The following is a 123,013-nucleotide window of genomic DNA, read 5'->3' as shown; positions in this document are numbered from 1 at the left end:
GTCATATCTCAAAAGCCAGTAACTAAGATGATGGGATGTCATCCAGTTGTGTCTGACCCTCGGCGATTCTATAGGAAAGTTTTCACCACACCTCTGTCAATGACTGCTAAGAACTTCTAACTTAATAACATGTTTTATATGTAAAAGCTTGATTACACATTCCAACTTCCCTAATCTTCTATTTATTTGTTGTTAAAAAAACACTTCAGGGCCTTTCAGATAAAGGGTTAGAAGAAAAGGGTCTCTTCTCAAAAGAAAGGAAAACAAGATCAGTGACAAAGTGGGACAGCGAGCTTCATGTTATAACTAAGAAACCACGTGACAAAGCTAGCTCAGTCCATGAGAGAACAATATTTGTATCTTTGAGGGGAAATTTCTCAGAGTGGGGAAGTATATTGAAGTACCTGTAGAAGCCAGCGGGATGGGGGGAGATAGCTATATTTTTGTGCCATATACATGCTGTTTCGGACATTTTTAAGGAACACTTCTTTTCTCTGGAAGCCTCCAGCACTACCTTAACTGGATCACTTCCTACTCTCTGGAAACAGCTCATTGAAACTAGACATCTATGGTGTGATACCTGCTGTTAAGACGTTTCCACCCAAGCCCTTGGGATCTTCAGTCAATCTGTGTAAGAGACACTGGGGAAAATCTAAATAAGCCACTCTGAGACAATAATGAAATTACTTGTACAACTGGAATCCGTAGGCAATTGTTTCAGCAAGCTACCTTCTGCAGCATCATGAGACCTGACTTCAAAGGACTAGGGATATCGCTAGTCAATCTTTGCTTCAAGAACTGGCCCTCAGTGCAAAAAACCCAAACCAAACAAAACTGCTCATATCGTCTTGGCGAGAGACACTGAAAAGAAAAATCCTCACCCAAGTTAAAAGGGGTAGGTTAGAGAAGTTAAAATATGCATTCAGCAGGATGGAGTGGGTGGCTTTAAAAAAACAAACAAACGTGTCGATGCTTGAAGACAAACGGCGAAGTGGACGGATAACTAATTTGGGTTTACGGGTAACAGTAGAAAAGAGCATCTTGTCCTACTGACTGTAGAATGCAGGAAATTCACAGCTACCTGCCCACCTACAGTGACCCCCAATTCCATGCCCAGATGATTCCCCCCACAAATAAGAACCAGGATCTCTGGTCAGTCTGGCCTGGAGGAAATTTGCCTACTGACTCCATGGCCCTCAGCATTTCCCTTGGGCTGATGATAGATGAGATTTCTATGCCAGATTGTAACTGAACATATCCAAATATTTAAAGTGGGCCACTTGCTCTATTTCCTTCCCACCACTGGACCAAGTCTTGCATTTCATGGTGGAACCATGTACAATGCACCAAGGTCCCGGGAAAGAAAGGTGAAAATGTGTTAGAGAAATATTTTCCAGAAAGTTGTGGGAGCGATTAACAGCACCATTGGCTCCCAGGCTGCAGACAGGTGCCAGGGACGATGAACGTAAAGATTTACTATCCTGGGGGAAATAGAGAGCCTGAAACAACAGCAACAAAAAAAGGGTCTGTTGTGAGGAGAGGAAAGGGAAGGCAAATGGAAGCCACTTCAAGACTCCTTCAGGTAGAGAAAAGCGGCATATGAGAACCAATTCCTCTTCCTCTTCCTCCTCCTCCTCCTCCTCCTCCTCCTTCAGTAATCTCAGGGCTCTCTCAGCGTCCCCTCCCTCACAGGGTGTCTGTTGTGGGGGAAGGGAAGGGAAGGCAAATGGAAGCCACTTTGAGACTCCTTCAGGTAGAGAAAAACGGCATATAAGAACCAAATCCTCTTCTTCTTTAGTGATCTCAGGGCTCTCAGCCTCACCCACCTCACAGGGTGTCTGTTGTGGGGAGAGGAAAGGGGAAGTGATTGTAAGCCGCTTTGAGACCTGTTCAGATAGAGAAAAGCATCATATAAGTACCAGCTCTTCTTCTTCTATCTTCCTGTTTTCGGTGTTAGGCCAAAAACATTTCTTTTAAACTGCTTTTTAACTTTCTATTTCAAGTAGCCAGTAAGTTCATTAATTTTAACAAGTGCCCAACTGTTTAATGTTTTTTTTTAAATCATGTTTCAATTTGTAAACTGTCTTGAACAGGTTCCCTAGAGCAGTCTTCCAGGCAAATAAATATGTAAAGAATTGTTTATGGGGCATTTTTACAAGTTTGCCTTGAGCTCAAAGCGGATTACAATTCCTGGACTGTTATTTGAGATCCAAAGATCAGTAGAGGCGCCTTTCAAAATAGCAGCTATTGCTGGAGTGGAGAGATTCTAGGGATCTGTAATGAACAAGCAATTATTTCTTTAATTGAAATGTTGTTATGTTGCTTTATGCTGAGACAGGCGTCCTTCCCCACCTGCGGCAAAAACAAAAGTCAAAACTCAGGGAAATATTTCAAAGGATATGGGGAAGAGGATTATATGAAACATTTAGAAGATGGTAGAACTAGTAATTTCTAGTTGAGGAGCATGATTTCACAAATGAAAAACAGCATTTCGAAATCCAGGAGGTCGCAAAATGGAACAAAAACTTCACATTCCAAATGAAAAAAAAACTATTTTTTTTAAATAACCAAACAAAACCAGGAAACTCTTAAATATTCAAGATTCCAAAAGAAAATTTAAAAAGGAGCTGAGACTTCAGAAAAGCAGGTTTTCAGAGACAGAATGTGTGGGAAGAGGAAAATTGGGGCACAGCGTATATGTGCGCATAGATACAAACAGCATGACAAAAGAGCAAGGACCAGAGATTTTGGAAATTCAGGGGGAAAGTTTTTGCTTGCTTACTTTTCAATTTCAGCAAACTGAAAGTAACGTGGGAAGGTCCTTATGTTATTCAGGAAAGACTGGATGAGTCTATTTAGCTGGCAAGATCTAGGAAACCAAAGGTAGTAGGTTAGGGCATGATAAGGCAGTATTTTAAAAGAGAGCATTTAGTGGCTGAAAGGACAGAGTCTGAACTCCCAGATAAACTTCTTAATTAAAAATGGGAAAGTGGTTGGGCATAGCATGAATCTTCTGTTTCAAGAATAAGGAAAAGAACTTATAGTTCCCAGAAATTTGTACTAGTAAGGCAGGAAGGAGTGCTGTAGCAATGGAATTCACCTGTGTGGTTACAAATGCTGCTGTCCTTATGACACAACTTATGGCCATAACCAAGATGAATATTCTACCCAAATGGACCTTTTTTTTCTAGGTTGTGCCAATAGGTGTTCAAGACAAAACTTCTGTAATTCGCTCTATGCAGGCCTGCCCTTCGCCTTGACCCAGAAACTACAGATGGGCCAAAATGCAGCAGCCAGGCTCCTCACAAAAACACCGTGGAGGTCCCACATCCGGCCCATTCCCCACCAACTGCAATGGTTGCCAGTTGAATTCTGGATCAGGCTAAAGGTTCTGGCAATTACCTTCAAGGCCATACGCGGCCAGGACCCAGAGTACCTTAGAGACCACCTCCCTGCCTATGCCCATCAAAGAGCTCTTTGCTCTGCCACCACCAACTGGCTAATGGTCCCTGGCCCTAAAGAAGCCCACCTGGCCTCAACCAGGGCCTGAGCATTCCCTGTCCTGGCCCCCACCTGGTGAAGCGAGCTCCGGGAGGAGATCAGGGCCCTGCTGGAGCTAAAACAGTTCTGCAGGGCCTGCAAAAAGGAGCTCCTCCACCAGGCATTTGGCTGAGACAAGGCATGACCAACAGCGTCTGAAGGCCCCCTGTTCCCTCCCTCCCAGAACTCCATCAGTGCGCTCTGGACCTGTTTGCACAGTTGCACTGTTTGCATTGTTTACTCCAGGGGTAGTCAAACTGCGGCCCTCCAGATGTCCATGGACTACAATTCCCAGGAGCCCCTGCCAGCGAATTGTAGTCCATGGACATCTGGAGGGCCGCAGTTTGACTATCCCTGGTTTACACTGTTTGCACTGTTACAACTATCAGTTATCAGTATTGTTGTAACAGTTATTTATATGTTACGGATTGTTTCATGTATTGTTTATACGTTTTATGTAAACTGCCCTGAGCCTCCGGGAAGGGCGGTATATAAATATAACCAACAAACAAATGAATACAATCTTACAAAATCTTACCAAAAATTTAATAAAATAACAAAGATGGCAAAGGGTTTTAGCAAACAGATCTGCAAGCAGTTACCGGAACTGCTTTTGCTGCTCCAGAAACTCGGTATGAATTCCCATTTCTCACAGACCGTCTTAAGAGATTTGCCTGCATCCTTTGGAAAGTGAGTCAGTTAATTGCAAAGCCGGTTTAGCCAAAACTAAGAAATGCCAGACTGGAACATCTGAAATGACATATGTGGGATTTTGTGTAGGAAGGTAGCACAGAAATCCTTTGATGGAAAAACCTCCCTCAACTTAAAAAACAAACACAAATGAATACGTTAGCACTTACTGGTGGGGGGGGGGGGAGGGGGAAGGAGAGATACTGCAGAAATTTTGTTCCTTGCTTCAGGGACCATAACTACGTTTGAGATCACACACAAAAAAGGGGGGAGTCCAGATATTAAAAGGACATGGGAGTGCCAAGGTGACACTGGAACATGTGAGGAAAGGGGTTTGACTTTCCCTACAGAAACAATTATTGTTGTTAGTTGTGAAGTCGTGTCCGACCCATCGCGACCCCATGGACAATGATCCTCCAGGCCTTCCTGTCCTCTACCATTCCCCGGAGTCCATTTAAGTTTGCACCTACTGCTTCAGTGACTCCATCCAGCCACCTCATTCTCTGTCGTCCCCTTCTTCTTTTGCCCTCGATCGCTCCCAGCATTTGGCTCTTCTCCAGGGAGTCCTTCCTTCTCATGAGGTGGCCAAAGTATTTGAGTTTCATCTTCAGGATCTGGCCTTCTAAGGAGCAGTCTGGGCTGATCTCCTCTAGGACTGACCGGTTTGTTCGCCTTGCAGTCCAAGGGACTCGCAAGAGTCTTCTCCAGCACCAGAAACAATGATAGGTAGTAACAAATCATCAAGTATCAGTTAGGAACAGCCATAATGCAAGACTGTGAAGGAATGACACACCGTGTGGTTTACCTGAGCAGGATCTCTTTCACAAGATCAAGAATAGCCAAACTTTAAAATTAGGGCTAACTCCTCTATTGAGGCCCCCAATTTTATTGAGTCTGCGAGCACATTTAGAATTTTATAATGGGGAAATGACAACACAGTGACATAGAAGGCTGAGGCCAGCGACAAAATGTACATTGAGTACTAGGGCCGATTACAAAATGTTGGGGAATGGTTGGTCAACGAAGTCAGCGGTTTTTGGGTCATGTGCTCCAACGAAACAGAGAAATGTCAGGGTTGGCTTTTTGTTCGGGGAAAGAAGAGCTTTGGGGAAGAAGGAAGCGGGCACTAGGAAATCCAGTGGAGGGTGTCGTAATTATACCGCCACCCCAGTTCACAATATAAAACAGCCACATCGATAAAACAATGCTGAATAAAGAACAAAAACCCAGCTCTCGCCCCAACCTGCCTCCATTCACCATCCAGTTGTTAATTTTGTTAGTGGAATTATCCAGTTGGGGGAAAGAGTACAGAATAAAAGAGAAAAAGGGAGAGAGAGGAGAGAGAAAGTCCCTTTGTTTATAGGCCCCCATGGCCTCAACCGTAGGCTTGGCAGAAGAATGCCATTTTGCAGGCCCTGCAGAACTTTTGGCAGCTCCGTTATTTCTATACTGCCCTATCCTGGTTGGCTCAGGGTGACTAACAACAGACTTCAAGGCAATTATATCAACAATAAAAACAATTTAACATTACTATAAAAACCGCCTCCTCCTATAATTTAACCCTGTGATTCACAATTGCACAGAGCTTGGGGCTGTGAACGTGAGAGTTAAAATCTTGAATTTGATTTGGTTTCCAGTCTGGAACTGGAAGGGCACAGGTGTAATATGCATGCTCCGTGGGGTTCTCGTAAGGACTTGAGCTGCTGCATTCTGGACCAGCCAAAGTTTCCGGAGCAGCTTCAAGGGCAGCCCCATATACAGTGAGTTACAGTCTAGTCTTGAGGTGACAGTTGCACGGATCTCAGCCGCTTGGGTGGATGTTGGCAGTCAGAGAATCCCCATGTTGGTGAAGCAATGGGCTAACCACCCATGATCGAGTGTTGAACACTGCTGTCAAGTCTAACAAAAAGAACAGTGCAGACTCTCCTAGATGCAGCTGGTTCTGCAGATCGTCCATAAGGGAAACTAGAGCTGTCACCACCCACTGGTCAGGGATTATTTGTATATGTACGTACGTATGTATATTACATGGCTCTTGGTCATGTAAAGGTCTCTTAAATGGAGACCTTATATTTGGGTTTGGAAATATACAGTAATGACTACTATGTCCTAACATGGCTACAGGCTAAGTGTAATACCAAATTACAGCATTGGTTCCTAATTGCTTAATAAGAGGTTTTAATATTGGGCACTTGCTTTCCCTGGGACTTGATCTCTGTCTAACAAACCTAGTGACCCAGGTATAATTAAAGAGTGCTCTACATTTGAAGAAGAAGAGTTGGTTCTTAAATGCTGCTTTTCTCCACCTGAAGAGTCTCAAAGCGGCTTACATTCACCTTCCCTTCCCTCTCCCCACAACAGACACCCTGTGAAGGAGGTGAGTCAGAGAGCCCTGAGATTACTGCTCAGTCAGAACAGCTTTATCAGTACTGTAGCGAGCCCAAGATCACCCAGCTGGCTGCATGTGGGGAGCATGGAATCAAACCTGGCTCGCCAGAGTAAAAGACTGCACCCCTAATCACTACACCAAACCAGCTCTCTTTGATGGTAAACGAAAACATACAGAAATACAGAAGGCCTCATTCTTCTCATAGCACTAGTGAGGTTGAGGGGTGGAATAGGGGGGGGGGACACCCATATTTCCTCCAGAAGAGCTCTGTTGGCCATTTGGCCCCGCATCCTGTTTCACACAATGGCCAGCCAATTCCTCAGGAGGCTCAACAATAGGGGAAAGAGGCCAGGGCCTTCCCTTGATGTTGCCTCTTAGTCCTGGGTCCTTGGAGGTCTGCTGCCTCTGTCTGTAGTGGTCCCCCTAACTCACCATGGCTAAAACTAGGCATGGACACAGAAAAATAATTGTAATGTTCAGATTCAGCCTGAATCGATTCCTTGCCTCCGTGCAGTCACTCTGGCATTCCTCGGCATTCCAAATACCAGCCAGGAGGAACTCCATTTCACTTCCGAGATCAAGCTAGGCCTGCAAAAGAGCAGGCCTAAGGAGGTCTGCTCACAACTCTAGTCCCTAGGTTTTACTCTCAGGAAAGCGGTTTTAGGAACTATCCGGGTTTTCTCACATCTCTCCTCCAACTGATCTTCCAAGATTGGGGTGCCCCATAGCATTTCACAAATTTAAAAAATGTCCCGTTTTCTACCATGCGAAGCATTCCTTTAAAGAAAATATAGCGTTGACAGTTCTCATTGGTCCACATAAAAACGACAGGCGAGATGCATAGGATTCTCCCTTTTGCTAAAAGAAATGCAAAAGAAGAGGCACTGTACTGCCTGAGTGAATTTGGATTTAGAAGCCTTTGTGCCCAGGGCTAACACTCCCTCTGCTGGATCTAACTGCTCTCAAGTAGACAGAGGAATGCAGAAGTTTATCCAGGTGGGTGACTGTGTTAAGCGACTGAAGAAAAGTTGGGGGCAGCAGCACCTGTAAGGCTCCCTTCTCGTCTTAAAGGCACCACTGGACCCAAATTCTGTTCGTAAAATAATTCAGTGGCCCATAATCCTTGGCACCGGAGCAGAAGAAGATCTTGCGCCTCCAACTCGGGAGCGACGTTCAGCAGTAACTCACTTGAAGAACAAGACATTCGTGCCCGGTAGCATCCCCTGCCTGCCCTCCTTACATCACCCAGAAGTCAACGGTGTTGCCCAACCGTGATGCACAAGATTATAATTCAAACAACTCGCAGTGCTTGAGATGCACAACCTATGAGATTTTTTTTTTAAGGAGTTGAGTTGCCAGGGACACAGCTGAGGTTGACTCAGCTGAACTTCCTGTTCCTTTCGGTGTTCACCCAGAAAAAGTGGTATAAACCTAGGCAGTTTTTTGCCTACGGCAGTGGCTCTCAACCTTCCTAATGCTGCGACCTTCATGTTGTGGTGACCCCCCCACCATAAAATTAAGCAACTGTTCTTTCACAGAGACTAAACTGAAACTGACCCATGGCGTGAAGATCTATTGTTCATGATTATATATAAATTGTTTTTTTCCCCAGGGTTTCTCAGTTCAATTCTACCTCTTGCCCCACCATGCTGATCTTGCTCTTTTCCACTGCTCAAGACAGACGAATGCTCTGTCTCGCTCTACCCCGCAAGGCTGTTGTGTAGATGCCCCCCCCCCCAGCCAAGCTGCTTGCCCTGCCGCGACCAGGTTGAGAACCACTGGTCTATGGTGGCAACATGCCTTCAATGAGGTAACAAGCTACACAATTACTCTAGTGACTGTGTGGAATTTCAACACACACTTCCATTCCAATTTTCTCTTTGGGAGCCGTTAACAGTTCTTCCCATTTTCTTATCTGCATTTCTCTCCTAGAACATTCTCCGATCAAATACAGTGTGGAATGTAACATTTAATGATTCACTTCACTTATACCCCACTCCCCTTAATTGGGAGTCAAAATGCCCTGCAACCTTCCCCACTCCTTCACTTTATCCTTTTGAGGTTGGTTTAGCCGAAAGAGCATGACTGGCCTAAGGTCAACCTTCCATGGCAAAGCAGGGAATTCGAACACAGATCCCCTCAGATCCTCGTCTCTCTGACCGCTACACCATGCCAGCTCTTACTGTCGTAAGTTCTTATTGGGCTGTGCCTGTAACATCATTATTAACAAACAACAACACAATTCATCCTTCTTTTGTACACAGAAATTTAGATTTCCCCTCCCTCTCTCTTTCTAGGCATGTGCACCGGGAAAGACTTGGTACTTTTCAGATCCGAGTTTTTGCGATTCGGTGACTGAAATCAACCAACTCTCTGATTCGGGACATCTATTCGCGTTCGGCCAATTTGGAAAACTCAGATTCGGTGGAATCAGCCACCAGACAGCTGATCCTACTGCGGAGACAGGCATGTCCAGGGAACAGCTTTAGGTCCTTTCAAATATGCAGGAAGGGCAGTCTGCTGAGCAAGCCCCAGGAGGATCAGAGAAGGCGGGGATAGGGCTGACATGTCAGCTCTGTCCCTACCCTGTCCGATCCCAAACTGCAGCCGGCTCTAGAGGGGTTGGGGAGACAGAGCACAGGGCTCTCTGCGCCCTCAGAGGAGATCCTGTGGAGGAGATTCTCAGGATCAGCTGTTTAGTGGGGTCTTTCTCAATCAGCTGAATCATACCCAAATCTCTTCAGGCTCCTCTGATTCGGCTCCATTAAACTGATGGGGTGTGCAATTTTGCTTGGATAAGCCCGAAAAGGACTCGAATCATCGCCGAATCAGGTATTTTCAGGCTTACCAAGCTCAATTACCCATCCCTACCGGTGACCTCCCAAACATAGCGCATCACTGGCATGGGTTTCTGCCTTCAAGGTGCTCAACACACCTCCCTGATTTTGCACTGCTGGGTAGGCAGGTTTTAATCAAAGGACACAAAGCCTTGCATCTTTTGGCTTGCTGGGACAAAAACCTAGGCTAGCACAAAAGCACACATCCTGTTCCTGGGCAGACATAAATGAAGCCACCTCCCTTTCCTGAAGGTAGAATCCTCCCTGCTTCAGGACAGCACATATATTTTGATGGCTTTTAAAAATATTTTGTTCTTTGTGGCCTGTATAACTTTCCTTTTTGTGGCTGTGCCAATTCTTGATTAGGAACGGTACCCTTCTTAGGAGCGTGGAGCAACACTGAATATTTAGAGTCAATAATTCAATTCAAGGTGTCACGTTTTTAATTCCCAAAGGCCTCCATGGCAGATCCCTGTGGGCAAAACCATATCCAGCAGGCAGAACTGTTTGTTCTTAAACATATCGTTAGAGCCACAATTACACGGAGTCACCTTTCTGTGCCAGGCCAGACTTGCTTTCAGCTATACTGACAACTCCTGCAGAATTCAGCCCAGGCCGGAGTTTTCGGTGCACGCTAATCTTGTGGGCGCAGCCTTCCTACGCCAGCGTGGGAGTGGAGATACGGCAGAGTGGTGAGGAGTCAGGCATAGATTTGCATGCCGTGCAAACTGCGTCAACTCGACCCAACAGCTTCAGAAGAGCAGCTGGGTTATAAGGGAAAAGATTTCTTCTGTGCAGCCTGGACACAGATTTGTGCAGCTCTTGCAAACACTTCACTGATTTCCAAAGCAGCCCTTCAGCCAACATGGGGTGGCCTGGGGAGGTTTGGGACCAAGAGGGGGGCAAGACAGTCAAATCTTTGGTTCCCGGAGGGGCCGTGTCACATTCCATGATTTCTGCCAGGCCCTCTGTAGAGCACGCTTGGGTATTCAAGGGAGTCTGGACTCTGTCTGCCAAACACACCTCTTCTATTTCAGAGTCTTCTGAGCTGTCATAATCGACCAGTCTTTGAGCGCTCTCCCGTGAAGACGTGTTGTTGGACTCTCTCAAGGAACTGAGCCTGCCAGGTTTGACAGCTCGGTTGTCAAACTGACGCACAGCAGTGCTATTCTCGGAAGAGGTCAGGAGGTCCTCTGGATCACCCAAGGCGCTCTCGGCATTCACCTGTGACAGGCTGCTGTTCTTTGAAGAAAAGCTGGGGCTTCCACTGGTTGTGGGCTCGAGGCATTCGGAGATAGCGGCAAAACAGTGCCAGTCTTCGGCCAGAAGTTTCAGGTACCTTACCAAGTACTCCAGGAAACAGGTTTCCGACGAGATCAGGAAATCGAGAAGAACGGAGGCGTCAAACGCAACGCTTTGCAACAGGAATAAGAAGATGCAGTGGGGATTGCAGCCATGCCTGTGCGTTGGAGCTGTCCAAATCTGGGCCTCTGAAAGGCATGGAGGACGGGCAGCTTTGGGCCAGGACCTGGAAAATCAGCAGGGACACAAAGAGAAAGCAAGGTGAGGCTCCTGAACCAGCATTTTCTCAATGATGGTTACCCCAAACGGCCAGCTGGGGGCTGGGTTTGGAAGCAGCGGCCCTCTGATCCTTTGTCACTTCTCAGAGGTGGCCATAATACCTTGAAGAGCAGCCTACCCCAGAATTATACTCCTGCCTAAACGAACCCTTGATCTCATCTCACAATGATATTGACTTTATAAAAGGTAAGACAAAAAACAAGACGAGTTGGGGTTTTATGCCCCATTTTTCACTACCCGAAAGAGTCTCAAAGAGGCTTACAGTCGCCTTCCCTTCCTCTCCCCACGACAGACACCCGATGAGGTAGGTGGGGCTGAGAGAGCTCTGCGAGAACAGTTCTAGCAGGACTGTGACTGGCCCAAAGTCACCCAAGCTGGCTGCATGAGGAGGAGCAGGGAATCAAACCTGGCTCTCCAGATTAGAGGCTGCCGTTCTTAACCAACACACCAAGCGGGCTGTCTCTACCAAAAGGCTTCTGTTGAAACTGCTGGATAATTTCCGAATCAGACTGAAAAGCAGTCTGATACATTAATAATAATTGTGTGCTGTCAAGTCACAGCTGACTGATGGGGGACGACAGAGACCCTGTCAGGTAGGTGGGACTGAGAGTGCTCTAAGACAGGGGTAGTCAACCTGTGGTCCTCCAGAGGTTCATGGACTACAATTCCCATGAGCCCCTGCCAGTGTTTGCTGGCAGGGCTCATTGGAATTGTAGTCCATAAACCTCTGGAGGACCACAGGTTGACTACCCCTGCTCTAAGAGAATTGTGACAAGCCCAAGGTCACCCAGCTGGTGGCACTTGGAGATGGAGTGGGGAATCAAACCTGGTTCTCCAGATTACAGGCCAGTGCTCTCAGCTGCTTTACTTCTCTGAAACAACCAGACAGTGCATTAAATCAACGACAGGTTTTTGTTCTTTTTCCCAAAACCAGGTTGAGCAACAAGCTTCAAAGATTACCGATACAACAAAGTATGCCCTCAAGTGGATTCAGTGCATAAGAGATACATCAAAGTCCAGATACACATGAAACCTTGAGGCCAAAACTACATAAATAATCCTTTATTTCATCACAGGGAGGCAACTGTACCCAGCACAGTCCTTTAACTCACCTGTGCAGCTGGCAGCAACATGAGGGAGAACTAAAGGGAAGCAAACACAGGAAGAAGCATGCCTATGCATTTAGGCAGAGTAAGGTGGGAATGGGATGCTAGAATCCATGGCCAAAAGTTCAGAACGGACAAAGGGAACCCATCCTGACTCAACTGAACTGTTGAAGGCCCTATCAGAGGACACAGTGGTGCCCTTGAGCATGCAGATGCGTTATGCGCTCCCCAATTGCTTCTAGCTTATGAATTAATGATATCCAAAATGGCCTGCTTGGTTCTTGCAATCTGAAGGCTTTCTTGCCTAATGCACTAAAAGGGCATTGAGCAGATTTGTGGAAGAAAGGCCTATCGACAGCTATGAGCCATGGCGTGGGTCAGAATCCCCTTTTTCCTGCCAGGAGTGTTTCAAACTGTTTATAGAATCATAGAGTTGGAAGGGGCCATACAGGCCATCTAGTCCAACCCCCTCCTCAACGTAGGATCAGCCCAAAGCATCCTAAAGCGTTTAGCCTTTCTGCAACCATTTTGGAATTGTAACCATTTTCTCATTCTGTCTTGCTGCTAGATGAGGCGCCTACGTCAAGGCCAGTGCTTTCTGCCCAGTTATCTGTGCTGGCAGAGCTCCCGGACTCCGCCCCTGGGTTTCATGGTATTATGTCTTGCTTGCTACTGTGTACCTAACGGCTGCTGGAGGGCAGGAGGCTGAAGATCTAACTGGACTGTTCTGATCTGAATTGGCCAAGACGGTCTATGAAGTCCTAGGTGACACAGCTTGAATAAACAGTGCGTAAACAGAACCTGCATGTTCAGAGGCAGTCAATCTCTCAAACTCTACAAAATAGTGCCGGGAGGCAGCCCTAGAGGGGAGGTTGGGCTTCCATGCTCCATTGGCCGACCTTCCCAAACAGGATTTTGACAGAACTAGGGGAGCCAATTCTTGGGTAGGAATCAGGCAAGGATGGGACAGGGGTGGGGGGATGATGACAACGACTGCATGTTCGAATGCTTTCCCACATAAAATTCCCCACAAATTAAAAATAACAACAACAAAAGAATAAATCAAAGGGAAAGGTTGTTCCAGCCGATTTGTTTGCAGAAAGCCAGTTCACAGTCTATCACAACGTTTATTTAGCCTGCTTTCTTGTTGTAAACATCAGAACCCTGAACTGGCACTAGGAGCCTTTGAAAATCACCTCTGTGCTTCTCTCACCGCTTAAAACCTCTCTGTTCTGGTCCTGTCTGCTTGCATTTTCATTGAATTCTTTAATTTTGCAATGGCTCGAATGTTTTAATGTTTTTATGCATCCCACCTGCGGGACCCTGACCGGGTGGGAAAGTGGCACAAAACTCTTTTAAATCTATCCGTTCAACAAATCATCCGTGGGAGTCTCTTTTCTCTCCTAATTTTAGATATAAAATATGCAACTATTTCTGACATCTGCCCCGATGGTTTCATTCCCACACACTCATCTGCAGGGCTCACTGTTGGGATTCCCCCAGCCCTGCGGAGAGAATTGCTTTTCCATCTTCCGGAGAAAGTTCAGCTCCCTGAAATCCCACTGACTGCAGAACTGTGACAAGACCTTACGCAGGTCAGATCTCTTTCACAAGATAACAGGAACCCTCTCCCATTCAGGTGACATGAACAATGTAACCAAACACCTCAACACCCTTGGAAGAACGCTGTGTGCTTCTGAATGCCGCTTGGCAAACCAACAAGAAGCAAGTTTAAGTAGGTAATAGTTTCCTCAACGCAAAAGCTGCCAATCTCCACTCCCCTGTCCTTCGAAGGGGGCTGGGGAAAAAAACCCAATTCTTATCCAAGTTATTTCAACCAACCTGTCAGCTGAATCCTCATGGAGGAGGAGAGGGGTCGGATTTAAAGGGGCTTCACACCAAACCATCAGGTGAATTCTGGCTGCCAGATATTCAGCAGCCCGTGGCCTTCTGCGGCCCAGATCCCTCGTGGGACACCAGCCAGGGCTGATGGGGTTGGGCTTTGTCTGATGAAGAGCCAACTGTAAACTGGCTCTTGTGAGTCTGCTGCACGGCTCCTCTATTCTTTGCGAAACATGGATCAATAATTTTTCTTTCACTAAACAGCCACTCACCTCTTAAACTGCAAGTGAACCCGCAGTAGGGCTTTTGCAGCTTCAAACATGTCGTCGTCTTGTTCTATGAACAGCTTGGAAAGCCATGCGCAGGGGTGGTCAGAGGGGTGGCCACGAGGAGCAGCTCCCAGGTGGTTCTTTAAGAAGGACAACAAAGGGCCCATCACGCTCTCCAAAAGTGCTAGAGAGGGAGAGAATGTTGCAAATTAAATCCACTTTCCCCTCCTTTCATAAAATCATAGAATGATAGAGTAGGAAGGGACCTCATGGGTCATCTAGTCCAACCCCCTGTACTATGCAGGACACTCACAACCCTGTCGCTCATCCACTGTCACCTGCCACCCCCTTGAGCCTTCACAGAATCAGCCTCTCCGTCAGATGGCTCTCCAGCCTCTGTTTAAAAATTTCCAAAGATGGAGAACCCACCACCTCCCGAGGAAGCCTGTTCCATTGAGAAACCACTCTGTCAGGAACTTCTTCCAGATGTTTAGATGGAATTTCTTTTGCATTAATTTCATCCCATTCATTCTGGTCTGTCCCTCTGGGGTAAGAGAGGACAACTCTGCCTCATCCTCTGTATGGCAGCCTTTTAAATACTTGAAGATGGTTATCAGATCCCCTCTCAGTCGTCTCCTCTCCAGGCTAAACAGACCAAGCTCCCCCAACCATTCTTCATACGTCTTGGTCTCCAAACCCCTCACCATCTTTGTTGCCCTCCTCTGGACACGCTCCAGTTTGTCTACATCCCTCTTCAACTGGGGTGCCCAAAACTGAACACAGGACTCCAAGTGAGGCCGAACCAGAGCAGAGTTCTTTTAAAGGAGCCACACGTTTGCAGGGGGAAATGGAAAGGCTTGGAGAATGCACTTTCTAAATGCTACGAAGGGGAATTAGTAGCCCTGACTTGCACCCATAGGTCATAACAGAAGGAAACCCTTGGCAACACCATACAAGGTAAGCGCCGCTCAACTCTCAAAGGGAACTTTGCACACAGGGGCTTGACATAAGAGATGCTCAACTGGCAAAGGGAATATTACATACACAGTGGACCATGGATGTCCCAAGTTAAGCGACACTCAACTCCCAAAGGGGACATCATATACACGGTGGCCCAAGGTAAGTGATGCTCGACTTGCACATGGTGGACCATCAGGGGTGGTGGAAATCACCTGTATGGTGGACCATCAGTGGCCTGACTTAAGCAGCACTCAATTCAGTGTGTTACACAAGCTGCACAGCCTACAGGTGACAAACTGATGGTACGAGACCATGATTCTCTCTAGATAAGCATCCTTAGTACGCTGTTTTCTTTTTACTCTTTAACAGAATAGGCAAATCTTCGAAACAATACATTTTGAGCCCTTGCTGGTTATTAATTGGCCCTCATTTATCATTCCACTACAGAAGCAGTAAGTAAAGCAGGCTTCGTCCTGTGTCCTTTATCACCTAGAGGCAGTTTCTGCTTAGAAAGTTGCTTCCAGCAGCTCTTGCTGATCAAGGGGCATGAGGGGAGTGAGGGGTCCCTCAAGGGAGGATTAGAGCCAAGGGTTGCTTGCACCAAGGCTGCAAGATCACCTATCATCTCCGGAGGAAGCTGCAAAAACTGGAATTTGCAGCTCATCACTCACAGGGAAAGGAAAACTGGTGATCTGCAGGTTTATTTAGTTCATCTCTAACCTGTCTGTCAGGATTGTTAGAAAACCCTGTCATAAATTAGCCTGAGTTTCTCCATGACAGTTAGATTAACCTTTGCCGCTTGGTGCCTGGGAGCTCCAGGCCCCTATATCATGCATGCTTGTTAAAAGTGAAACTATGTTTATGTAGCCATTATCTCTGGAAGCTATGAATGTTCTTTTCTTTGAAGCCTCTCGGCTGGGCCTGCTTCTGGTAACCATAACACCTTATCTGAGCCTGAAGACAGCCAAGGACATGTGAAAGTAACACTGTTTTTAATTGTATCTGTCTCCTCTTCCTTCCTCCCCTCCCTTGGGAACTTTCAAGTTTTGGGCGGGAGAACTGTATTGATAAGGAGAAGCAAATCTGTCCTCAAGCAGATTTGACTTCTCTAGTCTAGGTGTATGAAGTATTTCTCAATAAAACTTTCTATTTCAAAGAAGTTGGTTGTGAGTACTTGCAACGTCTGACATTAAGTCAAATCTCACAACACCTTTCGCCTGCCAACATGCAGGACGAAGGTAATATCTATACTGAGCAGGAAGAGGGTCTGGATTGGGACTACTCTCAAGGCGAAGTGGCTGTAGCGGGCTCGTTTAGCTCAGGAATGGCCAAAGCCCTGGGGGAAGCGACTCCGGGCCACTCCGAGTTCCTGGAAAGGCACATCACCGAACGCAGGCGTCTGTCAAAGTATGACCACCTGACAGGTGATGAGCTGTGGCCTGAGCAACTGCCCGTGGGGGTCTCAAGTCGAGGATTGGCGACCACCCTCGAGGTGCAGGAGTTGCAGCAGAGGATCAGCAGGGTGACCAACTGGTTGCATGCGGTATCGGGAGAGCTGGCTCCGGAGTCGCAGCGCGAGGCAAGGCGCCTGCTGCGAGAATTGCAAGCGGACTTCCGCGAACCAGGCGGCCAGCGTGCAGGAGACCTCCCAACCCTGAGGGAGCGCGAGGTGGCGGCGATGGACGCCGCGGCCGAGGCCGAAGCCGCAGCCCTGGCGGCGGCGAGGGCAGCAGTGCATTCGTCGGGCGAAGAGGAAGAAGAAGACGACCTTGGGGCGGCTGCTGCCGGGAGGAGAGCGGAACCCCTGGTGCCGGTTTGGGCTGTGGTCCAGGCAGGGGCAGATGGAGCCAGAGCCGTTGGAGTGCAAGCAGCGGCAGCAGCGGCAGCCGACGGAGCGGCGGTGACTGGTGGCACGGCAGCGGCGGCGGCAGGAGCGGCGGCAGGAGTCGGTCGCGGGGTGCGCCCACGACCCCGAGGAGCGCGGGCTCCAGTGGATTGGGGCCCGGGTCGCCTGCCTCCCCATCTGAGGGGGGTCGAGATGCGGAGCACCTACAAGTTTAAGGCCTGTTTCTCGGGCGACTCGTCGGCTTTTCCTTCTTTCCTGGTCCACCTCCAAGCTTACATGATGGACATGGGTTTTACTTTCCATGATGATGCCGAGCGCATTCGTTTCGTGGGAGAGTGCCTAGATGGAGAGGCGGGGAAGTGGTTCATGGATCTCTACCGTTACAACCCGAGAGCCGTTAGGAACTACAATCACTTCCTGAGAACCATGCGCCTGATGTACGTGGAGCCCTTTGAGAAGGAGACGGCGGAAAAGCAACTCAAGGCCCTCAAACAAGGGACAATGACTGTGGCCGAGTACGCCCGAGAATTCAGAAAATTATCGGCGGCCGTTCCGGATTGGACGGAACCCCAGAGGGTGCATGCCTTCGTGGGGGGCCTCTCCGGAAACCTGTCCAGCAAGTGCCTCCTCCTAGACGACCCGTTGACCGTGCTGGGCTGGGTACAGCTGGCGGGAGAAATGGAAAGCCGTCTTGAATGGGCCGCTGAGTACAGTGGAATCAAGGAAAAGGCGGGGGGGAAGACCTCCACCCCGAAGAAACCCAAACCCAAAGCTAAACTGGATCCCAGCGAGCGCACTCGCCGCATGGAGAAGGGATTATGTTTGGGCTGCGGCCAGGCTGGCCATTTCCTTGCCCAGTGTCCAGCAAAAGCTGGGGCGGGGAGTTCGGCGAGCACCAAACCAACGGGTGGAGCACCAGCCAAGGCAACGACAACGAAGAAAGCGGCCCCAAAGAAGACCGCCAAGTCCCTGCTCGCCCCGGCTGGGGCAGCGACTGTGGTGGAGGAATATAGTGGCAGTAGCCAGTAGGAGGAACTGCAATCCGGAGAGCAGTCGGGAAACGACGACGACCTGCTGTAAAGGCGCCCCGCCAGCAGGTCTCCGGCAGGGGCAAACGCGCGGTGAGTGACTCTCCCCTGGTTCTCTTACCCGCTACTCTCACTGAACCCAGCTTGGGGAAAAAATTGGGAGTACGTTGCATAGTGGACTCGGGCTGTACCAAAACCCTGGTGAGCCCAGCAATGGCCGAGACTTTGGGGGTAGGGAAGGTGCCTCTGAGGGAGCCCCTACCCATCACTCAGTTGGATGGGAAATGTGTCCCGGGGGGGGGAGGCAACAGTAAAAACGCTCCCTATGGACTTGGACATTGATAAACATTGGGAGCAGATCCAACCCCTGGTGGTACTTCATTCCGCGTTCCCGTGTGTGTTGGGGCTGGACTGGCTGTGCGAACACGACCCCACGGTGAAGTGGAAAAAGGAGACAGTAAAGTTTTCGTCCCCGGGGTGCAAGCAGCACTTACGACCCCTATCCGCCTCGGGCTGCCAGACGATGGCCGCGGTGGCGGAGGCGGGGGCACTAGCCCTCCCACGGGAGTATCGTGAGTTTGAGGATGTGTTTGCTGAGACCGAATGCAATCAGTTGCCTCCCCATCGAAAGACAGACTGTGCAATTGAACTGAAAAAGGGAGAGCCGCTTCCTAAAGCCAAATTGTACTCTATGAGCCCGAGGGAAATGAAGGAGCTCCGGGAGTTCCTGGACAAAAATTTAGCCAGGGGCTTTATTAGACCGGCCACTTCCCCCCTGGCTGCCCCAGTACTCTTCGTGAAAAAGAAGGATGGGTCCCTTCGCCTCTGCACGGATTACCGGGGGCTGAATGCTGTTTCTACCTGCAATGCCTACCCCTTACCACTGATTAAGGATCTGTTGGGGCATTTGGGGAGGGCCCAGATTTTTACCAAGTTGGACTTGAGGGAAGCTTACTACAGGGTCCGCATAAAAAGGGGGCACGAGTACCTGACGGCATTCAATACCCCCTTGGGCCAGTTTGAATACCCCGTCATGCCGTTCGGCCTCGCCGGCGCTCTGGGCGTGTTCATGAACATGATTAATGAAATTATGCATGATTTGTTGTATCAGGGGGTGTTAGTCTACATTGATGATATTTTGGTGTATTCTGACAACCTGGAGGAACACGCGAAGTTAGTCCGGGAGGTGCTTAGCCGGCTGTGGAAGCACCAACTGTTTGCCAAACTATCGAAATGCGAGTTCCACCGGGAGGCGGTGGAGTTTCTCGGATTCCGGGTGTCCAGGGCTGGGATTGAAATGGACCCGGGCAAAGTCCGGGACTTATTGGCCTGGGAACCGCCCAGGACAAGGAGGCAACTTCAGAGTTTCTTAGGCTTCGCAAACTTTTATAGAACTTTCATCCCCAATTTTGCCAAGGTGGCATTGCCCTTAACGGACTTGTTAAAAACAAAAGATGGGGGCAAAGCGGCGAATCGGCCGGGCGCGCCGCTCCAGTGGTCCCCCCTTTGCCAGGAGGCTTTTGAGCGTTTAAAACGCCTTTTTACGTCTGAACCGGTGTTGGCGCATGCTGACCCATCCAAGCAATTCACAGTGCAAGTAGATTAGTCGGATGTGGCAATGGGGGCCGTGATCCTGCAAGAGGGAGAAGACGGGAAACTGCACCCCCTAGCCTACCTGTCTAAAAAGTTTTCGGGGGCAGAGCGCAACTGGGCAATTTGGGAAAAAGAGGCAGCTGCAGTGAAATTGGCTCTTGCTACATGGAGGCATTGGCTGGAAGGGCCTTCCGTCCCGTTTGTGGTTTGGACGGACCATAAAAATCTCCAAGCGCTCAAGCAGCCTCGCTCCTTGTCAGCCAAGCAAATGCGGTGGGCGGAGTTTTTCTCCCGGTTCAACTTTTCTCTAAAGCATCTGCCGGGCAAAATGAATTTTTTGGCGGACGCCCTTTCTCGCTTGCCCCAGTACAACAACAAACGAGATCCATTGGTGGACACGGTGTTCACGCCCGCCCAGCTGGGGTTGGTTGCCGTGACGCGTAGTCAAACAAAAGGGGGGAGCCCGGTCCATGGTGGGTGGGTTCAGAAGGAGGTCCTACAAGACACTGAATTTGTTTCCCTTCGCCCCGCCCTGGTCGACAAGGGGGGCCTGTTTTTCAAAGATGAGCGCCTCTACGTTCCAGCAGCGGCGCGTGGAGAAGTTTTGAAATTGTGCCACGATGCAAAGACTGCAGGGCATTTCGGCTTTGTAAAAACCCTGCACCTGGTCCGAAGACACTACTGGTGGCCAACATTGAGAGGGGATGTGGAGAAATATGTGCAAGGCTGTCCCACCTGCCTTGTTTCCAAACCTCCAGGGGGAAAGAAACGAGGATTACTGCAGCCCCTGCCCACCCCTTCCTGCCCCTGGTCCGATGTGACGATGGACTTTATCACTGACTTGCCTCCCAGCCAGGGTAAAACTGTGGTTTGGGTGGTAGTGGATGCGTTTTCAAAGCAAGCTCATTTCATCCCCTGTGTGGGTCTGCCCTCGGCGGCCAAACTGGCCTCTATGTTTGTGACTCACATAGTCCGACTACATGGTATCCCTAGGAGACTGCTCACGGATCGTGGCTCCCAGTTCGTTGCCAAGTTCTGGCGGGAGTTTTTGAAGCTGCTGGGGGTGGAACAAGCCCTGACCTCTGGCTACCACCCTGAGTCCAATGGACAAACGGAACGGGTGAACCAAATTCTTGAACAATATCTACGTTGTTTCATTAACCACCAACAGAATGATAGGGTCGCCCTCTTGCCCCTGGCCGAGTTTGCTTACAACAACGGGGTGCATGCGTCCACTGGGGTATCTCCCTTTAAGGTGGTGTATGGAACTGACCTAATTGCTGCACCCACCTGGGAACTGGTTTCCACTGAAGCTCCTGATGTCACTAAATGGGCTAAGAATATTAGTGCAGCTTGGCCAGCCATTGTCCCTAGCCTCGAGGAAGCAAAACAAGCGTATAAGTCCCAGGCAGACAAAAAACGTGCGCCTGCACCAACCTGGAAGTTGGGAGACTTCGCCTATCTCTCCACAAAAAACCTACGTTGTCAGCAAAAGTCTAAAAAATTGGGTCCCAAATTTGTGGGACCTTTCCCCATTGTAAAAGTGATCAATGATGTAACTGTTGAATTGGGTTTGCCGAAAACTTACAGGAATGTGCATCCGGTTTTTCATTCCAGCCTGCTGCGGCACGCCCCCTTGCCGGATATGTGGCACCCTCCGCTCTCAACGCCAGTGCCAGTCTTTATTGACAAGGACACCCACTACGAAGTCAACCAAATCTTAGACTCTCGTTTGCACAAAGGCCGGCTCCAGTACTTGGTGGATTGGAAAGATTTCCCTTCGGGGGAGAGGGAGTGGGTTGATGCGGGGAATGTGAAAGCCCCTCGCCTTCTCCGTGCATTCCATCGAGCTTTCCCATTGTGCCCACGGCTGGTGGATGCGGGGTAATGGAGGGAAGTCTGTTTTAATGCGGAGGGATGTCAGGATTGTTAGAAAACCCTGTCATAAATTAGCCTGTTTCTCCATGACAGTTAGATTGACCTTTGCCGCTTGGTGCCTGGGAGCTCCAGGCCCCTATATCATGCATGCTTGTTAAAAGTGAAACTATGTTTATGTAGCCATTATCTCTGGAAGCTATGAATGTTCTTTTCTTTGAAGCCTCTCGGCTGGGCCTGCTTCTGGTAACCATAACACCTTATCTGAGCCAGAAGACAGCCAAGGACATGTGAAAGTAACACTGTTTTTAATTGTATCTGTCTCCTCTTCCTTCCTCCCCTCCCTTGGGAACTTTCAAGTTTTGGGCGGGAGAACTGTATTGATACGGAGAAGCAAATCTGTCCTCAGGCAGATTTGACTTCTCTAGTCTAGGTGTATGAAGTATTTCTCAATAAAACTTTCTATTTCAAAGAAGTTGGTTGTGAGTACTTGCAACGTCTGACACTGTCTCTTAAGTACCAACAGCTCTGGCTGATGCATTGGTTGGGGGCAGGGGTAGACAAACTGCGGCCCTCCAGATGTCCATGGACTACAATTCCCATGAGCCCGTGCAGCGTTTGCTGGCAGGGGCTCATGGGAATTGTAGTCCACGGACATCTGGAGGGCCGCAGTTTGTCTACCCTTGGTTTGGGATATGGGTATTCCTTTGTCAAGTCAAGGCAGAGAAAACGGCTGCAGTCCATCACATCTGCCTACCAACCAGGCCTTAAAAGCAAGATTACCTTGGGCTTCACGTTCCGAAGTCGAGTTCTGAACCCCGATCTCTAAAGCTTTAAGCAGAATCAAGCTTAAGGCTCTGAGGGACACGTCGTCAGGACCACGACAGATCTCCAGTTCAGGCCTAGCGGGACTCCCTGCAAAGCGGGCAGCCTTTTCACCAACAAACGCTCGGCTTAGCCATCCAGATTCCACAAACTGCAAAACGGCGTTTGCGAAAACGACTCTGTCTTCATCCAAATGAGGGTCTCGCAGGGATGAGGGGGGCACCTTCCCCGTTACTAGGTCTTCTCCGGCTCTACAGAGAACGCATCTTTTCAGGAGGACGACAGATTTCTTTTTGACGAAAGCGTGCACAGGAGAAGTGGTCAGGGCCAGCACCTCAGCGGCGTACAAAAACAGCATCCTCTGGCAGGCAGAAGCGACCGCCGTTTGGCTCCTCGAGGCCACCAGCAGTTCGAGGAAGTCGAGAAAGCCGCTCAGGTTGTTCGTGCATTCTGCCGAGGCCAGAACGCCATCAGGAAGAGCAGACGCCTGAGACAGGATGCGGTGGTAAAAGCGTTCCAGGAGACCGTCAAGTGGAGAAAAAAGCTTCTTGAGTTCTCCTGCAATAGAAGCACAGCCAATTTTAAAGTGGGGTGTTTCCCTCCCTGGACACAAAACAAGACCGGTCAAAAGTTACTGGGTCAATGTTCCTGTTTAAATATTGTTCTGCTTGATTGTTATATTTGTTAGAATGTTCTATGTAATTACCCTGAGATGTTCTATGTAAACCGCCCAGAGCAGAATGGAGAGGCTGTATAACAATCTAAATAAATAAATAAATAAATAAATAGGAACAGGCGCACAAACTGCCTTTCAAATATCTAGGAATGAGCAAAGGCATTATAGAGCACGGGAGCTTTAGAGAAGCTCTTCTTTTGAGGAAAGGCTGCGGGACTTGGGAATGTTGAGCCTGGAGAAGAGGAGGCTGAGAGGGGACAGGAGGGCTCTCTTGAAGTATTTGAAAGGTTGTCACTTTGAGGAGGGCTGCTTTTCTCTACCCGAAGGAGGCTCAAAGTGGCTTTCAATCGTCTTCCCTTTCCTCTCCCCACAACAGACACCCTGTGAGGTGGGTGAGGCTGAGAGAGCGTGATATTCCTGCTTGGTCAGAACAGCTTTATCAGGACTGTGGCGAGCCCGAGGTCACCCAACTAGAGGGGAAGCGGGGAATCAAACCCGGCTTGCCAGATTAGAAGTCCGCACTCCTAACCACTGCACCAAACCGGCTCTACACCAAACTGAGCATTTGCCATTGGCTGCCTCTTTGCCTTCCTTGGTGGTCTCCCATCCAAAATCTAACCGCAGCTGACCCTGCTTAGCTTCCAGGTTCTGACGAGATAGGGACAGCCAGGCTGCTCAGGTTGAAGTGTTATTAAAGCTGCTTTAATGGCTCCAGTGTTAACCACCTTCGCCGACAGGGAAATCTCCACAATTGAGATCTGTGTCCTTTCTCCCCCTCTAGTGGGCACCTGCAAAATTCATCCCCGTTTCAAAAGCGGATACCTCCTTTGTCCACACTGTCATCCTTCAGAATTTCTCGGACAGTGTTAGTGAGAGTCCACAGGCATTCTGCTGTCCAGGTGCTGCTGGGGAATCCTGACAGAGTCTCCCAGCAAAACATGAGCCAGGAATTATTCCACGAACCCTGGAGAAAGACAGAGACAGGTCTGCGTCATAGCACAGCAAGTGGGATCCCTTGGGGCTGGAAACAAAATAGAAGCAGGGCAGAAAATATTTAGAAGGTTTTTAAAAAAGTATTTAAAAGGCTGGATGAAAAGAAAGTAAAGTTGACATACAAGATGAGCCTCACAGAGGAGGGATTCCAAAACTGTTCATTCTTTTATTGGTGAGGATCAATGTCTTAATGTTGAATCTTGAACCTTCCTGCAAAGAAAACAAAACTGCCACACCTCTGCACGGCAGAAGCTTACTGCCCCGGCTGCATCCGTCGGGATAGAGATGTCCTGGGCGGACTGGGTCTGCCGTAGTAAAATATCCCCCGTGGCAGTAAAATGTCCCCAGAGTGGTGCCACTGGTGCGGAATCGACCAGAGAGTGGCACTGGCATAAAGAAGGGGGAAATTGCTCTAAGAGTAGCAATCTGGAGACTGCTCCAGGAGGAATGACACTTAACAAGAGAGAAGGTCCGGACCTCCCTGCCCTGGACTTCTTTTCTCTAGATCTCGAGTGCTCTGGGGTCAAGCCCTTGGCATACAAAACACTGGTGCGCACTGGGATACATGCACGGTGCCCATGTCCATCAGAGTTGATAGGAGCCATAACCAAATAGAATCTCAACACTGTCAGTTCTGACTGCATCAATTAGCCATAAGAAGTAAACATAAGCCATGTTCAGAGATCACAGTGAATGCACATCCATGTAACTGCACCATCTTTCTGCCACAAAGAATGAATGCATGTTTGCTTTTAAAACTGACACCAGGGATCAGTACCTGAATATATTGGTGGTTTCAATCACACATTCAGCTATATGGGCATTGAGTACAGCATGAAAATGGCAGGGTACGGCATGAAAATGGAGTATTATCTGGAGTTTTCAAGCCTGAATGTGGAATGGGTGGTGGTGGTTTGGATATATAGGGGTGCTTGTGTAGGCATGCTACAGTCTTAGCAAGAAATTGGAGAACCCCTGTTTTACTTGTTCCTGAATAAAGGGATTTTCTTTGCTAAAGTCTGCTTATTAGGAATATCGACTGGAACCTCCCTGCAGGAAGGCATGGACTATTTTTAGAGTTTCATCTTCCTGCCTCACAAGGTGAACAAGGCACAAAGTGTTGAAGCCGGGATGTAACGATGGATCTCAGAATAAAAGGGCCAGAGAAAAATCACTCACTTTGACGAAAAGAAAAGGGGCAGCACAAAACTGGTCATTTTGCTTAAGAAAAATATACTACCTGAGACTCACCTCTTCTACTAACTGAAAATGCACAAGGGAGACCAAACTTTTACAGGCCATGTGAGACAGCAGCTTATCAGGAGAGCCTAACAAGAAAATCTGCAACAAGAGAGGAAAGAGGGTGGAAATTTCAGATGAGACTTATCAGCAAACCACCCGGCCCTTAAAACCTCTGACCCTTTGAGCAAAAGAAACGTACTAGTTTTGTGTCGATGCTTGCTTCTTTCACAAGAGTTCTAATAATGTCCAGATACTTCTGCTTTGTTCCAGCAGCCACCTGTGGGTCCTGCACTTTGGCTGTCATAATCTCCATCAAGGTCAACTGAAGCAGAGTTATTTCCCGTGCTTGGTTCACGTTTTCATTTGTACCAGGTTCAGCACTGATCTCAGGGGATTGAGCATCCAGAGCAGAAGAGTCTCCAAGGCATGTAACCCCAGAAGAAGACAGACATTTCTCTGTAGGAGACTCAGTTTCTGCTGACGAATATTGGGATGCAACAATAGGATCGAGAAGAGCTGTGTAGCGGCAACTATCTTTTGCTAGTGGCAGACCTGACAGTATCTCATTGTACATCTGCTGCAGGAAATGAAAGTGACTCCCCATAGCGGCCAAATTTAGTATTTTCAAGGATTCTTTATGCTTTTATGGTGCATGGGTTTGGTCACTTTTCCGGTGAATAGTGTTATCCATTAAAGGAGAAGCATTAGAACTTTGTTCCCCTTAAAGTACCTGGATGGAGAGAAAAGACATTGCATCAAATCAGCGGTAAGAACTTCTTAAATTTGTAAGAAGCCCAAGCAAGTCAGATTAGAAAGCTGTTGAGAAAACAAATCTATTACTTGTGTCTATGAAAACCCCACGCCCCGGCCAAAAGAACCAAATTGAAAAGAGTCCACTGCAGTCAAAAAGAATAACACATATATTTTGTGCACCTTTCTCTGAGATTGTCTAGGCCCCAGAAAGGAGCTGGAAATTTTAAAAGTTGCACCCTATCCTAAGGGCTTCTTTAGCAGTGCACAGATATGTACAGATGACCCACTGAGGACAGGGGGTGACAGGACTGAACAATAAAGAATTGAAGAAAGGTTGTTTTCATACCCCACTTTTCTCTGCCCAAAGGAGTCTCGAAGTAAAGCTCACAATCACCTTTCCTTCCTCGCCCCACAACAGGCACCTTGTGAGGTAGGTGAGACTGAGAGAGCTGGGTCAGTATGCTGGGATTGGGGGAAGCTTGGTTTGATTCCTTGGAAATGTGATGTTGAAGGAAAATTTCACAGACACCACGAACAGCGCAAGATTCCCTCCCGCATCCAATCGGAGATCATGAACATATATATTTTTTTACAGCTCCATCCAGCACAAAATATTCAGCAGCAGAATTCTCCTGCATTTCCCTTATTAAAGGGTGATTACCAACCTTTAATTCTGGAAACACAAAAGAATAAGGGGGTTGAGTTTGGCCATTGCGTTTAGCCAGCAAACCAGACAGAACAGCTGCAGAAATATTTATCCTTTAGTGAGCTAGATGGAATGGAATACAAAGCATGGGGACAAAAAATTCAGACAGGTAGACACGTGCACCTGAAGCATCAAAGTTTGTATCCAGTGGCATCCTGGCAAATAGATGGGGAAGAAATGGAGATAGTGACAGATTTTATTTTCCTGGGCTCCAAGATCACTGCAGATGGGGACTGCAGCAAAGACATTAAAAGACGCTTGCTCCTGGGGAGGAAAGCTATGGCAAATCTAGACAGCATCCTAAAAAGCAGAGACGTCACCCTGCCAACAAAAGTGTGTTTAGTCAAGGCTATGGTCTTCCCAGTTGCAGTGTATGGCTGCGAAAGTTGGACCATAAGGAAGGCCGAGCGTCAAAGAATTGAGGCTTTTGAACTCTGGTGCTGGAGAAGACTCTTGCGAGTCCCTTGGACTGCAAGGCGAACAAACCAGTCAGTCCTAGAGGAGATCAGCCCTGACTGCTCTTTAGAAGGCCAGATCCTGAAGATGAAACTCAAATACTTTGGCTACCTCATGAGAAGGAAGGACTCCCTGGAGAAGAGCCTAATGCTGGGAGCGATCGAGGGCAAAAGAAGAAGGGGACGACAGAGAATGAGGTGGCTGGATGGAGTCACTGAAGCAGTCGGTGCAAACTTAAATGGACTCCGGGGAATGGTAGAGGACAGGAAGGCCTGGAGGATCATTGTCCATGGGGTCGCGATGGGTCGGACACGACTTCGCACCTAACAACAACAACAAGACACGTGCACCTGAAGCATCAAAGTTTGTATCCAGTGGCACCCTTAAGATCAACAAAGTTTTATACAAGGTAAAAGCTTTCGTGTGCAAGAAATATTTGCAAAAGCAAATCAGTTTTCAGCTGTTCAACTCACTGCTTTTGGGGACAATCAAATAGCCCAAATTAGCCACAAAAAAATCTGACCTATTCTGTTCTGAGGCTTCCATTCAGAGAAATCTGATTTCCTTGTCACAAGGGTACGTGTTTATAGACAAATATCAGGTTTATCTTATCTCTAAACCTTGTCTATTATAATCATCTGATCGTGCCAACTGATTTGCTTACAACTAATTAGCGGTAAGCACCATGAGTGCTAACTAGCTTGCATAACCATATAGATAACTATTTGGTTCTTTCTTTGTTTGTTTTTATTTATCTGATTACCATAACACCCAGTCCAGGAGACCTCAGGGTGGTGTACAATATAAAAGTTCAATGCCGGAGTTAAAACGGATACAATTGAAACTTAAAATTAATTTTAAAAGTCATTGGCACTACAAGTTAAAAAGGGCAGTGGCCTCTCATCCTCGGAGCAGTCTGGTAGTGATTCTACTCACTGCTGGTAGCTACTTCGTGGATGGTGGGGTCATGAAATAGGTAGACGTTATTTAACTTTGGCCCCAACCAAAAGCTTGGCAAAAGAGCTCCGTTTTACAAGCCCTGTGGAAGCGTGCTAGTTCCGACAGGGCTCGAATGTGCTCTGGGGAGCTCATTCCACCAGGCGGGGGCCAGGGCGGAAAGTTTGGTTGAGGCCAAATGTAACCCTTTGGGGCCAGGGATCACCAACTGGTTGGCATGCATAGAACAAAGCATTCTCCAGAGACTCTGAACTACACAAACAACATATCTGCTAATTTGCAGGTGCAGATGACACACACCTGGCAAGATAAGACAAGGCGGCCAATCGGAACCTTTAGCCTACCTGATCTGCAACTAATTCATCTAACTGTTTAGGATTAAAATACTCTAAGCAAAACAAATTCACAGGCAGTTTAAAGTGCTCGCATTCTGGACTAATTTGCAAGCTCAGCATAAGCTACCACGACACACGGACCACCAAAAAGACAAATAAGCAGGTTCTAGATCCAATCAATTCTGCAGTCTCTGTAGATGCTCAAAAGGCTAAGCTGAGGCTTTGGTCACCTTACGGAAGGCCCAGTTTCAGTGGAAAAGAGGCAAACCTAACATCAGGATTGACTCCCCTGGCTCTCGGTGGGGAAGACCTGCGCAAGGCGGTTATGCTGCAAGTAGGAAGCCACATGAAAGCACTACACATTCACACACAAAACACATGCTTGCTTTAAAGCTCGAACCCTCCAAAGCACAATATAATTGCAACGGATCAATATTAAAGGCACAACCCCTCTCCCACATACTTCCACCCTCCCTGTCTCTGTTAGAAACCTATAGCCACACATAGCAGGACTGTGTCTAGGCATGCCGCAGAATAAGGTCACTGGAGCAAGGAAAGACTGTTCCGTTTCAGACTACACGTAGAGAGTGTGTATTAAATGCACCCTGCCTACAAATTCTAAACCAAAGCTTCAGAGAGAGGTGATAAACCAGCCCGTCCCTTGCATGCTAGCTTTCTGCTTGCGGGGACCTGCAGCGGCACAGCCTGTTGCACCAGCTCAGCACTCCAGCACATCACTTCTGCTCAGCTCAGAGACTCTAAAACAAGCCCCCCCCCCAAAAAAAAACAAACACCACTCAATTCCCAGCAGCACTAACCCAAGCGTTGCCAAGCAACCAGAAGCCTGCAGCATACCTGGGGCGAGCATCTCCCATGCCGTCGCCCCCCTCCCCTTGCTTGTCGCAAAGCCTTCAGCCGAGCTTTACGGCAGCGAGGAAGGTGGAAGCGCTCCGCCTCTCTGCTGATTGAGAGGCGGGGCGGGTCATAGAGATGGCCAGCCTAGAGCGGCACCTACTGAGCCTAAACTTCCGGAGAGGCGGGAGTGGGGGTGGAGGAGTGGAGAGCTGGGCACAAAGAGGTATCGGCGACTGCGACTCCATGCGCAGCTTCCGGTATTGGTTTGAAAGACTGCGTTTTGATTGTATGTGCTTGACGGAACCTAAACAGTTCCACAGGGCCTGCAAAAGGGAGCTCCTCCGCCAGGCATTTGGTCGACCCGAACCACCACTTCCAGTTGGCCCCCCAAGCTCCCCCCCCATGATGGACAATAATCAGTTTAACCCACTGGGTCCCAGTAAGAGTTAAGCTGAGGCTCTTACAATTTCTATTTTATAACGTTATTGTTATGATCTTGTTAAGTTATTATTGTTATAATGTTGTCACCATTACCTGTTACCATATGTTAATTGTATCTTTTCCTGTTTTCTGTAAACTGCCCTGAGCCCTCGGGGAGGGCAGTATATAAATACAATAACAATAACAATAATGCTTTTCCGTTGAATAAAAATGCATTGGACTTAAAGATGCCTCTGGACTCCAGCTTTGTATCAGTCAGTCAGTCACCTTTTATTGGCATAAAACAAGCGTAAAACATATAGAAATAGGATTAAAAAATGCAACGAGATGATAAAATAGGCCATGGGGTTGTAAGCCGTGATTTCTTCGGGTAGTAAAAAGTTCCAGCTCTTCAAGCTTTGTTTCATAGACTGTGTGTGTGTTGCTTTTACACACACACACAACAAATTTGCACACAAACACACATCCCGTCCAACTATATTTATACACACAAACACGCTAAAATTCTGCACCGACGCCACATTCAGATCTCATGGACTATGCACCGCGAGTCACAGCTGCGCATCTAGAACTGAAATAAACAATAATATAAATATTCCAGAGAAAGTCAACAATATGTATACATAATACAGTCATATAGCGCAACAATGATGCTTTAGCATGACCAATCAGTCCATTAAATAAATAAATAAAATGAGTTGCAATGCATTTAACATAGTGCAGAATAATTATAGTATAACCATCAAGTAGTTTAAGGTGACCAGATTTTAACATTGGTAAAGCGGGACACCATTAACCGGTTCTTGATTAAAAATTTGGTCTATATGGAGCAACAAAAAGTTTCATAGAACGCATAGAACGCGAAAATAGTATTGCAATATAGTATTGCAAGATATTAGTGCAACATAAGTACAATTTGCCAGGTGCCCCCATGTGTCCCTCCAAAAGTGGGACAATCTGGTCACCTTAAAGTAGGTCAACAGTCAATTTAAAAGACCCGCTGTGCTTATTTAAAGGGATGGCAACAATATTTATTTGCAACCAAATTCTGACAACGTGACAACAACCAGGTCATTTAACAAGCACCAAATAAAAAATTGTTCTGCTCTCTATTTAACAATATATAGACAAATCATGGGAGAGACGAGCGGGGCAATCCAGGCGCCAACGCCACGCAATGAGCTGAACCGATAAAATAGAACCCTCTTCCTGCGACCTACCGTGTTTTCCCAGCTGTCGCCTCCTCTCCGGAAGTGTCGCGTTGCCCCGCGCCGCGCCCGAGCCCCTTTGGGGCCGAGAGCGCGGCGGGTGGGCGTGGCTTCCGCGAGGCCCGCTCCCTCCCTCCCTCTTGCCCCCGCCGCGCCGCCCAATCGGGAGAGCCCGTGGGTTGCGGCGCGAGGGCGGGCCGGGGGCGGGGCCCGGAGGCGAGCGCGGCCGCGGATTGGCCGAGCGCCGGGGTCAGCCCCCGCCCGGTGACCCCGCCGTGAGGAGGCGCCGCTCCATCCAGTCAGCCCGTCCGTCAGTCAGGGCAAAGTGTCGCCCGCCGCCCCCCGGTGCCCTGCCCCGCCGTGGCCGCGCCTCCCGCCCCCTCCCCCGCCCGCCCTCTCCCCCTTCGGCCGCTTCCGCCCCCCGGCCAGCGGGAGTGGGGCGGCCGAGGCCGGGCCCGGAGGAGAGGCGGAAAGACGGACAGGTAACGGCCGCCGGGGGGGAGGGGCTTAGGCCACCAGCGGGGGGGGGAGGGAAGCAGCTGCTGCGGGGGGAGGGAGGTGGGGGTGGGAGGCACGCATGCTCGTGGGACCCCGAGCGAGGGAGGGGGCTTCAGCAGGGGATGCTGGCCTTTTAAACGGCCCCTTCCCCCTTAGAGCATCGGGGTCCTTTTCTCCTCCTGGCAGCAACGACTCATTACTATTATTATTACTATTATTACTATTATTATTATTATTTCTCTCTTGCCCCTGTCTGGGAAGAGGTTGGAGGCAGCCCCACCAGAGCGGCAGGAAGCCCTTTGGTTAGGACCAGCCGGGGTGACACCAGCCAGCATGCAGCCTTTCTAGAGCGCCTGAACTCTTGGCCGGCCTTTTCTTCCCCACTCGTCCCCCCCCCCCCCCACACACACACCCAAGGTCTTGCCTGCAGAAGAGTTTCAGGAAGATGTAAAAGCTCACGTGCTGATTTGGGCTGTGCTGCTTGGTCCTAACAAAGGGTATTTCAGTGGGATTTGAGTTTATTTTGCCTCACGTAGTATTCTGGTGTTGGAAGGGGCCATACAGGATGTCTGGTCCAACCCTCTGCTTAATGTGGAATCGGCCTAGAGCGTCCATAGATCCATAGAGTTGGAAGGGGCCACACAGGCCTTCTAGTCCAACTGTCTGCTCTGTACAGGATCAGCCTAAAGCTTCCAGGATAAGGATCTGTCCATAGAAACATAGAACCATAAAGTGGGAAGGGGCCATCTAGTCCAACCCTCTGCTCAATTCAGAATCAGCCTGAAGCTTCCAGGAAAAGGATCTGTCCATAGAATCAGAGTTGGAACGGGTCATGCAGACCATCTAGTCCAACCCCTGCTCAGTGCAGGATCAGCCTAAAACTTCCAGGATAAAGATCTGTCCATAGAACCATAGAGTTGGGCCATCTAGTTCAACCCCCTGCTCAATGCAGGATCAGCCTAACACATCTCGCCCCTCCAACTCTGGTATCTTCAAGATTGTATTCCTAGTGCCTCTTTAAGCAGCAGTAAGCTTTTCTGCTGTCATTGCTTCTTGCTTCCTAGTAAGCTGTGTGTCATCACCATGGCTGGTGCTTCCGTGAACCCTCATGGGTGAAAGCTTCTGCTGCTGTTACCTCTTTCAGTTTGCCCCAGGTTTCTTGTGTTTTACTGCAGCCGACTCCTTCCTCTGGGATCCTTTGACGTTCTCCAGGGTCAACCCCGGGGGACCACCAAGGAAATCCAGGGTTGCTATGCAGAGGAAGGCAATGGCAAAACCATCTCTTGCCTTGAAATCACAGTGGTCCTGGGATTGCTGACAGTCAGCTGTGACTTGCTGGCACACAATTGTGACAACCATAAGAACCAAAGATGGCAGCTGTGTGTAAGGGGGCAGAGAGATTAGTGGTAGGTTGGTAATAAATATAATTGTGGCACTTTTATGACTTATATATGTTTCAGCATGAGGTTTTGCAGATTGGAGCCATTGTTGCAGTGACAACAATGGGAGTCTTGTGACTCTTCAAAGGCTAACAAAAATGTGTACCAGCTGTCATCAGAAGTGACCTCCAGTTCTTCAGAGCTGTTGTGAGAATAAAGTGTTGTTGGTCTTCCTTGCAATGGTGGGAGAGGGTGGGTGGGAGAGGGTGGGTGGGAGAGGGTGGGTGTGCATGGCTTGTTTTAGGAAGAGTGGAGGGGGTGGAACTCAGGATGGGAGATGGGAAGGTGGAGATGAGGCTGAGTCATTCTTGGAGATGGCAGATATTTTAATGAAGGTGGATAATGGTGTGGACAGGGTGCTATTTAACCAATCTCCCCCGAGTCTGGATGTGGGATAGTTAAGCAGAATCTCATTAACATAACTGAGAGGGGAGCCAAAAGCAAGTTTTTCCTAAAAGAAAAATACAAGGATTAGGTTGGGAAGTAATTTGCTGGCTGGCCTGAGAAGATTTGGGGTGGGAAAAGAGATTGTGAGGGGGAGGAAGAAGATGTGTGCTCCTCCACATTGATTCCTTCCTGACACAAAACTCTTTTGGAAAAGAACAGGTATTGAAGAATACCTATTTTCAGAGAGGAGGAGGGTTCCACTCAATCCGCCTTCATTTTGTTTCCGATCTCAAGATAGGGATGCTGTCCAGCAGAAGGAAGAAAATGCAGCCAAAGTTTTCTGACTCTGGGATGAGGGGTGCTTGTGTGCAGATGTTCCCATCATCCCTTTCAGATTCTGTCGCTCTACAATGAGCGATCCTGACCTTGTCATCCTGCTGTCATTTCTGCGCTAGAGACGGCCTTCCTGAACCATTTTATCACGTTCTCCTGTGGAACGTGAAAGGACACCCACATCCTACTGTGTGCTCTGCCCATAGTTCCTCCCACCTCTTCAGTCCTTGCTGAAAAAGAAGCTGTTGTCCAGATCCCTGATATTTCTCTCTTCTGTCCTTTCTCTCTTCCAATCTCTTGAGTGACTGTTCTTTCCCATCTTTAGTATCAGCTGTACAGTTTGTATTTCTGAGTTATGTGAGACCCCCCCACCCCGCTTCAACTTTCTCTTTTCTTCTTGTCCTGATCATACATTGCTATCCATTACTTCCCAAATCCTTTCTACCCATCAGAATTGAATTGCTTAATTTTTTTAATCCCATGGATCTTATGAGATGTAATGATTCATCTCTCTCTCTCTTTCTCTCTTTTTTATTTTTTTGATAATTTAAGAAGACCACATGAATTAATGACCCTGAGCTGAATGGCTCAGACGAGCTGAATCTTGGCAGATCCCAGAAGCTAAGCAGAGGTGGCCCTGGTTAGGATTTGGATGGCAGACCACCAGGGAAGTCCCAGGTTGCTATTCAGAAGCAGGGAATGGCAAAACATCTCTGTCCATCTCTTGCCTTGAAAGCCCTCCATAGTTCCCATAAGTTGGATGCAGCTTGACAGTGCTTTCCAACACCACATGGATTAATGGCTTTCAAAGCACCCTATAATTGAAAGCTTTGCGCAGGTCTTGCAAGCTGAAGGCTGTGGTATCTTTTGTTGGGGCAATTCAGCTTACGTTTGGTCTTCCTCTTTTCATCTAGCTTTCAACCTTACCTTGCATTATTGTCTTTTCCACTAAATCGTCTTCTCATGATATGACCAGACTGCCATAGCCTCAGGGTCTTCAGTCACTAGCCAGTCATTTTGATGGATGTAATGCCTCCATGCTTGTTGAGCAGGTGTGGGAGGTGAATTACCTGCACTGGGCAGGGGGTGGACTGTTTCTGTGATTCAGTGAGATGATTAAATCTGCTCTGTTTTAGTATCTTAAGAAGACAGAGCTCAGCAATAGCTATTGCTTAGTTCTCATGTTAAATAGTTATCTAACATAGCTTTGTGTGAGATTTTAGGTCTGCATTCCAGATATCCTGTGTGCAGCAGGGTGCCGCTGTATATTAAAAAGCAAAATGCTTACATGTAGAACAGATTAATCGCCTGAAAGGGACAAGTTTAGAAATGCATATGTGTTAAAATAAGTTTAAAGCAACTGACTGGAGATACCGCATGACACTGATTTGTTTTTGAAATAACAGATTGACAGGGCTGTGTATCTGGAGTTTGTTCCACTGACTTCTCAGCCCATTTTCAACTGTTGCTGTTTCTTTTGTTCTCTGAATTCTTGGGTTTAAGGATGTCCTCCTTGTTCCTTTCCCTTTCCATGGCTTAAACGGTGTTCATTAAGACCTTGGAAGTTGCCAAAATCAGAGCTGGAATGGGGTGGAATAATCTCCCACCCAGTTTCTTCATTATCAAGGGAAGTACTAGAACCAATGGGATGAAATTAATTCAAAAGAAATTCCGTCTAAACATCCAGAAGAAGTTCCTGACAGTCAGAGTGGTTTCTCAGTGGAACAGGCTTCCTCGAGAGGTGGTGGGTTCTCCATCTTTGGAGATTTTTAAGCAGAGGCTGGATAGCCATCTGACGGAGAGGCTGATTCTGTGAAGGTCCAAGGGGATGGCAGGTGACAGCGGGTGAGCGATAGGGTTGTGTGTGTGTGTTGGTCTAGATGACTCGGGAGGTCCCATCCAACTCTATGATTCTATAATTTTCTTAAAACAGAAGGCAACCTAACCTACAAGACCTTGTGCCTAGCACTAGAAGACTTTCGGGTAGCCTTTAAGCTTTTAGATAGTGAGTTTGAAAATGGTGGTGTGCGTACTCTTTCCAGCCTTCCAGAGGTTGCGTGGAGTCACTCATGGATCCTCTGTGGCCCCTGTGCATTGTGCAAAGGGTCTCAAAGCACAGCACGTAACCAGTGATTTGCGTTAGCCAGTCATTCTGAACTGACCTGAAGGTTCAGACAGATGAGTCAAATGCTCAAATACATCCAGTTTGGAGTTTCAAAGCATGTATAGCTAACAGGGACCCTCCTTTTGTCTTTTCCTGTTTAATTGATCTGACAAATTTCTTTGTCACCTCTAGAGAACCTGCTTGTGATGGCCTCCAGAATTAAAACATAACCAAAACAAGCAAACAGAAAAACTCAGAGAAGTTGATAATGGTTAGAAACCCAGCCGGAAAATAAACTTTCATGTGGATGCAAACTTACTCAGACATCTCTATCTGAAGTCGTGTGCCTGCATATAAAAGCTTATACCCAAAATTAGACTTTGTTGGTCTTAAAGGGGCCCTTGGACTCCTTCTTCTGCTTCAGACCAGCATGGCAACCCACCTCAATCTATCACGCGGAAGGTGTGTGTCTATTGGGTGCCATAAAGTCACTCACGATGACCCTATGTATGAATGACCTATCATTGACAGCCTTTCACAGGTATTGCAAATGAAGCACCATGACTTCCTTGACTGAATGAGTCCATCTCATGTTGGGTCTTCCTCTTTTCTTCTGCAAGGTGCCAGTGATAAAATAACATCTCTGGTTGTCCGTTGCCATCCCTCTGAAGGCAGCTCAGGGACCAGGGTTTGTGAGGGAGATTTTAGACGAATAATGTAGAGGATTTGGCCACTCTGTTTCCCAGATATTTCAGAACAAAGACGTCCTTTCTCATATCCTGTGCTGGTCTAGTTGCATATGTGTTTTCCTTGCAGTAGAACTGCAGGTAGCAGCAGGGCTTTTACAGTTGAGTCCAAAAAGCTGAGAACCATGGCTGTTTTTCCCTGTCACGCTTACCAGACCTATTGCTGTTTAATCGTGGCATGTCAGATTAGCAGCACTCTTAATCCTTCTACTCCTTTGTTGTTGTTGTTTTGCAGTGATTGCAAACCTGGTTCCTTGTTGCTATGGAAGAAACGTGGATATTCTGAACTCAAAACACTGCTTAAGAGGCAGAGACGTAACATAATTCTGTATCTGTGATGCTCTGTAGCAGTGATCCCCAACCTTTTTATCACCGGGGACCAGTCAACACTTGACAATTTTACTGAAGCCCGGGAAGGGGGTAGTCTTTTGCCAAGAGACATCGTCGCTGCCTGAGTCCCTCTCTGCTTGCTTTCCCACTGGCACCTTTGACTTCCTGCCGCCCACTGGGGGGCGCTGCCAGCAGCAGCTGCGCAGTGCCACACTGAGGGGGAGACCCAGCCATGGCGGCCACCGGAGAGCACCAAAGGTGAGCCGACGGCAGAGTGGCAGGGCAGCCCCTGAGGCAGCAACTGGGGAAGAGGACAAGGAGGAGCCGCGGCCCGGTACCAACTGATCTATGGACCGGTCCCGGTCTCTAGACCGGGGGTTGGGGACAGCTGCTCTGTAGTACTTATCCTCTGTGCTCTTACTACTTTATGAGTTTTTGTTAGCCAAATTACTGCTGTTGAATGTAGCATCACATTGTTTATGCCAGGGGTGGTCAAACTGCAGCCCTCCAGATGTCCATGGACTACAATTCCCATGAGTACCTGCCAACATTCATGGGAACCGTAGTCCATGGACATCTGGAGGGCTGCAGTTTGACTACCCCTGGTTTATGCCATGAGGAGTTTCCTCTCTACATATTGGCAGGTTGTTGGAGAGCATTGGGCTAGCTTTTTTGATTATCCGTCCTGAATCGGTGCTTGTTAATGTATCACCTGATGAAGAAATGTACCACCAGGCCTCATGAGCCACATTATACAGAATTCATTGATTATAAGATGGCATTTGATAGTATTTTACACAACAGATTATGGTTAAAAACGAGCCTTTATACACACACTGCATGAGAACAATTATTTGTCAGTGAGATGTAACCCACAAGGTCATCTTTCCCACATGTTTCTGAGCTGTGAAACGATGCATCCATGCTCCTTTATTTAGCTTTACATAAATTCCATAGTGCAAACCTTATCTAATCTTGACTTCCATCCACCAAATATGGTAAATAAACCAATCTCTACACTATTATATGAAGCTGATTATTTGACCTAAATTATTTGGGAAATGGTTCTATTCAGTGGGAGTGATTCTTGGACCTGATCTTGTGCTTGAGACTTAGTTTTCAGGGGTACGGTGTATAGAATTCCAACCTGATATCAGATTCTCTATCTTGCACATGCTTTGTCTGTGCATGTTATAAAAGAAGAAGAGTTGGTTCTTATATGCTGATTTTCTCTACCCGAAGGAGTCTCTAAGCAGCTTCCAAACACCTTCCTTTTCCTCTCCCCACAACAGACACCCTGTGAGGTGGGTGAGACTGAGAGAGCGCTGATATCACTGCTCGGTCAGAACAGCTTTATCAGTGCTGTGGCGAGCCCAAGGTCACCCAGCTGGCTGCATGTGGGGGGCACGGAATAAACCCGGCTCGCCAGATCAGAAGTCCGGACTCCTAACCACTACACCAAGAACTTCAGATTCTCAAATCTTTTTTAAAAAATTCAAAGATCTTTTTGTTGTCATTATTGGCATCTGTGTCATCATGGCTAATTTCTCATCAAGCAGGTCACCTGGCGGGGAATTTTTCCATCTGTGAAACCAGCTAACTACATGAAGGAGATTTACCTGGGAATAGGCATCATTGAACACAATGGCATTTACTTCTAAGTAGGCTCCGGTTGGAAGAAGTGGAGGAGTGAGGGAAGGTTTCTTATAACTTTGACTTTTCTAACCAGCGGGATTCTCTAGCACAGGCTGGAGGGGTTTCCTGAATGAATGGGAGCCAATTCATTTTTATATATATTTTAAAATGTTGTTACACATTTATCACGTGATATTGACCATATATGGTTGTTGTCCCCTCCTGAAATAGCCAGTGAAGAGCTTGGAGGGGACAGAAAGGGGAGGGACCCCCAGGTGGGCATGAACTGTGCTTCCTGACCATATTTGGCAGGATCGCATCACTTCTGGGGTTTCTAGAGAATGTTTAGAGGGTTTCTCAATGGTAAAAAACGTTGCAAAAGGTTGATTTAGTGTGAGTTGGCAGTTAGCTAGTTAAGAGAGTTCAGAGCACTTGGAATGAGCTTGGATTATATGTATTTAACAATTTACACTCAATTTGTCGTTGTCCCCCCAAGCTTAAATCTGAGGAGGGCTTGGTGAGACTAGATCTTGCAGATCTCTAGAAACCACCACGGTGATTTAGGTTTTGAAATAAGAAAACAATGCCAGGCAGCTAGGACCAAGTGAACTCATTACAATAGATTAACTTCTAGCTGGATGTAGATTTTCCCCCCTTTGTGCATCAGTTTCTGCATGCTTGTTAGGCAGGTCCATGAAAATTAATTATTCCCCATGATTAGTATTTTCTTACAGTCGTAGGCCTCTTGGATGCACAACGGGCTGTGTTGATGCTATTGTGGCCAACGAGTCAAATATTGTTTTTGTTCAGTGAGGCTCACAGGGTTTCAGGGAGCTCTTTGGTACGGCAGGAATTTCGCAATAAGTTGCTGGCAGAACCCCCACCCAAAACCCCTCAAAGGTAAACAAAACAAAACAAAAAAAGGAAGCATCTTCTATAGGTCTTGTGTTGAATTTTTAAATTCAGTATTTTTGTATTTCACCAAACCTTTCAGTATTCGGTTGCTCTCTGTGTTTGTGCCAAAAGGCTGTTGTGGAATGTCTAGGATCTTGGAGAGGGGTGGGGGTTCAAATGGCAGTTTAGCAGCCAACATGCGATTTTTAACTATTCATTTGTTACCCAGATTTTTGTCCCACCTTTCTACCCTCAAAGTGCCACCAAGGCAGCAGGCATATGTGAGTGGTCTTTCGTAGACTTAAGATGTTCTGAATTAGCTTTTGTGTTTGCAATCCAAAGGGTCCGTTTATGGATGTTCTCATGCTGCAGGGCTTTCCTAGAGTCCAGGAAGTTTCAGGAGTGGAACAGGAGTCTTCCTCGGCTGCAGTCAGTTTTCGGGATGCTTCAGCCTTGTGCGTCATCTTCCGCTGGATTAACAAACATGAATGTGGAATCAAACTCTGAGCTGTAACACAATCCTTAGTATGCCGTTTGTCTGTATTCCACTGAAGAGAAACATTTATTTCCATTTTGCAGTTGGCAGGCTGAGGCCTGGTGGCTTACCCAAGACAGCTGATAACAAAATGGCAGCAGGGCAGCATTGGCGGGGGGGGGGAGTTGTTTCTGAGACCCACACTGCACACTGGCCACTGTCATGTGTTCTTTGTGAAATGCAGCCACTTTATGGAACATAACAGCATAAGTGCTGCTTAACAGTGCATAGCAACGGCGAGCACAGTAATTTTCACTTCCTTATCCTGCCTTTCATTGAAATTGCTATGGGAAGAGCCTTAAGAAGGCTGCCTGTGAAAAATGTCATTTGGGGGAGCAGTCATGTGGCACTGATAAATAAAGGCTGGAGGTGTTTTTAATATCTGCAAAGATCCTGGGTTTTCTGTTCTGTTTTCTTTCCTTTTTTTTGAAATGACATTCTAGCTGCATTTTGCTTTTATTGATGGCCAGCAGATATCAAGAAGTAGACTGCCTCATCCCTGTTCTATAGCATCTAAGTGTTTCTTGGTGGACTTTGACCTGATTTCCAGATCTTAACCCTGTACCTTGATGTCCAAAGTGCTTAGGCACCTATGCCCCAATGGTGATCAGGCAACCCCAAATGCTAGTGTAAAAATCAATACCCTGACACATCCAATGAAGTCCTTGTGAGAAGCAGGAGAGGCCTGTCTTCTGGAATGGTCTTGGATCCAGGCTTGTGGGAGCTTGGTCTGTTTAGCCTGGAGAGGAGGCGACTGAGAGGGGATCTGAGAACTGTCTACAAGTATTTAAAAGGCTGCCTTATAGAGGATGGAGCAGAGTTGTTCTCTCTTACCCCAGGGAGACCAGAACCAATTGGATGAAATTAATGCAAAAGAAATTCCGTCTAAACACCCGGAAGAAGTTCCTGACCGTTAGAGTGGTTTCTCAGTGGAACAGGCTTTCTAGGGGGGTGGTAGGTTCTCCATCTTTGGAAATCTTTAAACAGAGGCTGGAGAGCCATCTGACGGAGAGGCTGATTCTGTGAAGGTTCAAAGGGGTGGCAGGTGACAGTGGATGAGTGATTGGGGTGTGAGTGTCCTGCATAGTGCAGGGGGTTGGACTAAATGACCCAGGAGGTCCCTTCCAGCTCTGTTATTCTATGAGGTCGGAAAACAATGGCCTTTCACTGTTTTGATTAAATACTTTAAATACTACCTCTGCCAGGGTATGACAAAGGAAAGAAAGCTGGTCTTGGGGGGAAAATACAGATTAGAAAAACCAAGTGATCCATAGACAGAGTATTAGAAAGGCAAAAAATGTCTGTTTTGAACATTAAGCATATTAAAGTGCCGTTGGTCGATTAGCTCGTTACTTGTGCTGTGGAAAGTGTGTGACCCTCAAGACACATTTGAAAAAGAAATACTAATAATGGAAGCCATGAGAGCCAGCAGCGCCCTTGAGCCTCTAGCAGCAGCTCCCAGCTATGTAGGTCTCCTAGGATATCAGCTTATAATCATGATAAAGGGAAGTTAGTTTCTGAACCTGTAACTAAGGCCACCTGGATGCGCAAGCCTTCTATTTTAATCCCAGTGGTGACTTTCTCACCGCATAATCATCTCTGTTAAAAAATTTTTTGATTAATTGTAAAGGTGAAACAGGAAAGGAATAGCTTCCTGCCCAAGGAACTGTTTTGTGGTTTGAGTTTTGAGACTGTACCTTTGGGCTTTAATACTTATACATCTGTGCATACTGGAGAAAAGATGCAGAACTGACTGTGTGTGTTCTTTTGTGTTGTGTCTGTGTGTCTTCATTTACAGTCAAGTGCCTAAAGAGAGCATTTTGTAAGAATTTCCCCCCGTGGTTCTGTCTCTCTTTTGGGCACTCTGATATTACAGTGTTTGGAATCGATGTACGCGTGAGATTATTCAGTTTTTTCGGTTGCTTTGCTTGCTTTGATCTAACAATACTGTATTATTCATTTCCAGGAGATGTCGTTTTCTTGATGTGTTCCACTTACACTCAAGGTTATGTATAATGAAGATGGGAAATGTACTTTACAAAAAGTAACCTCTACCTATAAGGTAACCCCCCCTTCTCTCTCTCATCTGCATCATTCTAAGAGAACAGGTTATTTACAGGTGTTATAGTGGAAACTATGCAAAACATCCAGGCCCACATGTTCAGTCCTCCCTCCAGTGAAGTGAATCGGTTTCCCAGAATGAATGTTTTCTCTTGGGATTTTATTTCACTTCCATAATAAATGAGCACTTCCTAGTTAACTGCTGTCAGATTTAACTTCTCCAATACAGATTTGAGCCTTAAATCCCAGAATTCCATTAGTAAGTGCTGTCCTACCCCAAGTATATCTTTTAAATTGTTTATTTATAAATATTTCTGAAGCTTTAATTTTTGGAAAATGGTCTTACACTTTGTGGAGTGTCAGCTTCTGTTCGACTTTGATTGGAATGTCAGGACGCAACCCTCTCTCCCTTCTCCCCTTTGCGTAAGTTCACAAATCAGGCGGAGAAAAAAGCTGCCGATATATTCTCGCAAGCAATGTGCCTCTCTGAATTTGGGTTCTAGCCGTTCCTGCCGTATGCAAGCATCAAAACTCACTGTTGCATTATGAGACCTTAAAAATACTTCAGGCCCCTGAGACTTCAGAAAGAAGATAAATATGCTTCTTTACCTTCCTCCCTAATGTTTGAATTCTTGATACTTCTTTCCCTCCATGCAATCTCTTGCTTTAGAAAACATGGTTGGTGGCCTGCTGGCCTTGAGGTTTGAATGGTGGCTCTCAAAAGATAGCACAATTTATTCTAGTTTCAACCTGAAGACTAGGCACTGAAATTCTCTGTAAGTTTTATAATTCAAAGGAAAATCAGAGACAGTTGCTTGAAGTGTATTCAAGACGTCAGCACAATACCGCACTGGGTGCCAGGTTGCCATACGCTACTGCAGTTGAAGGCTTATCCAGAGTGGAAGATAACGGCAAACACAGTCGCTCTGTCGGTGGTGGTCTCAATTGACCCAGTGTGACTCACGTCACATTAAGTGTTGCTGTTGAGGGAAGGTCTCTAAGAGCCAGCTTGGTGTAGTGGTTAGGAGTGCAGACATCTAATCTGGTGAGCTGGGTTCAATTCTGCACTCCCTGACATGAAGCTAGCTGGGTGACCTTGGGCTCGCCACAGCATTGATAAAGCTGTTCTGACTGAGCAGGAATATCAGGGCTCTCTCAGCCTCACCCACCTCACAGGGTGTCAAAGTCTCATCCTTTGGGTAGAGAAAAGCATCATATAAGAACCATCTCTTCTTCGTTTTTGCCTTCAGGAATGGTTCTTGGGGCTGGAAGAAGCAAATGGAGATGCAGTGAGGGGGGGAATGTGGAGAGGACATATTCAGCCAGTGCTCTCCCAGCTGCCCTGGCTCCAGGTTGAAATCTGGATCAAGTTCAAGGTTTAGGTTATGACCACAAGGTAGATGATAGGACAACTTTGGGATGAGTGGTTTTATTGTATGTTTTGTTGTTATGCTAATAATGATAATTTTGCAAATGTATTGTTATTGAGTATGTTTTTACTTACCCCAAGCCTTTGGGAAAAGGCGGGTTATAAATAAAATTGTATTATTTATATTAAATGGGAAAACTTCAGTGTATTGATATCAGGCCTGGTTTTTTGGCTCCTAAATACTACTAAGGGAATTTAGGTGTTGTTGTTTTTCTCCTCGCTTGTCCCTTTCTCATGTGTCTGTTCATTCTTTGTCCTTTGAAGGTGACCAGAGAGACCTCATGACCCTTCTTTAGGAGGCGGATTCCGCTAGGATGTTACACCACCACTGTCGAAGGAACCCCGAGCTACAGGAGGAATTGCAGATTCAGGCTGCGGTGGCTGCTGGGGATGTTCACACTGTACGCAAGATGTTAGAGCAGGGCTACTCTCCAAATGGGCGGGACGCCAACGGCTGGACCTTGCTCCACTTCTCAGCAGCGAGAGGGAAAGAAAGATGTGTGCGCGTGTTCCTCGAGCACGGAGGTGGGTTGGCTTAGCAGAAAGGAATTCACGGTTGCCTGGCAGAGCATTTGAAGACGTGTCTTGTTCCAGAGAAGGAGACTTCAGTCCAGCCGTCCAGGCCTTAGTTTTGAGTTCATCTGTCTTGTTTCCCCTTTTTGAAAACTGGCAGTGATTCTCTCTCTCTCTCTCTCTCTCTCTCTCTCTCTCTCACACACACACACACACACACACACACACACACACACACACTGGCCCTTCTTTTTCTAGTTGGTTCCACAAACTTGATGTCATAAAGTGTTGGTAGAAGTCAGTCTAACGGAGCCGGTGGTGAGAGGAATTGTTTTCCAAATCTGCCATGGGGTGGCAGCCTTCTGCTGTGTCTCTGAATAGCATTTTCATTAGATAACGAAAAGTTGCAGAGCATTTATTTCCCCAAACCTTTTACAAGCAGGACTTGACCTATAGAAGTTGGTGTTCTGGCCCCTTCTGTGGATGCCTATAGGGCAAAGAAGTGTCACATTCAGCAGGGTTATATGCTGGGACCTCATTATTTTGCCAAACTGTGACACATTTTGGATTCCCCAATAACTATGTATCTATTGCAGTGAAACCAGAGTCCAGTAGCACCCTTAAGACCAAAAAAGATTTATTCAAGGCGTGAGCTTTCGAGTGCAGGAAGAGTGCTTGCACTCAAAAGCTCACGCCTTGAATAAATCTTTGTTGGTCTTAAAGGTGCTCATGGACTCTGATTTTATTGTGCTACTTCAGACCAACATGGCTACCCATTTGAATCTATGTAACTATTGATAGCAAGTGATAGTAGATCTGATAGAGGCAGGTTATAAATCCTGATTTATCACAATAACAATAAGAATCAGGGTTTGCAGTAAGGTTTGTTTGTGTAGTTCACACTTTCTCAACCAGGGCTTTGTGAAACCCTGACGTTTCTTGACAGCCCTGGAAGGGTTTCCTGAATGGGTGGAATGTCATTAATTTTAAATATATATATTTTTTAATTTTAAGTATTTTTCAGTGATATGACCGTATATGGTCATGTCAGCATCTCCCCCCCCCCCCGTCCAAATTGGCCAATGATGGGGCCTGGAAGGGTGGGAAGAGGAGAGGGCCAAGGTGGGCGTGTACCCAGCTATGCTTCCCAGCCATTCATCATGATCACACCACCTCTAGGGTTTCTCAAAGGCTGATGTAGTGAGTTGCCAGCCACTCTTTCAGTGTCCTGGCAAGAGCTTTTAAATTCTGGCGATCCCACAAAGGAAAAAAAAGTTACAAACAACCATACTGGTCCACAGAAAAATCCAAATCCAGGAACAGAACCAGCATCATACCATGTATTAGGAACCACTGGTCTCTCTATTTAAATTTTGTAACATCAAGCCTGCTGGAGCATTCTGATGAGTTCAGCAGCTTGCCCAGTGTTTTACACTAATTATTTAGTCTGAATATGTTTTTGGATCTCTCCGTGAACCAGTGAAGCGGAATTTTGTTGCTTTTCCTGTGGCTATAATTTAAAAGATACCACTCTAATGGCAGAAAGTGAAGAGGAACTAAAGAGCCTGTTGATGCGGGTGAAGGAGGAGAGTGCAAAAGTTGGCTTGAAACTCAACATCAAGAAAACAAAGATCATGGCAGCCGGCCCTCTCAATTCCTGGCAAATAGATGGGGAAGAAATGGAGATAGTGACAGATTTTATTTTCCTCGGCTCCAAGATCACTGCAGATGGGGACTGCAGCAAAGAAATTAAAAGACGCTTGCTCCTAGGGAGGAAAGCTATGGCAAATCTAGACAGCAGTCCTTCCTTCTCATGAGGTGGCCAAAGTATTTGAGTTTCATCTTCAGGATCTGGCCTTCTAAAGAGCAGTCAGGGCTGATCTCCTCTAGGACTGACCGGTTTGTTCGCCTTGCAGTCCAAGGGACTCGCAAGAGTCTTCTCCAGCACCAGAGTTCAAAAGCCTCAATTCTTTGACGCTCGGCCTTCCTTATGGTCCAACTTTCGCAGCCATACATTGCAACTGGGAAGACCATAGTCTTGACTAAACGCACTTTTGTTGGCAGGGTGATGTCTCTGCTTTTTAGGATGCTGTCTAGATTTGCCATAGCTTTCCTCCCCAGGAGCAAGCGTCTTTTAATTTCTTTGCTGCAGTCCCCATCTGCAGTGATCTTGGAGCCCAGGAAAATAAAATCTGTCACTATCTCCATTTCTTCCCCTTCTATTTGCCAGGAATTGAGAGGGCCGGATGCCATGATCTTTGTTTTCTTGATGTTGAGTTTCAAGCCAACTTTTGCACTCTCCTCCTTCACCCGCATCAACAGGCTCTTTAGTTCCTCTTCACTTTCTGCCATTAGAGTGGTATCATCTGCATATCTGAGGTTGTTGATATTTCTCCCTGCAATCTTGATCCCAATTTGTGACTCCTCTAATCCCGCATTTCTCATGATGTGCTCTGCATACAAGTTAAATAGGCAAGGCGACAGTATACAGCCTTGCCGAACTCCTTTCTCAATTTTGAACCAGTCAGTGATTCCATGTTCAGTTCTCACTGTTGCTTCTTGACCTGCATATAAATTTCTCAAGAGACAAATAAGATGCTCTGGTATTCCCATCTCTTTAAGAACTTGCCACAATTTGTTGTGTTCCACACAATCAAAGGCTTTAGCATAGTCAATGAAGCAGAAGTAGACGTTCTTCTGGTACTCCCTAGCTTTCTCCATGATCCAGCGTATGTTGGCAATTTGATCTCTAGTTCCTCTGCCTCTTCGAAATCCTGCCTGTACTTCTGGAAGTTCTCGGTCCACATATTGCTGGAGCCTAGCTTGTAGGATTTTGAGCATAACTTTGCTAGCATGAGAAATTAGTGCAATGGTGCGATAGTTTGAACATTCTTTGGCATTGCCCTTCTTTGGGATTGGAATGTAAACTGACCTTTTCCAATCCTGTGGCCATTGTTGAGTTTTCCAAATTTGCTGGCATATTGAGTGTAGCACTTTTACTGCATCGTCCTTTAAGATTTTGAATAGTTCAACTGGAATGCTGTCACCACCACTAGCTTTATTGTTGCTCAGACTTCCTAAGGGCCATTTGATTTCACATTCCAGGATGTCTGGCTCCAGGTCAGTAACTACCCCATTGTGGTCATCAGGGATGTTAAGCTCGCTCTTGTATAGTTCTTCTGTATAATTTTGCCACCTTTGTTTAATCTCTTCTGCTTCTGTGAGGTCCCTACCATTTTGGTCCCTTATCATACCCATCTTTGCATGAAACGTTCTCTTCATATCTCCAATTTTCTTGAAAAGATCTCTGGTCCTCCCGATTCTATTGTTTTCTTCTATTTGTTTGCACTGTTCATTTAAGAAGGCATTCTTATCTCTTCTAGCTTTTCTCTGGAATTCTGCATTCAGTTGGGTGTATCTTTCTCTTTCTCCCTTGCCTTTCACTTCCCTTCTCTCCTTAGCTATTTGTAAAGCTTCCTCAGACAGCCATTTTGATTTCTTGCATTTCTTTTTCTTTGGGATGGTTTTAGTTGCTACCTCTTGTACAATGTTGCGAACCTCCGTCCATAGTTCTTCAGGCACTCTGTCTATCAGATCTAATTCCTTAAATCTATTTGTCACCTCCACTGTGTATTCGTCGGGAATATGATTTAGTTCATACCTGAGTGGCCTAGTGCTTTTCCCTACTTTCTTCAATTTAAGCCTAAATTTTGCAACAAGAAGCTCATGATCTGAACCACAATCAGCTCCTGGTCTTGTTTTTATTGACTGGATAGAACTTTTCCATCTTTGGCTGCAGAGCACATAGTCAATCTGATTTCTGTGTTGACCGTCTGGTGATGTCCATGTGTAGAGTCGTCTCTTGGGTTGTTGGAAAAGAGTGTTTGCTATGACCATTGTATTCTCTTGACAAAATTCTACCAGCCTGTGCCCTGCTTCATTTTGTACTCCAAGGCCAAACTTGCCTGTTATCCCGGTTATCTTTTGGCTTCCTACTTTAGCATTCCAATCCCCCATGATGATAAGCACATCATTTTTGGGCGTTGCTTCTAGAAGGTGTTGTAGGGCTTCATAGAACTGATCAACTTCATCCTCTTCAGCAGCAGTGGTTGGGGCGTAGACCTGGATCACTGTGATGTTGAATGGTTTGCCTTGGATTCGAACTGAGATCATTCTGTCATTTTGGGGATTGTATCCCAAGACTGCTTTTCCTACTCTCTTATTGATTATGAAGGCTACTCCATTTCTTCTGCGAGATTCTTGTCCACAGTAGTATACCTGATGGTCATCTGAATTAAATTCACCCATTCCTGTCCATTTTAGTTCACTGATTCCTAAAATGTCGATGTTCAGTCTTGTCATTTCTTGTTTAACCACGTCCAGCTTGCCTTGATTCATGGATCTGACGTTCCAGGTTCCTATGGAATAAAAATCTTTACAGCATCGGACTGTCTTTTCGCCACCAGTTACTTCCACAACTGAGCGTCCTTTCGGCTTTGGCCCAGCCGCTTCATTCATTCTGGCGCTACTCGTACTAGCCGTCTGCTCATCCCCAGTAGCATATTGGACACCTTCCGACCTGAGGGGCTCATCTTCCGGCGTCATATCGTTATGCCTATTGGAACTGTCCATAGAGTTTTCATGGCAAAGATACTGGAGTGGTTTGCCATTTCCTTCTCCAGTGGATCACCTTTTGTCAGAGCTCTCAGCTATGACCTGTCCGTCTTGGGTGGCCCTGCACGGTATAGCTCATAGCTTCACTGAACTACGCAAGCCCCCTTGCCACAACAAGGCAGCGATCCTTGAAGGGGGTACTTTACACTTATCTTTATTAAATTGCATCTTGTTCTCATTTGCCCATTTTTCCATTGTGTTCAGATCTCGTTGAACTCTGTCTCTATCTTCCGGAGTATTTGCCAGTCCTCCCAATTTGGTGTCATCTGCAAACTTGATGAGTAGTCCCTCCACCCCCTCATCTAGATCATTAATAAATATGTTAAAAAGTACCGGGCCGAGCACCGAGGTACCCCGCTACTCACCTCTCTCCAGTCTGATGAAACACCATTGACAACAACTCTTTGAGTGCAGTTCTCTAACCAATTCCCTATCCACCTAACTATCTGAAAATCCAGATTGCAGTCCTTCAACTTATCCATCAGAACATCATGGGGAACCTTGTCAAAAGCTTTACTAAAATCCAAGTAAATGACATCAACCGAATTTCCCCGATCCAGCAAACCTGTTACTTGGTCAAAAAAGGAAACCAGGTTGGTCTGGCAGGACCTGTTGGAGACAAATCCATGCTGACTTCCTTGGATCACCAAATTGTCCTCCAGATGTTTGCAGATTGCTCCCTTTAATATCTGCTCCATTATCTTCCCCACAACAGAGGTCAGACTCACTGGTCTGTAGTTTCCCGGGTCATCCTTCCTCCCTTTTTTGAAGATCGGAATAACATTTGCTCTCTTGCAGTCCTCCTGGACATCTCCAGTCCTTAAAGAGGTTCCGAAGATGATGGACAAGGGCTGTGCAAGTTCTCTAGAAAGTTCTTTGAGTACTCTCGGGTGCATTTCATCCGGACCAGGGGATTTGAACTCATCCAGTGCAGCTAAATGCCTCTCGACAACCTCTCTATCCATGTTAACCTGCCACCCAGACACTGTCCTTTGGCTATGGCCATCTCTAGATGTGCCTAAACACTTTGACCTGTGGGAAAAAACAGATGTAAAATAAGCACTAAGCCTTTCTGCTTTCTCTGCATCTTCCGTTAGAGTTTGTCCATCCGCACCCAACAGTGGCCCTATTGCCTCCTTCATTTTACGTTTGCTCCTCACATAGCTGAAAAATCTTTTCTTGTTACAATGGGCTTCCCTGGCCAATCTTAGCTCACCTTCAGCTTTGGCCTTTCTTATGATTGATCTACAGTGCCTAGTAACCTGTAGGTACTCTTCTTTAGAGCTCTGTCCTTCCCTCCATTTCCTGAACATTTTCCTTTTCTTTCTTAGTTCCTCTTGAAGTTCTCTGTTCATCCAAATAGACTTCTTAGAGCTCCTGCAGTGTTTTCGTCTTTCTGGGATAGTCATTGATTGAGCATGCAATAGCTCCTGTTTGAGTAGCGCCCACCCTTCACATGCTCCCTTCCTTTCCAGCATTCTCGTCCATGGTATGACACTCATCATGTCTCTGAGTTTATTAAAGTTTGCCCTACGAAAATCCAACATCCGCTACAAGCTTCCTTGGCTCCCCATCTCAAAAGGAATTCTATGAGGACATGGTCACTTCCCCCTAGGGTCCCCACCTCCTTCACCTCATCCACCAACTCTTGCCTGTTGGTCAGTATTAAGTCCAGTATGGCTGAACCTCTTGTGGGTTCATCTACCATTTGATAAATGAAATTGTCAGCCAGGCAGGTCAGAAAGTTACATGACTGAGGATGCTTTGCAGAGTTTGTTTCCCAGCACACATCTGAGAAATTGAAGTCACCCATGATGACAAGGTCCTGCCGCTTGGATATTGTCTCAAGCTGCTCACAAAGTGCAGCATCCACATCCTCTCGTTGGTCAGGCGGTCGGTAGCATACACCAACCACCACACTGTTTGTTTTCCCCTCGCTTATTTTCACCCAGATGCTTTCCACTGTAGATATGCTCTCCTTCACTAGAATTTCCTGACAGCTAAGCCCTTTCCTCACATACAGTGCCACTCCTCCACCTCTTCGATCTATTCTTTTTTTTTCTGAACAGTTCATATCCATCCACCATTACATTCCAGTCATGAGAATCATTCCACCAAGTTTCATCCTTGATAAGTAGCTATCCATCCAGTGGGGGGGATCTGCCCTGTCCTGCTACCTGGTTTAAAACTTGTCTCTCAGCTCCCCTCCACACCTGCTGATCCTCAGGCCATATCATTCCACAAAGTTTCAAGGGATTGCAAGGAGCAATCTGCTCCTTCCTTCCTGCTGTTTTCTGGTCTACTCAGAATTCCCGAATATGTGTGGAATTTTCACGCGATTATTTCTGGTTTTTCCCAAGAAAACCTAGATACATTTAGGAAGCTGAAATATACCTGAACATTTTTTGGCTTGGATAAATCTGAACGTACACCCCTACAAGTATTCTCCTTTATATACTTATCCTGGTCTGATCCTTGGTGTACTGGTTAAGAACACAGCTTCTAATCTAGCAAGCCGGATTTGATTTCCTGCTTCTCCCAGTGCAGCCAGCTGAGTGACCTTGGGCCAGTCACAGCACTGATAAAGCTGTTCTGACCGAGCAGGAATATTAGGGCTCTCTCAGCCTCCCCTCCCTCACAGAGTGTCTCTTATGGGGAGTAGAAAGGGAAGATGATTGCAAGCCACTTTGAGAATCCTGGTAGAGAAAAGCAGCATATAAAAACCAACTCTTCTTCTTCTAGTGGTGGTGGCAGTGATGAACATCAGTTCATGTGGGGACATAGCTTTGCCCTGAAAAATACCACACTTATACCAAGCTTATAGCTGAACCAGTCTGTATGAGAGTAGATGTTTAATTTCAACTTCAAGCTTTAGGGTTCAAATAAGACACGTTCTTTGGGTTTTCAAATAAATTAAGACCCATTATGATAAAGAGGACCTCCAATTGGCCAGAAGATGGCAGCACGGGGCTTGCAGAACAAGATTTTGGCTAGAGCCAACGCAAATTCTTCTTCGTGAATTTTGACAGCAAATGTTCTCAAGGTGGTCTTGCATGTTCAAATATTCTTCAGCTGCATCTGACAACTTGAGGTACCAGCTCCAATATTTGACATTTGATCATCTTTTGGTATGCTTAAAAGTTGTGCAGTGGTAGCTACCATTGGGCGATCATAGTTCCTATACAGTGGTCCATAGTCAGGAAATACTGTGCAGTACAGCAGGGGTAGTTAACCTGTGGTCCTCCAGGTGTTCATGGACTACAATTCCCATGAGACCTTGCCAGCAAACACTGGCAGGGGCTCATGGGAATTGTAGTCCATGAACATCTGGAGGACCACAGGTTGACTATCCCTGCCGTACAGAACTTGACTCCTTGCTGAGGATTTTGGGGTATGTTGTAAGGCAAGAAGGCATGACTTCACCATGTAAGGCTTTCAACTATTTGCAAATATTCAGCTCTATAGAAACAGGTGAATCCAGTAGAAAAGGGATCCAGAGAAAGCCCATAAGCATAAATAAGATTACAGGAGTGTCACAGGAGTTTGGTGAAAATGTCATTTATGTGACTTACAGGAAACTGCATAAATTCAAGAGATTTGGCTCTTTTTGCTCCTTCAGATTTAAGTTATAGGCTTTATGGGATTATTTTTAAAAGAGCTAACTGGTCTGAATTTAAAATGGATTAACAGAAGCAGGATCCTTCTGTTTTCCTTTGATGACTTTACTAGTTTGCCCAAAACCTATTTCTTTTCCTTCTACTGTTTTTATCTGTTTTAGTGATTTCTAAACTTCATTCAAGGATCTGCTGTCAATTTTGTTCAGAACACACTTAAAAAAAATTAAACAATATATTTTTTTGAGAATTGTACCAATGAGATATATCTGTTATTTCCTCGAGTGACAGATTTTTAAGCATCTTAAACTGCCAACCCATCATTCATTTAGCACCAGATTGGGCCTTGATTGTGCTTGAACTATTGATAATGTTTGGAATACACATAACTAAAAAGATTCCAGTTCCTTTCTTTTTAAAGGGACAGAACCTTTATCAGTGGTTGGTCACTTAAGCAGTTTAATTTCAGCAGTAGGCCTGGAGATGTTGATCTTTGCTGAATCCTTTCTTTGTCTTTCAGTGCTGGGGTAGGGTAACATATCCACTTGGATAGGAGGCCAACAAGAATGACCCGGGTTGTTGGGCAGGGGCAGGCAATGGCAAATCCACTCTGTTCATCTCCTGCCTTGAAAACCCCACGAGGTGGGAAGAGTAGAAGAAGAATTAAATTATCCCTCTTCCAACGGCAGAGCTGTCCTTGCAATTCTGTCCCCTTCCTATACCTTTGTCCGCTTCCTGTGCCTCCTCAGTCCTGGGAATGAACTTCCCCAGGACCAGAGAAAGGGCTGCATTGTGAGGAGGAATGCAGGAGGTCCTTCCGCTGACAACTCAGCAGGAACCAGCCCTATAATCTTGCGGGCCTCGCCAAAGGTCATCTCTTGCTTTTATAAGACGAGACCAGCATTTAGGATTGGATGCCAGGCATCTTGTCAGTTCTGTAGGAACAAGGAACAGAGAAACCATGAGGGAAGGGGAGCATGCTTGTGTGACTGTTTCCAGACTATTAAATCGATCCACCTGGCTAATTATTTTCTTGCTCTAAAGAATGTGATGCCCGTACTGTCATTTTGTAACTGGAACATCATTCTTTCCCCTTGAAATCCTCCCCAACCTCATGCTGTAGCCCTTACTTAGATGGCTCAGGCTAGCCTGATCTCATCAGATCTTAGGGAGCTTGGCAGTATTTGGATGGGAGACCACCAAGGAAGTCTCAGGTTGTGGAGCGGAAGCAGATTACGGCAAACCATCTCTGAATGTCTCCTGCCCTGAAAACCCTATGGCCGGCTTTCTCAAGCAGGGTTTCGTGAAACCCTGGGATTTCTTGACGGTCCTGGAAGGGTTTCCCAAATGGGTGGGAATTAGTTAATTTTTAATATATTTTTAAAAATATTATTAAGCATTTATTTATTAGATTTCTTACCCGCCACTCCCATAGGGCTCGTGGCGGGTTGCAAAAGTCTGTTTAAAACCCCAATAAAATACCCGTTAAAACCACAGACAGCAATACAACAGTAAAAGCACAAGATGCGACAGCCAATGAGTTCTCAAATCTATCCCAAGAGATGGTAGAATCATTAAATCCCCAGTTCAAATGTATTTATCCCCTAGTGGGGGAAAGGAAGGGTCGATGACTCCCGATCCGCCTTACACTGATAGTGTTTTATCCTGGGGGGGGGGGGGTGATATGACTGAATATGGTCATGTTGACCTGCCCCCTCCCAAAATGGCCAATAATAGGCCTGGAGGGGGTAGGAGAGGGAGCAGCCCCAGATGGGTATGTGCACAGCTCTGCTTCCCAAGCACATTCTTCATGATTGCCAGGGGTTTCTCAATGGTAAAGAAGTTGAGACAGGCTGCCCTATGGGGTTGCCATAAGTTGGCTGTGACTTTACAGCACTTTCTACCACCATCACCACCCTGCTTTAATTAGATGTTTACATTCTTGGGCTGTCTTGGAGTTTTGTGAAATGATTAACCTAGAATGGATTTTGTGTCACACAAATTAATTTATCTAGGTGATCGGAGATAACACATGGCTTGCATGCTTTAGAAATGCTGCAGAATGCAGAGGATCTTTCTACACCCCCCACCCCATTCCATCCTGTCCCCCAAACAGCATCTCGCCAAACCACAGTACATCCTCAACATAGTCTGGCAGATGCTGACACACATGCTTCTTTTTAAGATAAAGAAGAGGCAAGAGGGGAAACACAACACTTAAAGGAGCACGGGATTTCAGAACCTGAGTGGTTAAATTAAGGTTTCATGTTGGAGGCTAGGAAACGCGACTGCGAGAGAATTAAGGGGAAAAAATCCTTTTAATTTGGTTCTCAACCAAAACAGTCATCAGGAGAAAGTTAAAGTTAATAGTTGCATGTCCAGCAACTCTTGCTCAACAGCATCCTTTGATAGATTACTTTGTCCTAAATGGGTTTGTTTCCTCCAGTTTCAATTTGAACTCTCACTTGTGAATTGGCTTTCTGATCTGCCCTTCATTTTCACCTTCTGCACATAGCATTGATTCAGACAACACTTCTGTTCATTTCCCAACCGATAATTGCCGTTCATTGAAGAATGCCAGTGGGGTAAAACCTTGTTGGTTCACTTAAAATGTGTTCTACTTCATTTGCATTTCTTAGCAAGACACGAGTTTGTTATTGGCTTCATACCTAGCAAGAGATCTCTTGGACATCTTTGTTACTTTATATTGTGGTTACCACTGTTAGTTTTCTCAAAAGGCCCCCCTCCCAAAAAAAGAAAATCCCATAATTTGTGACAAATATGTCACATGGTCTGCAATTCATGGTCTGCAATTCTGCATGCTTCTGAAACGTTACTTTCTTTTCCATCCAGCAGTCACTGTCTTTACACCACTAAACTCCTTTTTAACTTACTTTAAGCTTCAAAGATGTTTTGAGATAGACACTGATGTGAACTGAAAAGATAGTAAATTCTAAAGGCACAAACTCAAATGTCTTGTGTGCCTGCGTAGTGCGATTGTTTAGAACAGGGGTAGTCAACCTGTGCGTTTGCTGGCAGGGGCTCGTGGGAATTGTAGTCCATGAACATCTGGAGGACCACAGGTTGACTACCCCTAGTTTAGAATCAAGGCTGACTTGGGAAGTCTTGCAGTAAAACCTAATTTATTTTTCAGTGGGCGAAAGCAAAAGGTTAACTCTCCCCCATAACCCCAATCCTTTCATAATATTTATTTTAAATAATAAAAAATAGTGTTCTAAAGCGCTGGTTTAATTCTAGGTCCTGTGAAATGACTGTTGAATAAAAGCATTTTATAAGGCACCCCCAACACTTCTGATGTTATTTGGGGAAAAGCTGACAAAAGGAGCTTTGACTCTTTAAAGTTTATACCCTCAAAGTCTTGTTGGTCTTTTGGAGGTCTCGTGGTGCCGCGGGGCTCTTCTACTGCAGACCAACCTAGCTACCCTCCTGAAACCGTTTGGGGAAAGCTATTCTATTTTGCCTTTTTGCCTGCTCTCGCTGACAATAAACTCTTTTGCATTCCTCCCCCCAAATCTTTAGCTGATCCCACTGTGAAAGACTTAATTGGAGGTTTCACCGCCCTGCACTACGCAGCCATGCACGGCCGGGCCCGGATTGCACGCCTGATGCTGGAATCGGACTACCGCGTCGACATTATTAATGCCAAGAGCAACGACGGCTGGACCCCTCTGCACGTGGCCGCGCACTACGGCAGAGACTCTTTTGTCCGCCTCCTACTGGAGTTCAAGGCCGAGGTCGACCCGCTCAGTGACAAAGGTACGACGCCCCTTCAGCTAGCCATCATCCGCGAGAGGTCCAGCTGCGTCAAGATCCTCCTCGACCACAACGCCAACATCGACATTCAGAACGGCTTCCTGTTACGCTACGCGGTGATCAAAAGCAACCACTCGTACTGCCGGATGTTCCTGCAGAGAGGGGCCGACACGAACTTGGGGCGGTTAGAGGATGGGCAGACGCCGTTGCACTTGTCCGCTCTCCGGGATGACGTACTGTGCGCGCAGATGTTGTACAATTACGGCGCGGATACTAACACAAGGAACTATGAAGGGCAGACTCCACTGGCCATTTCGATAAGCATTTCCGGAAGCAGCCGACCTTGTTTGGATTTCCTACAGGAAGTTACAAGTATGTATGCTGAAACATCTACCATTCAAATGGGCTTAGTTAAAAACCCTCCAAGGTGTTCTTTGAATAATGTAGGATAATGGGTATTTATTATTTAAAGTCATTATATTCTGCTTTTCTTCTCAATGGGAATGTATGGTAGCTTACAGCATCATTCTCCGTCCTACAATTTTATTCTTGCAGTAACAGTCCTGAGAGGCCAAGAGTGTGCGATTGACATAAAGTTCATGGCAAAGTGTGAATGCAAACCAAGTTCTTTCATATCCTAGTCAAAGTTTTGTTCAAGTCTCCTATGTTGGCAAAAGGCTCTTTGATATGGAAGAAGGTTCCCATGTTAGCAGGGCTGGTGTTTCTTATGTTCTTAACCAACCCATTGGATTTCTTCTTTAGCGACTTATTGCCAGTTTGTTTAGGAAGTGTGATAGCACAGAACAGCCATACTTCTGAATGAATTCTGGTTGAGAAGCTTTGGAACTCTCAGAATTTCCTGTCAGTCCACAGTAAGCACGACAATGGGCAGAATGTTGTATTTTTGTGAACAACTGAGAGATGACGCAAAGAAACATGAAAATCTTGTGAAAACTGTTATTTTGGATGTTTTGAAATACAGTGCTTTCTAGTGCTTATTTTCTCTTTAGGGTATCAAAAATATTACGATTAAAATCTCTTTAAGATTTATGCGATCTGAAGAGAAACCATTGCTGCGCTATTTCTAAAATGGGGAACTGAGCAATCAGTGGTGCTTGTTTCCTTATTCAATAATATAGTCCGTTATATTGGATTTCATTTGGCCAAACTTGTTGCCTCTGCATGTCATTGTGGGTGTCCTCTCCATCTTGTTTCTTCTTGTGATTTGTTCGAGATTTAGCTTGAACCAATCAGAAGGAAAATGGCAGGGTGAAATCTACAGGACAACACAGGAGTTGTACACTCTGTGGTAGCCCCATCTCACTTTACAGTCTACACTTTACAGGTAGAGTTTCTTGCTAAAAGCGCATGGCACATAATGCATTGTAGTCCCATATCAAGCCCTTTCCTTTCCCCAGTCATCGTATGACGGCAAGATATAGAGTGGCTACAGCTTTAAACACTGCTTATTCAATGTGAGGGTAGTTTAAATTATGTGTTAACCTAACATTGAGCTTAATGTAATGGTATAGTGGTTAAGAGCAACAGCTTCAAATCTGTCAAGTTGGGTTTGATTCCCTGCTCCCCCACATGCAGCCAGCTAAGTGAACTTGGGGTCGCTACAGCACTGCTGAAGCTGTTCTGACCGAGCAGTAATTTCAGGGTTCTCTCAGCCTCACCCACCTCACAACAGGGTGTCTGTTGTGGGGAGAGGAAAGGGAAGGCGATTGGAAGCCACTGAGACTCAGGTAGAGAAAAGCAGCATCTAAGAACCAAATCTTCTTCTTCTTTAGTAATATCAGTAATATCAGGGCTCTCTCAGCCTCACCCACCTCACAGGGTGTCTGTTGTGGTGAGAGGAAAGTGAAGGTGACTGTAAGCTGCTTTGAGACTCCTTTGGGTAGAGAAAAGCGGCATCTAAGAACCAACTCTTCTTCTTAATTTGTAACATTTTAACCATCTTGGGCAAAATGTGCAAAGGGCAAGTGAAGTTCTGTGAAGTTCATGACACATTTAAGGGGATGTATGAGATCCATCCTGACTTGAATTGCGCGTTAGGAAATGAAAGCTGCGTTTTTGCTGCTATTGTGTGCTAGTACCACATTCCAAAAACAAAACATTGTCATGGATTAGATTTTTTTATGATATATTTAATACTTTAATAACATCTGGAAACTATTTTTCCCCTTTCTGAGTAAATTAAATCCTTTACCTCTCTTTTCAGCATTTCCTCTGAGTTTCTCTGACTAACCAATGAGCGCTTTTCAAATACTTTACAGTTTCTTCTCATTATCACTTTGCTTTGCATGCCTTCAAACTTCCCTTTGGTTTTTGAGAAACCAGCACTGCTTCCATAATTTTGCTTCCGTTTTTCAGTTTGTAGGTGCAAGTAATACTCTTTAAGATCGAACGTTTGGCACGAGCACTCAACTGGTTTTCTTTTTCATTGTCTCCCATCGGCCTTTCATGAGTTTTCTTTGTGTCAGGAACGCTTTCACAATTTTTCCCTTTTGTTTTAAAAATAATGACGGCGATATTTGATAAACAGTGTTTTAAAAGATTTCTTTTAAGATTTTTATCCAAAATACTTCCTTGGCACTCCCGAGGGACTGTAAAATACTTTTTCTGGTGGTCCTCTCGAAAAATTATTTTCTTAAAAAATATATCTATTTGTCGCTTCAGTATCTTTACTAAATTTGTAGGTATCAATTCAATTACCTGTTAACTTTATGTTTGTATTTCTGTCCTTATTCCTTCTTTAATTTCTCCTATTCTCCATAATTCTTCAGAAGCCGCTATTTTTCTTTTGGTGTTTTTGTGAAAGCCATGAGATTCAGCTAAAATATACACCTTATATTTTTATTTGTCGACTCAGTTTGGGCGGTGGGATGTCTTCCTCCCTTCTTTGAATTGATGTTTATTTGTTTTATTTTTTTCATTTTTATGCCACTTCCTTTCCTGTACAGAATAATTGCAATCAAACATTCAACGATATACATTCAGTAAAGTACATCTAATCATTAAAATAGCACCCACTAGTAAAATGCAATAACAATAAAGAATTGATCAATAAGTATATATAAGCTCCACCATCTACTCTGTACTTTGTTACAGTTTTTCTCTGCATGTTTGCACGAGGTGTATCTTCTACCTAATCTTTGGGCATTTCTCTGTACCTTTTAAAAATCCTGCTTGGTTCTTCCTTCCATCTTTGTGTATTTAGCATACATTTTTTAAAAGTTCAAGAGCATATTTTCTCATCTCTAAATAGGTATATGTTCAGATATGTGGTGAAAGTTGCTATCCTAATCCTCCTTAATGCAGAATCTCTGAAGCTCACTTCAGATTATGTTTGTCCGTTTCTTGAAACACTGTCAATCACATTTCGTATATCCCATGGGACTCTTCCCTTTCATTCTGTGTCACCTTTGTGTCTTCTACATTTCCTTGTTATGTTTCTCAGTGATCCTTGCAGGTGGATTACACAAAAAAAGCTTTTTGATTTTGTCTTCATGTTTCTTCCCCCCCCTCCCCATGTCCTTGTTAATTTCAATGCAGTTTCTCACTCTGTTAGGAAATGTGAAGGGTTGGCTTTGCATTTCCTGAGCACCTATCCCATTTTTTCACCAGCCTCCTTCTGATTGTACTAATATCTGGCACCCAGCTGATTTTGCACATCCCAGTGAATCCTCGACTTACCCTTATCTCCTCTCTCAACCTGGCTCCATTCTCTGGGTTTTTCTTTCCGCATAGGGGTCATGTTCAAAATTACATGCATTCCTTTAGCTGTTCAGTTTAGGGCCCAAAGGCAGCTTTCCATCAAATCAGTCCCCGACAAAAAAAAAAATGTAACAAAGGATGCACTAGGAGTGATCCTTCATTAACTGAATATTAGCCTATCATGCCACTTCTAACTATTTAGCATGCTTGTTAAAAGCCAAGGTGCCACCTTCCTCTTCTGTCCTTTTTTTATAAAAAGGGCAACTCCTCTTTTTTTCCTCCTTCCTTCCTTGAACAATAACTTTAATTATTTCCATTGTGAAAGATGGCCCTTTAGGGAGCAATGCTACAAAGGTTTAATCAGCGGGGCATATGACCCAGAAAGTATTCTAGGATTGCACTGTTAATTTCTGTTCACGCAGGGGTGGGCAGCTGTGGCCCTCCAGATGTAGTCCACGAACACAGTTGCCCACCCCTGAGTCCTAAAGTTAAGCCTGATATTGAGAAGAGCTCCACAAGCCACTTGAGGCCTATAAGCATAGAGGAGCAGCACGTTGAGGGAAGAGAAGCTGATTGAGACATGTATGTTGCAATGCCTTCTTTATTAAACCACCAGGCAAGTTTTGTGGATTCGAAAACCGTCTGAAACCTTCCACACGCCAACTGTGGAAGGAAATCTAAATTTCCTTACATAAAATTTGGAAGTGTGTAGATCTCAGGTTTTTTATAGCCATGACTTCAATTGGTGCACGGGACGAAGCCCTTTGAAACGGAGAACTTCGTGAAATGTTATTCTGCAGTTAATTGCCAGCTTTTAGCGGTGACTTGTAGGGAAATTGTATCCTCAGCATCTTTCATGTGAGTGGGAAAAATATTCCTAAAACTTAAAAGTGAAATCAAAGCCTTTAGTCGTTCCTGGCTGTAACTTCACAATATATTTCATTCATCTCTTTCGCTTGGATTTTGGTGGGTTGCATTCTTCACTTGCCCTGTATCTTTATTAATCTAATGCTGAGTAGGTTTTTTTCCCCTCCCTCACCCATGGAATCTGCCATACCCTCTTCATACAGTACCAGCCTTCCCTTCTTAGTCAACTGATACTCAAAGGCCAGGCTTAGCATTATTTATGGGGGGAAGATCCTTTTATGTATTGCTGGAGATGGATCAGACGCCTTCAGAGAAGTGAAGTGACATACCCACTTCTCTTGGGCAAGAAATGTAGAAGGCTAAGCTTTCAAAGTGTTGTGCGGTATCTTAGGTGAGTGACTGTCGCTCAAAGCCGGCTCCCTTGCTATTGTGCTGCCAGCGCATTTTCAAAGCATGCATGTTTGTCTAGCATAACTGGGCTTTTTGTTCGAGGAGTTTCTTTGATATTGCCGTAAGTTCTGTGTGTACTTATCTTCTAACAATCCCTTATTCAGACCCCCAGAGTGCCCTGTTCTGTACAGCAAGGAGGTAAAATTTGGCTGCCTTTTGGACAGGGTAGTACAGTATGAAAGTAAACTACCAGAGACAACAGCTTTTTAATGTTTATGTGCCAGTTGCAAATCAGGTTCGGAGATTTATATGATGGAAACTTCATCAATGTAGATCTCAGATACATTTATTTCCCAATTGGGCTCACAGCATATAAACTCAAATAATGAATGAATGAATGAATGAATGAATGAATGAATGAATGAATGAATGAATGAATGAATGAATGAATGAATGAATGAATGAATGAAATACAAAACAGTAAAACACAATATAAGATTGGTTAAAAGTTCCAAAATATTTCATGTGTTCAATAGATACCCTTTTACATATTTAGCCAGGCACTTCTACATTTAATTGCTAATCTTGCATATTTGGCAGTAATATAGGATAAGTAATATAGGATAAGTATAGGAAAAGTTTTTCACAGTCAGAGTAGTTCAGCAGTGGAATAGGCTGCCTAAGGAGGTGGTGAACTCCCCCTCACTGGAAGTCTTCAAGCAAAGGTTGGATACACACTTTTCTTGGATGCTTTAGGATGCTTAGGGCTAATCCTGCATTGAGCAGGGGGTTGGACTAGATGGCCTGTATGGCCCCTTCCAACTCTATGATTCTATGATTCTATAAATTCTTATTTTTATCCGAAAGGAATTCCTTTAATTTGGCTTGTCTTGAAGTAGTCCTTAAGTCAATGAAGATAGATTACAGCAATTCTTGACGCAATTTGTTTTGAATACAACAATAAGAAATCACATATTTGGTGTTCTCGATGTTACCATCCTGGCATATGCAAGTACGTTCCTGTGGTAGAAGCTTATTATATTTTCCTTCTCCCCATGCTGAAGGGAGAGCATTGTAGCGCGATGATGTAAATGCCCTTCTAAATTCAGAGTTGTCAATATTAGAAAAATAGGGCATAAAAGATAATCTAATTAGAAGAGAGGTGTCATACAATGGATTATTGATTCTATTCAAATCATGCTGTCTTTCCACCTCCTGCATTCTTAGCTTTACTGATTCTTTGGCACGGTCAAAACTCAAAGAGAGCAGAAATTGTTGTGATAGACCATAAAATCCTAACTTCCTGTTGATGCCTGTACCCATGGAGCAAATAAACGAGTCAAATAATATTAAATAGGATTGACCCCTTCTTTAATGTATTTCTTACATATTGAGAGACTGATATTTTTATCATATGTGGGGTGTGTGTGTGTAAATACCATCAAAATAGCTGGAAATGAAAATAAAGAATCTTGACCATATGCAGGGATAATCAAACTGCGGCCCTCCCTATGTCCATGGACTACAATTCCCATGAGCCCTTGCCAGGCAAGGGCTCATGGGAATTGTAGTCCATGGACATCTGGAGGGCCGCAGTTTGACGATCCCTGCCATATTGTATGTGGACCAGAAGAACGGTGTGACAGGACTGAGGTACAAAGCTCAGTGATCCCATGTCAAATCCTGATCCTGGATTTCAGTGAAGCTTTCCTAGTTTAAACATTTCCTATCAGTGGTCACCACTCCCTCCCGAAGTTTTGTTCTTTAAAATGCGTTGCTGCCAAACGAGAAATCCTCTACTGCTTAACGCCTCGTTGTTTCAACTCAAAATCTTTCTAAACTTTGCCTGCCAAGGGTCAGCAGATGTATTTGATGTTTTGTCATTTCTGCACTTCACATGTAAGCAAGTAGCTCCAAGAAGACATTTTGATAGTGCCGAGTTCATTCGGAACAATATTTGCAGAAACGCATGATGCTTTGGGATGCTGATTGTCTAAAACATACACACACACACACACACACACACACTTCCTGCTCTCCTCATCAGCTGAACTGTCATTTCAGAATGCACTTGCTTGGTATTTTACAGTATGTTTATTAGTTCTAAGAAGAATATCACTTTTCCAATCCAGATTTTAAAACTATGGCATATATGTCAACATTGGGTAGAATTTTGAATTTTCAGAGGGCCACATAGGCACATTTCAGGATGAAATGTCTTCTAGAATTTTGTACAAATCCCTGCGGGATTTTTTAGATAAGCCATATCGATATAGTGGCCGCCTTCCAGAGCACTTGGCTTCACCACAAATGTTGTCAGTGCGTTCAGTTGCAGATTCGTTTGCGATCGTGACTCTGCCCGTACAATCATGATCCCATGAAACGAATCTTTTGTAAAATACATGCATGCGTTCATTTTATTACAGCCCACTTTTCTCACTGAAACTTGAGGCAGATTGTAGGGTATAAAGCAGTGCCATCAGATAGTGTACTAGCACGCAATATCTAACAAATTCTGCCCAAGAACCAGTACTGCAAAAATTAGAAACAATGCAAAAAAAAAAAAAAACGTTCAGTTGTGGTATATCATACAGTGCAGAGGATAGAATTGTAGTCCAGTGCTGTAAAAGCAGCATAACAAGTAAAATAAGCAGACCATAAACAGTGGGAAGAGTCCAGCTGTATTCTTGAACTGTATTACGTTATGTGGCATTTCAGGTTTGTTGGAAGATCAGTGTTTTTTCTCAGGGGCCAGCATCGAGGAGTGAGGGATGGGGGGGGGGGGGGTTATTTGGGAATTGTGCTTACTTAATAAGAAGCCAGAAGGGTTTTTGCTTTATTGTAAAAGTAGATTGGGTTATTTTACTGACTTTGTATATTTGTGTTATGAGTTTTTTTAAGGGTTGGGGTTTTTTTGGGGGGGGGTTAGCCTTGAGCCTCGGAAAGGGACTCTAGTGTTCCTATCCTAATATTTCTGATTTATTTCTTTAGTGCCTAATGAGATCTAGGCATTATACCAAAATGGAAGCAATTTCGGCTCTCAGGCTTACCTTTTGAAAGATAAGAAGGAAGAGAAGGAGGAATTCGGACTCATGGAGTGATTGCCGCACTCTGTGGATTCTTAAAGCCACAAAGCACTTTTTCTTCTTCGCTAGAAACGTTGATTCTTCACGGGTCAATCTGAAAAGCGTTTTGAATGATGGGAAATTGTCTTTCCAATCTGCAGTACAGCAACAAAAGTCAACAGAAGTGAAGTATCTCCTTGTTGTGAGACTCAAGCTTACCAGACTACGATAGAGATTTAAAATGGGGGTGATGGTGGTTAAATGCTAGCTTTGTTCCATTTGAGGTAACTTGCCTGGAGCAGGGAATATTTTCTTGTCTAGGTCTGCGTTGTGGCACTTGCCACAAGAATCTAAATACGCTTGTAAGAAGCGTATTTCCCCCATCAAGTTAAGCAATTACACGTTACTGTGTTTGTACCATGGCCACTTTTATGTAACTGAAATTACTTTGCCAAGCCGTCACATCAAGGAAAATAGAATGGAGAAAATATCAGTGTATAAAGTAGGTAATTGCTCTGGGTTTGGCACAGCGTACATTCCCATCTGTCTGTAGTAGCTCGGTTTACCTTCCTGTAGTGACGGCCTTTTTTGGTATTTACTGCAGTCAGATCTCCGAATCTTGTCCCCCTTCTCTGGTCTGCAGGTCATTTAACACTGCTTGGAGGGATCCTGTAGTCGGATTGTAATTCATTTGTGGACGTATTTGTGTCCCACAAATTTTGAACGATCTGTCATTGCCGTCAAGGTCTTTTTCATATTTTAACTGATACGTGTTTGGTTTTTACTGTTTTTTTTTTACTGATAGTTCAAATGACGACTACACCATGTGCCATCTTTCTGTGCAGTGAAAACATACTGGATTTATTTTATCTCAATACATGTGTTTAAAGACTGTCCATTCCTAGCAATCAGCTTGTGTTTTCTGGAATATAGCCAAGTTTGGTTAACTGAGCATGAGAAATTAGCAATTAGATAGGATCCTCTAACCAGGAGGTTTATAAATGTGTGTCTTATTAAATTCCTGGGATTCCTGTTACTACTGTTCATACCCACAAACAGAAAAATGTTGGATGGTAGAAAACTAAGTGTTGTTCAGGGTATCTTAAACATGATGACCATGAGCATACTCATTTCAAAGCAAAATGTCTGAACTAGCTTTAAAGGGTTGGAGAGTTTGCTGTAATTCTTTCTTATTAAAACTGGTGGGGAGGGAGTCTCTCTCAGAAGCATTTCAGCTTAATAGTAAACTATACACCACCAAATTCTTTATTCTAGAATAACTCACCTCTGTCATTCTTGATGAAAGTGTTTGCAGGTTGGTCTCTGACCCACTTAAATTTGTACCTGTTTAAGTCAGTGTAATGTAGAAATTCAGTTGTTTCCTTAGGACCCAGTATGCTCAGAGAAAGCAATGGTACCGTTGATTTCAAGAAAAATAAATGTCTTCACATAAGTGTTTACCACCACCACCTTCAAGTGATTAGGAAACCAATTAGTTTAATCAGTTTTCTGGCAGTGAAAAAGGGATTGGACCACCAGAAAACCACTGGTGTGGATCATGGAGAGAAGCCATATAAGGTGTAGTTAGGAAGGGAATATGGGCTTATATGAAAAAGCTGGTTCGGTCCAACCCAAATGCGTTCTCAAGTATATAATATTTATTCCCCAGAGGTTGCAGTCTCAAGAAAGGTCAGTAGCTCTGGTGGTGGAATATGCACCTGGTTTTCCGATGCCTCCATTACTTAGCTGTTATCCAGGCTCCTTTAGGGAAGTTCTTTTTTCTCTCAAGATGCCGAGGAACTGTTGCCAGTCAGAGGAATCAGTACTGAACTCAATGGAACAGTGGAATAGGCTGCCTAAGGAGGTGGTAAGCTCCCCCTCACTGGCAGTTTTCAAGCAAAGGTTGGATACACACTTTTCCTGGATGCTTTAGGATGCTTAGGGCTGATCCTGCGTTGAGCAGGGGGTTGGACTAGATGGCCTGAATGGCCCCTTCCAACTCTATGATTCTATGATTTGCCTGCCTCCATCTAAGGCAGCTCAGGTGGTCAATCCTCATTATCCCATTGACATTCACTTTTCATTATTACTTAGCTGTGGCAGTAATGACAGATTTTCTGCAGAAAACTGTATTTATGTGTTCCTAGGCAGTCAGTCACTCACTGCCTCTTCTCCAGTGTGCAAGCCTGGCAGATTGTGCTCCTGTCACTCATGATAGTATGCATACCCCAGTTCTCGCATGAAAATAATGGAATAGCATAAATATGTTCCGCTGAAGTAAGGAATTCACCTTCCTTGAAAAGTGCCAGAGAGAAATGTTGCAGGTAAGAGAAACGGGTAGAATTGATAGGTAGGAATCATTTTAGTTAGTCTTTCCAGCTGCCGTGTCCTCTCTGTTGATAGGAACAGGGAGAATTTATGTATTTATTTATTTCTAGATTTTTATACCACCCGCTCTTAGAAAGTCTCACAGCGCTTAACAAATATAAAACAATAGTTTCCATAAAAACAGCCCTTATCACAAACAAAGCAGATCACAAACGGTGATCACTACCCTAAAAGATTTTAAACACTACCCTAAAAGATTTTAAACACCCCATCCCCTATCCCCTGATTCAGCCCGAGGGCCAAGTTCTCTTCCGATGGGAGCGGGAAACCAGATCTAACCTCCATGGGGGATCCTCTGATGGTAACTCTAAGACCACGCCCTGGCCTCAACCATATACCTGGTGGAAGAGCTCCATCTTGCAGGCCCTGCGGAAAGCTGGTAACTTTAAGGCTATACGCGGCCTGGGTCCCATCTACCTGCGGGACCGCTTGGTTGCTTATGCCCCCCCCGCAGGGCACTCCGCTCTGCGGGTATGAATTTACTGGTTGTCCCGGGCTCACGGGATGTTCGCCTGGCCTCAACCCGGGCCAGGACCTTTTCAGTCCTGGCCCCAACCTGGTGGAATGAGCTCCCAGAAGAGCTAAGGGCCCTGCGGGATCTACCAGCTTTCCGCTGGGCCTGTAAGACGGAGCTCTTCCGCCAGGCATATGGTTGAGGCCAGGGCAGCTCTCCCACTAATCCATCGGAGGATCCCCTCCAATATTGAGATCTCTAACATTGAGATCATTGTTAGATCTATTGTATTGGTGCCACCCTCTTTCGAATATTATTCTCCCCACTAGGCTGAACTTGGGGGGAACTCAGGTAACTAATATCAGAATTGTGACCACCGCCGCTTATATGTTATATGTAACTTTTGTTGATGTTAATTGGGGTTTTTATGGGGATTTTATTGTGTTTTAACTATTTATGTTGTAAACCGCCCCGAGACCTATTTGGAGAAGGGCGGTCTAAAAATTAAATAATAATAATAATAATAACAACAACAACAACAACTCCAGCAGGGCCCTCAGCTCTTCCAGGAGCTCATTCCTCCAGGTTGGGGCCAGGACCAAAAAGGCCCTGGATCTGCTCGAGGCCTTAAAGGCTATGCCTTGAACTTGACCCGGAAGCAGACTGGTGTCCAGTGCTGTTTTCTGAGCACCGGCTGAATATGGGTCCTACACGGGGTTCTAGTGAGGACCTTTGCAGCCGCATTTTGTACCAGCTGCAGTTTCCGGGTCAAAGGTATGTGTGCGTACATGTGTGCATGAGTTCGACTTACTAGTTTTCTAGACCGCCCCTTCCTGCAAGCAGGCTCATGGTGGTTTGAGACACCTCTTTAGATGTGGTTTAGAACAGGGGTAGTCAACCTGTGGTCCTCCAGATGTCCATGGACTACAATTTCCATGAGCAAATGCTGGCAGGGGCTCATGGGAATTGTAGTCCATGGACATCTGGAGGACCGCAGGTTGACTACCCCTGGTTAAGAACACATCTTTAAAAAAAATACACATGATAACATGCTACTTCTGTTACCATAAAACAAAGGGTTGGCAAGTTACATTAGAAGAGCGATAGGGATGTGAGTGTCCTGCATAGTGCAGGGGGTTGGACTAGATGACCCCTGAGGTCCCTTCCAACTCTATGATTCTATCTCCTTTTGATTCCTTCAGTTTCTCAGACTCAGTCTTTGGTGACAGAGTTCTGTTATTATAAAGTAAAAATGTTGTGGCATTTCCTGCTGGCTCATGCCCCACAGTAACTCCTGTTTTTTAAACATTTCATATTAGGCGTGTGTGTGTGTGTGTGTTCGTGCGTGCCTGAGTTCGATTTATTAGATTTGATTCTCTGAACTGGCGCCAGGTTTTAGAGCAGGCAGCAAAGAGTTAATAAAATGGTTTGGCCTCAGAAGTCTTTCTGGGGCCAAGGTGCTGGTTTTGGGAAACCTCCCGGTTCAACTAATCTCTTTTTAATCCGAACCTGAAGATCTTTCCAAATTGCTCAAAAGAATCCGTACTTATTATGTCTTAATCATCATCAGGCAAAGCTTGATCTGTTGTCTCCTTTTATTTTTTCTTGCCTCACCATTGCCAGATTGCTAATAACATTTTTTCATTTGGCCAAAGGAAAATTCAGTGCTGTTGGTCGATAATCCTTCGCTCCCTTCCTTCCCTTTTTTCATTCAGAGGCAATCAAGAATGAGTAAGTGCTCCAGACACCCATGTGGCAACTGGTGCTTAACGCGGCAAATGCCCATTGTTAACACATTCCCAGGAAATGCTCTTCGGCTTATCAGGGGGAAATGTCAGGACTGTTGATAATCAACTCCTCAGGAAACTCTAAGTATGAATTGACTCCCCCCCCCCCCCCCCGAGCCTCTGGTGTTTCATTCTTTGCTGAATGCTCAGTGAGTCTTCTTGAATCCCCCAAAGACATACTGAGACTGTATCATGCGTGTTGTTGTTGTTCACTAGTTTGCATTCAAAAAGCAGATTATTTATTATTATTATTATTATTATTATTATTATTATTATTATTATTATTATTATTATTATTATTATTATTAAATTTTTAGCCCGCCCATTGATTCCATTGATTTACATGGAGTAATCCATCTTGAGTCTCACATGAAAGACAGACTATAAGTAACAAAGAATGTTCTGAATTACAAGCCACTTTAACTTTCACATTTTTCAAACTAGAGTGTGTGTGTGTATGAGAGAGAGAGGTGCCATCAAGTCATGGCAACCCCCATATTTTCAAGGCAAGAGGTAGTTGATTAGTGACTTCCTCCGCATAACAACCCTGGACATTCTTGGTGGGCTTCCTTCCCAATAGTAACTATGGCTGACCCTGAGATGTGATGAGATCAGGCTAGCATGGACCATTCAGGTCAGGGAAAGTACTTCTTTAGTTTTCCTTTCTTCCTGTTTTAATATATTGCTTGTGATTTGTGTGTAGTGGTTTGGTGTAGTGGTTAGGAGTGCGGACTTCTAATCTGGCATGCCGGGTTCGATTCTGCACTCCCCCACATGCAGCCAACTGGGTGACCTTGGGCTCGCCACGGCACTGATAAAACTGTTCTGACCAAGCAGTGATATCAGGGCTCTCTCAGCCTCACCCACCCCACAGGGTGTCTGTTGTGGGGAGAGGAATGGGACTGTAAGCCGCTTTGAGCATCCTTCGGGTAGGGAAAAGCGGCATATAAGAACCAACTCTTCTTCTTCTTCTGTATGTGTGTGTTGGGGAACGCCAGTTGGAAGGTCCTATCTTTGACCATTTACGCACTGGAGTTTCATGCTGGGCTGCAGAGGCTGGAGTTTTAGTTGTGGCAGGTTGCCTCACCTCTTCCTGCACCAACATGGGGGAGCATTTGGCCTGGTGCACCTCATCCGCCCCCGATTCCTGCACAGGAGCTGGGGAAGTGAAGTTCCCAGTGCATAAACAGTCTTTGTCATCTCGACCTTTAAAAGGTGTCTATGGTTGTGGGGGTGGGAAAGATTTCCATCTGTGATATACTGATGGTTGGATTTGGGCCAAATCAGATTTGATGAGCAAAATGGAGAAGGGGCTGAAGGGCTAAACTCTTTTTTTTTAATTCAAACTTATCCATTGCAATGGAATCATAGATGTGTAGTGCTTTTGAATCATAGAATTTTAGAATCATAGAATCATAGAGTTGGAAGGGGCCATACAGGCCATCTAGTCCAACCTCCTGCTCAACGCAGGATTAGCCCTAAGCATCCTAAAGCATCCAAGAAAAGTGTATATCCAACCTTTGCTTGAAGACTTCCAGTGAGGGGGAACTCACCACCTCCTTAGGCAGCCTATTCCACTGCTGAACTACTCTGACTGTGAAAAACTTTTTCCTGATATCTAGCCTATATCGTTGTACTTGAAGTTTAAACCCATTACTGCGTGTCCTCTCCTCTGCAGCCAGCAGAAACAGCATCCTGCCCTCCTCCAAGTGACAACCTTTCAAATACTTAAAGAGGGCTATCATGTCCCCTCTCAACCTGAACATTCCCAAGTCCCTCAACCTATCTTCATAGGGCTTGGTCCCTTGGCCCCAGATCATCTTCGTCGCTCTCCTCTGTACCCTTTCAATTTTATCGACATCCTTCTTGAAGTGAGGCCTCCAGAACTGCACACAGTACTCCAGGTGTGGTCTGACCAGTGCCGTATACAATGGGACTATGACATCTTGTGATTTTGATGTGATGCCCCTGTTGATACAGCCCAAAATGGCATTTGCCTTTTTTACCGCTGCATCACACTGCCTGCTCATGTTTAGTTTACAATCCACAAGTACCCCAAGGTCTCGTTCACACACAGTGCTACCTAGAAGCGTATCCCCCATCCAGTAGGCATGCTTTTCATTTTTCTGACCCAGATGCAGAACTTTACACTTATCTTTACTAAATTGCATCTTGTTCTCATTTGCCCATTTTTCCATTGTGTTCAGATCTCGTTGAACTCTGTCTCTATCTTCCGGAGTATTTGCCAGTCCTCCCAATTTGGTGTCATCTGCAAACTTGATGAGTAGTCCCTCCACCCCCTCATCTAGATCATTAATAAATATGTTAAAAAGTACCGAGCCGAGCACCGAGCCCTGAGGTACCCCGCTACTCACCTCTCTCCAGTCTGATGAAACACCATTGACAACAACTCTTTGAGTGCGGTTCTCTAACCAATTCCCTATCCACCTAACTATCTGAAAATCCAGATTGCAGTCCTTCAACTTATCCATCAGAACATCATGGGGAACCTTGTCAAAAGCTTTACTAAAATCCAAGTAAATGACATCAACCGAATTTCCCCGATCCAGCAAACCTGTTACTTGGTCAAAAAAGGAAACTAGGTTGGTCTGGCAGGACCTGTTGGAGACAAATCCATGCTGACTTCCTTGGATCACCAAATTGTCCTCCAGGTGTTTGCAGATCGCTCCCTTTAATATCTGCTCCATTATCTTCCCCACAACAGAGGTCAGACTCACTGGTCTGTAGTTTCCTGGGTCATCCTTCCTCCCTTTATGAAGATCGGAATAACGTTTGCTCTTTTCCAGTCCTCCGGGACATCTCCAGTCCTTAAAGAGGTTCCGAAGATGGTGGACAAGGGCTGTGCAAGTTCTCTGGAAAGTTCTTTGAGTACTCTCGGGTGCATTTCATCCGGACCAGGGGATTTGAACTCATCCAGTGCAGCTAAATGCCTCTCGACAACCTCTCTATCCATGTTAACCTGCCACCCAGACACTATCCTTTGGCTACGGCCATCTCTAGATGTGCCTAAACACTTTGACCTGTGGGAAAAAACAGATGTAAAATAGGCACTAAGCCTTTCTGCTTTCTCTGCATCTTTCGTTAGAGTTTGTCCATCCGCACCCAACAGTGGGCCTATTGCCTCCTTTACTTTACCTTTGCTCCTCACGTAACTGAAAAATCTTTTCTTGTTACAATGGGCTTCCCTGGCCAATCTTAGCTCACTCTCAGCTTTGGCCTTTTTCGAGAGTCACGCTTCGTGCCACAAATAAATATTTCTCTTTATTCACCACTCAGGGCCCCCTGCAGCCGCCTTCTCTCCTCCCGCCTCTGTCTCCATTCAAAGTCTTTTATTTCTGGCATCACCTGCATGCATGTCTGCCTATTCATTGTTCCAGGCACATCACCATTGTTAAAAAGAAATTCCTGTTCCCGGGACAGGGAGGCAAGGTTGGGATGATATAGATGACTTTAGCATGTTTGAGCCTCCATACCTTCCTTTTGCTGGTTGCCTGCTGATTGCTCTCCGGTCGCTAGCACTTTTTAGGGTGATGAATCCACTTTTGGGGGCTTCCCAAAGAAACGCTTTAAAATGGAGGATATAGCAAGCTGTCAGCTGGCCAGATGCTGGATATGGGTGACATCATGTGAAAGGGCTGGAATATACCGGCTGCATTCAACTGGCACAATGCTACATTTAATGGGTGCGGAAATCCCCTTTGTATCACTGAACATTCTACTGCAGATCAAGGTTTTCTCTCTTTGTAACCCACTTTTCGTATTCTTTGTCCAAGTGCATGTCCTGCCCTCTCCCCCTCTTGCATTATTTGCCAGGTTTTGAGTCCTTGTCTTACTGCATTCTTTTGTTTATTAGACATCTTTGCTGTTCGTTGGAATTTTTTTCATGAATTTTTCTAATTAACTTGGAGTTTCAGTGGGAAAGGTGGGCTATATATGAAGGTAATAATATCGAAGGAGGATTCAAGCACTAGTGTTAACCTGTACTCTTAATGGTACATCCTGACAACAGATGTATCCTGTGGATCTTCTTATCTGGTATCAGTTAATTTCTAAAGCATTAATTGAGGTTAATCTTATGTCTCCTCTCTCTCTTTTTTAGGGCAACCCAGGAACTTGCAAGATCTATGCCGAATTAAAATTCGCCAATGTATAGGCCTTCAAAATCTCAAACTACTTGATGAACTACCAATTGCCAAGGTCATGAAAGACTACTTAAAACACAAATTTGATGATATCTGACTCTGCCTAACAAGAAAAGAAGAAGTGGACACTAAGCGAGATTAGTTTCTATTCCAGATACTTTTCAAAGGCTGGTTGCCTTGCACAACGTATATCCTATGCAATTTCTGATTTTTTGTTTTTCCCGAGAAGTCAGAAGGCAGGTATACAATTCCTTGGGGGGGAGGGCGGGGAGTGTTTATACCAAATGTTAGAAGGTCTTACTTTTTTTTTTTTTAATTTCTTGGTCCAAGTTTACAAGACCCAAGGTTTCTATACAATCTTAGAACTGTAGGGCGTGTTTTATTTCATTTTGTTTTTGTTTTAAGCATCACTTTTGAAAGTTCTTTAATTCGCAGGTTTTGAAATGAAGCAAACAAGCACTCTCTTGTCCAAAAAGAAACTTTCTCCCCGTTCAGCCTTGCCCTCCACCTCCTCCCCCACCCATTCCGGCCCGCCCACGTAGCCTGTGTAATCATACCGTGGGTGACGGGCTGACTGAGTCCTAAAGGAAGTCAGGTTAAGGAAGTTAACGGAAGTGATCCCCTCGGAACTGCTGTCCCCCAGGCCCCATTTCAAAGGAGCTTCTGTGGGAAATCAACTCTGAGCCCCCTGAAACAAAGAAACTGTAAACAAAAATTGGCATTGTCTAGGATGAGTTCAGTCCTCTAGTTATGCTCCTGTGCAAATTACCTTTATGAGCACATGCCTGTTGCCACATAAAAGAATCCTGCTGTTGGATTGGCTGTCTGCCCACATGTAGCCTTCTGCAGAATCATGACCCAGGCTGTGTAACTGCAGTAAATTCTCAAAACCTTAAAGATAGCGACTCTTCGGAAACGTGACCACCTTCAACTTTGTTTTTGTTTTTGTTTCTTTCTTTTTTTTAAGTACAAGTTGGCACGCTAACATAATTATCGTAGTTTGAATGTCCGTATGTCTGACTGTTCCTTTTTGGTGCCTGTACACAGGCTGCTGTTTGTAATTAAGTTTTATGCTGCTGAGATGCCTCTGTGGTCTCTCTTGTAACTATTTTTCTATAAAAGCATTAAGGGAAAACAAATTTTAATTTCAAAGCACATGCATTCTGTTTTTCATAGACAGGCTCACATGCAACCATTTTTTAATTATATATATTTTTGCCATCACGCATGTGATTCTTTTTCTTTCTTTCTTTTTTACACATTCCTATCTTGGCCTCAACATGATGTTCAGTGGCTCTTGCAATCACTACTTTGTTATTTCATGCCCCCCCCCTCCCCGATTTCAAAACCATCTAATCTGAACTGATGGGGTTAATTTGTGAGTTTTTTTTTTGTCATTGTTCACAGACCTAATTTTGTTCTGCTTTCAAGACCAGGATCCAGAATTCAGGTTCACCTTGTTCAAGGGGCGCCACACTTTCCTCTTCTCTCATGTTTTCTGCTGCTTTTCTTTTGAACAGGTCTTTCAGCAGATCTCTCTCTCTCTCTCTCTGTTTCCTCATAAGAACCACAAGTGAATGGCTCATGGCTCACAACATTGCAAACTGCGTATTTTTCTCTTGGGCAGCTGTGTGTGAATCTGAACTCTTCACAGTTTGTTTCAAGGCACAAATGGACCAGCCATATACACAAAAACAATAGCATCTGTATCAGCATCTTCTTGTCTCTCTTAGAATTCCATATGCAACTTGCTCTTAGTCAGTCTTCCCCCCCTAGCAGGAAAGCCATCACCAGAGCACAGGTGTAATCCTGCAAAAACCATAGCTCATGTGTTTTCACTTGAGTTGAAGCTGGCCCAAAGGCCCTGGCTGTTCTGGGGATCCTGAGACTTGATAAGAGCCATTCTTTGGCAGTTGAAAGCACCACAGGAACAGATGGTCAAGTTTGCCACTTTTTCACAGTCCGTTGTCCCGATTGGAGGTGTTTGCCCTCTGTATTGCCATAGGCTTCATCAGGACCGGCCGTGCTTTGATATCAACTATGCTTGGGGCGGAATGTAATCTTTGTCAATTGGGTCTAGCTTTATTTACCCCTTTTCCAAGCACCCTTTTTACCCCCTTCGTGAAAGAGGAGCAACAGCAGGAGTCAGGATTGTCTCTGCTTGTTGATCAGCAATTTGCAACAGCATCTGTTTGCATATGCATCTGCCAATCAAGGATGATTTTGCTCTGTTGTGACTCTGTGTCCCACAAACCAGCAAGTGTGAGCAGCTTGGAAAATGACTTAGCAGGCTAGTCAAAGACTAGGTAGCCAGCAGCTGAATAATAATGTTTTAATTAAGAACAGCCAGTAAGGAAGTAAGTGGCAAACCTTTTGAGTTCCCCAGAGCTTTTCCTCTGGATGTTCACTGCAAAGCACAAAAAGGAAGAATGGTGGGGCAGAGACGAAGAATACAATAAAAAGATGTCTCAGACCAGGTAGTGTTCTAATCTTGATCTAAGTCTTTAATAGCTGATCTCAATTTCAGACATAAGGCTTTTCCATCCTGGTCTGACTTGCCTCTTTTTCTTTCTTTTTGTTTGCGTGTTCGTTGTACACTCAACACCCAGCCTGAAACAGACTTCTGCAGAAAAGAAAAGTCACTGCTTTGTAAAAAAAAAAAAGAAAAAGAAAAAAAGATCTGAATAGAAAGGTATTAGTAGAATCTCCCTCCCCCCCCCCCCGCCCCTCATCAAACCTACAGTGGTGGCCTGAGAAAAGTAGAATTATTTTTTTAAAAAACAGTAGCTAAACGGCCACCTTGCCTTCTAGAAGAATATACGTACCGTTTTCACTTTCGGATCACAAGATGGAGACCCCAGCTAAGCAAGCCTGTTTCGTTTCCAGGGTCATGTTGAATGCAAAGGTTTTGCAAGACTTGTTCGTGATGAGGCCGCAGGTCCATAGCAAAGAGCTGTGCTCCACCTCAACCTTCAGAGAGCCTTCCAACCTTCAATCTTTTCTGGGTTTAGGTTCTTCAGAGTTGAAATCTCCAATCCAAGGTGGGTGGGGAGGGCGAAATGTTAGTCTTGTTTACGTGTGGTCACTTGGCAGCGAAGGCTGCAGGCCCAGATCTAGTCTGTCAGTCCTTTTGGTGCCTGTGGAGGTGCATTTTTAACAGCCTCGTCGTGTCTGCTAGTTCAGGGACCCATTGTAAGGTGAATTTTATCCCGTCTTGCTGCTGCAACGTCAAACAAAGAAGAAGTTATGAGATGACTTGCTGGTTACAGAAGTGCTATTTAATGAAATGTATGATTCCATTATTTATTTGTTTTGAGGTTTGTTTGGATTATTTCCCCCTCCTTTATTTTAATGTCCAAGACACTTAAATGAAGTGAACGTTGGGCCGTACGTTGAGGTCTTGTGACTTCCTTCAACCCACTTTGTGATCCTCCCTTACTGTAAAGCTGTAGCTGCAGATTTTAGGCAATGGGTGTGTGTCAGGGCCCCCGTTTTGTAGAAAATGAAGCACTTGATTTATTAAATATCTGGGTAGAGTCTCGCTCTCTTTTGTAATGTCTGGGGGATGCCATAGCTTCCGTACTGTGTCGAACCCGTGCTGAAAGACAGATTGTACCTTGTGCAACTCACATGATTACCCTCGGGTTGGGGGCTATGTTGGATCCTTGCATGGTAGATGTGTACCTACGTGAACAAATAACTTTTATTGGCCTGGGGAAAAATCAGAAGGACATGATGTTGATCTAGAAAATGGTTGGGGATTTTCCATTGAAATGTGGGTTTCAAAAGCCAAAAAGGAGGAGAAAGAAAGCAAAGAGGAAGTACCCCATGCCTGTCAGCCCTGCTTGAATATTTGTTAGATTTTTATTTTAGCTTAAAAAAAAATAATACACAAATTGGCAAATGCACCAAAGAAACAGATTATGATCCTTAGCAAACCACAAACCTCATTCTTTTAAAAACAACAAGAGTTTTGTAAATATTTCTGTTTGTAAATGTACAGCAGAGTAAGTGTGTGGATTCTTTCTTTTTAGATTATTTAATGACCATATTTCTAATCTATTTACAATATTAGAAATCACATTTCTTCCATCGGGTGGTTGTTTGTTGTTATTATTATTATTGCTACTCGCTGAATTAATTTCTCGTACTAGGAGCAACTCTGCCCCCTCCTTGGGCCAACATGAAGACTGGACACTCTCTCATGGTGGTGTCTGGATAGCCCTTCAAAGGTCAGGTGCAGGCTCTGGTTCCCCTCAAACAGTTGCTTGCAAACTGGCAGACATCTGTGGAAACGTGTGCCTCCCCACCGACCTTTGCCAGCATTGACCATGACTTTTTGGGTGCCTCTGTGCCCGTGCTAACCAGGCTCCCCTCTTCACCAGGGCCTGCAAACTCGGTCAGGTTCTGGTTGAGATGCAGACTCTGGGTCAGCATGTATTGGTGTAGTGCTAACCCTGATCGCACAACTGGTGTTTGTGTGTGGAGGGGGAATCATGTGAAATAGAGAGGAAGGTTGAGTTTTGCCTTGCAAGTCATGGCTTGGAAGTAACCAGGTTTGGTCAACATAAGACCCCAAGTCTGCCAGGAGATGCTTCTCCAAAAGCCCTGCTGCAGGGAACTTCTGGTTCTTGCACTGTGCAAGCCCCCACTCATTTCAGTAAGGCTAAAACTGCGTGTTTGTGGCCTTGTGAAGAGCAGATCAAACCCCAACCTCAGCCAGGTCAGCGCAGTGTTACAGAAGGATGACCTAAACATTTTACACACCATTTTATCTTCCATGCCGCTCTTTCTGTGCTAGCAACCTCGTAACATGTTTTGTTCTTCCTTTTGTAATGTATGGGGTTGGGTGGGTTTTTTTTTTTGTTTGTTTTTTTGCAACTGGTCAGTTTTTTTTTTTTTTGAATTAAAACAATTACAAATTCTTTTAAATCGGCTTCATCTTTCTCTGTAATTTCCTTCAGACGTTTTAATGAATTAGACTGGGAAGAGAAACAAACTGCCGTCGTTTACAAAATCCTTGTTCAACTGTGCCTTTTAAAATATTTAATACGAACGTTCAGGTGTTATTACCAATCCCTGAGTTTGGGTATCGGATTGGATTGAAATTAAAATGGTCTGACCTAGAATCTCATGAAACTAATACTGTATTCCCAATCTCAGCAATTACTGAATACAAAATGACTCAAAGAATGATTGATTTTCCCCATGTGTAGCTTATCTCTACTAGTAGCTATCATCCTCGCTCTTATTTGGGTGGCAACTAGGCATGTGCAAAAACAAAAAATAAAACATTGGACCATTTCAGATTCCCTTCCCTCCAACAGATTCGAACAAATTGATTTGGAGTCATAATAACCTATGGTGCCATTAAAGTTGATGGGAAGTTTCTCCTTTCCATCTATTCTATGGTCTTGGGGGGACAGGGGTTTGAGGGAGATGCACCAAATTTGCAGTATAGCTGTGGGAGCCCCTCCTCAGAAGAACCCCTGAGTTCCAAAAAGGTTGAACCAGGGGGTCCAAGTCTACGGGCACCCAAAGAAGGTGCCCTCATCTGACCTCCATTTTTTCCAAAGGCGAGGAAAAAAAGACCACAGAAAACCTAAGAAAAAATAGATCCCTTTAAACTTCCCAGTCTCCGTACGACCAAATCACAGTTCAGCGATTCAGCCAAAGCTGATTCAGGCAGTTTAACTCAAGGGGAAGTGTGATTTGGACCGGACTTGTCCAAAAAGTGTCCAAATCAACATTGAGTTGGGTACTTTTTGGAATATCCAAAATGAATCATACATGCCTAGTGATAAGATGACCTTGTTTTTTTCTGTAGCACTACCCATTTACAGAAAGCACAGCTATTTGGCTCTTGTTGCATGTGCTCAATTTTTGTGGTTAAAGACATATTTATCGATACTTGCTGTTGACCCTGGATCTCTGTCTAATGTGATTACGACAATGAAGTTCAAGCTTTTAAAATGCTCCGTAAGCCACCCTGAGTTCCTGCGCCCCCGAGGAGGGCAGAAATGATTAAAATACATACAGTATATAAATCCGCCTTCATGCCACAAATTAGGGCAGAGATGCCTGTCCTAGCTCACTCTCCTTGGCCGCTGCCTTTGGATGGCATCTGGGAAGAGAAAGTGTCATTGAGACTTTGACACGACTTCCAGGTGAAGGCCTGGAGGAGACATCACTGTTCCCCGTGACATTCTAGGGATCCCACAACCATATAGTAAATACAATGGAGATTGGGTCAGTTTCTAGAACATTGCAAGGTGCCACCCTCAGTGGGTGCCTGGTGACTCTACATTGCTGAGCTACCCAGAGTCTCACCTCCCTTTCTCCAGAGTTCCACCTCCCTTCCATGGGTCCATCCCCGGTCCTTTGAGTCCAGTCTTTACTTGAGCCCTGGTTCTGGACTAGAGCCCAGCCAACTCATGCTGCAGATCATAGAATTGCCTCATTTATAATCTGCCTTTCTTGCCGAGACTCAAGCTGAACTGCAACTAAAATAATCCAGGAAGGGCAGTACAATGAGTGTACAACTGACGATACAGACAATAAAGCAGCATTATAGGATTGGCAACCCATGAAGAGAATTGTAATGCATCACAGTTTTTTCTTTGTGCTTCTGCTCAACTGAATGGATCCTGTTCCCACCCATCCCTCCCAAATTAAACCATTGGGCTTTGGTACTGTTCTTACCGGGAGGGAAGTGAGAGCATTTAATAATTCAGTAATATGTTCAGCTGACCTCTCTTGTCGTTGGAGAGGCATCAGGGACATGGGGGCGCCATCACATCAACAGCCTGACTTCCTTTTTGGGACGAACCTGGAAGTGATGTCACACTAATCAAGAATTCAGCAGAAACCCTTGTCACACAACAGCAATTTTTGCACTGTTTTTCCCCCTCCACCAGCCTACTGAACGATGGTGGCGGTCAAGGGCTGCCACCAGGAGGTCTCCCACTAGGACAGCCCTACTCGTCACCCACTGTGTTTAGCGGCTAATTGTTTTTCATTTGCTCACCGAGAATTTATGCTTGGAGGATTTGATGTGATTCACACCTAGCATTTCTGCCCCAGTTCCTTCCTTTTCTACTTCCTTACATTGAAAGATATGTGATGGGATTCACACCAAACCTCTACCCCCACCCCTCCCCCCTCCCCAGAATCTTCCCTTTAAGAATTCCCAACATAATCTTCCCTTCAGATAGCTGAAGAAGTGATCTGGGGATCACACAAGCTCACATTGAAATAAATATTATTAGCTTTTAACGGACTTTTGTTTGTGGAGGGAGGTGGGTCAGGTTAAGAAGGGAGGATAAGGGAGCTGTCCGGTCCTTCTCTAGTCCTGACTGTCTTTCTGTTGGCAGGGCTTTCAGAATTGCTGCTCCATTGCATTTTCCCTCAAAGCACTCTGGATGGATTTGCCAAACACTGGGTCATAAATTATACTCCAGTTTTGTGCATGTCATTTCCTGTGTGTGTCTTCATGTGTCAATGGAATAATTAATGATGCATGTTGCTGTTTACAGAAGGGATTGCTCGGCAAGCTGTTGACAAGCAACTCATGCATGGAAGGAATTGGCCGTCCCATAAGGGTCTCAGATTGTGTTATGCAAAACACAGCTTGCTTTTGTGACAATGTGTATAGAAATAGTGGGTGCACAATGCCCTTAATCCATGTGTTAAAAGCCACCTTGACCGTTTATGCACTGGAGGTTTCATGCCAGGCTGCAGGCTGGAGTTTTAGTCGTGGCAGGTTGCCCCACCTCTTCCTGCACCCAGATGGGGGAGCATTTGGCCTGGTGCACCTCATCCGCCCCCAATTTGTGTTCCTGCATGGGAGCTGGGGCAGTGACGTTCCCAGTGCTTAAACGGTGTTTGTGTCCCCGTTGAGGAGCAAAGTGTGGCACAAATGGATGAAATAAATATTATATACTGAACATAGCTGAGGACCCCGTCTTTGTAAGGACAGCCTGAAATTCCTGAGCTGCAAGTTGGCCATCCTTGTTCTATTTGCCAAATTGTCATTAGACGTAAGAGAAATAATGTAAGAGTCAATTGTAATGTTACCTCTCTGTAGGATTTTGAATGCAGTGCCCCGGTTGTGTCGGAAGGGCATGCATTCTGTCCCTGAGAAGCCCTCTGTTCTGGATAGTATCCATTTTATTGAAAGGTCTTATGATGGGTGACAGAGTCCATTTGACAACCTACATCCCTAGTCTTTCGGAGAACATAAAGGCCTTCACAGCAGTAGTTCTCCCAAGGCAAGGCAAAAGTTTTCCCAAGTCTTACACCAAGGACACCTTCATGTGGGTGTACATGCGACAAAACGCACAGGCCTGGTTTCAATAAACAGGGTTATTTGGCATGGAAGCCTTGGCATGGAATTGTTATTTTAAAATAGCTGCCATTTAAAGCCAATGATGTTTCGTTCTGCGATGTTCCATGCTAGTTCAATGGCTTTCGTTAATAATAGGAAGCAGAGGTTGGGGGCGGGGGGAATGGGCGTGCACAGAGAAAGTGGACAATTAGACTTGACTTTATAGCTGACTGCTTCTCTTCTAGGAATTAGGGAGAGTCCCACTCCTTCTCCCTTTGTGCTCCTTAATGTGCAGAGTGGGATTAAGCCAGGACACTGCTGTGATATAAGACCCCGTTTTCCAGTAACATGTGTCTTGCAGATGACATTGGAACAGCCTCCTGATTGCTGTAGAGCCCGGTAACTTGCCAGAAGTTGTACTTCTGGGTTGGCTTGCCTAATGGTTCCATGATGACCCAGCTGTTGGCAGGAAGAATTCCTGGAAAGGGTAGACCAGAGTTGCAGCTGGTCCCAGATTGGTGGGCTGATTTAAAAGGACCTTCCTGTCTGCCTCCAGTGTGACCTGGTAGACCACCTACTAATGAAAGCAGTTCTGTGAAAAAAAATGAACTAAATTCAGTAGTGGCCAAAAGTGACCAGCAGCTGCCTTTGTGGAGTAGAACTTGTAAGGAGTTGATCATTCCTTGACATTAGAGATATATCTAAGCAAGATTCTAATCCAGCAGGACCTTTAAAGACCAACAAGATTTCCAGGGGATAAATGTTTTGAGTGTCAAAGTTTCCTTGATATCTGATTCTTGAAAGCTTTTACCCTGAGAATCTCCTTGTTCTCCCTCTGAGGCGGAGGACATCTTGGTGGGTAATTCTCACCAACCACTCAGGGAGGCGAGAGCAACTTTTTTCTCCTTGACTCTTCACTGGGAGTCAAAACTCCCTTCAGTTCTTTCCCTTCCTCACAGCGAGAGAAGTTTGTTCAGTAGGCTGTCCGGCTTCTTTTCTATTTGACTTACTTTCTAAACCTTTTCTTGACTTTTACTTGTGCTTCCAACTCTTCTCTGCTGAATTTTCCCTCTCCTACTGAATAGGCTCAGAGGAGGGAGCAAAGACAGGCTCCATTTTGGGTGAAGGCTCATATAGCATACCTGCTGGGATGCTCAAGCCACGGAGAACGGTGACCATTTGACCGCTATCCAATTTTTGCTGGAAATAGGGAGCTAGTTATTCTGGAGAGCCTCAATCCTACCAGGGCTGCCTTGAGCATGACTGCAAAGGAGCTGGCAGAGGAGCCTGAAAAGTATACAAAAAGGCAATGCTTTGAGAAAACAGCTGAGGCGGCTCAGGCATGCTCTGATCAGCTGATCTGGAGCGGCTGCCATTTTGAAAGCGCTTATAATGTCGGCTCAGCTCAGCCTGTAGCTTCTTCAAGCTAAACTGGGAGCCAGCGACCACAGTTCCTCATTAGAAGTTCATCAGACCAGTAATGTAAATGCTCTCAGGCTCCTTCTTCATCCAAAATCTCATTTATAAGGAAAACTATGAGGGAGGGGATGGCATATTTCTGCTCCGAGTTCAAGCAGACCCTTATCTAGCTGCCCTTCGTGGTCATTGTTCTCATGCCCATCATGTGGCTAGGTAGAAGTCTTGAGTGCATGACTGTTCAGTGCATTACAGCTGCCTTTAAAATAGTTCTGTTTCGTCTTTGGCACAATCCTGCATGTATTTCAACTGGGACCCTTGTAGAGAGCTGGTGGTTTCCAGCCAGTGCTGAGGCAGCTGCATTGGTTACCAGTCATGGCCCGATCAGGTTCAAGGTTTTGGTTTTGACCTTTAAGGCCATCCACGGCTTGGGCCCGGACTATCTGAGGAATGGCTTGTCTCCTTACGCTCCATGCCGGGCTCTTCGCTCAGCGGGTGCTAATCTAACAGATTAGTCCCTGGCCTCAGAGAAGTACACCTAGCCTCAACCTGGGCCAGGACCATTTTGGTCCTGACCCAGACCTGTTGGAATGAGCTCCAGGAGAGCTAAGGGCCCTGGCAGAGCTCTCACAGTTCTGCAGGGCCTGTAAAACAGAGCTCTACCTCCAGGTCTTCTGTTGAGGCTGGGTTAATATCAATGGGCCCCACTGAGGTTCTGCTATACCATCGGGTGAACCCCTTGATCGATGGCTGTGGGAGGTTGGAGGGTTTTTGGCAGATAGGTATGTTGGAGACAGACATGGTTTTAGGGAATTGGGGTTTTTACGGGGATTGTGTTACGTGAACCACCTTGAGACCTTGGAGGAAAGCAGCCTATAAATCTAATATTGATAATATGCAGAGGCAGGCAAAGGCAAACCACATCACTTTGTCTCTTGCCTTGGGGTTGCACAAGCCACCGTGGTGTTGTCGTTAAGGGCAGCAGATTCTGATCTGAAGCAACAGGTTTGATTCTCTTCCACATGCATCCAGCTGGGTGACCTTGGGCTAGTTGCAGTTCTCTCAGTGCACTCTCAGCCCCCACCTCCCTCACAGGGTGTCTGTTGTGGGGAGAGGAAAGGGAACGCAACTATAAGCTGCTTTGAGACTCCTTCGGGTAGAGAAAAACTTCTTCTTCTTCTTCTCCTCTTCCTCCTCCCCCTCCTCCTCCTCTTCTTCTGCTTCTTCTTCTTCTTCTTCTCCTCCTCCTCCTCCCTTCTTCTTCTTCTTCTTCTTCTTCTTCTTCTTGTCTGTTATGTGTAAAGGAAGCCACTTTGGGACTTCTTTGGGTAGTAAAAAGCGGAGTATAATAATCAGATCCTCTTTTTCTTCACCACCGCCTCATCCTCAAATGCCCACTTTTTCGGTACCCAGTGGGGAGCTTCTTGTAATGTGGCCCAGAATGTTAAATGTGACTTCACTTGAAATCTCACGTCCAGCCTTCCCCAAACCAACTTGTTCAGTGGCCTTGATCCAGTGGCTCTCCCCTTGCTCCCCTTCCCCACCCTGGCCTGGCACGAATATGCTTCATGGGGCAGAGGTCATGTCTACAAAGCACTTTGAAAGGCACAAGATGCGTTTGGGGAAGCACAATTATACCCAATTGCAGAACTGAGCCCAACTCCAAACATGTTTAGCTTCCAATAGAAAATCAAGCTGGAATGCAAGATTGGTTTTTATACTAGCTATTAGAATATTATGGTCTTCTGTGAAGATTGGACTGGGGGGGGGCTAGTGAGACACACTTGCTACCTTGTAACAAGCCCTTAAAAAAAAGAATGTATACAGTATACTGCAAACAATGGGGATATTTTTCTGGTTCTACAGGGTTGCTTTAACTTAATGACTCAGCTTTTCATTTGCTTGTTCTCGAGTCAGTGAAATCCATTGTAATGACTGCTGCCGTCTAGGGTTCTGTCTGGGTGTATAATGGCCTGCCGTTTAGAGCCAATTCACATAAGGGCATCGCTAATCAAGCAAGGTCTTGTGAAAGATGACCCATTTTTTATCGGACAAGTAGATTCTCCCAGTGAGCCCCAACTGGCTTGACATTTTGGGCTGCTGCTGTTCCTTTCTTTCAAGCGTGTGGCCGTTTGTATTAAAGTAGCCTTCAGTGGGGTGGAGCTCAAAGCTGCTTTTCCTGTTGAATTAACAAGGGCCAGTTTGAGGGGCACATCTGTGGGTGGCCAAGCAATGGGCCATAATGGGAGGAGAGAACCTTGCGTTCTACCATCTTTGCCAGACGCGGCTACTAGCACTTTACTAGCAACTCCATACCGTTTGGCTACAGTGATCCATGCAACAGTCACCTCCAGACTGGACTTCTGTAACTTACTCTACACTGGCCTACCCTTATCCTTGATCCAGAAACTCCAGCTGGTGCAAAATGCAGCTGCTAGGGTCTTCACTGTTTCATCTTGGAGGACCCAAATCTAGTTTGTGCTGAAGCAGCTGCATTGATTGCCGGTTGCTGCCCAGATCCGGTTCAAGGTTTTGGTATTAACCTTTAAGGCCATCCGTGACCTGGGCCTCTCGTATCTGCGGGACAGCCTGTCTCCTTATGCTCGCTGCAGTGAATTTCACTCTGGAGGTTTTAATCTGTTCAAGGTCCTTGGCCCAAGGGAGTTTGCCTGGCCTCGGCCCAGGGCCAGGGCCTTTTTGGTCCTGGCCTCAACCAGGTGGAATGAGGTCTCGGGAGAGCCGAGGGCCCTGATGGAGCTGTCCAAAGTTCTGCAGGGCCTGCAAAACATCGCTCTTCCGGCAGGTCTTTGGTTAAGGTTGGGTCTGTTAAGATCAATGGGCCTCCTCAGGCTATTCCATCTGACAAACCCCTTTGTGGATGGTTGTGGGGAGGCTGGAGGATTTTTTCTTTTCTACCATTTTGTGATTGTGGCTTTTAAAGTTTCAACTTTTTAATGGGGCTTTTATGAGGTACTATTATGTAATCTGTCTTGAGTCCAAGCAGAAAGGCAGACTAGAAATTGAATAAGTAAATAAATAAAATTTTCTCAACTCTCCCCATTTTAAGGACCCATGAAATGCGGGAAGACTTCAGACAGTCACAGCAGTCACATAGTTAGTACCCAATGCCGCATTCCGGAGGCGAATGAAGATGGATGGGGGAGAGGTGTGAGAGTGAAAGGAAGTGGACAGAACAGAACATGTTCTGGCCAAATGGCTTACTAACAGATCTAGTAGGCTACTATCAATCATGGCAGAAGCATATCATTCCAACCCATATGGTGGTGACCGTTGAACAGTTGATTGTGGCTGGGTCTTCTGGGGCCCAGTGGGGTACTTAGCTTTGCCTGATAATGATGGTAAAATGCCATGTGAGCTACAGTAGTGGCTTGAGTCACGCCCATCTTACCTATGTATTGAGGCCTACAGAAACTAGGTTCCTGATGGTGAGTGAGGTTGTTAACTGCATATCGCCAAGACAGGGAAGAGGCATGTCCTCAACTGGTCCTTTTATTCCTGACCACAGGACCTCTTACCTTTTAGGGTTAAGCTTCAAGCTGCTAGAGCCACTCAGTCACATCTTGTAGGCATCTGGGCAAGGACTGGAGGTGTGGAGGGGGGGGGGTGTTGTCCCGTCAGCCACTCATCAACATATAGAGCTGGGTGTCATCAGCTTAGTAGTGACATCCCAGCCCATACCACCAGACCAGCAGTTCAAGAGGGCACATGAAGATGCTAAATGACATTGGGTAGGGAATCGCACCCTGATTTCTCTTTCCCAATGGCTACCCTCTGTCCCCAACCGTGGAGAAAGGAGGTGAGCCATTGGCCAAACCCTGTATTCCTGCATCCGCATGGTGGTGAACTACAAGCTCGTGGTCGACTATATCAAATACTGCTGTAAGATCTAACAATGTGGCAAGTTACAGTGGGTGAGCGATAGGGTTGTGAGTGTCCTGTATTGTGCAGGGGGTTGGACTAGATGACCCAGGAGGCCCCTTCCAACTCGGTTATTCTATGATTCTATGATATCAGCGCCACTGATCCACCTCAGTCCAGCTGCACTATTATTTCAAATTGATTCCGAAACCGAAATTTTATGTTTATTTTACAAAATTTCTGCCCTCACAAGGAGCCACTAAGGTGGCCAACAAATGAAAATACGCATGATAAAATTGCATTTTAAAACCAACAAACAAAACCCCAGCATATGATTAAAACGATTAAAACCAGAATCAAATATGCAGAACCACATGGGCTGCTGGACATCGGTTTATTTCACACAGGGCTAGTTTATTTCCTTTCACAGTCATGGATCCTCATTCAGTAGCAGAAGGAGTGCTGTGTTTCTCACCGGCTGTGCCTAGAAGAGATTTTATTTATTGGAATGACTTCCATCCCACTACATTCTCAGCCAAACATCTCTTTACTTTAAAAAAGCCGTCTTTAGTGGCTTAAAGCAGAGGGGTGCTGTCTAGGAAGGCACATAGAAAGGCTCCTGCAGGGGACCTTCGAGGATGAGAAGGGTGAAATGTGCTGTGGGAGTTGGGGTCTTGCGTGTGCTTGAGGGAGCATGCTTATGCTCGGTCGGATGTGCTGCCAGTTGAGAATCTGTGCATTCTGTTTGGGTGGGTGTTGGCTGGGTGCGCAAACCCGGGCCCCAAAGTTAGTAATCACTGGCGCTTTTGCCGTGCCATTTGCACATTCCTTCGGGGAGGCTCTTGTGAAAGGGGGCCACTCTTGGTATGTTGGCACGCTCTTAATAAAAACAAGAACAACGAGATCTTATTGATTCTTGCCTGTTTGTATACGTAAAGCTGTTTCCTCATTCCCCAGAAGCTGCCTTGTTTCCTTCAGGGCTGGGCAATTGGTGGTTTGCCAGGAACCACATCAGAAAGAGGATCCAAATCGGATCAGATGGCTTTGGCTAACTAGTCTGGTGTGTGGCCGAATCCTGAGCATATTTCCTTGGCAGTGGGCAGCACTACGTTTAGTGGGGCTCACTCCCCATGTGCATAGGAAAGCCATCTTACCTATGTATTGAGGCCTACAGAAACTAGGTTCACAATCTCTGCATAATTCGCTATGATTCATGTCCTAACCCATGCCAAAGGAATAAATTAGGACCTTGAAACGGATCCTGAAAAAGTATCTGTAATATAAGGACAGCCCTGCTGGATCAGACCGATGGTCCAACTACGTCCAGTATATTTTATCCCACAGTGACCAACCAGTTGCCCTGGGAGAGTCAAACAAACAGAACATCGTGGCCAAGGCTCCCAGCACATTCCTTCAGGGCTCCATTGCCTGCATTACGTAAAGCAGTACTGCAAAATACTGCAGAACTATGTTGATGACTGGACATACCAGATAATTTCAGGAGAAAGTCCATCTGTGTTTTATAGATTGACACAAAGCTTTTGACTGTGGCTCATGAAAAGTTACAGGTGGTTTTAAAAGAAATGATTGTGTCACAGTGCCTGGTAGTTTTGATGCGCAGCCTCTACTCTGGACAAGAGGCTTCTGTTAGGACAGAATATGTTGGCACAGAATGGTTTCCAGTTGGAAAAGGTGTCAGATAAGGATGTATATTTCCTTATCTATTCAGTCTATGTGGAAAACATTTAAGAAGTGCTGGATTTATTCCGAGTGGAAGTCAGCGAAAGGAACATTAACAGCTGGACATATGTAGACAGCTATGATAGTTAAAGAAGAAAGTGTGAAACCATCAAGAAGACATAAGCAATGACTGTGGTGGAATTACATAAATTTTAGGTTAACAAGGAAGAAACTGACATTGTTAAAGATTTTCTGTTCCTTGGCTCGATCATCACCCGAAATTGGAGACTGCAGTTAAGAAATCAGAAGAACATTGGGACTATGGAAACCCAGGATCGAATCCCCTCTTTGCCACAGAACTGCCCATCCGTGGGCCAGTCGGTGGGTTGGATCCAGCATAAATATTTCCCCTCAGGTGGCAACTCAAGAAAAAGCCAGTGGTAGCTGGCACTGCTAAACACACTCAAAAGTGATTGTGTCCCCAACTTGTGTTCATGCTCATGCAAGATCTCATGCAATCAATTTTCCAGCACTAGGGAAATGTTAGATGTCAGACAAAATTCTGAATGGCTGGAATGTTTAAAGCTATGGGAGACAGACCTGGAATTTGCTATTTTATTCTGGTATTAATTGAAATCTTTTAAATCTATGATGATAAGCTGCCACAAACCACAAAGATAGGTGGGATATTAATGCTTTCATAAAAATATAAGTTATTGAGCAAACAACACTTCTGTAATAAGACTTCTCTTTCTTAGGAGCCATCTTTCCTATGGGCGAAAAGAGACCAAAAGGGTTGCACCCCAGAGATGGAAGCCGTGTGACTTGCTTCTTGACACAAAGTGCTTTCTTAAGTGTCTCTCTAATCCTTTGCTGTAGTTGCTCAACAAATTGCATCTGTCCTTCCTCCCTCCCCGCCTCCAGTCTATATGCAGCCAGTTTTGCAAGGCTGTTCATTTCAAGTGTCATCCAGCCTCAATGCCCCGTCTGTTCTCACCCCCGTTGTGTCAGCTCTTACGCATCCTTTCTGTTTAGTCTACGGCCCACCGGGGGCAACCTTACTGGGAGAGGCATGATAAAGAGGGCTCTGTGATTGGACTAAGTGGCATTTTGGCCTTATTGTCTTCCCGGATGAAGCTCCATTACAAGTTTCAAGAAGGCCTCTTACCAGAAAAGGGGGGTTGGCAGAAGCAGCCGAGACTTTTCTTTCCCCTGGGGCTTCAGTCCAAGAAGAACTTTAAAAAAAGAAAATACAGTGTCAAGGAAACAGGAAAGTCTTTAAGTAGGAAGTGAGAGAACAGTTTTGCTGAAGATTAAAATGTCAGCATCTTCGCCTGTCTTTGCTCTCCCCCCCCCACTGTCTAAAAAAGTGTATTATATATTGATTTTGATCTACACATACTTAGACAATACCAAACAGGGATGTGTGGAAGTTCCCGTAGTAATTTCTCACTCCAGCGAGTAACACTGCGTATCTCAGATGACGTGAGCAGAAATAACATAATAAACTGAAGTCTTTTGAGACACGGTTGGATTCCTGCTTTATTTTGCTACAGCAGGCCACGAGATGTTTGTGAGCGGCGGTATACAAATATAATTATAAACAAATAAATAGACAAACAGACAAATAAATAAAATACGGCTCCCAATCTGGAACTGCTTGCATGTTTGTCAAGTTGCGTTCTTGGAGTAATTGTCATAAGGGTTTTATTTCTGAATGGCTTTTCTGCGTATCGATATAAGCAGGTTGCGGGTTGGTCTGAAGCAACAGAACAAGTTTAGAATCCGGTGGCTCCTATAAGACCAACCAAGTTTTCCTCAAGGAATGAAGGAAGTGTGCGTGCACACGGAAGCTCACACCTTGAATAAAATTTTGCTGGTCTTAGAGGTGCTGCCAAACTCTAAATTTGTTCCGCATATTATTTTGGGATCCTAGTTCCATTGTTGTTCCTGGTCTCCCCATTCTTACTAAGTTGCTGTTGGCTGTTCCCCGTTCAGTGAGGACCAGCTTGCTGCTGTGTGTTCTGCCAAGCTATTGTACATTCTTTCCCAGCAAGTGCCGTTGGCTTACCGTACAAAATGTGTGAAGCACGTGTGTTGTAGACCCACAAGCTGATTCTGTGAAGGTTCAAGAGGGTGGCAGGTGACAGTGGAGGAGCGATAGGGTTGCGAGCGTCCTACATAGTGCAGGGGGTTGGACTAGATGACCCAGGAGACCCCTTCCAACTCTATGATTCTATGATTCACTTTAGAGACCTGTTGTTGCATTTGGAATAGGTTTCCAACATATGCCTTGACCCGAATGGCCAGTTCTTGTCAAATCTCTAAGCAGGGTCAGCGTCATGGTCAAGAGTGGCGGCTTCTCATCCGGAGAGCCGAGTTTGATTCCCCACTTCTCCTCCACCGGCAGCCAGCTTGGGCACATCACCGTTTTCAGAGCTCTCTCAGCCCCACAGGGTGTCTGTTGTGGAGAGAGGAAGGGAAAGGTGTTTGTGCAAACGTCTTTGGGACTCTTTCAGGCAGTGAAAAGTGAGGCCTAAAATCCCCCCAGCTCTTCTTCTCTGCTAGTCCTTGGGTGAGAGACCACCCAGGAAGTGCAGAGTTGCTACACAGAGGCAGGCCATGGCGAAACCCCCGCTGTTAATCTCTTGTCCTGAAAACCCCATAAGTCAATTGCAGCTTGACTGGCAATGAACAAGAAATTGCCCCTACATCTGCCAACGTGCTTGCCCCAAATGAAAACCGAAGAGATGTTATCCTTGGTGCCTAAATTATTTTGTGAGTGAGGATCAGATTGCGTCTTGTCCTTCTCAGGCAAATGGAGCAGGTGAGACAGCCCTAATTACCTGCTTGGGCCTGCCCCTGGTCCCCCCCCGGCTCTTCTGCCGGAAGCCTCAGGCTCTCTGCGTGAAGGGACACGGACACCAGGAAATGTGGAAGTGGGAACCGAAAAAGAAAAGAAACACGTCATGCATTTGATGCGGAGGCTCTGCCCGTTCCCAAAAGTCATTTTTGGACACGCACACTGAAACTCCCTGACATTCAGCCCATTGTGAAAACGGCAAGAAGGTCCAGCAACAGCCGTGCATAGCTGATCCATGAAGTCATGGTAAAGCCTTGCATAGCCTCCTTGGTTACAAACTTCCTCCTTCACAGCGGGGCAACCCGGGGTGTGCTAGGCGGCATAATGACAATTTGTCTGTCTCCAAGAGGATGCGGAAATATTTCTCTTGGCTGTGAATTGACAAAGATACAATTAAAAAGCCTCTCTTGCGCGGCTTCGCGGTTCTGTAGGAGAGAGACGTAATGTTGCATAGCATATTCTCAAAGGAGATGCTTTTCATTGTATGTGAAATAAACACCCGGCAACAGGCTCTTTTTAGAGTGCACAGGAATACATACCTGCCCTTCAAAAGGACCTCGCAACTGTGTTACGGCAGTCCTGAGCAGGTCTCCTCAAACGTCTGTTGATTTTGCTGTATTCATGGGAAGTGATCGAAGAGTCCAGTTTTAGAGAAAAGCGGGATATAAGAACCAAGTCTTCTTCTTCTGTAATGTCACGGCTTTCTTCAGTGATATTGGGGCTCTCTCAGCCTCACCTCCCTCACAGGGTGTCGGTTGTGGGGAGAAGAAAGGGAAGGTGAATGTATGTAAGCCACTTTCAGACTCCTTCGGGTAGAGAAAAGCAGCATATAAGAACCAACTCTTCTTCAGTAATCTCAGGGCTCTCTCAGCCTCACCCACCTTGCAGGGTGTCTGTTGTGGGGAGAGGAAAGGCAATGTAACTGTAAGCCGCTTTGAGACTCCTTCGGGTAGAGAAAAGCAGCATATAAGAACCAGCTCCTTCTTCCATAATATCAGGCTTTCTCAGCCTCACCTCCCTCACAGGGTGTCTGTTGTGGAGAGAGGAAAGGGAAGGCCACTGTAAGCCACTTTGAGACTCCTTCAGGTAGAGAAAAGCAGCATTACTATCTGAGGACTCAGGTAGGGGGGCGATTTCCACAGAGATTTCTGAGTGGAGTTCTGAGCAGACTGTGGCTTGGGGAATTTGGGGCTCTCTGAAGGTAGATGAACCCACAAGAGGTTCAGCCATACTGGACTTAATACTGACCAACATCCAAGAGTTGGTGGATGAGGTGAAGGAGGTGGGGACCCTAGGGGGAAGTGACCATGTCCTCATAGAATTCCTTTTGAGATGGGGAGCCAAGGAAGCTTGTAGCCATATGTGGATGTTGGATTTTCGTAGGGCAAACTTTAATAAACTCAGAGACATGATGAGTGTCATAACATGGACGAGAATGCTGGAAGGGAAGGGACCATGTGAAGGGTGGGCGCTACTCAAACAGGAGCTATTGCATGCTCAATCAATGACTATCCCAGAAAGACGAAAACACTGCAGGAGCTCTAAGAAGCCTATTTGGATGAACAGAGATTTTCAAGAGGAACTAAGAAAGAAAAGGAAAATGTTAAGGAAATGGAGGGAAGGACAGAGCTCTAAAGAAGAGTACCTACAGGTTACTAGGCACTGTAGATCAATCATCAGAAAGGCCAAAGCTGAGAGTGAGCTAAGATTGGCCAGGGAAGCCCATTGTAACAAGAAAAGATTTTTCAGTTACGTGAGGAGCAAACGTAAAGTAAAGGAGGCAATAGGCCCACTGTTGGGTGCGGATGGACAAACTCTAACGGAAGATGCAGAGAAAGCAGAAAGGCTTAGTGCCTATTTTACATCTGTTTTTTCCCACAGGTCAAAGTGTTTAGGCACATCTAGAGATGGCCATAGCCAAAGGACAGTGTCTGGGTGGCAGGTTAACATGGATAGAGAGGTTGTCGAGAGGCATTTAGCTGCACTGGATGAGTTCAAATCGCCTGGTCCGGATGAAATGCACCCAAGAGTACTCAAAGAACTTTCCAGGGAACTTGCACAGCCCTTGTCCATCATCTTTGGAACCTCTTTAAGGACTGGAGATGTCCCGGAGGACTGGAAGAGAGCAAATGTTATTCCGATCTTCAAAAAAGGGAGGAAGGATGACCCGGGAAACTACAGACCAGTGAGTCTGACCTCTGTTGTGGGGAAGATAATAGAGCAGATATTAAAGGGAGCGATCTGCAAACATCTGGAGGACAATTTGGTGATCCAAGGAAGTCAGCATGGATTTGTCTCCAACAGGTCCTGCCAGACCAACCTGGTTTCCTTTTTTGACCAAGTAACAGGTTTGCTGGATCGTGGAAATTCGGTTGATGTCATTTACTTGGATTTTAGTAAAGGTTTTGACAAGGTTCCCCATGATGTTCTGATGGATAAATTGAAGGACTGCAATCTGGATTTTCAGATAGTCAGGTGGATAGGGAATTGGTTAGAGAACCGCACTCAAAGAGTTGTTGTCAATGGTGTTTCATCAGACTGGAGAGAGGTGAGTAGCGGGGTACCTCAGGGCTCGGTGCTTGGCCTGGTACTTTTTAACATATTTATTAATGATCTAGATGAGGGGGTGGAGGGACTACTCATCAAGTTTGCAGATGACACCAAATTGGAAGGACTGGCAAATACTCCGGAAGATAGAGACAGAGTTCAACGAGATCTGAACACAATGGAAAAATGGGCAAATGAGAACAAGATGCAATTTAATAAAGATAAGTGTAAAGTTCTGCATATGGGTCAAAAAAATGAAAAGAATGCCTACTGGATGGGGGATACGCTTCTAGGTAACACTGTGTGTGAACGAGACCTTGGGGTACTTGTGGATTGTAAACTAAACATGAGCAGGCAGTGTGATGCAGCGGTAAAATAGGCAAATGCCATTTTGGGCTGTATCAACAGGGGCATCACATCAAAATCACAAGATGTCATAGTCCCATTGTATACGGCACTGGTCAGACCACACTTGGAGTACTGTGTGCAGTTCTGGAGGCCTCACTTCAAGAAGGACGTAGATAAAATTGAAAGGGTACAGAGGAGAGCGACGAGGATGATCTGGGGCCAAGGGACCAAGCCCTATGAAGATAGGTTAAGGGACTTGGGAATGTTCAGCCTGGAGAAAAGGAGGTTGAGAGGGGACATGATAGCCCTCTTTAAGTATTTGAAAGGTTGTCACTTGGAGGAGGGCAGGATGCTGTTTCTGTTGGCTGCAGAGGAGAGGACACGCAGTAATGGGTTTATACTTCAAGTACAACAATATAGGCTAGATATCAGGAAAAAGTTTTTCACAGTCAGAGTCGTTCAGCAGTGGATTAGGCTGCCTAAGGAGGTGGTGAGCGCCCCCTCACTGGAAGTCTTCAAGCAAAGGTTGGATACACACTTTTCTTGGATGCTTTAGGATGCTTAGGGCTAATCCTGCGTTGAGCAGGGGGTTGGACTAGATGGCCTGTATGGCCCCTTCCAACTCTATGATTCTATGATTCTATGATTCTATAAAAGAACCAACTCTTCTTCTTCTTCTATAGAACCAGGGACGATAGCAATGCACAGAGACCATCATCTCCACGAGGCATCTCCCAAAGCAAAACCTTAATCGTGGTGATAGGAGCCAGGAGCCATTTGGTGCAGGGTACACTGCACTGATGCTCTTCTCTAGAGCCTAATGTCGGACGAAGAATTGCAGATGCTCAGCCAGCTTTCCCTATCTCTGCCTTGCGGGAAGCCTGGCTCAGGCAGGGAGAGTCAAAGGGAGACCTTTCCGGCTGGCCTTGACTGGAGGCCAGGAGAGAAGAGAGAGTGTGTGATGTCATCCACTTCCTGGAACAGGGGTTGATTCAGCCAAGTCTGTGCTGTTCTGTTTTGTTACCAAACAAGAACGGGTTCTTGGGAAGTCCCCCCCTACACAGAGAGAGAGAGAGATTTACTATCTGAGGACTCAGGTAGGGGGGCGATTTCCACAGAGATTTCTGAGTGGAGTTCTGAGCAGACTGTGGCTTGGGGAATTTGGGGCTCTCTCTGAAGGTAAACCGGAAAGTGCTCATGGGAGATGGAAAGCACAGGAGGGAGGCAAAGATAGGGACGAGTCGTCCTGAGGAAAGCCCCAGAGGCAATAATCTCCAGGGTGATGTAAAATTTGTATTGGGGTCACCAGGGAGCTGCTGGCCTTTCTAAGCCCATGGGTTTCACCAGTTCAAGGACTGTCTGAAGCAGGAGTAATCAAACTGTGGCCCTCCAGATGTCCCTGGACTACAATTCCCAGGAGCCCCTGCCAGCAAATGCTGGCAGGGGCTTCTGGGAATTGTAGTCCATGGACATCTGGAGGGCCGCAGTTTGACTACCCCTGGTCTGAAGGATCTAGGGCTACCTGTACAGTGAAAGAGCTCTTGGGCCTCACCAAAGGTACTGTGTATAAGTGGAAACTACCCTGCATTGGCTTTCCTAGGCTAGCCTGATCTCGTCAGATCTTGGCAGCGAAGCAGGGACAACCCCTGCTAGCATTTGGGTGGGAATACCAGAGCAAACCACCTTTGGATGTCTCTTGCCTTGAAAACCCTTCAGGGGTCGCCAAAAGTTGGCCATGAGTTGGCGGCTCTTTCCACCAAAGTGTGGTGTTAAATCCATGGGTTCAGAGGCGGGCACGGACGCCGGTAGTGAATCGAGCTCCTCATTAGGACCCCAGCACGGTACAAGAAGAACGGAGAACTCAACCACCCACCCCCAAGGAAACCCCAACTTAGCCCCACAATAGATCTTCCTGCCAGTGTGTGCTATTGGTCAGCTTCACTTTAAACCAGTGGTACCCAACCGTCGTAACGCAGCACCAGGGGCAGGGGTGGCGCACACGCTGGCACTCAACAATCTGGAGGTGGCGTGGAGGTTCTGCCACCACCGGCCACCAACAACAACAACAACAACAACCTGTCCTGGTGAAGAGGCCAGGTGACCCCACTTGGGGTAGGACCCCAAGGCTGAGAACCAGTGCTTTAAAGGGACTGGATCCGGCAGACGGGATCTAGCTAGGCAGAGGCAGCTTTGGCTGCAGTCTTGAGATTATTTCCCTGGGACAAAGCCCCCCACTAGACCGCCTTCAAACAGCTCCCGTTGAGACCCAGCTCTTCTGTTTTTGAGTGCCGGGCTTAATGAGGCAATTCCTCTTCAGAATTGCTGGATGCAACACTTGGAAATTGCACCCTTGACCCTGGGAGAGATCTGCCTGCAAATCCTAGTTCTCTGTTTCTTTCTCTCGAGAGCTCCGGAGCTGGTTGGGGCAGCAGCTGGAGGAGTTGCTCCTCTCTGATAAGATTAGCTTTTTCTTCATGCTGGGAAACATGCTGGGAAACAGTCCAGTCATCTCGGTTGGAAGTTCCAGAAACAGAAAACGGGTCAGTATTGGGAAGAGAAGGGGGCACCGTGACTCAACAGATAAAGCTGGGTCAGGTGGGGAAATTCAGAGCTGCTGAGGAAAGACGAAGACTTCCGGTGGGCCGTGTGGGTCTGAAGCAGCAGGACGAAGTCGGAGTCCAGGGGCATCTTTCAGACGCACAAAGTCTCCTTCAGGATCTAAGCTTCCGTGTGCAAGCACGCTGCTTCAGATATAACGGAGCGGGATTTCCTCAGCCAAGTGTATAAGTCGAGAGGGGGTCACGTTTTAATTTCTGGGAAGGTTTCGCTGGAGTTCAGACGCATGATTAACCGGGCAATTGTAGCTGAGAGACGATTGAAGCACTTATGAGAATATCAGGAAATATAGAAACTCTTGACTGCTTCCTTTTTTTTTAGCCTTTCAACCTGTTTGTTTAAAAAGGGGGGAGTGGAATGATCCGGGATCTGCTGACGTTTCCAGGGCGTTTTCACACGGGGCCCTCCAACCTCTGGATCCCCCACACTGGACATCAGAGTCAGATGTACACAATGAATCGGTGTTAAAAGGTCTTTTTCTTTCCTTCCAGTAATGCCAGATCTGCAGAAGCAGAGCTGGCTGTGGACCCTGATGGCACACAATGGCACACATACGTGTTCTCATGTACATGTATATGTTCTCCCCTCCCCCCCCCCACAGCAGTGCAGGAGGGGAAAGACTGTGGCTTTCTTATGCCTTTAAGAACTCTATTGGTGCTGGTGAGGCTCTCCTTCCTCAGAGGTCCAAAGCAGGAATATCACCACAGGGAAGAGTTGCCATCTCCGCGTTGGAAGAACCCTGGAGACTTTGGGGGTGGGGCCTGTAGTTGGCGTGATTTGGGGAGGGGTATAATGCCATACAGTCTACCTTCTAAGTGGCTCTTTTCTCCAGGGGAGCTGATCTCTATTGCCCGGAGATGAATTGTAATTCCAAGGGATCCCCAGGTCCCCCCTCGAGGCTGCCACCCCTTCCATGTTGAAGAGCCTCCAGGCCAAGGCCAAGAGACCATTCTTTTGTCTCCTGTTCCCTCCGCTGCCTGCAGGCCCGTCTTCCACTGGGAAGCCAACCCATCCTCTCCAGTCCAGTCAGGCTGTGACATTTGTTTGGTCGGGACCCAATTCCCACAAGATTTGGGAGTTCTAGCCTCCAGTTCAGCTTAGCCCGGACTGATTAGAGCTTGGCAGCAAAGCAGGGCTGGCCACGGCCTGTATTTGGATAGGCAACCCCCCAAGAAAGACTGCGATTGTTAGCAGAGGAAGGCAACCGCAAACCGTCTCTGCCTGTCTCTGGCCAGGAACGCCCTGTGGACGGGGCGCCGTGACCCCGTTGTCACCTTGTCGTCTTCTCCCGCTCTCCCGCTCCTCTGTCTCGCCACCACCACCAATGGCCACAGCAGAACACTTTGGGAAGCACGGATGCCTCCCAAGAGCCAGCTGTGTTTGGTCTCCGGTCGTCCTCTTGCGAAACCGCATGAAATTGTGCCGGCTGATGTTCTGCTAATTTTTCCCTGGTGGGTGCTTCCTAGGAAGAGAGCTTGTAAGGATTAGGGTGGTATTTGTGTTCCTTCCCGTATCAGTGAAGAGAGATTAGTTTCGCCTTGTAAAACATTTAATATATGCCTGATTAAAGAGAGAGTTAAAGCCACCGTTGCAGGAAGTGAGTGCAGGAGTGCTTGTCCTCAGGGGGTGATTTTCACCCAGAGAGAGAATCCCAGCGATCGGTTTTAAAGTCCCAAGCTACTGGTACTTGATGCCGCCAGACGCCCTCTCAGTCAACCCTTCCTTTCCCCCTGAAATGACCAGGAGGGGGGGGGTCTATGCAAAAGGCCTTCCCAGAACCAGCTGCATTTTGAGGTTTGTTGGTGCAAACAACCCGCCTTTTGTATTAGGGACTAAGTCTGTGGCAAAGGACACAACCTGCTGTTTCCTGTCCCGGTCCTCCGTTTTAGCCCCCCCCCCTTTCACCTGCTCTATGAAACTGTCCTCATCTGCTCTCTGCAGGAAATGACAGGCATGAATGGACCTCTGTCTTTTTGCAGAGACAGTGGGCTGTATCTCTACCCAAAGTGGCTTCCAATCCTCTTCCCTTTCCTCTCCCCACAACAGACCCCCTGTGAGGGAGGGGAGGCTGAGAGTACCCTGATATCACTGCTCAATCAGAACAGCTTTTTCAGGGTTGTGGCGAGCCCAAGGTCACCCAGCTGGCTGCATGTGGAGGAGGAGTGGGGAATCATACCCAGCTCGCCACACTAGAAGTCAGTGCTTCTACCCACTACACCAAGCTGGCTCTTTGCCCTTCCTATGCATCCCCTGCCATTAGCCCCTCCTCCCAGCCCTTAAATACCTAGCCTTCTAGGCACATTTACAGAAATGTGAGTCCCACAGAGTTAGGTAGGGCTTACTTGCATGTAACGATGCAGAAGATTACAGCCTTAATTCTGCCGCCACCTGTTTTGATACCCTCACGTACTGTACAAGGCCCTGGAAGCACGACTGGACGAAACGCAGGGAGAGGAATTTCCCCCCGCTGGGCTAATTCCTTTGGAGATAATCGGAAGCCATTGTTTATCTGCTATCTGCCTTGTTATGGAATTTTCTGCCGGCTTGATTGTAATTGGTGTGTGTTTGTGTGGCGCTGGCCTCTCTCGAAAACCCCAAAATACAGAGGCCTACTTATTCATTTAGTGCAACGGGGGTGGGGGTGGGGGTGGGAACCTGAGGTGGGCTAACCTCAAGGAGTCCTTCCCAAAACAGCAGGCGAGGGGTAGCCGCACAGGGCTGAACAGTAGAAGCTTTATTTCTGGACCGTTGTGGGGTTTTTTTTAAAAGTCTGAAGAAGAATATGAAATGAGATCTGACAGGCATCCCAGAAGGATGGAGGGGCTTGTCTTTGCGAGAACTAGCCCTGATATTAGCTGGACAAAGCTAACCCTGGAGACACCGAGAATAGGGGGCCGTGTGTATCTTGAAATAATTAACACACACACACACACAAGCCTCCTCACACATGACTTCACCGGGAGAATGCAGCCTTCTTGGTTTTCAGTGGGCTTCTTTCTTCTATTCAGTGTCTCTGGGATCGGTGAGGACATAACCAAGGACCGGCGGTGAGGACGGAGGGTTAGAGGCTCAACCTCCGAGCCTCATGGCCAACTGTAGGTTGGAATAGGCATTTTTGAGGATAAAGTAACAGGTCCCTGCTGAAAGTTAGAAGTCTGCTTGTTCAATGCTAATTTGACCGGCGTTCCTTCCTCTTACACTAATTTGAAGGCCAGTTCAGTGGGTTTTTAAAATATATATATAGAGAGGGGAGGAAATCTCATAATTTTCTTGTAATATGGGATCAACTGGTCAAAATATACTGCAGTGTGAGGGATGGGAAAACCTATTGTTGTGTGGTGCGTAGGCATTCATATCGGTGAAGGAATTCTCCGCCATTTTAGCGACACGCTGGTTTCGACTGTGCTGCGAGATTTCATTCAGCTGTTGCTTTCAAGCCTCCATTTTGGTTGGTGGTTCTTCCCCAAAGAGCCCATGGTTACCAATCTCAAGGTGGGGCCTGGAGTGCTCCTGGAATGACAGTGGTTCTCTGGACTACAAAGAACGGTTCCCCCAAAGGAATGGTCATTTCAAGAAGAAGCAGAAGAAGAAGAAAAAGAAAAAGAAGAATTTATATGCTGCTTTTCTCTACCTGAAGGAGTCTCAGCGCAGCTTCCTCTCCCCACAACAGATACCCTGTGGGGCGAGTGAGGCTGAGAGAGCCCTGATATTCCTCCTCAGTCAGAACAACTTTCTCAGTGCTGTGACTGGCCCAAGGTAACCCAGCTGGCTGCATGTGGGCGAGCGGGGAATCAAACCCGGATCGCCAGATTAGAAGACTGCACTCCTAACCACTCCACCAAGCTGGCTCTTATGACATCTCACCCCCACAGAAACTCTTTCCCAACCCAAGCACTACCCTGAAATCTCCTGGAATTTCCGAATCTAGAGTTAGCAACCTCTCCCATCGTAACGTGATTCTAGTTCCCTTTTTTTGCTGGCCGTGCAGTGCCAAGAATGAGTACATCTGGTCCTTAGTCTCTAAAAAGACAACGACCCAACAAAACTCCTCCTAATCTCTTCAGGCTTGCTGATGAAAATAGTCATTTCTGAGGAAGACATTGCCTTGCGGTCCATTAATCAAGGGCTCCGGAGGGTTAATCCCTGTGGAGTCTTCCTCAGAAAGAATTTAGGCCCACACTTAGACCGCCCCAAAGCACAGGTCATCCACGGGACCAAGACTAAGCAGGAAAAGTAGCCACCGTCTAAAGCAGCCTTTGTCAAAATGTTGACCGGGATGGAGCCCCAGAAATAATTTTTCAGACTTCAATGAGCCCCGGAAGTGATGCCAGCAGGTCACGCCCCTGCCACACCCCCAGAAGTGACACCAGTACCTGCACACTTAGCCCTCCCCCTGACTTTACTGCTACTCTGCCCCATGTAGGCCAGAAAGAAGGGGAGGAGCTGAACCCAGAACCCTCCCCATACCATATCACTTTGGAGCTCCCATTAACGGGCTGCTGCTGCTCCAGTCAGGGAATCAACCCAGTACTGTTGCTGTTGTTGCTAGGTGCGAAGTCATGTCCGACCCATCGCGACCCCATGGACAATGATCCTCTAGGCCTTCCTGTCCTCTGCCACTCCCCAGAGGCCATTTAAGATCGCACCGACTGCTTCAGTGACTCCATCCAGCCACCTCATTCTCTGTCGTCCCCTTCTTCTTTTGCTCCCAGCATGAGGCTCTTCTCCAGGGAGTCCTTCCTTCTCATGAGGTGGCCAAAGTATTTGAGTTTCATCTTCAGGATCTGGTCTTCTAAGGAGCAGTCAGGGCTGATCTCCTCTAGGACTGACCGGTTTGTTCGCCTTGCAGTCCAAGGGACTCGCAAGAGTGTTCTCCAGCACCAGAGTTCAAAAGCCTCAATTCTTTGACACTCGGCCTTCCTTATGGTCCTACTTTCACAGCCATACATTGCAACTGGGAACACCATAGCCTTGACTAGATGCACTTTAGTTGGCAGTACCATTGTAGGAAACCTTTGGGATGGATCTCCAGGGACCCTCCCCCCCCCATCCCTAAGGACTTTATGCTGCATGGTGGCATCCACACAGGGCTAACTTTGAGTTCTTATCCTGCTTTTCTTGGGTCACGCTTTTCCGAGCTGCTGTGCGTTATTCCCTGGCTTTTTGCATGTCTGTTTTCCTATCGAATGCTTAATTTTCCCCCTGTTTCTCCAAGACGTTGTACCGATGCCAGGGTTTTCCCAGACTGGTCAAATAAAATACATCTGTTAAAATCCTCCTTCAGCATTAAAAGCTAATGAAAGTTCGGGGGGGATCCTAGTGACTCACACCTGTTTTAATTATTTTTAGTGGACGTTGGATTTAGTGAATGAGAATATTATCCTGTGGGGATTGAGAGCACAATGGGAACAGGAAACTTTTAAAAGAGCATTTCGATGCCGATATTATCTCACTGCTTCAGGACACAAGATTTACTTAATTGACGCCAAGAAAGTTTTGGATTACCCTCTTTGCAAAAAGGCAGCCTGTGGGACTCAGTTATCAAGTGGAAGCATTTCCCCCACCCCACCCCAATGGCTCTTTCTTTTTAGATTCGTGCCTGAAAACCTTAAGGAAGACAAGAGAGTCACTTTCTGCATGCATGACAGTGGCTCCCAAATTCTTTAGCAAATTAAATTCAGAGCTTTGGAATCCAACCTTTGGTCCTTTATCTTTCCAGATTACCTTCTGCCTCTTCTTAGCGACAAGCAAGAGTTTGGGGGAAAATCCCTAAGAAGCCCCAAGAAGCTATCCAGGTAGCTTAATTATCCCCAGCTCTGACCTGTGAAATCTCTGGAGAGTCAGGTGTGGAAAAGGGAATCTGAGAAGGGGGGTTCACCTAAAATCTATTTCATATCTTAGAGCGGGGTTTTTTCAACAACAGTACTTTGGCCACCTCATGAGAAGGAAGGACTCCCTGGAGAAGAGCCTAATGCTGGGAGCGATTGAGGGCAAAAGAAGAAGGGGACGACAGAGAAGGAGGTGGATGGGTGGAGTTCCTGAAGCAGTCGGTGCAAACTTAAATGGACTTCGGGGAATGGTAGAGGACAGGAAGGCTTGGAGGATCATTGTCCATGGGGTCGCGATGGGTCGCACATGACTTCACAAGTAACAACAACAACAACAGAGTCAGTGGTACCACAGAATGGTTTTTTTCAAAATGGCAACCGGAGAGAGCCGTCCTACCCTGTGTGTGCCATTTCTGGCTTCGAGCAAAGAGGAACGAAAATGATGTTTCTTCTTCATAAAAATCAATTCCTGGATCCCAAACATATGTGCTTGGCAACTGGGATAAAGGAAACATAGGCATAGGCTACAGCCCTTCTAGAGTACCAGGGGAATGCTATCAAGAGCTGCCTGGCTGGATCCAATCAAGGTCCATATAGCCTAGGGCTGCAAGTGTGTGACCTGCAATTTCCTGGTTTTAATCTCTTTTTCACGGAATCTCTCCAAGGGATGGAGATGGATCTCAAGGTCATGAAAACCAAGTAGGCAAGATTGCCTCCCCCCTCCAATCTGCGCTGGAAACACAAATCTCCTTTTTGCTAGCATGAAGCTGAGTCAGATCCTTCCAAGGTCAGTCTTGTCTACTCTGAGAGCTCTCCAGGGTTTCAGAGAGAGGTCATGTTCACATCACTTCTTACGCAATCCTTGCAACTGGAGATGCCGGGGATTGAACCTGGGACCTTCTGCATGCAAAGCAGGTGCTTAGCCATTGAGCCACAGCCGCTTCCAATATTCTCCCAGTTTTAATATCTTTCTTTTGCCTCTCCGTAGGGGACAGCAGACAAGAGGGGGAACAATGCAGGCATCATAAATCTTGAAATAACAGAACTGTAGAATAAGAGCAAACCTAGCTTTGCCCTCTCTCGTCAGCGTTGCCGTGTTTAGTACTTGTGTGGGAGGCCCCTAAAGAAGACCAATGAAGGCAATAGCAAATAGGCTGGGATGGAAAATACCAGGGGACTTTGGGGGTGGAGCCAGGAGGGAGTGGGATTTGGGGCAGGACCTCATCACTAAATATAAAAAAGCTGAAGTTGACAACTCACTCCCTACTTGATTGGCCCTACTTGGGTGTGTGCCACCAACAGAGAGAGAGAGAGAGAGAGAGCACTCTGCCAATGAGGGCCAATCAGTTCAAAATGCATTCTGCCAATCAGGACCAATCAGTTCAAATTGCACTCTGCCAATGAGGACCAATCAATCCAAATTGTGTGCAGATAATTAACTCCCTAGCTGATTGGCCTTCCCTGGGGCTGTGCTGCTAATAGAGAGTACTCTATCAATGAGAGCTAATCAGTTCAAAGCACACTCTGCCAATCAGGGCCAATCAGTTCAAATTACACTCTGCCAATGAGGGAAATCAGTTCCAATTGCACTCTGCCAATGAGGGCCAATCAGGTCAAATTGCACTCTGCCAATGAGGGCATATCAGGTCAAATTGCGTGCAGACAACTCACTCAGGACCTGATTGGTCCTTCCTGGGGGTGTGCTACTAATAGGGAGATACTCTGCCAATGAGGACCATTCAGCTCAAATTGCATGCAGATTATTCACTCCCTACCTGATTGCTCCACCCTAGAACTATTTCCCCAATGGGAGATGCCTCTTACCCAGGAATGGCCCACCCTGGTAATTTATCCCCAATCAGGAAAGAGCCCTCAACCAGTAAAGGTTAACAAAGGATCAGCTCTCTACCTCCAACTTTCTGCCAGTTCCAGACCTTTCCTGGGTGTAAGAGGAGCCAGCCTCAGAGCTGGCCTGCTGCCAGTAAGTTGTCCTGGACTCTTTCAACTTGGAGGATGTGGGGATGGGGGGAGCAAACCATCTTCTGGCACTCTCTGCATGTCTTCTAGATGGGGGCTGTGGGAAGCCCAGAAATGACCCCCTGCTGGACCTCTGGGACCCAGGGCAGCCAGGAAAAGCCTTTGCCTTGGGAATGTTTACTCATGAGTAAGTTATGTGAGGTTTGCAATTTGCAATCTGAGAAGGGAAGAATGGCTTGAGGGTAACTATCACAGGCAATTGCAGCAGGGAAAATAATGCTGATGTGGGTGGGACTGGATCCTTTCCATATGGATGCCACCTTGGTCTTGCTGCAGCCTTTCCAAGACGGGCACAACAAAGCACATTTGAGACCAACATCAAGGATGATGGGGAAACTGTAGACAGGGTGCAGAAGCACCATGAAGCCATGGGAACATGTTTCCCAGTAGCACCTTCCCAGTAGAAGAAGAGTTGGGTTTTATACTCTGCTTTTCACTGCCCAAAGGAGTCTCAGAATGGCTTATAATTGCCTTCCCTTCCTCTCCCAACAACAGACACCTTGTTTGGTAGGTGAGGCTAAGAAAGCTCTGAGAGAAGCTGCTCTGTGAGAACAGTTTCTAATGGGACTGTGACTAGCCCAAGGTCACCCAGCTGGTGGAAGAGCTGGGAATCAACTCTAGCTCATCACATTAGAAGCCACTGTTTTTAACCAGTACAACCAAGCTGTACAAATTGTCATTGCCTTAAAGAGATGCAGCTAGAGCACAGGCAGAAGCTGTTGCAGGAGGATGGTGTAAATGTGTTTTTTTACTTGCTCATTGACTGCTATGGGATTCTTTCCCTTTAAATTTGGACCTTAAGCCTATGGCTTTTCAGAGCAATCTAAGGAGGGAGACACTCAGGTGTTTCCTATATGGAGAGGTGATTGTGTGGTCAATAAGGTTTGCAATTTGAGAAGGGAGGAATGCTTTTGTCTTCTGTGTTCTGTGTGTGTGTAGAAGTGCTACACAGCCCCCCCCCCCCATCTCCATCCCAAGCAGCTCTTTTCTGCAGGGGAAGTGATCTTTGCAGTCTCGAGACCAGCTGTCATTCCACAGGATCCCCAAGTCCCACCTGGAAGCTGGCATCCCTGATCCTTCCCAGGGCATTGTGCCACAGAGACCTCCCCACCCTGGCAGCCCTTTCCTCCAGGGAAACTGATCTCTGCAGTTCAGAGAGGAGCTTTAATTCTGGGGCTTCTCCAGGTCTCACCTAGAGGCTGGCATCCATGAATAGTGGCAGGGGTGCTAGCATCCAGCTGGGACCTGGAGATTCTACTTCAGGGGTTTCTCAAAGTCTGAAGAATATTTCAGGGGTTTCTCAATGGTTAAAAAGTCGAGAAAAGCTGACATAGAGGCAGTAATTGAGAAACTCTCTGTAATTTCTTTGCCAACCAATGTTTTCATGTTTGATTGTAACATGCAACTGTTTTTGATCAACTTTGATATTGACCTGAACTGAAGAACATACAGACTGAAAAGTGTTCTTCAAGCACATTTTATTATCTTTAAACCGCCCATGGCGCCATGGGCGCCACGGACTAAATAAATGGCTAAGGGGTTCTAAGGCGGGATGTGTCCGTGATGAGGAAGGGTCCGGATTGGACCCTTCCTCCGGACGGACAATCGGAGGGACCAATCGGCAGGCGCGCAGCGCCTGCCGATTGGTCCCTCCGATTCCCAGCCCCAGTAACTGCGAGCCGCGCACAGCGCGGCTCGCAGTTGCTCCCTTTGCCGCTGGCCTGGCAAGGGAGCCCCCGGCAGCCTGACGCGTCAGCCCACCGCACGAGCGAGCCCCCGCCAGTCGGAGCTCTCAAAGACCCGCCCGCAACTCGACATGGCCGTCGCGGACACACCGAGGAGCCCAGGACACCCCGCCGCCGCCGCCCGCCCGCCCTCGAAGACGCCTCATCACTAAGGTGCCCTTCCTTTCCGCGCGCTGCCCTGTCCCTCCGTCTCCCCCACATTCTAGCGCCCATTGTATTTCGTTTACAATGGGCTCTTTTCCTAGTCAAGTAAATATTTTCATTGAGGGAAGAAACATGACAAGTTTATGAATTATTTGATGTTTACTGTTATTAGAGATTATTAGCAATTGTTGCCAGCCAGCGTTTCTCTTTGCTTCCCACCTGGAACCTGGCATTCCTGCACCTCCATGAAATCTAAATTGAAAGCCAGCATGTCCCCCTTCCCAAGTAGCACTTTTCTCCAGAGGGACTGGTCTGTGTTGCCTGGAAATGACCTGCCATTCCAGGAAATCCCCATTTATTGGGTCACATGACCACATATGGTCATGTCAACCGGCTCCCTCTCCAAATGGCCAATGATGGGCCTGGAGAGGGTGGGAAGGGGAGGGTCCCCGGGTGGGCGTGTCCACACCAATGCTTCCCAACCATATTCTGCACAATCACATCACTTTCATGGTTTCTTGAAGCCTGAAGAATGGTTCCGAAGTTTCTCAACAGTAAAAGAGTTGAAACAGGCTGCTCTACTCCCTGAGTTTCAAACTCTGAGCCTTCACAAGAGCCTAGATCCTATATTCCATCTAGGTTGCCAACTTCCAGGGGGTGGCAGGAGATCTCCCACTATTACAACTGTTGTCCAATGCCTTTGAAAGGTGAACACTGGCATTATACCCCACTGAAGTCCCTCCCCTCCCGAAATCTCACCCTTCAACCCCCAAATCTCCAGGTTCTTCTCAACTAATAGTTGGCAACTGTGAATCATGCAGCTTGCCTTTCCTGTCCCTGTTCCTCTCAACCTGCTGCCTGTAGCCCTGGCCTTCACACCAGGAATGTTGTAATTCTCTGCTCTCACGTCCTGCCATGTGGCTGCAGCTCCAGCTGGAAAAACTGGAGAATGCTGCTTTAGCAGATGGTGCCTCAGACTCTTTTGCCAGCACACAATGCCCAGGTTGGAGATCTCTGCTAAGAGACCATTTACCCCAGGACTCCAACATCTGGGCAACTTCCTATGGGCTTAACCAGGCATTCCCAATCAGGGTTACTAGTAACCCCAGGGTTATTCCAGCTGGGGTAATCACGTTCCCTTTACTCCCCACATCAGTCACCCTGTGAGGTGGGTGAGGCTGAGAGAGCCCTGATATTCCTGCTCGAACAGATTTATCAGTGCCGTGGGGAGCCCAAGGTCACCCAGCCGGCTGCATGTGGTGGAGGAGCAGGGAATCAAACCCGGCTTGCCAGATTAGAAGTCTGCTCTCCTAACCACTACACCAAGCTGGCTCTTGCAATATGAGTTGGACTTGAAATATGAGATTCCACCTTGATTTGGGTGAAGCCTTCATTTTGGCAGACTTTCCCCCTAACTAGTTGCCACGTTCTTCTGAACATCTGATGCTTGTTCCTGAGGACAAGGAGGAGGAGGAGGAGAAAGAAAATGGTCCATAAAATTTCCATTACTCCGAAAAGCAGAAACATCTGCTGAAGAGTGTAAAGTGACACTCAGAAATGGTGTTTACTAGCTAGGCACTGGCGCCGAATCCACACTGAACCCAGGCAAAAAGAGAGAGCCGGAACAGACTCTCCCATCCGTGGAATGATTGGCTCCTGAAGATCTGCCCCAGGGTTTTCGCAGTGTGGCAAAGCCGGTTGTCAAACAGCTTGGGGTCCTCATGTGCCCAGGAGGACATCCCCTTCTCCTCCTGCTGGCCGACAACCCTCTTTCAAGCCTGTGGCTGGAATGGAGAGCTGTTTCTAATAACAGAGCATTATGCAAAAATACGGTCCGCAACACTCATTCTGCATGCCGAATTTAGAAACCAGTCTGGAAAGTTACAGCGGTGGGCACTAATGCTGGGTTTTGTCAAGGGTGGGGTGAAGGGAGGGCAGAAGTCTTGAAATGATTCTCCATCGGGTCGGGAGAATTTGAGGACTGATTGCCCTTGAGCCAACCTTGGATCTGCTCACCTGGCAATCACAGTGACTCTCTTTTGAACCATAAGCATGCCTTTATCCCGTTGTCCCTCTATGGCTGCAGAACTAGAGAAAGTTCAGTGCAGTGAATCAGATTATTGCCTGGCGGGAGCTCTTTACATTAAATTAACTTGAGGATTGTCTTTTGAATGACCTCCTACCAGCCATCTGAAGCAAAGCTGGGTTCCCCAGTATGGCACCCAATTTATTTAGAAAGTGGGTGGGACCAGGTGGGGATTTTGCACATCAAGGCTTCTGATTGGCTACTGGAGAGTTGATTGACTGTGCAGACCTTTTTTATTTTTCCAATTGCTTTGGCAATGCCTCCACCCTGCTCACAAATCTTCATTGCGTGACTGAAGGGAAGCTGCCGCAGCCATTCTGTGGTTGGCTCCTCCCCCTGTAGCAGCCATCTTGTTCCTCAGTCACAAAATCCCCAAAGCGACCAACTGAGTTTAATTCATTGTATCCAGAACAAAACATTGTTTGGTCTTAAAGCGGCCGCTCAACCCAAACTTTCTGTGTCACCAGATTCCAAGGAAAATTCTGGCTATGGTGACCGAGTCCCTGCTTGAGCTGCCCCCAGTTTCTCCCCCAGTCTTCTCAGTGTTGTGGGAAGTAGGGAGCTGGTTTTGGGCCTGCAAGATCCAATGCTGGTGTCTCATGAGAACTAACACACCTGGCGACATCCAGACATGTCTCCTGTGCGTGCATCCAAGAGAACGTCTGTGCTCTGGAGAATTTGGGGGCATGCGTGTTATGTTGACCTCAGCAATGACTGGCATGCCCTGGGGGCCACAAGGGGCCGATCCAGTTTGAGAATCCACACAGCCTCTTGCATTGCGTGGGTCCAGGATGCATAGCACACAGATGTCCCTCTTGGAACGCTGCCGAAGCATTGAGAAAATCCATCTCCCTCTGTCTGCAGCGCGGACGGCATGACAATTCTGGTCGGGAGCTGCAGAGTAGCTGTCCCTGCCTCTCCAAGGTGTCGGTGACGATTATGCCTAACTGTTTCCAGCACTTGTCCCAAAACATTTCGTCCCAGGGAGCTTGTGCGATGTCGTCTCTTAGGAAAGCTGGCAACAGCTGCTCAGTTTTAATCTTCTTCTCTTTTAATTGAAAGTGGGAGGGGCCTTCCTTGGTGCAATCAGCTTATGCAGGGGTAGTCAACCTGTGGTCCTCCAGATGTCCATGGACTGCAATTCCCATGAGCCCCTGCCAGCAAACGCTCATGGGAATTGTAGTCCATGGACATCTGGAGGACCACAGGTTGACTACCCCTGAACTTTAACTCCCTCCTGTCCCTGCACAGTGTGCAGTTTTCCAGCTGCTGCTCTCCCTCCATTTGAGTTTCCCCTGTGTTTTTCTTTCAGAGCCAGTGGTCTGAAATACAGGGGAAACTGGGTGGGGTGGGGTGGAGAACAGGAGACCAATGGCCAGGAACTGATAAATATGTGTATGGAAATTTAAGAAGCTGAGCGGTCACAAAGAGTGCAGGAAAAAACTAACAACAACTAATTGTTACATGACCTTTGACTTCCAGCTCTTGATAAAGAAAAAGAACTGGCTTTTATACCCCACTTTTCACGACCCAAAGGGGTCCCAAAGTGGCTTACAACCCCCTTTCACCCTCCTCACCACCCGACAGACACCCTGTGAGGTAGGTGGGTCTGAGAGAGCTCTAAGAGAACTGCTCTGTGAGAACAGCTCTAAGAGAAATGTGACTGACCCAAGGTCAGTGGAGGAGTTGGAATCAAACTCGGTTCTCCATATTAGACTTGGCCACTCTGAGCCACTAGTATGCCATGCTCGCTCTCAGATTGACAATGAATTGTTGCTCTTGGCAGAGCCTGATGGGTCAGAGCTAGAATGTGTTGGATGAGAAGAAGAGCATGGGAAGGCACGGCAGGCCAAGGGAAGCGTGAGGAATCTGGCACCAAGGCAAGCCTTAGTGGGTCAAGGATGGAGCCTTGGAGGACCTGCTGGGTGAGGGGAGAGCTTGGAGCAGTGCAATGTTGGACTTTAGGAATGTGGAGCATTTGGGGGGCCAGCCAGGACAGAACCTGGTGGGTCATGGGCTGAATATTTTTAAAAAATTGGTTGAAAATATTTGCATCCTACCTCATTTCCTTAGAGCAGGGGTAGTCAAACTGCGGCCCTCCAGATGTCCATGGACTACAATTCCCAGAAGCCCCTGCCAGCAAATGCTGGCAGGGGCTCCTGGGAATTGTAGTCCATGGACATCTGGAGGCCGCAGTTTGACTACCCCTGAACTGCAGTGTCAGATTGAGGTTTGGGTTTTTTTTTCCATTGACAAGCGGCTAGTCACCGTCGTGAGTGGGCAATTAAAATGTAGCTGCTGAAAGATTTGGGGAATCTCATCAGAACTCCAGTGAAAAGAGGAAGTGGTAAAATATCCATGTTGTGCTTGGGAGGGGGGGGTGCAGTTTGATCACCAGTGTATCACATTCATCTCCTGCCTTTCTGCCCAGTCAGAACCACCGATGCGGCTAACCATTACGACAGCACAATAAAATACACCATAAAACCAATGAGAAACAGAGCCAAAATACAGATCTAAAATAAAGGACGATGAAATAAAATACAGGGCAGGAAGGAGGTGGGATGATCCACCGCTATCTGTCGGTCCGTCTCTGTCTATCATCTGTCACCTAGAATCATAGAATCACAGAGTTGGAAGGGACCTCCTGGGTCATCTAGTCCAACTCCCTGCACTATGCAGGACACTCATAACCCTCTGGCTCATCCACTGGAACCTGCCACCCCCTTGAGCCTTCACAGAATCAGCCTCTCCGTCAGATGTTTAAAAATCTCCAAAGATGGAGAACCCACCACCTCCCGAGGAAGCCTGTTCCATTGAAATACCGCTCTAACTGCCAGGAGCTTCTTCCCAATGATGAGACAGAATTTCTTTTGAATTAATTTCATCCCATTCGTTCTGGTCTGTCCCTCCGGGGCAAGAGAGGACAACTCTGCTCCATCCTCTACATGGCAGCCTTTTAAATACTTGAAGATACAAAGCTTTCACAGAGTGTGTCGATCCTTTCAGCATTTTATCTCCCATCTGGGAGGGTTTATCTTCGACCTGACCTGAAGTGGGCTTTGAATCCCTATGTGTGTGACCTTGCACCTTTCCCTTCAACTTCCATGGCCGTTGCTCAGTCTAGCCCAATAGTGATCTGTCTTGCCCCTTCCTTGCAGGAAGGCAAATCGTCACCTGCACCCTATTCCTTTGTATCCGTAGGGGGAAACCATCACAGCCTGAAATCGGAGGGTTTAATGGCTCGATCCCCACATAAGAGGGGTTGTGGGCGTGTTTAGACCAGCAGCTTCTTGGGGTGTTAATCAACCATAACAGGAAGGCTGGTGGAATCCAAAATTCTCTCCCCACAGGCAGAAACCAGCAATGGAAGGGGACAGACAGCTGATCTTGAGGAAGGAGGGCCACAGTTTTGGTGCCATGGCCAAGAAGACCCTCTCTCTGGTTACCGTGTGTCTGCCGGGTTGCCCTGTATTCAAGGGCAGGTGTTTGTACTTATCACTGACAATCCCACACTCCTACCTTCCAAAATCTAAAATGTTTCATTCCATGGGAGCATCTCTTCCCGCATCAAAGAGTCTTCTCCTGGAAAGACACAGCACCAAGTACCCAAAATAGCATCTATTGACCTTTAAAAAAAAAAAAAAACCTCCCCCCCCCATAGAAATCCTTTTCTTAGCACTGTTGTATACTCCAAATCTCAACACTGAGCAAAAGTGATACAAAACCTTCTTTCCAGAAATTGTAATTTATTTCTGGCGGAAAGAACTGTCACTTGCCGAAGGTTTGGTGTAGTGGTTAGGAGTGTGGACTTCTAATCTGGCATGCCCGGTTCGATTCTGCGCTTCCCCACATGCATCCAGCTGGGTGACCTTGGGCTCGCCACGGCACTGATAAAACTGTTCTGACCGAGCAGTGATATCAGGGCTCTCTCAGCCTCACCCACCCCACAGGGTGTCTGTTGTGGGGAGAGGAATGGGAAGGTGACTGTAAAGCATTTTGAGCCTCCTTTGGGTAGAGAAAAGTGGCATATAAGAACCAACTCTTCCTCTTCCTCTTCTTCTTCTTCTAACTTTGCCTTGTTGAAAGTCCCCGTTCTGCAAAGTTTAGTGGAGGCCACAGATCTTGAGGGGAGCGGGTGGGGGAGCCAGCCCTGTGCCAAGTTACGCATGCTGCAGGAAAGTTTTTTTAATGTCAATCTGGAAATGATAGTCTTCTGTCACATCTCAGCCTGTTCTCATTAAATTATTAATATCCTTTCCGAAAAGAAAGAATCCCTCAGACAAAAATCTACTAGGATCTCAAAATAGCCACTTTTTAAAAGAGCGATGATAATTTCCTAGAATAATCCAAAAAGGAACATTTTAGGCCAAGTTTTAATTATTCTTTTTCTTGTTCTCCCCTCCGTGGGCAGTGTCCCTCTACTTGTAAACCAGTTATTGTACACCCGGACATCTGACTTCCTATCAATCTTATAAACGAGATTGTTTCATGCAAGCCCTTGGTAATAAAATCCAGAGCAGATAATAATCTCTCAGGCGCTTGATCTACAAATAGTTCCTTTTACGAACTGGCATGAACATTCCCTTCTCCCATCCCGCCCACCCCACCCCACCCCGCCCCTCCAGCTTTTCACATGCTGGCAGGAGCCGACCGTGCGTTCCTCTACATTTTGGGACAGATCAGTGTTCCTTATAAAGTGGTTTTACATGTTTTTTGAGTTCCCTTGTTAAAAAAGAAATGCGCGCTATGAAGCGGAAAGAGGCAAAATCATGAGAAAATGTGACACTGCGCAGAAAGTGGACCATGGAAAAAAAAGATATGTTCCAATTTGAGGAAGAAGATGGCCTATTGCTGTGGTAGCACAGGACCCACCATTTTCCTGAATAAAGTCTGCAGCTAATCTTAGATTGAATTCCCTGACCCCTAGAATTAGGCCCCCAGACTCAGTTCCCTGCCTCTTGAGGACCTGGAGAATGGGAGAATAAAGGGATGTTCTACAGGGAGGGTGGCCAAACTGGGGCTCTCCAGATGTCCATGGACTACAATTCCCATGAGCCCCTGCCAGCAGGGGCTCATGGGAATTGTAGTCCATGGACATCTGGAGAGCCCCAGTTTGGCCACCACTGATCTATGGACTACCTGATGTTCCCAGTTAAAGAATCTCAGTAACAAGGTGAGGGATACAGACCTTTCTCTGCTTGGGACACCGAAAAGGTGCACCCTGAGAGTAGGCAAACCAGAGCTAGGTGTACGGATGGTTGGAGAGTCAATGGGATCTTGGTATGTTCTTAAATGATGCGATACAGGAAGGACCTTAGCCCTTTTCGTTTGTTTCACTTCTGGTGCTCTAACAGCTCATAAGGGGAGAACTGTGCTACCTTCAGCTCTTCTAACATCTTCAGTTGCTGGGTGCATAGTGCACCTGGAGTCCTGGGTGCAGTTTTGGAGGCTTCCCTTCAGAAAGGACGTGGGCAAAATTCAGAGGGTGCAGAGGAGAGTGATGAAGATGATCCGGGGCCTGGGGACCAATCCCTGTGAGGAAAGGCTGGGGGACTCAGGAATCTTCAGTCTGGAGAAGAGGAGTTTGATAGGGGACAGGATGGCTCTCTTGAAGGATTGAAAGGTTGTCACTTAGAGGAGGGCAGGGAAAGGTTCCTGTTGGTAGCAGAGGATACAACCCGCGGTAATGGAGAATGATATTGGCTAAATATTGGGGGGGGGGGGAAATTTGCACAGTCCAAGTAGTTCAGCAGTGGAATGGACTGCCTATGGAGGTGGTCTTCAAGCAGCACTGGTGGTCTTTAAGCAGCAGCTGGACAGATCCTTATCCTGAATGCTTGAGGCTGATCCTGCATGGAGCAGGCGTTGGGAGTAGATGGCCTTTATGGCCCCTTCCCACTCTAGGATTCTAAATGTATTTTCCTGTCTTCTTTGGTAGGTTGGATTTGCATGGACCACTTAAGTGGGTTGCTCTAGTCCAGACTTTTTCAAGTTTTTGACCATGGGGGAGCAGAAGAAATGACGGGAAGCTCTACCATACCCCCAGCGCTCCCCAATACCCTGGCTGGGAATCCCTGCCTGATATGGTGACTGACTGTGTATCAAGAGAAACGTTCATAGTGCCAAAATCGTATTAGCTGAAAAGTGGTTTTAGCCATGGATTCTGCTGGAGGTGTAATAAACCTGTCCTAAATAATTCAGTAGTCGGGAGGGAAATGACTCATCGGCAACCCACCTCTCCACGCCGGGCCAGGCCATGGCAGACGACTCCAGAATAAAGTATGTTTTATTCGAGGGCCAAGCTTCCTCGGATACAATAAAAATGGACATTACCAGTCCATACTTACGGGTTGAAGTGTGAGAAGTAAACTAACATGCGGCATACTGATAATGTTTAACAGATTCCAGAATCAAAGAAGGGAAAACAAGCTGAGTTTTAAAAAAAAATTCCATTTGTTTGGGTTCAATTCCAAGGGGAAACATAGTGAAGAAAAAAAAGACGTCTAAATGGGAGATTTATGAGCCGATATTATCTTTAATTACGGGATGCTGAGAGCAATTAGAATGTCTTTTGCACTTTGGAATCTCTTTTGCCTTGGAAACTGCACAGAATCACCGATCGTTGGCTGCAGTTTGACACCAACAGAGAGAGAGAGTGAGAAGGAGAGAGATACTTTCTGCCGTTTTTAAAGGTTCAAATTATTGCATCGTGCCAGGAAAAAAAAATGACAATGAGCCAAATTCCTTTGGGAAAAGTGTACAATCAATTGGACAAGGTCATTTAAAGACATGTGTCCCTTGTCCGGAGGAATATTAGAGAAACTCTCTCCGAGAATTCAACGGAGTCTGATTTTTATTAGCAAGGGCTTAACTCTAACCAGGAGGGGTTGAAAGGGAAAGTTGGGGGGGCATGGGGGCAGCCTTAAAGAGGAAGTGAGAGCAAACCCACTTTGTCAAGTTAAGAGGATTAAGGAAGGCCCAGCGGTCTGCGGATTTTGAAGAAGATTCTACCTCGGGCTCCCATCACGGATTAAATTCTGTGTGGCTGAGGGGAAAAACAAATCATTAGGAAAGCAATTGGGTGGCAAGGCAGCTGAGACGGTGGCTGGAACGACCTTTCGAGGTAGCAAAACCCCCTAACTGCATCTGCGACACCTATGTCCTGTGCTAATTTCAGATACTTCCATGCTGCATGATAGGGCGTGCCATTATAATAACATATATTTGCATAACTTATGTCCTGCTTTTTACTACTCGAAGGAGCTTCCAATTGCCTTCCCTTCCTCTCCCCACAGCAGACACCCCGTGAGGTAGGGGAGGCTGAGAGCGAGCTCTGAGAGAACTGTAACTGGCCCAAAGTCGGCTGCAGGTGCAGGAGGAGTGGGGATTCACACCCAGTTCTGCAGATTAGAGTCTGCCATTCTTAACCGTGACACCGCACTGGTTCTGACACCAATTAAAATAATTAACAGCCTGGCTGAACAGAAATGTGTTGACCTGAGAGTAAAGCAGGTGCCAGGCACATTTCAAGGGAGAAGAGGGCATTCCAAGGGTGAGGGGCCACCAGAGAAAATGCCCTGCCTGTCTCCCTTCTGAGGGTGGGAGCCTGGAGCCATAGAGTTGGAAGGGACCACGCAGGCTGTCTAGTCCAACCCCCTGCTCAATGCAGGATCAATGCAGCATATCTATTGATTTAATTTTTATACCACCTTCGGGATGGTGCACAGTGTTATAGTTAATATACAATTTATTAAAACAGTAGTTAAGAATTTAAAATTCAGCTAAAACAAATTAAGCAGCAGTCTAGATTAAAAGCCCCAGTTTCTGTAGTGTTTGATCTTTCCGGGACTTAAAATAGTAATGTTACCAAAAGCCTGGCAGAAAAGCTCCATCTTGCAGGCCCTATGGAACTGTGCCAGCTCTGGTGGGGCCGGGGTCTGTTCTGGGAGCTACCAGTTGCAATTTCCGAAGCAAGGATAGGAGCAGGCCCATGTAGTTACAGAAGTCCAGTCTAGAGGTGACTGTTGTGTGAATAACCGTAGTTCAGGGCCAAGCAGGGCACTAGTTATTTGACTTGGTGAAGATAGAAGTACACCGGCTGTACTACTGTTGAGACTTGGGTCGAGTCTGCACGGAGCTTTTTATCCTCTCCAAGCCCAAATCCCTCCCACCTATGCTGAATTAGATTTCCATTTTGATTTTGGGCACTTTAAATTTCCCCTGTGCAACATACACAATTGATCCAGGGTGACCCTACCTTTCCCCCACGATATCCAGGATCAGATATAAGCCTCAATATTTGAAAAACTGCCACCAGTATAAGTGTAGATTTCTGCTTCTTGCAAATTAACTTCCTGCTCCGTGTCTGCAACGCTGACCAAAGTACTCTTCCCCGATTGGCCAGGGCATCAGTTCAAAGACTTCAAAGATTTAGTGCTGGCCACAGGCATAGACAGCTTTTAAAGGGAATTAGATAGATCCAAACAGGACAAAGCAGCAGTTTCTAGCCATGGTGACTAAAGGGAGTCTCCAGTTTACAGGCAGTCAACCTCTGACTAGGAAACCAGCAGGTAGCCAGCCAGTGCAGGTTTGTCAACACAGGGGCAACACAGACCCTGTCACCAACCTCGGACAGTCTCCTGACCACTGAGTTTGGGACCAGCTGAACTTTCCCGATGGTTTTTAAAGGCAGACCCATCGAGCACATTGTGGTAATCTAATATAATCCCTGGATGGAGCTCAGAAGTGATTCATGCACAGATGCTGTTGGGTAGCCTTCCCCGAGGATGATTCCGCCACATGCCTGCGTTGTTAGTGGTTGAATGTCCCAGATTGTGGCCAAATTGCCCACCTCCTCCTGGGAATCATTGCAAGGAGGCCCAGCTAGACCAGTGACTCATACAGAGACACAACTGGCAGGGTTTCCTGTGGCTGCATTGTTTGGATCTGCAGACCCCTTTGATGCTTCGATTAATTTATTCCTTGCAGCACACTAACAGTCCTGCTTTCAAGTTAAATTACTTTGGCAATTACACCGAAATGGCTTTGCTGATTCTTATCAGCCTATAAAATGAGTCAATATAATTAGACCAATACAGACTGTATAGAGGGGAACAGAGACAGAGCGGCTCACAGAAGACCTCTGTGTATTTGTTTGAGAGATGAGACTTTCTTGGTACACAGGTTAGACTCATAACTGCAATAATGTATTAGCTCTCACCTGCTTGTCATTTCATTTAAAAGGGGACAATGTCCTCCTTAAGGGGTTAAATGTAAATAAAATAAATCATTTACCTTGGAAGCACAGAATCTCGATGCAGCATCCCTGATCCTCCATGTTTCTTGGTTAAGGAGAAAATGCTGTTCAAACAAACGACAAAGAGGCTCTGACTCCAGTGGTACCACGAGAAAGTAATTTTACTTACAAAAATAGAAGTGCACCTTACATGACATAAGAGTCGGTTTTTATCCCTCACTTTCCACTACCCAAAGGAGTCTCAGAGTGGCATACAATTGCTTTCCCTTCCTCTCTCCACAACAGATACCCTGCGAGGTTGGTTGGGCTGAGAGAGCTCTAAGAGAACTGTTTTGTGAGAACAGCTCTGAACAGGTCTGTAACTGGCCCAAGGTCACCCATGTGGAGGAGGAGTGGGGAATTAAACCTGGCCGTTCTTAAACGCTACACCATGCTGGTATTAATGCATGTAAAATTAACTTATTGGAAACAGATGAACTTCAAAAAAGATAGAATCATAGAGTTGGAAGGGACCTCCTGGGTCTTCTAGTACAGAACTAGGTTGAAGCTGCAGCTAGAAGCATCCCAACTGAGAAGGTTGCATTCTCCTTCAGAGCAGGGAGAAGATGTTGTTCCATCAGCCAGTAAAAAGCAGACATTGGGGCTCTTTGTCGGCTTGCGCATTCCTTCCAGTCTGTCAACCACAAGGGCTGATGTGGCACATCTCTCCCCAACTTCACCCCAAAATTCCTAAGACAGGGGGGATGCTAAGCTCAGGCCCTGAAGTCCCAGAGATCCCATCCTGTACTCTGTTGACATCAATGGGAACAGGCCCAAATGTGTAGGCTTAAAACTCAGAGCTGTTATCAAGGCATTACACTGACCCTTCCTCTTTGGTAACTGGTAGAAGTGATCCTTCCCTGTAACTCCTTGGGTTGTAATATCATGCCAATGATTGGGGGGGGGGAGCGAATTCTAGAAATATTTTGGAAAGTTTTGGAAATAAGCTAAGGCGCCTCAAAAAAAAAAAGAAGAAGAAGAGGGGTAAGGGGGTAGAAGAACATGTTTTGCCAAAAAACGAAATGTCTAGACAGCTGTTAGGTGGAGTCAGCACACAATAAACCCATGAGGGAACCCATTAAATTGTGGTTAAATAACTTTTTGCCTGATGGTAAAGCAAGCCAACTGAGAAACCAACCCCAAGTGCGCCATTGTGGGAATTGTTTGTGTCTCCGCGAAGGGACTGGGGTGGTTAACGGCAAGCAGACCTGGACAGACGGCAGCAATTTGACGGTGGGGGTCAGCGTTTGTGAGCCTTCAGTCCCCGACTCAGACCTACTTGCATGTCTAGCAACTGTCAGACCTCGCAGGGAGAGCAGGCCAGGTTAAAAACTCATGGCTGTCCTCTCGAGTCCTGTGTGTGACGAATCCTGCAATCTGGCCTCCTCACTTCACATGCTGTTCTGTGTCACCCCATCGCACCTTGCAATTCATTCCTGCAGGGCTGGGTCCAAACCTGGTTCTCGGCCCTTGGAAATGGAAGGATAATTTCTGCCAGGTCCCCCTTCTTCCTGCAGGCTCCCAACGTGCCCCTTGTTTCATCCCCCCTAAGAACAGCCAATCAGGAAGGCTGCCATAGGAGGAGGAGAGGCAGGAAGATTATGTTCTGTGGAGGGGACTGTCGTGTCTGCAGTTCTGCTGTGGACCGAGGCAGGATTGTAAGCCTGCTGGATCCAGTTGGTTTGAAGTGAAACTGACCAATAGCACACACTGGCTGGAAGATCTATTGGGGGGCTTTGGGATATAAATAGGTGTTGCTGGGGGGTTTCTTTGTTCAGTTCTGCTTTCTTGTTGTACCACGCTGAGGTCTTCGTCAAGAGCTTAAATCACATCCTGTGTCCATCTCCCACTGAACCCACAAGGGGGGGGTCAAATGGGTAGTCAAACTGGCAGGAGCTCATGGGAATTGTAGTCCATGGACATCTGGAGGGCCCCAGTTTGACGACCCCTATCTTATGGGAACAGGGGATTTGACCTGAAGTGGTTGTTTCCCCCCCCCCCCCATAGCAGCCATGGATTTGGGATTCTACCTAATGATAAAATTGGGGACAGACAGCCATGCTTTGGAAACCTGGAACCGAAAGAGGCAAAAAGTAAATTCTAGAACAGAGTGACATTTGTTACAACTCCTGTCTGGAAATGCAACTGAATGCAGGACTCGGAGAAGCAGTGACAGACAAGGGGGTGGACTGAAAATCCACTGAACGTGGTGCTCACTGACACCTATCCTGGCAACCCCCAGGTGATCTTAGATAGTGGGTGGGCCTTGTGCTGAGTGGGGCTTCTGATGGGCCACTGGAGATCTGACTACCTGCACAGATGCTGTAGCTCCACAGCCCAAGGATCTCTGCTATGTGACCGGAGGGAAGCCGTGCATGTGGTGCAAAGAATTTTCAAATAGTCTGTTTGTTCTCCAAGTCAGCTTCTGCCTGAAACGATGAAGGATTACTACACATGACATCACTTCCTACTCTTTGCGGTTGGCTCCGCCTCCTGTGGCAGCCATTTTGTGGCTGTGCCAACTACCCCAGGTCAAAATGCCAAAGGTGCTCGCAGGCTGAAAAAATCAGAGTGCTCAAAGAACTTTCCAGAGAACTTGCACAGCCCTTGTCCATCATCTTCAGGACCTCTTTAAGGACTGGAGATGTCCCGGAGGACTGGAAGAGAGCAAACGTTATTCAGATCTTCAAAAAAGGGAGGAAGGATGACCCGGGAAACTACAGACCAGTGAGTCTGACCTCTGTTGTGGGGAAGATAATGGAGCAGATATTAAAGGGAGCGATCTGCAAACATCTGGAGGACAATTTGGTGATCCAAGGAAGTCAGCATGGATTTGTCTCCAACAGGTCCTGCCAGACCAACCTGGTTTCCTTTTTTGACCAAGTAACAGGTTTGCTGGATCGTAGAAATTTGGTTGATGTCATTTACTTGGATTTTAGTAAAGCTTTTGACAAGGTTCCCCATGATGTTCTGATGGATAAGTTGAAGGACTGATAGTTAAGTGGATAGGGAATTGGTTAGAGAACCGCACTCAAAGAGTTGTTGTCAATGGTGTTTCATCAGACTGGAGAGAGGTGAGTAGCGGGGTACCTCAGGGCTTGGTGCTCGGCCCGGTACTTTATAACATATTTATTAATGATCTAGATGAGGGGGTGGAGGGACTACTCATCAAGTTTGCAGATGACACCAAATTGGGAGGACTGGCAAATACTCCGGAAGATAGAGACAGAGTTCAATGAGATCTGAACACAATGGAAAAATGGGCAAATGAGAACAAGATGCAATTTAATAAAGATAAGTGTAAAGTTCTGCATCTGGGTCAGAAAAATGAAAAGCATGCCTACTGGATGGGGGATATGCTTCTAGGTAGCACTGTGTGTGAACGAGACCTTGGGGTACTTGTGGATTGTAAACTAAACATGAGCAGGCAGTGTGATGCAGCAGTAAAAAAGGCGAATGCCATTTGGGCTGTATCAACAGGGGCATCACATCAAAATCACAAGATGTCATAGTCCCATTGTATACGGCGCTGGTCAGACCACACCTGGAGTACTGTGTGCAGTTCTGGAGGCCTCACTTCAAGAAGGACGTAGATAAAATTGAAAGGGTACAGAGGAGAGCGACGAAGATGATCTGGGGCCAAGGGACCAAGCCCTATGAAGATAGGTTGAGGGACTTGGGAATGTTCAGCATGGAGAAAAGGAGGTTGAGAGGGGATATGATAGCCCTCTTTAAGTATTTGAAAGGTTGTCACTTGGAGGAGGGTAGGATGCTGTTTCTGTTGGCTGCAGAGGAGAGGACACACAGTGAAGGGTTTAAACTTCAAGTACAACGATATAGGCTAGATATCAGGAAAAAAATTTTTCACATTCAGAGTAGTTCAGCAGTGGAATAGGCTGCCTAAGGAGGTGGTGAGCTCCCCCTCACTGGCAGTCTTCAAGCAAAGGTTGGATACACACTTTTCTTGGATGCTTTAGGATGCTTTGGGCTGATCCTGCGTTGAGCAGGGGGTTGGACTAGATGGCCTGTATGGCCCCTTCCAACTCTATGATTCTATGAGGGTCTCCTGATGTGAGGACCCCCACATCTCTAGACCTGACCCACTATTTGGTCTCTTCACTACAACGTCGTGTCCCCTTGGCGTTTCGGATGAGTTTCCCAAAAGCAACAGTGATATCCTGAACACCTGGTGCTCCAAAGGAATATATAAAATATGATCTCAAGCGTCAGGATCCAACGGTTGTATTATGGTAGGAACAATGCTGTTCTTCTTCCTTTGCATCTGCCTAAGGCTTAAGCAAACATTAATGCGCCCTGAGTCGGCACACAAAGATGAATCGTCCGTGTCCACAAACCGGCCAAGCCCACGGAGAAGACAAACAGTATCAGAGCAGAAGGTGGAGATCCAGGCAGAGGGCAGCTGTGGTTTCCGCGCGGACAATTGATGAAAGGACTCATGTTCTTTTGGCATCACCTGAGTTGACTCCCTCCCTCTCCCGGGTCTGTTTGATGCTTGTTTTGATTGCAAAATGTGTCCTCATTGCAAGGCTATAAAAAAGATGCCATAAGCAGGGGGAGGAGGTGGTGGGACGGTTTGCTTGGTGGTTAAAAGAATATAAAATACGCAAAGATCTGGTCTTGATTTGGAAGCTGCTTACCATATATATATTTTAAAAACTTTCACCAACACCACCCTCCAAAAATATTCCTTGGAAAGGCCAGTCCTGTAGCTCTCCCAATTGCTTCTCCTTCCCTAAAACAAATTTAGCGAAAATAATCAAGTAAATCAAAACATCTTGCTGGAGCGAAGTTTGGATCCTCTGTTATCGTCGGCCTTGGTGCCATGACGGGAAAGATCAGAGAGTTTGTTAATTTATGTTTGGGGGCGAATGTGTGAGCACCGGGCAAGGAGATGCTTTGGAAGGAAACCAGCTGTTCCGCATGGTCTGATCTGATCTCAGCTGCTTGGGATTCCAAGGAGTCAGCGATTTATCTTGGACCAGGGAGAGCTAAAGACAGCTGAGCATGATCTGCCCAGCATCTCCTACTGACATGTTCCCCACAAGGGACCAGACAGCCCCTAAGAGTCCTCCTCGTAGGAGGGGAAGGGGGAACGAGGGCAATTGTCCGTGGGTGGGACGTGAGTTGGTGGGCTTCCATTGTTCCCATCCCATCCATCTTTTTTTCCCCATGAGCCTTCAAGAAGTCTTCGTGTTCAACGAAGACCAAGACACAGGAGGAAAGGTTGGGGGAGCTTGGTCTGTTTAGCCTAGAGAGAAGATGACTGAGAGGGGATCTGAGAACCATCTTCAAGTATGTAAAAGGCTGCCATGTAGAGGATGGAGCAGAATTGTTCTCTCTTGCCCCAGAGGGAGGGACCAGATCCAATGTGATGAA

At 46.3% G+C, this 123,013-nt stretch overlaps 2 protein-coding genes across 7 annotated transcripts; one reads left to right on the top strand and one right to left on the bottom strand.

The window, feature by feature from the left end:
* Positions 1-4,120: 4,120 nt before the first annotated feature.
* Positions 4,121-31,176, bottom strand: LINS1 (lines homolog 1). Of its 5 annotated transcripts, none has more exons than XM_077317280.1 (7): positions 31,016-31,176; positions 25,492-26,022; positions 25,302-25,391; positions 23,880-24,021; positions 22,340-22,939; positions 14,258-14,438; positions 4,123-10,984 (listed from the first exon to the last, which is right to left on the bottom strand). In XM_077317280.1, exons 2-7 carry the CDS (start codon positions 25,894-25,896, stop codon positions 10,114-10,116), a joined length of 2,289 nt encoding a protein of 762 aa, XP_077173395.1. In that variant the 5' UTR covers positions 25,897-26,022; positions 31,016-31,176; the 3' UTR covers positions 4,123-10,113. The 5 variants fall into 5 exon arrangements, with proteins under 5 accessions (XP_077173397.1, XP_077173395.1, XP_077173394.1 ...); XM_077317279.1 differs by lacking the exon at positions 31,016-31,176 and adding an exon at positions 29,355-29,490; XM_077317278.1 differs by lacking the exon at positions 31,016-31,176 and adding an exon at positions 29,318-29,451.
* Positions 31,177-31,240: 64 nt separating this feature from the next.
* Positions 31,241-77,475, top strand: ASB7 (ankyrin repeat and SOCS box containing 7). Of its 2 annotated transcripts, XM_077317283.1 has the most exons (5): positions 31,241-31,485; positions 41,871-41,966; positions 43,659-43,919; positions 55,736-56,341; positions 72,761-77,475. In XM_077317283.1, the coding sequence occupies exons 3-5, from the start codon at positions 43,709-43,711 to the stop codon at positions 72,898-72,900; spliced, it is 957 nt and encodes a 318-aa protein (XP_077173398.1). In that variant the 5' UTR covers positions 31,241-31,485; positions 41,871-41,966; positions 43,659-43,708; the 3' UTR covers positions 72,901-77,475. The 2 variants fall into 2 exon arrangements, with proteins under 2 accessions (XP_077173398.1, XP_077173399.1); XM_077317284.1 differs by lacking the exons at positions 31,241-31,485; positions 41,871-41,966 and adding an exon at positions 43,209-43,361.
* The last annotated feature ends 45,538 nt before the right edge of the window (positions 77,476-123,013 follow it).

This window comes from Paroedura picta, chromosome 18 (genome assembly GCF_049243985.1).
Source record: "Paroedura picta isolate Pp20150507F chromosome 18, Ppicta_v3.0, whole genome shotgun sequence".
NCBI classification, from domain to species: domain Eukaryota; kingdom Metazoa; phylum Chordata; class Lepidosauria; order Squamata; family Gekkonidae; genus Paroedura; species Paroedura picta.
The sequence above is the reverse complement of the archived record's forward strand: the minus strand, read 5'-3'. Positions and strand labels throughout refer to the sequence as shown.

Excerpts from the sequence above, each read along its gene's own strand:
- LINS1 (XM_077317280.1), bottom strand. The coding sequence starts at position 25,896 with ATGGGGAGTCACTTTCATTTCCTGCAGCAGATGTACAATGAGATACTG. Across the intron at positions 25,392-25,491 it reads CAAGCATCGACACAAAACTA|ATTTTCTTGTTAGGCTCTCC; the intron begins GTACGTTTCTTT and ends CTCTTGTTGCAG. Across the intron at positions 22,940-23,879 it reads TGACAGTGTGGACAAAGGAG|GAGAACTCAAGAAGCTTTTT; the intron begins GTATCCGCTTTT and ends CTTCTATTGCAG.
- ASB7 (XM_077317283.1), top strand. The coding sequence starts at position 43,709 with ATGTTACACCACCACTGTCGAAGGAACCCCGAGCTACAGGAGGAATTG. Across the intron at positions 43,920-55,735 it reads CGTGTTCCTCGAGCACGGAG|CTGATCCCACTGTGAAAGAC; the intron begins GTGGGTTGGCTT and ends CCAAATCTTTAG. Across the intron at positions 56,342-72,760 it reads TTTCCTACAGGAAGTTACAA|GGCAACCCAGGAACTTGCAA; the intron begins GTATGTATGCTG and ends TCTCTTTTTTAG.